This window comes from Dama dama, chromosome 25 (genome assembly GCF_033118175.1).
Source record: "Dama dama isolate Ldn47 chromosome 25, ASM3311817v1, whole genome shotgun sequence".
NCBI lineage: Eukaryota > Metazoa > Chordata > Mammalia > Artiodactyla > Cervidae > Dama > Dama dama.
The window spans coordinates 437,533-581,711 of record NC_083705.1 but is presented as its reverse complement, the minus strand read 5'-3'; positions in this window follow the sequence as shown (position 1 = coordinate 581,711).

Below are 144,179 nucleotides of genomic sequence, written 5' to 3'. Positions count from 1 at the left end.
GTGTTCCACATCAAACGTGAAACGAGCCTTGATTTCCTTGATGCCACTCCAGAGAAAACCCAAGATCACTGTCTCAAGTCTAGAGGGATCCTGAGGTCACTGGAGCAACACGAAAGGGTTTCGTGGACCCCAAATCAACTCGAGATGAGAGCTTACTCCCTGGCTTCGACTCAAGAGGAATACCAACTTTCCACAAGCACCTCAAGAGGAGGCTTCTCTCAGCTACAGGTATGTGAGAAGGACCCTGAGTTTGTGGCGTCAAGTTGAATGGACCCGAGATGCTCTAACTCGATGTAAGGCCGGATATCTCTGCAGTGAATTGAATGCAGGCTCGTCTTGCATCTCCCAAGACGAAGGGATGTCTGAATCCCCTGTGGAGACCACAGAGAAAGACCTAGTACTCCGCCTCATCGCGACCGGAGGCCTCACATCCTTTGAAAACTCGAGAGGTCCGCGGAGATCAATGCTTCCAAAGGATACGATGCCTGACTCCTCTTGAAAATGGATAGGAGTCCCAGGATTCCTGCGGCACGTGGAAAGGGACCCTGGGTCTCCCGCCTCACGTGGAGACGCGTCCCAATTGCCATGCCAAGACTCGAGGAGAATCCCGAGGTGTCCCTCGCACCTAGGCAGGAGTCCTGACGTCGCTGAACAAACACGTGACGGGAATGGCCCTCGCCGTCGTAACTCGAGATTATACCCCAGGTTCCGGCCGTAACTCGAGAAAAACCATGAGACTTCCCCTTCGCCGCGAGATAAGGCCCGATTCCCGTGCACCGCGTGCAGAGCAATTCCGTGTTCCACATCAAACGTGAAATTAGCCTTGATTTCCTTAATGGCACTCCAGAGAAAACCCAAGATCACTGTCTCAAGTCTAGAGAGATCCTGAGGTCACTGAGGCAACAGGAAAGGGCTCCATGAACCCCAAATCAACTCGAGATGAGAGCTTAGTCCCTGGCTTCGACTCAAGGGGAATAAAAACTTTCCACAAGCACCTCAAGGGGAGGCTTCTCTCAGCCACATGTATGTGACAGGGACCCTGAATTTGTGGCCTCAAATGGAATGGACACCGAGATGCTCTGACTCGATGTAAGGCCGGATATCCCTGCAGTGAATTCAATGCAAGCCCGTCTTGCATTTCCCAAGATGAAGGGATGTCTGAATCCCCTGTGGAGACGACAGAGAAAGACCTAGTCCTCCGCCTCATCGCGACCGGAGGCCTCACATCCTTTGAAAACTCGAGAGGTCTGCGGAGATCAATGCTTCCAAAGGAGACGATGCCTGACTCCTCTTGAAAATGGATAGAAGTCCCAGGATCACTGTGGCACGTGGAAAGGGACCCTGGGTCTCCCGCCTCACGTGGAGACGCGTCCCAATTGCCATGCCAAGACTCGAGGAGAATCCCGAGGTGTCCCTCGCACCTAGGCAGGAGTACTGACGTCGCTGAACAAACACGTGTCTGGAAGGGCCCTCCCCGTCGTAACTCGAGAATATACCCCAGGTTCCGGCCGCAACTCGAGAGAAACCATGAATCTTCCCACTCGCCGCGAGATGAGGCCCGATTCCCCTGCACTGCATGCAGAGCAATTCCGTATTCCACATCAAAAGTGAAAGGATCCTTGATTTCCTTGATGACACTCCAGAGAAAACCCAAGATCACTGTCTCAAGTCTAGAGGGATCCTGAGGTCACTGTACCAACACGAAAATGCTCCGTGGACCCCAAATCAACTCGAGATGAGAGCTTAGTCCCTGGCTTCGATTCAAGAGGCATACGAACTTTCCACAAGCACCTCAAGATGAGGCTTCTCTCAGCTACAGGTAAGTGAGTGGGCCCCTGAGTTTGTGGCCTCAAGTGGAATGGACACCGAGATGCTCTGACTCGAAGTAAGGCTGGATATCCCTGCAGTGAATTGAATGCAGGCTCGTCTTGCATCTCCCAAGACGAAGGGATGTCTGATTCCCCTGTGGAGACAACAGAGAAAGACCTAATTCTCCGCCTCATCGCGAGCGGAGGCCTCACATCCTTTGAAAACTCGAGAGGTCCGCGGAGAATAATGCTTCCAAAGGAGACGATGCCTGACTCCTCTTGAAAATGGATAGGAGTCCCAGGATCCCTGTGGCACGTCAAAAGGGAAACTGGGTCTCCCGCCTCATGTGGAGACGCATCCCAGTTGCCATGCCAAGACTCGAGGAGAATCCCGAGGTGTCCCTCGCACCTAGGCAGGAGTCCTGACGTCGCTGAACAAACACGTGTCTGGAAGGGCCCTCCCCGTCGTAACTCGAGAATATACCCCAGGTTCCGGCCGCAACTCGAGAAAAATCATGAGACTTTCCCCTCGCCGCGAGATGAGGCCCGATTCCCCTGCACTGCGTGCAGAGCAATTCGGTTTTCCACATCAAACGTGAAAGGATCCTTGATTTCCTTGATGGCACTCCAGAGAAAACCCAAGATCACTGTCTCAAGTCTAGAGGGATCCTGAGGTCACTGGAGCAACACGAAAGGGCTCCGTGGACCCCAAATCAACTCGAGATGAGAGCTTAGTCCCTGGCTTCGACTCAAGAGGAATGCCAACTTTCCACAAGCACCTCAAGAGGAGGCTTCTCTCAGCTACATGTATGTGACAGGGACCCTGAATTTGTGGCCTCAAGTGTAATGGACACCGAGATGTTCTGACTCGAAGTAAGGCCGGATATCCCTGCAGAGAATTGAATGCAGGCTCGTCTTGCATCTCCCAAGAGGAAGGGATGTCTGAATCCCCTGTGGAGACGACAGAGAAAGACCTAGTCCTCCGCCTCATCGCGACCGGAGGCCTCACATCCTTTGAAAATTCGAGAGGTCTGCGGAGATCAATGCTTCCAAAGGAGACGATGCCTGACTCCTCTTGAAAATGGATAGAAGTCCCAGGATCCCTGTGGCACGTGGAAAGGGACCCTGGGTCTCCCGCCTCACGTGGAGACGCGTCCCAATTGCCAAGCCAAGACTCGAGGAGAATCCCGAGGTGTCCCTCGCACCTAGGCAGGAGTCCTGACGTCGCTGAACAAACACGTGTCTGGAAGGGCCCTCCCCGTCGTAACTCGAGAATATACCCCAGGGTCCGTCCGCAACTAGAGAAAAACCATGAGACTTCCATCTCGCCACGAGATGAGGCCCGATTCCCCTGCCCTGCGTGCAGTGCAATTCCGTATTCCACATCAAAAGTGAAAGGATCCTTGATTTCCTTGATGGCACTCCAGAGAAAACCCAAGATCACTGTCTCAAGTCTAGAGGGATCCTGAGGTCATTCTACCAACAAGAAAAGGCTCCATGGACCCCAAATCAACTCGAGATGAGAGCTTAGTCCCTGACTTCGACTCAAGAGGAATACTAACTTTCTACAAGCAACTCAAGAGGAGGCTTCTCTTAGCTACAGGTAAGTGAGAGGGCCCCTGAGTTTGTGGCCTCAAGTGGAATGGACACCGAGATGCTCTGACTCGAAGTAAGGCTGGATATCCCTGCAGTGAATTGAATGCAGGCTCGTCTTGCATCTCCCAAGACGAAGGGATGTCTGAATCCCCTGTGGAGACCACAGAGAAAGACCTAATTCTCCGCCTCATCGCGAGCGGAGGCCTCACATCCTTTGAAAACTCGAGAGGTCCGCGGAGATCAATGCTTCCAAAGGAGACGATGCCTGACTCCTCTTGAAAATGGATAGGAGTCCCAGGATCCCTGTGGCACGTCGAAAGGGACCCTGGGTCTCCCGCCTCACGTGGAGACGCGTCCCAATTGCCATGCCAAAACTCGAGGAGAATCCGGAGGTGTCTCTTGCACCTAGGCAGGAGTCCTGACGTCGCTGAACAAACACGTGTCTGGAAGGGCCCTCCCCGTCGTAACTCGAGAATATACCCCAGGTTCCGGCCGCAACTCGAGAAAAACAATGAGACTTACCCCTCGCCGCGAGATGAGGCCCGATTCCCCTGTACTGCGTGCAGAGCAATTCGGTTTTCCACATCAAACGTGAAAGGAGCCTTGATTTCCTTGATGGCACTCCAGAGAAAACCCAAGACCACTGTCTCAAGTCTAGAGGGATCCTGAGGTAACTGTACCAACAAGAAATGGCTAAGTGGACCCCAAATCAACTCGAGATGAGAGCTTAGTCCCTGGCTTCGACTCAAGAGGAATACCAACTTTCCACAAGCACCTCAAGAGAAGGCTTCCCTCAGCTCCATGTATGTGAGAGAGACCCTGAATTTGTGGCCTCAAGTTGAATGGACACCGAGATGCTCTGACTCGAAGTAAGGCTGGATATCCCTGCAGTGAATTGAATGCAGGCTCGTCTTGCATCGCCCAAGACGAAGGGATGTCTGAATCCCCTGTGGAGACGACAGAGAAAGACCTAGTCCTCCGCCTCAACGCAACCGGAGGCCTCACATCCTTTGAAAACTCGAGAGGTCCGCGGAGATCAATGCTTCCAAAGGAGACGATGCCTGACTCCTCTTGAAAATGGATAGGAGTCCCAGGATGCCTGTGGCACGTGGAAAGGGACCCTGGGTCTCCCGCCTCACGTGGAGACGCGACCCAATTGCCATGCCAAGACTCGAGGAGAATCCCGAGGTGTCCCTCGCCCCTAGGCAGGAGTCCTGACGTCGCTGAACAAACCCGTGTCTGGAAGGTCCCTCCCCGCCTTAACTCGAGAATATACCCCAGGTTCCGTCGGCAACTCGAGAAAAACCATGAGATTTCCCCGTCGCCGAGAGTTGAGGCCCGATTCCCCTGGACTGCATGCAGAGCAATTCCGTGTTCCACATCAAACGTGAAAGGAGCCTTGATTTCCTTGATGGCACTCCAGAGAAAATCCAAGATCACTCTCTCAATTCTAGAGGGATGCTGAGGTCACTGGAGCAACACGAAATTTCCCCTTGGACCTCAAATCAACTCGAGATGAGAGCTTAGTCCCTGGCTTCGACTCAAGAGGAATACCAACTTTCCATAAGCACCTCAAGAGGAGGCTTCTCTCAGCTACAGGTATGTGAGAGGGACCCTGAGTTTGTGGCCTCAAGTGGAATGGACACCGAGATGCTCTGACTCGAAGTAAGGCCGGATATCCCTGCAGTGAATTGAATGCAGGCTCGTCTTGCATCTCCCAAGACGAAGGGATGTCTGAATCCCCTGTGGAGACCACAGAGAAAGACCTAGTCCTCCGCCTCATCAAGACCGGAGGCCTCACATCCTTTGAAAACTCGAGAGGTCTGCGGAGATCAATGCTTCCAAAGGAGACGATGCCTGACTCTTCTTGAAAATGGATAGGAGTCCCACGATCCCTGTGGCACGTTGAAAGGGACCCTGGGTCTCCCGGCTCCCGTGGAGACGCGTCCCAATTGCCCTGCCAAGACTCGAGGAGAATCCCGAGGTGTCCCTCGCACCTAGGCAGGAGTCCGACGTCGCTGAACAAACACGTGAATGGAAGAGCCCTCCCCATCGTATCGAGAATATACCCCAGGTTCCGGCCGCAACTCGAGAAAAACCATGAGACTTCCCCCTCGCCGCGAGATGAGGCCCGATTCCCCTGCACTGCGTGTAGAGCAATTCCGTGTTCCACATCAAACGTGAAAGGAGCCTTGATTTCCTTGATGGCACTCCAGAGAAAACCCAAGATCACTGTCTCAAGTCTAGAGGGATCCTAAGGTCACTGGAGCAACACGAAAGGGCTCCGTGGACCCCAAATCAACTCGAGATGAGAGCTTAGTCCCTGGCTTCTACTCAAGAGGACTACCAACTTTCCACAAGCACCTCAAGAGGAGGCTTCTCTCAGCTACAGGTATGTGAGAGGGACCCTGAATTTGTGGCCTCAAGTGGAATGGACACCGTGATGCTCTGACTCGAAGTAAGGCCGGATATCCCAGCAGTGAATTGAATGCAGGCTCGTCTTGCATCTCCCAAGACGAATGGTTGTCTGAATCCCCTGTGGAGACCACAGAGAAAGACCTAGTCCTCCGCCTCAACGCGACCTGAGGCCTCACATCCTTTGAAAACTCGAGAGGTCCGCGGAGATCAATGCTTCCAAAGGAGACGATGCCTGACTCTTCTTGAAAATGGATAGGAGTCCCAGGATCCCTGTGGCACGTGGAAAGGGACCCTGGGTCTCCCGCCTCACGTGGAGACGCGTCCCAATTGCCATGCCAGACTCGAGGAGAATCGCGAGGTGTCCCTCGCACCTAGGCAGGAGTCCTGACGTCGCTGAACAAACACGTGTCTGGAAGGGCCCTCCCCGTCGTAACTCGAGAATATACCCCAGGTTCCGGCCGCAACTCGAGAAAAACCATGAGACTTCCCCCTCGCCGCGAGATGAGGCCTGATTCCCCTTCACTGCGTGCAGAGCAATTCCGAGTTCCACATCAAACGTGAAAGGAGCCTTGATTTCCTTGATGGCACTCCAGAGAAAACCCAAGATCACTGTCTCAAGTCTAGAGGGATCCTGAGGTCACTGGAGCAACACGAAAGGGCTCCGTGGACCCCAAATCAACTCGAGATTAGAGCTTAGTCCCTGGCTTCGACTCAATAGGAATACCAACTTTTCACAAGCAGCTCAAGAGGAGGCTTCTCTCAGCTACAAGTAAGTGAGAGGGACCCTGAGTTTGTGGCCTCAAGTGGAATGGACACCGAGATGCTCTGACTCGAAGTAATGCCGGATATCCCTGCAGTGAATTGAATGCAGGCTCGTCTTGCATCTCCCAAGACGAAGGGATGTCTGAATCCCCTTTGGAGACCACAGAGAAAGACCTAGTTCTCCGCCTCATCGCGACCGGAGGCCTCACATCCTTTGAAACCTCAAGAGGTCCGCGGAGATCAATGCTTCCAAAGGAGACGATGCCTGACTCCTCTTGAAAATGGATAGGAGTCCCAGGATCCCTGTGGCACGTGGAAAGCGACCCTGGGTCTCCCGCCTCACGTGGAGACGCGACCCAATTGCCATGCCAAGACTCGAGGAGAATCCCGAAGTGTCCCTCGCCCCTAGGCAGGAGTCCTGACGTCGCTGAACAAACACGTGTCTGGAAGGTCCCTCCCCGTCGTAACTCGAGAATATACCCCAGGTCCGTCCGCAACTCGTGAAAAACCATGAGATTTCCCCGTCGCCGCGAGTTGAGGCCCGATTCCCCTGCACTGCGTGCAGAGCAATTCCGTGTTCCACATCAAACGTGAAAGGAGCCTTGATTTCCTTGATGGCACTCCAGAGAAAACCCAAGATCACTGTCTCAGGTCTAGAGGGATCCTGAGGTCACTGGAGCAACACGAAAGGGCTCCGTGGACCCCAAATCAACTCGAGATGAGAGCTTAGTCCCTGGCTTCGACTCAAGAGGAATACCAACTTTCCACAAGCACCTCAAGAGGAGGCTTCTCTCAGCTACAGGTATGTGAGATGGACCCTGAGTTTGTGGCCTCAAGTGGAATGGACACCGAGATGCTCTGACTCGAAGTAAGGCCGTATATCCCTGCAGTGAATTGAATTCAGGCTCATCTTGCATCTCCCAAGACGAAGGGATGTCTGAATCCCCTGTGGAGACCACAGAGAAAGACCGAGTTCTCCGCCTCATCGCGACTGGAGGCCTCACATCCTTGGAAAACTCGAGAGGTCCGCGGAGATCAATGCTTCCAAAGGAGACGATGCCTGACTCCTCTTGAAAATGGATAGGAGTCTCAGCATCCCTGTGGCACGTGGAAAGGGACCCTGGGTCTCCCGCCTCACGTGGAGACGGGTCCAAATTGCCATGCCAAGACTCGAGGAAAATCCCGAGGTGTCCCTCGCACTTAGGCAGGAGTCCTGACGTCGCTGAACAAACACGTGTCTGGAAGGGCCCTCCCCGTCCTAACTCGAGAATATACCCCAGGTTCCGGCCGCAACTCGAGAAAAACCATGAGACTTCCCCCTCGCCGCCTGATGAGGCCCGATTCCCCTGCACTGCGTGCAGAGCAATTCCGTGTTCCACATCAAACGTGAAAGGAGCCTTGATTTCCTTGATGGCACTGCAGAGAAAACCCAAGATCACTGTCTCAAATCTAGAGGGATCCTGAGGTCACTGGAGCAACACGAAAGTTCTCCGTGGACCCCAAATATATTCGAGATAAGAGCTTAGACCCTGGCTTCGACTCAAGAGGAATACCAACTATCCACAAGCACCTCAAGAGGAGGCTTCTCTCAGCTACAGGTATGTGAGAGGAACCCTGAGTTTGTGGCCTCAAGTGCAATGGACACCGAGATGCTCTGACTCGAAGTAAGGCCGGATATCCCTGCAGTGAATTGAATGCAGGCTCGTCTTGCATCTCCCAAGAAGAAGGGATGTCTGAATCCCCTGTGGAGACCACAGAGAAAGACCTAGTCCTCCGCCTCATCGCGACCGGAGGCCTCACATCCTTTGAAAACTCGAGAGGTCCGCGGAGATCAATGCTTCCAAAGGAGAAGATGCCTGAAGCCTCTTGAAAATGGATAGGAGTCCCAGGATCCCTGTGGCACGTGGAAAGGGATCCTGGGTCTCCCGCCTCACGTGGAGACGCGTCCCAATTGCCATGCCAAGACTCGAGGAGAATCCCGAGGTGTCCCTCGCACCTAGGCAGGAGTCCTGACGTCGCTGAACAAACACGTGTCTGGAAGGGCCCTCCCCGTCGTAACTCTAGAATACACCCCAGGTTCCGGCCTCAACTCGAGAAAAACCATGAGACTTCCCCCTCGCCGCGAGATGAGTCCCGATTCCCCTGCACTGCGTGCAGAGCAATTCATTGTTCCACATCAAACGTGAAAGGAGCCTTGATTTCCTTGATGGCACTCCAGAGAAAACCCAAGATCACTGTCTAGAGTCTAGAGGGATCCTGAGGTCACTGTAGCAACACGAAATGGCTCCGTGGACCCCAAATCAACTCGAGATGAGAGCTTAGTCCCTGGCTTCGACTCAAGAGGAATACCAACTTTCCAGAAGCCCCTCAAGGGGAGGCTTCTCTCAGCTACATGTATGTGAGAGGGACCCTGAGTTTGTGTCTTCAAGTGGAATGGACACCAAGATGCTCTGTCTTGAAGTAAGGCCAGATATCCCTACAGTGAATTGAATGCAGGCTCGTCTTGCATCTCTCAAGATGAAGGGATGTCTGAATCAACTTTGGAGACCACAGAGAAAGACCTAGTTCTCCCCCTTATCGTGACCGGAGGCCTCACATACTTTGAAAATTCAAGAGGTCCCCAGAGATCAATGCTTCCAAAGGAGACGATTCCTGACTCCTCTTGAAAATGGATAGGAGTCCCAGGATCTCTGTGCCACGTGGAAAGGGACTCTGGGGCTCCCGCCTCACCTGGAGACACGTTGCAATTGCCATGCCAAGACTCGAGGAGAATCCCGAGGTGTCCCTAGCACCTAGGCAGTAGTCTTGATGTCGCTTAACAAACACGTGTCTGGAACGGCCCTCCCCGTCTTAACTCAAGAATATACCCCAGGTTTGGGCCACAACTCGAGAAAAACCATGAGACTTCACACTCGCCACGACATGAGGCTAGATTCCACTGCACTGCGTGCAGAGCAATTCCGTGTTCCACCTCGAACCGGAAAGGAGCCTTTATTTCCTTGATGGCACTACAGAGAAAACCCAAGATGACTGTCTCAAGTCTAGAGGGATCCTGAGGTCACTGGAGCAACACGAAAGGGCTCCGTGGACCCCAAATCAACTCGATATGAGAGCTTAGTCCCTGGCTTCGACTCAAGAGGAATACCAACTTTCCACAAGCCCCTCAAGAGGAGGCTTCTCTCAGCTACATGTATGCGAGAGGTACCCTGAGTTTGTGGCCTCAAGTGGAATGGACACCGAGATGCTCTGACTCGAAGTAAGGCCGGATATCCCTGCAGTGAATTGAATGCAAGCTCGACTTGCATCTCCCAAGACGAAGGGATGTCTGAATCCCCTGTGGAGACCACAGAGAAAGACCTAGTCCTCCGCCTCATCGAGACCGGAGGCCTCACATCCTTTGAAAATTCGAGAAGTCTGCGGAGATCAATGCTTCCAAAGGAGACGATGCCTGACTCCTCTTGAAAATGGTTAGGAGTCCCAGGATCCCTGTCCACATGGACGGGGACACTGGGTCTTCCGCTTCATGTGGAGACGCGTCCCAATTGCCAAGCCAAGACTCGAGGAGAATCCCGAGGTGTCCTTCACACCTAGGCAGGAGTCCTGACGTCGCGGAACAAACACGTGTCTGGAACGGCCCTCCCCGTCGTAACTCGAGAATATACCACAGGTTCCGGCCGCAACTCGAGAAAAACCTTAGGACTTCCCCCTCGCCGCGAGATGAGGCCCGATTCCCCTGCACTGCGTGCAGAGCAATTCCGTGTTCCACATCAAACGTGAAACGAGCCTTGATTTCCTTGATGCCACTCCAGAGAAAACCCAAGATCACTGTCTCAAGTGTAGAGGGATCCTGAGGTCACTGGAGCAACACGAAAGGGATCCGTGGACCCCAAATCAACTCGAGATGAGAGCTTAGTCCCTGGCTTCGACTCAAGGGGAATAAAAACTTTCAACAAGCACCTCAAGGGGAGGCTTCTCTCAGCTACATGTATGTGACAGGGACCCTGAATTTGTGGCCTCAAATGGAATGGACACCGAGATGCTCTGACTCGAAGTAAGGCCGGATATCCCTGCAGTGAATTGAATGCAGGCCCGTCTTGCATCTCCCAAGATGAAGGGATGTCTGAATCCCCTGTGGAGACGACAGAGAAAGACCTAGTCCTCCGCCTCATCGCGACCGGAGGCCTCACATCCTTTGAAAACTCGGGAGGTCTGCGGAGATCAATGCTTCCAAAGGAGACGATGCCTGACTCCTCTTGAAAATGGATAGAAGTCCCAGAAATCACTGTGGCACGTGGAAAGGGACCCTGGGTCTCCCGCCTCACGTGGAGACGCGTCCCAATTGCCATGCCAAGACTCGAGGAGAATCCCGAGGTGTCCCTCGCACCTAGGCAGGAGTACTGACGCCGCTGAACAAACACGTGTCTGGAAGGGCCCTCCCCGTCGTAACTCGAGAATATACCCCAGGTTCCGGCCGCAACTCGAGAGAAACCATGAATCTTCCCACTCGCCGCGAGATGAGGCCCGATTCTCCTGCACTGCATGCAGAGCAATTCCGTATTCCACATCAAAAGTGAAAGGATCCTTGATTTCCTTGATGGCACTCCAGAGAAAACCCAAGATCACTGTCTCAAGTCTAGAGGGATCCTGAGGTAACTGTACCAACACGAAAATGCTCCGTGGACCCCAAATCAACTCGAGATGAGAGCTTAGTCCCTGGCTTCGATTCAAGAGGAATACGAACTTTCCACAAGCACCTCAAGATGAGGCTTCTCTCAGCTACAGGTAAGTGAGTGGGCCCCTGAGTTTGTGGCCTCAAGTGGAATGGACACCGAGATGCTCTGACTCGAAGTAAGGCTGGATATCCCTGCAGTGAATTGAATGCAGGCTCGTCTTGCATCTCCCAAGACGAAGGGATGTCTGATTCCCCTGTGAAGACCACAGAGAAAGACCTAATTCTCCGCCTCATCGCGAGCGGAGGCCTCACATCCTTTGAAAACTCGAGAGGTCCGCGGAGAATAATGCTTCCAAAGGAGACGATGCCTGACTCCTCTTGAAAATGGATAGGAGTCCCAGGATCCCTGTGGCACGTCAAAAGGGATCCTGGGTCTCCCGCCTCATGTGGAGACGCGTCCCAGTTGCCATGCCAAGACTCGAGGAGAATCCCGAGGTGTCCCTCGCACCTAGGCAGGAGGCCTGACGTCGCTGAACAAACACGTGTCTGGAAGGGCACTCCCCGTCGTAACTCGAGAATATACCCCAGGTTCCGGCCGCGACTCGAGAAAAACCGTGAGACTTCCGCCTCGCCGCGAGATGAGGCCCGATTCCCCTGCACTGCGTGCAGAGCAATTCGGTTTTCCACATCAAACGTGAAAGGATCCTTGATTTCCTTGATGGCACTCCAGAGAAAACCCAAGATCACTGTCTCAAGTCTAGAGGGATCCTGAGGTCACTGGAGCAACACGAAAGGGCTCCGTGGAACCCAAATAAACTCGAGATGAGAGCTTAGTCCCTGGCTTCGACTCAAGAGGAATACCAACTTTCCACAAGCACCTCAAGAGAAGGCTTCCCTCAGCTACATGTATGTGAGAGAGACCCTGAATTTGTGGCCTCAAGTTGAATGGACACCGAGATGCTCTGACTCGAAGTAAGGCCGGATATCCCTGCAGTGAATTGAATGCAGGCTCTTCTTGCATCGCCCAAGACGAAGGGATGTCTGAATCCCCTGTGGAGACGACAGAGAAAGACCTAGTCCTCCGCCTCAACGCAACCGGAGGCCTCACATCCTTTGAAAACTCGAGAGGTCCGCGGAGATCAATGCTTCCAAAGGAGACGATGCCTGACTCCTCTTGAAAATGGATAGGAGTCCCAGGATCCCTGTGGCACGTGGAAAGGGACCCTGGGTCTCCCGCCTCACGTGGAGACACATCCCAATTGCCATGCCAAGACTCGAGGGGAATCCCGAGGTGTCCCTCGCACCTAGGCAGGAGTCCTGACGTCGCTGAACAAACACGTGTCTGGAAGGGCCCTCCCCGTCGTAACTCGAGAATATATCCCAGGTTCTGGCCGCAACTCGAGAAAAACCATGAGATTTCCCCCTCGCCGTGAGTTGAGGCCCGATTCCCTTGCACTGCGTCCAGAGCAATTCCGTGTTCCACATCAAACGTGAAAGGAGCCTTGATTTCCTTGATGACACTCCAGAGAAAACCCAAGATCACTGTCTCAAGTCTAGAGGGATAATGAGGTCACTGGAGCAACAGGAAAGGGCTCCGTCGACCCCAAATCAACTCGAGATGAGAGCTTAGTCCCTGGCTTCGACTCAAGAGGAACACCAACTTTCCACAAGCACCTCAAGAGGAGGCTTCTCTCAGCTACATGTATGTGAGACGGACCCTGAGTTTGTGGCCTCAATTGGAATGGACACCGAGATGCTCTGACTCGAAGTAAGGCCGGATATCCCTGCAGTAAATTGAATGCAGGCTCGTCTTGCATCTCCCAAGACGAAGGGATGTCTGAATCCCCTGTGGAGACCATAGAGAAAGACCTAGTCCTCTGCCTCAACGCGAACGGAGGTGTCACATCCTTTGAAAACTCGAGAGGTCCGCGGAGATCAATGCTTCCAAAGGAGACGATGACTGACTCCTCTTGAAAATGGATAGGAGTCCCAGGATCCCTGTGGCACGTGGAAAGGGACCCTAGGTCTCCCGCCTGACGTGGAGACGCGCCCCAATTGCCATGCCAAGACTCGAGGAGAATCCCGAGGTGTCCCTCGCACCTAGGCAGTAGTCCTTATGTCGCTGAACAAACACGTGTCTGGAAGGGCCCTCCCCGTCGTAACTCGAGAATATACCCCAGGTTCTGGCCGCAACTCGAGAAAAACCATGAGACTTCCCCCTCTCCGCGAGATGAGGCCCGATTCACCTGCACTGCCTCCAGAGCAATTCTGTATTCCACATCAAACGTGAAAGGAGCCTTGATTTCCTTGATGACACTCCAGAGAAAACCCAAGATCTCTGTTTCAAGTCTAGAGGGATAATGAGGTCACTGGAGCCACACGAAAGGGCTCCGTCGACCCCAAATCAACTCGAGATGAGAGCTTAGTCCCTGGCTTCGACTCAAGAGGAATACCAACTTTCCACAAGCACCTCAAGAGGAGGCTTCTCTCAGCTACAGGTATGTGAGAGGGACCATGAGTTTGTGGCCACAAGTGGAATGGACATCGAGATGCTCTAACTTGAAGTAAGGCCAGATATCCCTGCAGTGAATTGAATGCAGGCTCGTCTTGCATCTCCCAAGACGAAGGGATGTCTGAATCCCCTGTGGAGACCATAGAGAAAGACCTAGTCCTTCGCCTCATCGCGACCGGAGGCCTCACATCCTTTGAAAATTCGAGAGGTCTGCGGAGATCAATGCTTCCAAAGGAGACGATGCCTGACCCCTCTTCAAAATGGATAGGAGTCCCAGGATCCCTGTGGCTCGTCGAAAGGGACACTGGGTCTCCTGCCTCACGTGGAGACGCGTCCCAATTGCCATGCCAAGACTCGAGGAGAATCCCGACGTGTCCCTCGCACCTAGGCAGGAGTCCTGAAGTCGCTGAACAAACACGTGTCTGGAAGGGCCCTCCCCGTCGTAACTCGAGAATATACCCCAGGTTCCGGCCGCAACTCGAGAAAAACCATGAGACTTCCCCCTCGCCGCGAGATGAGGCCCGATTCCCTTGCACTGCGTGCAGAGCAATTCCGTGTTCCACATCAAACGTGAAAGGAGCCTTGATTTCCTTGATGGCACTCCAGAGAAAACCCAAGATCACTGTCTCATGTCTAGAGGGATCCTGAGGTCACTGGAGCAACACGAAAGAGCTCCGTGGACCCCAAATCAACTCGAGATGAGAGCTTAGTCCCTGGCTTCGACTCAACAGGAATTCCAACTTTCCACAAGCACCTCAAGAGGAGGCTTCTCTCAGCAACAGGTATTTGAGAGGGACCCTGAGTTTGTGGCCTCAAGTGGAATGGACACCGAGATGCTCTGACTCGAAGTAAGGCCGGATATCCCTGCAGTGAATTGAATGCAGGCTCGTCTTGCATCTCCCAAGACGAAGAGATGTCTGAATCCCCTGTGGAGACCACAGAGGAAGACCTAGTCCTCTGCCTCAACGCGAACGGAGGTGTCACATCCTTTGAAAACTCGAGAGGTCTGCGGAGATCAATGCTTCCAAAGGAGACGATGCCTGACTCCTCTTGAAAATGGATAGGAGTCCCAGGATCCCTGTGGCACGTGGAAAGGGACCCTGGGTCTACAGCCTCACGTGGAGACGCGTTCCAATTGCCATGCCAAGACTCGAGGAGAATCCCGAGGTGTCCCTCGCCCCTAGGCAGGAGTCCTGACGTCGCTGAACAAACACGTGTCTGGAAGGGCCCTCCCCGTCGTAACTCGTGAATATACCACAGGTTCCGGCCGCAACTCGAGAAAAACCATGAGATTTCCCCCTCGCCGCGAGTTGAGGCCCGATTCCCCTGCACTGCATGCAGAACAATTCCGTGTTCCACATCAAACGTTAAAGGAGCCTTGATTTCCTTGATGGCACTCCAGAAAATACCCAAGATCACTGTCTCAAGTCTAGAGGGATCCTGAGGTCACTGGACCAACAGGAAAGGGCTTTGTGGACCCCAAATCAACTCGAGATGAGAGCTTAGACCCTGGCTTAGACTCAAGAGGAATACCAACTTTCCACAAGCACCTCAAGAGGAGGCTTCTCTCAGCTACAGGTATGTGAGAGGGACCCTGAGTTTGTGGCCTCAAGTGGAATGGACACCGAGATGCTCTGACTCGAAGTAAGGCCGGATATCCCTGCAGTGAATTGAATGCAGGCTCGTCTTGCATCTCCCAAGACGAAGGGATGTCTGAATCCCCTGTGGAGACCACAGAGAAAGACCTAATTCTCCGCCTCATAGCGACCGGGGGCCTCACATCCTTTAAAAACTCCAGAGGTCCGCGGAGATCAATGCTTCCAAAGGAGACGATGCCTGACTCCTTTTGAAAATGAATAGGAGTCCCAGGATTCCTGTGGCACGTGGAAAGGGACCGTGGGTCTGCCGCCTCACGTGGAGTGGCGTCGTAATTGCCTTGCCAAGACTCGAGGAGAATCCCGAGGTGTCCCTCGCACCTAGGCAGGAGTCCTGACGTCGCTGAACAAACACGTGTCTGGAAGGGCCCTCCCCGTCGTAACTCGAGAATATACCCCAGGTTCCGGCCGCAACTCGAGAAAAACCATGAGACTTGCCCCTCGCCGCGAGATGAGGCCTGATTCCCCTTCACTGCGTGCAGAGCAATTCCGTGTTCCACATCAAACGTGAAAGGAGCCTTGATTTCCTTGATGGCACTCCAGAGAAAACCCAAGATCACTGTCTCAAGTCTAGAGGGATCCTGAGGTCACTGGAGCAACACGAAAGGGCTCCGTGGACCCCAAATCAACTCGAGATGAGAGCTTAGTCCCTGGCTTCGACTCAAGAGGAATACCAACTTTTCACAAGCACCTCAAGAGGAGGCTTCTCTCAGCTACAGGTAAGTGAGAGGGACCCTGAGTTTGTGGCCTCAAGTGGAATGGACACAGAGATGCTCTGACTCGAAATAAGGCCTGATATCCCTGCAGTGAATTGAATGCAGGCTCGTCTTGCATCTCCCAAGACGAAGGGATGTCTGAATCCCCTGTGGAGACCACAGAGAAAGACCTAGTTCTCCGCCTCATCGCGACCGGAGGCCTCACATCCTTTGAAACCTCAAGAGGTCTGCGGAGATCAATGCTTCCAAAGGAGACGATGCCTGACTCCTCTTGAAAATGGATAGGAGTCCCAGGATGCCTGTGGCACGTGGAAAGGGACCCTGGGTCTCCCGCCTCACGTGGAGACGCGACCCAATTGCCATGCCAAGACTCGAGGAGAATCCCGAGGTGTCCCTCGCCCCTAGGCAGGAGTCCTGACGTCGCTGAACAAACCCGTGTCTGGAAGGTCCCTCCCCGCCTTAACTCGAGAATATACCCCAGGTTCCTTCCGCAACTCGAGAAAAACCATGAGACTTCCCCGTCGCCGCGAGTTGAGGCCCGATTCCCTGGACTGCGTGCAGAGCAATTCCGTGTTCCACATCAAACGTGAAAGGAGCCTTGATTTTCTTGATGGCACTCCAGAGAAAACCCAAGATCACTCTCTCAATTCTAGAGGGATGCTGAGGTCACTGGAGCAACACGAAATTTCCCCTTGGACCTCAAATCAACTCGAGATGAGAGCTTAGTCCCTGGCTTCGACTCAAGAGGAATACCAACTTTCCATAAGCACCTCAAGAAGAGGCTTCTCTCAGCTACAGGTATGTGAGAGGGACCCTGAGTTTGTGGCCTCAAGTGGAATGGACACCGAGATGCTCTGACTCGAAGTAAGGCCGGATATCCCTGCAGTGAATTGAATGCAGGCTCGTCTTGCATCTCCCAAGACGAAGGGATGTCTGAATCCCCTGTGGAGACCACAGAGAAAGACCTAGTCCTCCGCCTCATCAAGACCGGAGGCCTCACATCCTTTGAAAACTCGAGAGGTCTGCGGAGATCAATGCTTCCAAAGGAGACGATGCCTGACTCTTCTTGAAAATGGATAGGAGTCCCACGATCCCTGTGGCACGTTGAAAGAGACCCTGGGTCTCCCGGCTCCCGTGGAGACGCGTCCCAATTGCCCTGCCAAGACTCGAGGAGAATCCCGAGGTGTCCCTCGCACCTAGGCAGGAGTCCGACGTCGCTGAACAAACACGTGTCTGGAAGGGCCCTCCCCGTCGTTACTCGAGAATATACCCCAGGTTCCGGCCGCAACTCGAGAAAAACCATGAGACTTCCCCCTCGCCGCGAGATGAGGCCCGATTCCCCTGCACTGCGTGTAGAACAATTCCGTGTTCCACATCAAACGTGAAAGGAGCCTTGATTACCTTGATGGCACTCCAGAGAAAACCCAAGATCACTGTCTCAAGTCTAGAGGGATCCTAAGGTCACTGGAGCAACACGAAAGGGCTCCGTGGACCCCAAATCAACTCGAGATGAGAGCTTAGTCCCGGGCTTCTACTCAAGAGGACTACCAACTTTCCACAAGCACCTCAAGAGGAGGCTTCTCTCAGCTACAGGTATGTGAGAGGGACCCTGAATTTGTGGCCTCAAGTGGAATCGACACCGTGATGCTCTGACTCGAAGTAAGGCCAGATATCCCAGCAGTGAATTGAATGCAGGCTCGTCTTGCATCTCCCAAGACGAAGGGTTGTCTGAATCCCCTGTGGAGACCACAGAGAAAGACCTAGTCCTCCGCCTCAACGCGACCTGAGGCCTCACATCCTTTGAAAACTCGAGAGGTACGCGGAGATCAATGCTTCCAAAGGAGACGATGCCTGACTCTTCTTGAAAATGGATAGGAGTCCCAGGATCCCTGAGGCACGTGGAAAGGGACCCTGGGTCTCCCGCCTCACGTGGAGACGCGTCCCAATTGCCATGCCAAGACTCGAGGAGAATCCCGAGGTGTCCCTCTCCCCTAGGCAGGAGTCCTGACGTCGCTGAACAAACACGTGTTTGGAAGGGCCCTCCCCGTCATAACTCGTGAATATACCCCAGGTTCCGGCCGCAACTCCAGAAAAACCATGAGATTTCCCACTCGCCGCGAGTTGAGGCCCGATTCCCCTGCACTGCATGCAGAGCAATTCCGTGTTCCACATCAAACGTGAAAGGAGCCTTGATTTCCTTGATGGCACTCCAGAGAAAACCCAAGATCACTGTCTCAAGTCTAGAGTGATCCTGAGGTCACTGGAGCAACACGAAATTTCCCCTTGGACCCCAAATCAACTCGAGATGAGAGCTTAGTCCCTGGCTTCGACTCGAGAGGAATACCAACTTTCCAAAAGCACCTCAAGAGGAGGCTTCTCTCAGCTACAGGTGTGTGAGAGGGACCCTGAGTTTGTGGCCTCAAGTGGAATGGACACCGAGATGCTCTGACTCGAAGTAAGGCCGGATATCCCTGCAGTGAATTGAATGCAGGCTCGTCTTGCATCTCCCAAGACGAAGGGATGTCTGAATCACCTGTGGAGACCTCAGAGAAAGACCGACTTCTCCGCCTCATCGCGACCGGAGGCCTCACATCCTTTGAAAACTCGAGAGGTCCGCGGAGATCAATGCTTCCAAAGGAGACGATGCCTGACTCCTCTTGAAAATGGATAGGAGTCCCAGGATCCCTGTGGCACGTGGAAAGGGACCCTGGGTCTCCCGCCTCACGTGGAGACGCGTCCCAATTGCCATGCCAGACTCGAGGAGAATCCCGAGGTGTCCCTCGCACCTAGGCAGGAGTCCTGACCTCGCTGAACAAACACGTGTCTGGAAGGGCCCTCCCCCTCGTAACTCGAGAATATACCCCAGGTTCCGGCCACAACTCGAGAAAAACCATGAGACTTCCCCCTCGCCGCGATATGAGGCCCGATTCCCCTGCCCTGCGTGCAGAGCAATTCCGTATTCCACATCAAAAATGAAAGGAGCCTTGATTTCCTTGATGGCACTCCAGAGAAAACCCAAGATCACTGTCTCAAGTCTAGAGGGATCCTGAGGTCACTGGAGCAACAAGAAAGGGCTCCGTGGACCCCAAATCAGCTAGAGATGTGAGCTTAGTCCCTGGCTTCGACTCAAGAGGAATACCAACTTTCCACAAGCACCTCAAGAGGAGGCTTCTCTCAGCTACAGGTATGTGAGAGGGACCCCGAGTTTGTGGCCTTAAGTGGAATGGACACCGAGATGCTCGACTCGAAGTAAGGCTGGATATCCCTGCAGTGAATTGAATGCAGGCTCGTCTTGCATCTCCCAAGACGAAGGGATGTCTGAATCCCCTGTGGAGATCACAGAGAATGTCCTAGTCCTCCGCCTCAACGCGACCGGAGGCCTCACATCCTTTGAAAACTCGAGATGTCTGAGGAGATCAATGCTTCCAAAGGAGACGATGCCTGACTCCTCTTGAAAATGGATAGGAGTCCCAGGATCCCTGTGGCACGTGGAAAGGGAGCCTGGGTCTCCCCCCTCACGTGGATACGCGTCCCAATTGCCATGCCAAGACTCGAGGAGTATCCCGAGGTGTCCCTCGCACCTAGGCAGGAGTCCTGACGTCGCTGAACAAACACGTGTCTGGAAGGGCCCTCCCCGTCGTAACTCGAGAATATACCCCAGGTTCCGGCCACAACTCGAGAAACACCATGAGACTTCCCCTTCGCCGCGAGATGAGGCCCGATTCCCCTGCACTGCGTGCAGAACAATTCCGTGTTCCACACTAAACGTGAAAGGAGACTTGATTTCCTTGATGGCACTCCAGAGAAAACCCAAGATCACTGTCTCAAGTCTAGAGGGATCCTGAGGTCACTGGAGCAACACCAAAAGGCTCCGTGGACCCCAAATCAACTCGTGATGAGAGCTTAGTCCCTGGCTTCGAATCAAGTGGAATACAAACTTTCCACAAGCACCTCAAGAGGAGGCTTCTCTCAGCTACAGGTATGTGAGAGGGACCCTGAGTTTGTGGCTTCAAGTGGAATGGACACCGAGATGCTCTGACTCGAAGTAAGGCCGGATATCCCTGCAGTGAATTGAATGCAGGCTCGTCTTGCATCTCCCAAGACGAAGGGATGTCTGAATCCCCTGTGGAGACCACAGAGAAAGAAGTACTCCTCCGCCTCATCGCGTCCGGAGGCCTCAAATCCTTTGAAAACTCGAGAGGTCTGCGGAGATCAATGCTTCCAAAGGAGACGATGCCTGACACCTCCAGAAAATGGATAGGAGTCCCAGGATCCCTGTGGCACGTGGAAAGGGACCCTGGGTCTCCCGCCTCACGTGGAGACGCGTCCCAATTGCCATGCCAAGACTCGAGGAGAATCCCGAGGTGTCCCTCGCACCTAGGCAGGAGTCCTGACCTCGCTGAACAAACACGTGTCTGGAAGGGCCCTCCCCCTCGTAACTCGAGAATATACCCCAGGTTCCGGCCACAACTCGAGAAAAACCATGAGACTTCCCCCTCGCCGCGATATGAGGCCCGATTCCCCTGCCCTGCGTGCAGAGCAATTCCGTATTCCACATCAAAAATGAAAGGAGCCTTGATTTCCTTGATGACACTCCAGAGAAAACCCAAGATCACTGTCTCAAGTCTAGAGGGATCCTGAGGTCACTGGAGGAACACGAAAGGGTTCCGTGGACCCCAAATTAACTCGAGAAGAGAGCTTAGTCCCTGGCTTCGACCCAAGAGGAATACGAACTTTCCACAGGCCCCTCAAGAGGAGGCTTCTCTCAGCTACAGGTAGGTGAGAGGGACCCTGAGTTTGTGGCCAAATTGGAATGGACAGCGAGATGCTCTGACTCGAAGTAAGGCCGGAGAACCCTGCAGTGAATTGAATGCAGGCTCGTCTTGCATCTCCCAAGACGAAGGGATGTCTGAATCCCCTGTGGAGACTTCAGAGAAAGACCGAGTTCTCCGGCTCATCGCGACCGGAGGCCTCACATCCTTTGAAAACTCGAGAGGTCCGCGGAGATCAATGCTTCCAAAGGAGACGATGCCTGATTCCTCTTGAAAATGGATAGGAGTCCCAAGATCCCTGTGGCATGTGGAAAGGGACCCTGGGTCTCCAGCCTCACGTGGAGACGCGTCCAAATTGCCATGCCAAGACTCGAGGAGAATCCCGAGGTGTCCATCGCACCTAGGCAGGAGTCCTGACGTCGCTGAACAAACACGTTTCTGGAAGGGCCCTTCCCGTCGTAACTCGAGAATATACCCCAGGTTCGGGCCGCAACTCGAGAAAAACCATGAGATTTCCCCCTCGCCGCGAGTTGAGGTCCGATTCCCCTGCACTGCATGCAGAGCAAATCCGTGTTCCACATCAAACGTGAAAGGAGGCTTGATTTCCTTGATGGCACTCCAGAGAAAACCTAAGATCACTGTCTCAAGTCTAGAGGGATCCTGAGGTCACTGTAGCAACAGGAAAGTGTTCCGTGGACCCCAAATCAACTCGAGATGAGAGCTTAGTCCCTGCCTTAGACTCAAGAGGAATACCAACTTTTCACAAGCACCTCAAGAGGAGGCTTCTCTCAGCTACAGGTATGTGAGAGGGACCCCGAGTTTGTGGCCTTAAGTGGAAAGGACACCGAGATGCTCTGACTCGAAGTAAGGCCGGATATCCCTGCAGTGAATTGAATGCAGGCTCGTCTTGCATCTCCCAAGACGAAGGGTTGTCTGAATCCCCTGTGGAGACCACAGAGAAAGACCTAGACCTCCACCTCAACGCAACCGGAGGTCTCATATCCTTTGAAAACTCGAGAGGTCTGCGGAGATCAATACTTCCGAAGGAGACGATGTGTGACTCCTCTTGAAAATGGATAGGAGTCCCAGGATCCCTGTGGCTCGTGGAAAGGGACCCTGGGTCTCCCGCCTCACGTGGAGACGCATCCCAATTGCCATGCCAAGACTCGAGGAGAATCCCGAGTTGTCCCTCGCACCTAGGCAGGAGTCCTGAAGTCGCTGAACTAACACGTGTCTGGAAGGGCCCTCCCCGTCTTAACTCGAGAATATACCCCAAGTTCCGGCCGGAACTCGAGAAAAACCATGAGACTTCCCCCTCGCCGCGAGATGAGGCCCGATTCCCCTGCACTGCATGCAGAGCAATCCCGTGTTCCACATCAAACATGATAGGAGCCTTGATTTCCTTGATGGCACTCCAGAGAAAACCCAAGATCACTGTCTCAAGTCTAGAGGGATCCTGAGTTCACTGGAGCAACATGAAAGGGCTCTGGGGACCCCAAATCAACTCGAGATGAGAGCTTATTCCCTGGTTTCGACTCAAGAGCAATACCAACTTTCCACAAGCACCTCAAGAGGAGGCTTCTCTCAGCTACAGGTATGTGAGAGGGACCCTGAGTGTGTGGCCTCAAGTGGAATGGACACCGAGATGCTCTGACTCGAAGTAAGGCCGGATATCCGTGCAGTGAACTGAATGCAGGTTCGTCTTGCATCTCCCAAGACGAAGGGATGTCTGAATCCCCTGTGGAGACCACAGAAAAAGAACTAGTTCACCGCCTCATCGAGACCGGAGGCCTCACATCCTTTGAAAACTCGAGAGGTCCGCGGAGATAAATGCTTCCAAAGGAGACGATGACTGACTCTTCTTGAAAATGGATAGGAGTCCGAGGATCCTTGTGGCACGGGGAAAGGGACCCTGGGTCTCCTGCCTCACGTGGAGACGCATCCCAATGGCCATGCCAAGACTCGAGGAGAATCCCGAGGTGTCCCTCGCACCTAGGCAGGAGTCCTGACGTCGCTGAACAAACACGTGTCTGAAAGGGCCCTCCCCGTCGTAACTCGAGAATATACCCCAGGTTCCGGCCCCAAGTCGAGAAAAACCATGAGACATCCCCCTTGCCGCGAGATGAGGCCCGATTCCCCTGAACTGCGTGCAGAGCAATTCCGTGTTCCACATCAAACTTGAAAGGAGCCTTGATTTCCTTGATGGCACTCCAGAGAAAACCCAAGATCACTGTCTCAAGTCTAGAGGGATCCTGAGGTCACTGGAGCAAGACGAAAGGGCTCCGTGGACCCCAAATCAACTCGAGATGAGAGCTTAGTCCCTGGCTTCGACTCAAGAGGAATACCAACTTTCCACAAGCACCTCAAGAGGAGGCTTCTCTCAGCTACATGTATGTGAGAGGGACCCTGATTTTGTGGCCTCAAGTGGAATGGACACCGAGATGCTCTGACTCGAAGTAAGGCCGGATATCCCTGCAGTGAATTGAATGCAGGCTCGTCTTGCATCTCCCAAGACGAAGGGATGTCTGAATCCCCTGTGGAGACCACAGAGAAAGACCTAGTCCTCCGCCTCATCACGACCGGAGGCCTCATATCCTTTGAAAACTCGAGAGGTCCGCGGAGATCAATGCTTCCAAAGGAGACGATGCCTGACTCTTCTTGAAAATGGATAGGAGTCCCACGATCCCTGTGGCACGTGGAATGGAACCCTGGGTCTCCCGCCTCACGTGGAGACGCGTCCCAATTGCCATGCCAAGACTCGAGGGGAATCCCGAGGTGTCCTTCGCACCTAGGCAGGAGTCCTTACTTCGCTGAACAAACACGTGTCCGGAAGGGCCCTCCCCATCGTAAAACGAAAATATACCCCAGGTTCTGGCCGCAACTCGAGAAAAACCATGAGAGTTCCCCCTCGTCGCGATATGAGACCCGATTCCCCTGCACTGCGTGCAGAGCAATTCCGTGTTCCACATCAAACGTGAAAGGAGCCTTGATTTCCTTGATGGCACTCCAGAGAAAACCCAAGATCACTGTCTCAAGTCTAGAGGGATCCTGAGGTCACTGGAGCAACACGAAAGGGCTCCAGGGACCCCAAATCAACTCGAGATGAGAGCTTAGTCCCTGGCTTCGAATCAAGAGGAATACCAACTTTCCACAAGCACCTCAAGAGGAGGCTTCTCTCAACTACAGGTATGTGAGAGGGACCCTGAGTTTGTGGCCTCAAATGGAATGGACTCCGAGATGCTCTGACTCGAAGTAAGGCCGGAGAACCCTGCAGTGAATTGAATGCAGGCTCGTCTTGCATCTCCCAAGACGAAGGGATGTCTGAATCCGCTGTGGAGACCACAGAGAAAGACCTAGTCCTCCGCCTCATCGCCACCGGAGACCTCACATTCTTTGAAAATTCGAGAGGTATGCGGAGATAAATGCTTCCAAAGGAGACGATGCCTGACTCCTCTTGAAAATGGATAGGAGTCCCAGGATCCCTGTGGCACGTGGAAAGGGACACTGGGTCTCCCGCCTCACGTGGAGACGCGTCCAAATTGCCATGCCAAGACTCGAGGAGAATCCCGAGGTGTCCCTCGCACCAAGGCAGGAGTCCTGATGTCGCTGAACAAACACGTGTCTGGAAGGGCCCTCCCCGTCGTAACTCGAGAATATACCCCAGGTTCGGGCCGCAACTCGAGAAAAACCATGAGACTTCCCCCTCGCCGCGAGATGAGGCCCGATTCCAATGCACTGCGTGCAGAGCAATTCCGTGTTCCACATCAAACGTGAAAGGAGCCTTGATTTCCTTGATGACACTCCAGAGAAAACCCAAGATCACTGTCTCAAGTCTAGAGGGATCCTGAGGTCACTGTAGCAACACGAAAGGGCTCCGTGGAACGCAAATCAACTCGAGATGAGAGCTTAGTCCCTGGCTTCGACTCAAGAGGAATACCAACTTTCCACAAGCACCTCAAGAGGAGGCTTCCCTCAGCTACAGGTATGTGAGAGGGCCCCTGAGTTTGTGGCCTCAAGTGGAATGGACACCGAGATGCTCTGACTCGAAGTAAGGCCGAATATCCCTGCAATGAATTGAATGCAGGCTCGTCTTGCATCTCCCAAGATGAAGGGATGTCGGAATCCCCAGTGGAGACCACAGAGAAAGACCTAGTCCTCCTACTCATCGCGACCGGAGGCCTCACATCCTTTGAAAACTCGAGAGGTCCTCGGAGATCAATGCTTCCAAAGGAGACGATGCCTGATCCTCTTGAAAATGGATAGGAGTCCCAGGATCCCTGTGGCACGGGGAAAGGGACGCTGGGTCCCCCGTCTCACGTGGAGACGCGTCCGAATTGCCAGGCCAAGACTCGAAGAGAATCACGAGGTGTCCCTCGCACCTAGGCAGGAGACCTGAGGTCGCTGAACAAACACGTGTCTGGAAGGGCCCTCCCCGTCGTAACTCGAGAATATACCCCAGTTTCCTGCCGCAACTCGAGAAAAACCATGAGACTTCCCCCTCGCCGTGAGATGAGGCCCGATTCCCCTGCAATGCGTGCAGAGCAATTCCGTGGTCCACATCAAACTTGAAAGGAGCCTTGATTTCCTTGATGGCACTCCAGAGAAAACCCAAGATCACTGTCTCAAGACTAGAGGGATCCTGAGGTCACTGTAGCAACACGAAAAGGCTCCGTGGACCCCAAATCAACTCGAGATGATAGCTTAGTCCCTGGCTTCGACTCAAGAGGAATGCCAACTTTCCACAAGCACCTCAAGAGGAGGCTTCTTTCAGCTACAGGTATGTGAGAGGGACCCTGAATTTGTGGCCTCAAGTGGAATGGACACCGAGATGCTCTGACTCGAAGTAAGGCCGGATATCCCTGCAGTGAATTGAATGCAGGCTCGTCTTGCATCTCCCAAGACTAAGGGATGTCTGAATCCACTGTGGAGACAACAGAGAAAGACCTAGTCCTCCGCCTCATGGCGACCGGAGACCTCACATCCTTTGAAAATTCGAGAGGTATGCGGAGATCAATGCTTCGAAAGGAGACGATGCCTGACTCCTCTTGAAAATGGATAGGAGTCCCAGGATCACTGTGGCACGTGGAAAGGGACCCTGGGTCTCCCGCCTCACGTGGAGACACGTCCAAATTGCCATGCCAAGACTCCAGGAGAATCCCGAGGTGTCCCTCGCACCAAGGCAGGAGTCCTGACGTCGCTGAACAAACACGTGTCTGGAAGGGCCCTCCCCGTCGTAACTCGAGAATATACCCCAGGTTCCGGCCGCAACTCGAGAAAAACCATGAGACTTCCCCCTCGCCGCGAGATGAGGCCCGATTCCCCTGCACTGGGTGCAGAGCAATTCCGTGTTCCACATCAAACGTGAAAGGAGTCTTGATTTCTTTGATGGCACTCCAGAGAAAACCCAAGTTCACTGTCTCAAGTCTAGAGGGATCCTGAGGTCACTGGAGCAACACGAAAGGGCTCCGTTGACCCCAAATCAACTCGAGATGAGAGCTTTGTCCCTGGCTTCGACTCAAGAGGAATACCAACTTTCCACAAGCACCTCAAGAGGAGGCTTCTCTCAGCTACAGGTATGTGAGAGGGACCCTGAGTTTGTGGCCTCAAGTGGAATGGACACCGAGATGCTCTGATTCGAAGTAAGGCCGGATATCCCTGCAGTGAATTGAATGCAGGCTCGTCTTGCATCTCCCGAGATGAAGGGATGTCTGAATCCCCTGTGGAGACGACAGAGAAAGACCGAGTTCTCCGCATCATCGAGAGCGGAGGCCTCACATCCTTTGAAAACTCGAGAGGTCTGCGGAGATCAATGCTTCCAAAGGAGACGATGTCTGATTCCTCTTGAAAATGGATAGGAGTCCCAGCATCCCTATGGCACGTGAATTGGGACTCTGGGTCTCCCACCTCACGTGGAGACGCGTCCCAATTGCCATGCCAAGACTCGAGGAGAATCCCGAGGTGTCCCTCGCACATAGGCAGGAGTCCTGACGTTGCTGAACAAACACGTGTCTGGAAGGGCCTTCCCCGTCGTAACTCGAGAATATACACCAGGTTCCGGTCGCAACTCGAGAAAAACCATGAGACTTCCCCCTCGCCGTGAGATGAGGCCCGATTCACCTGCACTGCGTGCAGAGCAATTCCGTGTTCCACATCAAACATGAAAGGAGCCTTGATTTCCTTGATGGCACTTCAGACAAAACCCAAGATCACTGTCTCAAGTCTAGTGGGATCCTGAGGTCACTGTAGCAACACGAAAGGGCTCCGTGGAACGCAAATCAACTCGAGATGAGAGCTTAGCCCTGGCTTCGACTCAAGAGGAATACCAACTTTCCACAAGCACCTCAAGAGGAGGCTTCTCTCAGCTACAGGTATGTGAGAGGGCCCCTGAGTTTGTGGCCTCAAGTGGAATGGACACCGAGATGCTCTGACTCGAAGTAAGGCCGGATATCCCTGCAATGAATTGAATGCAGGCTCGTCTTGCATCTCCCAAGATGAAGGGATGTCGGAATCCCCAGTGGAGACCACAGAGAAAGACCTAGTCCTCCCACTCATCGCGACCGGAGGCCTCACATCCTTTGAAAACTCGAGAGGTCCTCGGAGATCAATGCTTCCAAAGGAGACGATGCCTGATTCCTCTTGAAAATGGATAGGAGTCCCAGGATCCCTGTGGCACGGGGAGAGGGACGCTGGGTCCCCCGTCTCACGTGGAGACGCGTCCGAATTGCCATGCCAAGACTCGAAGAGAATCACGAGGTGTCCCTCGCACCTAGGCAGGAGACCTGACGTCGCTGAACAAACACGTGTCTGGAAGGGCCCTCCCCGTCGTAACTCGAGAATATACCCAAGGTTCCTGCGGCAACTCGAGAAAAACCATGAGACTTCCCCCTCGCCGTGAGATGAGGCCCGATTCCCCTGCAATGCGTGCAGAGCAATTCCGTGTTCCACATCAAACTTGAAAGGAGCCTTGATTTCCTTGATGGCACTCCAGAGAAAACCCAAGATCACTGTCTCAAGTCTAGAGGGATCCAGAGGTCACTGTAGCAACACGAAAGGGCTCCGTGGACCCCAAATCAACTCGAGATGAGAGCTTAGTCCCTGGCTTCGACTCAAGAGGAATACCAACTTTTCACAAGCACCTCAAGAGGAGTCTTCTCTCAGCTACAGGTATGTGAGAGGGCCCCTGAGTTTGTGGCCTCAAGTGGAAAGGACATCGAGGTGCTCTGACTCGAAGTAAGGCCGGATATCCCTGCAGTGAATTGAATGCAGGCTCGTCTTGCATCTCCCAAGACGAAGGGATGTCGGATCCCCTGTGGAGACAACAGAGAAAGAAGTAGTTCTCCGCCTGATCGCGACCGGAGGCATCACATCCTTTGAAAGCTCGAGAGGTCCGCGGAGATCAAGGCTTCCAAAGGAGACGATGCCTGACTCCTCTTGAAAATGGATAGGAGTTCCAGGTTCCCTGTGGCATTTGGAAAGGGACCCTGCGACTCCCGCCTCACGTGGAGACGCGTCCCAATTGCCATGCCAAGACTCGTGGAGAATGCCGAGGTGTCCATCGCACCTAGGCAGGAGTCCTGACGTCGCTGAAAAAACACGTGAATGGAAGAGCCCTCCCCATCTTATCGAGAATATACCCCATGTTCCGGCCGCAACTCGAGAAAAACCATGAGACTTCCCCCTCGCCTCGAGATGAGGCCCGATTCCCCTGCACTGCCTGCAGAGCAATTCCGTGTTCCACATCAAACGAGAAGGGAGCCTTGATTTCCTTGATGGCACTCCAGAGAAAACCCAAGATCACTGTCTCAAGTCTAGAGGGATCCTGAGGTCACTGGAGCAACACGAAAGGGCTCCGTGGACCCCAAATCAACTCGAGATGCGAGCATCGTCCCTGGCTTCGACTCAAGAGAAACACCAACTTTCCATAAGCACCTCAAGAGGACGCTTCTCTCAGCTACAGGTATGTGAGAGGGACCCTGAGTTTGTGGCCTCAAGTGGAATGGACACCGAGATGCTCTGACTCGATGTAAGGCCGGATATCCCTGCAGTGAATTGAATGCAGGCTCGTCTTGCATCTCTCAAGATGAAGGGATGTCTGAGTCAACTTTGGAGACCACAGAGAAAGACCTAGTTCTCCCCCTCATCGTGACCGGAGGCCTCACATCCTTTGAAAATTCAAGAGGTCCCCAGAGATCAATGCTTCCAAAGGAGACGATTCCTGACTCCTCTTGAAAATGGATAGGAGTCCCAGGATCTCTGTGCCACGTGGAAAGGGACTCTGGGGCTCCCGCCTCACCTGGGGACACGTTGCAATTGCCATGCCAAGACTCGAGGAGAATCCCGAGGTGTCCCTAGCACCTAGGCAGTAGTCTTGATGTCACTTAACAAACACGTGTCTGGAACGGCCCTCCCCGTCTTAACTCAAGAATATACCCCAGGTTTGGGCCACAACTCGAGAAAAACCATGAGACTTCACACTCGCCACGAGATGAGGCCCGATTCCCCTGCCCTGCGTGCAGTGCAATTCCGTATTCCACATCAAAAGTGAAAGGATCCTTGATTTCCTTGATGGCACTCCAGAGAAAACCCAAGATCACTGTCTCAAGTCTAGAGGGATCCTGAGGTCATTCTACCAACAAGAAAAGGCTCCATGGACCCCAGATCAACTCGAGATGAGAGCTTAGTCCCTGAATTCGACTCAAGAGGAATACTAACTTTCCACAAGCAACTCAAGAGGAGGCTTCTCTCAGCTACAGGTAAGTGGGAGGGCCCCTGAGTTTGTGGCCTCAAGTGGAATGGACACCGAGATGCTCTGACTCGAAGTAAGGCTGGATATCCCTGCAGTGAATTGAATGCAGCCTCGTCTTGCATCTCCCAAGACGAAGGGATGTCTGAATCCCCTGTGGAGACCACAGAGAAAGACCTAATTCTCCGCCTCATCGCGAGCGGAGGCCTCACATCCTTTGAAAACTCGAGAGGTCCGCGGAGATCAATGCTTCCAAAGGAGACGATGACTGACTCCTCTTGAAAATAGATAGGAGTCCCAGGATCCCTGTGGCACGTGGAAAGGGACCCTGGGTCTCCCGCCTCACGTGGAGACGCGTCCCAATTGCCATGCCAAGACTCGAGGAGAATCCCGAGGTGTCCCTCGCACCTAGGCAGTAGTCCTTATGTCGCTGAACAAACACGTGTCTGGAAGGGCCCTCCCCGTCGTAACTCGAGAATATACCCCAGGTTCTGGCCGCAACTCGAGAAAAACCATGAGACTTCCCCCTCTCCGCGAGATGAGGCCCGATTCCCCTGCACTGCATCCAGAGCAATTCTGTATTCCACATCAAACGTGAAAGGAGCCTTGATTTCCTTGATGACACTCCAGAGAAAACCCAAGATCTCTGTTTCAAGTCTAGAGGGATCCTGAGGTCACTGGAGCAACATGAAAGAGCTCCGTGGACCCCAAATCAACTCGAGATGAGAGCTTAGTCCCTGGCTTCGACTCAACAGGAATTCCAACTTTCCACAAGCACCTCAAGAGGAGGCTTCTCTCAGCAACAGGTATTTGAGAGGGACCCTGAGTTTGTGGCCTCAAGTGGAATGGACACCGAGATGCTCTGACTCGAAGTAAGGCCGGATATCCCTGCAGTGAGTTGAATGCAGGCTCGTCTTGCATCTCCCAAGACGAAGGGATGTCTGAATCCCCTGTGGAGACCACAGAGAAAGACCTAGTCCTCCGCCTCATCGGGACCGGAGGCCTCACATCCTTTGAAAACTCGAGAGGTCTGCGGAGATCAATGCTTCCAAAGGAGACGATGCCTGACTCCTCTTGAAAATGGATAGGAGTCCCAGGATCCCTGTGGCACGTCGAAAGGGACCCTGGGTCTCCCGCCTCACGTGGAGACGCGTCCCAATTGCCATGCCAAGACTCGAGGAGAATCCCGAGGTGTCCCTCGCACCTAGGCAGTAGTCCTTATGTCGCTGAACAAACACGTGTCTGGAAGGGCCCTCCCCGTCGTAACTCGAGAATATACGCCAGGTTCCGGCCCCAACTCGAGAAAAACCATGAGACTTCCCCCTCGCCGCGAGATGAGGCCCGATTCCCCTGCACTGCGTGTAGAGCAATTCCGTGTTCCACATCAAACGTGAAAGGAGCCTTGATTTCCTTGATGGCACTCCAGAGAAAACCCAAGATCACTGTCTCAAGTCTAGAAGGATCCTGAGGTCACTGGAGCAACACGAAATTTCCCCTTGGACCCCAAATCAACTCGAGATGAGAGCTTAGTCCCTGGCTTCGACTCAAGAGGAATACCAACTTTTCACAAGCACCTAAAGAGGAGGCTTCTCTCAGCTACAGGTAAGTGAGAGGGACCCTGAGTTTGTGCCCTCAAGTGGAATGGACACCGAGATGCTCTGACTCGAAATAAGGCCTGATATTCCTGCAGTGAATTGAATGCAGGCTCGTCTTGCATCTCCCAAGACGAAGGGATGTCTGAATCCCCTGTGGAGACCACAGAGAAAGACCTAGTTCTCCGCCTCATCGCGACCGGAGGCCTCACATCCTTTGAAACCTCAAGAGGTCTGCGGAGATCAATGCTTCCAAAGGAGACGATGCCTGACTCCTCTTGAAAATGGATAGGAGTCCCAGGATGCCTGTGGCACGTGGAAAGGGACCCTGGGTCTCCCGGCTCCCGTGGAGACGCGTCCCAATTGCCCTGCCAAGACTCGAGGAGAATCCCGAGGTGTCCCTCGCACCTAGGCAGGAGTCCGACGTCGCTGAACAAACACGTGTCTGGAAGGGCCCTCCCCGTCGTTACTCGAGAATATACCCCAGATTCCGGCCGCAACTCGAGAAAAACCATGAGACTTCCCCCTCGCCGCGAGATGAGGCCCGATTCCCCTGCACTGCGTGTAGAGCAATTCCGTGTTCCACATCAAACGTGAAAGGAGCCTTGATTTCCTTGATGGCACTCCAGAGAAAACCCAAGATCACTGTCTCAAGTCTAGAGGGATCCTAAGGTCACTGGAGCAACACGAAAGGGCTCCGTGGACCCCAAATCAACTCGAGATGAGAGCTTAGTCCCTGGCTTCTACTCAAGAGGACTACCAACTTTCCACAAGCACCTCAAGAGGAGACTTCTCTCAGCTACAGGTATGTGAGAGGGACCCTGAATTTGTGGCCTCAAGTGGAATGGACACCGTGATGCTCTGACTCGAAGTAAGGCCGGATATCCCAGCAGTGAATTGAATGCAGGTTCGTCTTGCATCTCCCAAGACGAAGGGTTGTCTGAATCCCCTGTGGAGACCACAGAGAAAGACCTAGTCCTCCGCCTCAACGCGACCTCAGGCCTCACATCCTTTGAAAACTCGAGAGGTCCGCGGAGATCAATGCTTCCAAAGGAGACGATGCCTGACTCTTCTTGAAAATGGATAGGAGTCCCAGGATCGCTGTGGCACGTGGAAAGGGACCCTGGGTCTCCCGCCTCACGTGGAGACGCGCCCCAATTGCCATGCCAAGACTCGAGGAGAATCCCGAGGTGTCCCTCGCACCTAGGCAGTAGTCCTTATGTCGCTGAACAAACACGTGTCTGGAAGGGCCCTCCCCGTCGTAACTTGAGAATATACCCCAGGTTCCGGCCGCAACTCGAGAAAAACCATGAGACTTCCCCCTCGCCCCGAGATGAGGCCTGATTCCCCTTCACTGCGTGCAGAGCAATTCCGTGTTCCACATCAAACGTGAAAGGAGCCTTGATTTCCTTGATGGCACTCCAGAGAAAACCCACAATCACTGTCTCAAGTCTATAGGGATCCTGAGGTTACTGTAGCAACACGAAAGGTCTCCGGGAACCCCAAATCAACTCGAGATGAGAGCTTCATCCCTGGCTTCGACTCAAGAGGAATAATAACTTTTCACAAGCAGCTCAAGGGAAGGCTTCTCTCAGCTACAGGTAAGTGAGAGGGACCCTGAGTTTGTGGCCTCAAGTGGAATGGACACCGAGATGCTCTGACTCGAAGTAAGGCCGGATATCCCTGCAGTGAATTGAATGCAGGCTCATCTTGCATCTCCCAAGACGAAGGGATGTCTGAATCCCCTGTGGAGACCACAGAGAAAGACCTAGTTCTCCGCCTCATCACGACCGGAGGCCTCACATCCTTTGAAACCTCAAGAGGTCCGAGGAGATCAATGCTTCCAAAGGAGACGATGCCTGACTCCTCTTGAAAATGGATAGGAGTCCCAGGATCCCTGTGGCACGTGGAAAGGGACCCTGGGTCTCCCGCCTCACGTGGAGACGCGACCCAATTGCCATGCCAAGACTCGAGGAGAATCCCGAAGTGTCCCTCGCCCCTAGGCAGGAGTCCTGACGTCGCTGAACAAACACGTGTCTGGAAGGTCCCTCCCCTTCGTAACTCGAGAATATACCCCAGGTTCCGTCCGCAACTCGAGAAAAACCATGAGATTTCCCCGTCGCCGCGAGTTGAGGCCCGATTCCCCTGGACTGCGTGCAGAGCAATTCCGTGTTCCACATCAAACGTGAAAGGAGCCTTGATTTCCTTGATGGCACTCCAGAGAAAACCCAAGATCACTGTCTCAACTCTAGAGGGATGCTGAGGTCACTGGAGCAACACGAAATTTCCCCTTGGACCCCAAATCAACTCGAGATGAGAGCTTAGTCCCTGGCTTCGACTCAAGAGGAATACCAACTTTCCATAAGCACCTCAAGAGGAGGCTTCTCTCAGCTAGGGGTATGTGAGAGGGACCCCGAGTTTGTCGCCTCAAGTGGAATGGACACCGAGATGCTCTGACTTGAAGTAAGGCCGGATATCCCTGCAGTGAATTGAATGCAGGCTCGTCTTGCATCTCCCAAGACGAAGGGATGTCTGAATCCCCTGTGGAGACCACAGAGAAAGACCTAGTCCTCCGCCTCATCAAGACCGGAGGCCTCACATCCTTTGAAAACTCGAGAGGTCTGCGGAGATCAATGCTTCCAAAGGAGACGATGCCTGACTCTTCTTGAAATTGGATAGGAGTCCCACGATCTCTGTGGCACGTTGAAAGGGACCCTGGGTCTCCCGGCTTCTGTGGAGACGCGTCCCAATTGCCATGCCAAGACTCGAGGAGAATCCCGAGGTGTCCCTCGCACCTAGGCAGGAGTCCGACGTCGCTGAACAAACACGTGTCTGGAAGGGCCCTCCCCGTCGTAACTCGAGAATATACCCCAGGTTCCGTCCGGAACTCGAGAAAAACCATGAGACTTCCCCCTCGCTGCGAGATGAGGCCCGATTCCCCTGCACTGCGTGTAGAGCAATTCCGTGTTCCACATCAAACGTGAAAGGAGCCTTGATTTCCTTGATGGCACTCCAGAGAAAACCCAAGATCACTGTCTCAAGTCTAGAGGGATCCTAAGGTTACTGGAGCAACACGAAAGGGCTCCGTGGACCCCAAATCAACTCGAGATGAGCGCTTCGTACCTGGCTTCTACTCAAGAGGACTACCAACTTTCCACAAGCACCTCAAGAGGAGGCTTCTCTCAGCTACAGGTATGTGACAGGGACCCTGAGTTTGTGGCCTCAAGTGGAATGGACACCGAGATGCTCTGACTCGAAGTAAGGCCGGATATCCCTGCAGTGAATTGAATGCAGGCTCGTCTTGCATCTCCCAAGACGAAGGGATGTCTGAATCTCCTGTGGAGACTTCAGAAAAAGACCGACTTCTCCCCCTCATCGCGACCGGAGGCCTCACATCGTTTGAAAACTCGAGAGGTCCGCGGAGATCAATGCTTCCAAAGGAGACGATGCCTGACTTTTCTTGAAAATGGATAGGAGTCCCACGAACCCTGTGGCACGTGGAAAGGGACCCTGGGTCTCCGGCCTCACGTGGAGACGCGTCCCAATTGCCATGCCAAGACTCGAGGAGAATCCCGAGGTGTCCCTCGCACGTAGGCAGAAGTCCTGACGTCGCTGAACAAACACAGGTCTGGAAGGGCCATCCCCGTCGTAACTCGAGAATATACCCCAGGTTTCGGCCGCAACTCGAGAAACACCATGAGACTTCCCTCTCGCCCGCGAGATTAAGGCCGATTCCCCAGCACTGCTTGCAGACCAATTTCGTGTTCCACATCAAACATGAAAGGAGCCATGATTTCCTTGATGGCACTCCAGAGGAAACCCAAGATCACTGTTTCAAGTCTAGAGGGATCCTAAGGTCACTGGAGCAACACGAAAGGGCTCCGTGGACCCCAAATCAACTCGAGATGAGAGCTTAGTCCCTGGCTTCGACTCAAGAGGAATACCAACTTTCCACAAGCACCTCAAGAGGAGGCTTCTGTCAGCTACAGGTATGTGAGAGGGACCCTTAGTTTGTGGACTCAAGCGGAATGGACACCGAGATGCTCTGACTCGAAGTAAGGCCGGATATCCCTGCAGTGAATTGAATGCAGGCTCGTCTTGCATCTCCCAAAAAGAAGGGGTGTCTGAATCCCCTGTGGAGACCACAGAGAAAGACCTAGTTCTCCGTTTCTTCGCGAACGGAGGCCACGCATACTTTGAAAACTCGAGAGGACCGCAGAGATCAATGCTTCCAAAGGAGACGATGCCTGACTCCTCTTGAAAATGGATAGGAGTCCCAGGAACCCTGTGGCACGTGGAAAGGGATCCTGGGTCACCCCCCTCACGTGGAGACGCATCCCAATTGCCATGCCAAGACTCGAGGAGAATCCCGAGGTGTCCCTCCCACCTAGGCAGGAGTCCTGATGTCGCTGAACAAACATGTGTCTGGAAGGGCCCTCCCCGTCGTAACTCGAGAATATACCCCAGGTTCCGGCCGCAACTCGAGAAAAACCATGAGACTTCTCCCTCGCCAAGAGATGAGGCCCGATTCCCCTGCACTGCGTGCAGAGCAATTCCGTGATCCTCATCAAACGTGAAAGGAGCCTTGATTTCCTTGATGGCACTCCAGAGAAAACCCAAGATCAATGTCTCAAGTCTAGAGGGATACTGAGGTCACTGTAGCAACACGAAAGGGATCCGTGGACCCCAAATCAACTCGAGATGAGAGCTTAGTCCCTGGCTTCCACTCAAGAGGAATACCAACTTTCCAGAAGCACCTCAAGAGGAGGCTTCTCTCAGCTACAGGTATGTGAGAGGGACCCTGAGTTTGTGGCCTCAAGTGGAATGGACACCGAGATGCTCTGACTCGAAGTAAGGCTGGATATCCCTGCAGTGAATTGAATGCAGGCTCGTCTTGCATCTCCCAAGACGAAGGGATGTCTGAATCCCCTGTGGAGACCACAGAGAAAGACCTAGTTCTCCGCCTCATCGCGACCGGAGGCCTCACATCCTTTGAAAACTCGAAAGGTCCGCGGAGATAAATGCTTCCAAAGGAGACGATGCCTGACTCCTCTTGAGAATGGATAGGAGTCCCAGGATTCCTGTGGCACGTGGAAAGGGAACCTGGGGCTCCCGCCTCACATAGAGAGGCGTCCCAATTGCCATGCCAAGACTCGAGGAGAATCCCGAGGTGTCCCTCGCACCTAGGCAGGAGTCCTGACGTCGCTGAACAAGCACGTGTCTGGAAGGGCCCTCCCCTTCGTAACTCCAGAATATACCACAGGTTCGGGCCGCAACTCGAGAAAAACCATGAGTCTTCCCCCTCGCCGCGAGATGAGGCCAGATTCCCCTGCACTGCGTGCAGAGCAATTCCGTGTTCCACATCAAACATGAAAGGAGCCTTTATTTCCTTGATGGAACTGCAGAGAAAACCCAAGATCACTGTCTCAAGTCTAGAGGGATCCTGAGGTCACTGGAGCAACACGAAAGGGCTCCGTGGACCCCAAATCAACTCGAGATGAGAGCTTAGTCCCTGGCTTCGACTCAAGAGGAATACCAACTTTCCACAAGCACCTCAAGAGAAGGCTTCTCTCAGCTACAGGTATGTGAGAAGGACCCTGAGTTTGTGGCCTCAAGTGGAATGGACACCGAGATGCTCTGACTCGAAGTAAGGCCGGATATCCCTGCAGTGAATTGAATGCAGGCTCGTCTTTCACATCCCAGGACGAAGGGATGTCTGAATGCCCTGTGGAGACCACAGAGAAAAACCTAGTTCTCCGCCTTCTCGCGACCGGAGGCCTCACATCCTTTGAAAACTCGAGAGGTGGGCGGAGATAAATGCTTCCAAAGGAGACGATGCCTGACTCCTCTTGAAAATGGATAGGAGTCCCAGGAACCCTGTGGCACGTGGAAAGCGACCCTGGGTCTCCCGCCTCACATGGAGGCGCGTCCCAATTGCCATGCCAAGACTCGAGGAGAATCCCGAGGTGTCCCTCGCACCTAGGCAGGAGTCCTGACGTCGCTGAACAAACACGTGTCTGGAAGGGCCCTCCCCATCGTAACTCGAGAATATACCCCAAGTTCCGGCCGCAACTCGAGAAAAACCATGAGACTTCCCCCTCGCCACGAGATGAGGCCCGATTCCCCTGCACTGCGTGCAGAGCAATTCCGTGTTCCACATCAAATATGATAGGAGCCTTGATTTCCTTGATGACACTCCAGAGAAAACCCAAGATCACTGTCTCAAGTCTAGAGGGATCCTGAGGTCACTGGAGCAACATTAAAGGGCTCCTGGGACCCCAAATCAACACGAGATGAGAGCTTAGTCCCTGGCTTCGACTCAAGAGGAATACGAACTTTCCACAGGCCACTCAAGAGGAGGCTTCTCTCAGCTACAGGTATGTGAGAGGGACCCTGAGTTTGTGGCCAAAGTGGAATGGACAGCGAGATGCTCTGACTCGAAGTAAGGCCGGATATGCCTGCAGTGAATTGAATGCAGGCTCGTCTTGCATCTCCCAAGACGAAGGGTTGTCTGAATCCCCTGTGGAGACCACAGAGAAAGACCTAGTTCTCCGCCTCATCGCGACCGGAGGCCTCACATCCTTTGAAAATTCGAGAGGTCCGCGGAGATCAATGCTTCCAAAGGAGAAGATGCCTGACTCTTCTTGAAAATGGATAGGAGTCCCAGGATCCCTGTGGCACGTGGAAAGGGACCCTAGGTCTCCCGCCTCACGTGGAGACGCGTCCCAATTGCCATGCCAAGACTCGCGGAGAATCCCGAGGTGTCCCTCGCACCTAGGCATGAGTCCTGACGTCGCTGAACAAACACGTGTCTGGAAGGGCCCTCCGCGTCTTAACTCAGAATATACTCCAGGTTCCGGCCGCTACTTAGAAAAACCATGAGACATCCTCCTTGCCGCGAGATGAGGCCAGATTCCCCTGCACTGCATGCAGAGCAATTCCGTGTTCCACATCAAACGTGAAAGGAGCCTTGATTTCCTTGATGGCACTCCAGAGAAAACCCAAGATCACTGTCTCAAGTCTAGAGGGATCCTGAGGTCACTGGACCAACAGGAAAGGGCTCCGTGGACCCCAAATCAACTCGAGATGAGAGCTTAGTCCCCGGCTTCGACTCAAGAGGAATACCAACTTTCCACAAGCACCTCAAGAGGAGGCTTCTCTCAGCTACAGGTATGTGAGACGGACCCTGAGTTTGTGGCCTCAAGTGGAATGGACACCGAGATGCTCTGATTCGAAGTAAGGCCGGATATCCCTGCAGTGAATTGAATGCAGGCTCGTCTTGCATCTCCCAAGACGAAGGGATGTCTGAATCCCCTGTGGAGACCGCAGAGAAAGACCGCGTTCTCCGCCTCATCGCGACCGGAGGCCTCACATCCTTTGAAAACTCGAGAGGTCCGCGGAGATCAATGCTTCCAAAGGAGACGATGCCTGACACCTCCGGAAAATGGATAGGAGTCCCAGGATCCCTGTGGCACGTGGAAAGGGAACCTGGGTCTCCCGCCTCACGTGGAGACGCGTCCAAATTGCCATGCCAAGACTCCTGGAGAATCCCGAGGTGTCCCTCGCACCTAGGCAGGAGTCCTGACGTCGCTCAACAAACACGTGTCTGGAAGGCCCTTCCCGTCGTAACTCGAGAATATACCCCAGGTTCGGGCCGCAACTCGAGAAAAACCATGAGATTTCCCCCTCGCCGCGAGATGAGGCCTGATTCCCCTGCACTGCATGCAGAGCAATTCCGTGTTCCACATCAAACGTGAAAGGAGCCTTGATTTCCTTGATGGCACTCCAGAGAAAACCCAAGATCACTGTCTCAAGTCTAGAGGGATCCTGAGGTCACTGGACCAACAGGAAAGGGCTCCGTGGACCCCAAATCAACTCGAGATGAGAGCTTAGTCCCTGGCTTCGACTCAAGAGGAATACCAACTTTCCACAAGCACCTCAAGAGGAGGCTTCTCTCAGCTACAGGTATTTGAGACGGACCCCGAGTTTGTGGCCTCAAGTGGAATGGACACCGTGATGCTCTGACTCGAAGTAAGGCCGGATATGCCTGCAGTGAATTGAATGCAGGCTCGTCTTGCATCTCCCAAGACGAAGGGTTGTCTGAATCCCCTGTGGAGACCACAGAAAAAGACGTAGTCCTCCACCTCAACGCATCCGGAGGCCTCATATCCTTTGAAAACTCGAGAGGACCGCGGAGATCAATACTTCCGAAGGAGACGATGTCTGACTACTCTTGAAAATGGATAGGAGTCCCAGGATCCCTGTGGCACGTGGAAAGGGACCCTGGGTCTCCCGCCTCACGTGGAGACGCATCCCAATTGCCATGCCAAGACTCGAGGAGAATCCCGAGGTGTCCCTCGCACCTAGGCAGGAGTCCTGACGTCGCTGAACAAACACGTGTCTGGAAGGGCCCTCCCCGTCCGTAACTCGAAAATATATCCCAAGTTCCGGCCGCAACTCGAGAAAAACCATGAGACATCCCCCTCGCCGCGAGATGAGGCCCGATCCCCCTGCACTGCGTGCAGAGCAATTCCGTGTTCCACATCAAACATGATAGGAGCCTTGATTTCCTTGATGGCACTCCAGGGAAAACCCAAGATCACTGTCTCAAGTCTAGAGGGATCCTGAGGTCACTGGAGCAACATGAAAGGGCTCCGGGGACCCCAAATCAACTCGAGATGAGAGCTTATTCCCTGGCTTCGATTCAAGAGGAATACCAAGTTTCCACAAGCACCTCAAGAGGAGGCTTCTCTCAGCTACAGGTATGTGAGAGGGACCCTGAGTTTGTGACCTCAAGTGGAAAGGACACCGAGATGCTCGACTCGAAGTAAGGCTGGATATCCCTGCAGTGAATTGAATGCAGGCTCGTCTTGCATCTCCCAAGACGAAGGGATGTCTGAATCCCCTGTGGAGACCACAGAGAATGTCCTAGTCCTCCGCCTCAACGCGACCGGAGGCCTCACATCCTTTGAAAACTCGAGATGTCTGAGGAGATCAATGCTTCCAAAGGAGACGATGCCTGACTCCTCTTGAAAATGGATAGGAGTCCCAGGATCCCTGTGGCACGTGGAAAGGGAGCCTGGGTCTCCCCCCTCACGTGGATACGCGTCCCAATTGCCATGCCAAGACTCGAGGAGTATCCCGAGGTGTCCCTCGCACCTAGGCAGGAGTCCTGACGTCGCTGAACAAACACGTGTCTGGAAGGGCCCTCCCCGTCGTAACTCGAGAATATACCCCAGGTTCCGGCCACAACTCGAGAAACACCTTGAGACTTCCCCTTCGCCGCGAGATGAGGCCCGATTCCCCTGCACTGCGTGCAGAACAATTCCGTGTTCCACACTAAACGTGAAAGGAGCCTTGATTTCCTTGATGGCACTCCAGAGAAAACCCAAGATCACTGTCTCAAGTCTAGAGGGATCCTGAGGTCACTGGAGCAACACCAAAAGGCTCCGTGGACCCCAAATCAACTCGAGATGAGAGCTTAGTCCCTGCCTTAGACTCAAGAGGAATACCAACTTTCCACAAGCACCTCAAGAGGAGGCTTCTCTCAGCTACAGGTATGTGAGAGGGACCCCGAGTTTGTGGCCTTAAGTGGAATGGACACCGAGATGCTCTGACTCGAAGTAAGGCCGGATATCCCTGCAGTGAATTGAATGCAGGCTCGTCTTGCATCTCCCAAGACGAAGGGTTGTCTGAATCCCCTGTGCAGACCACAGAGAAAGACCTAGACCTCCACCTCAACGCAACTGGAGGTCTCATATCCTTTGAAAACTCGAGACGACCGCGGAGATCAATACTTCCGAAGGAGACGATGTCTGACTCCTCTTGAAAATGGATAGGAGTCCCAGGATCCCTGTGGCTCGTGGAAAGGGACCCTGGGTGTCCCGCCTCACGTGGAGACGCATCCCAATTGCCATGCCAAGACTCGAGGAGAATCCCGAGGTGTCCCTCGCACCTAGGCAGGAGTCCTGACGTCGCTGAACAAACACGTGTCTGGAAGGGCCCTCCCCGTCTTAACTCGAGAATATACCCCAAGTTCCGGCCGGAACTCGAGAAAAACCATGAGACTTCCCCCTCGCCGCGAGATGAGGCCCGATTCCCCTGCACTGCGTGCAGAGCAATTCCGTGTTCCACATCAAACATGATAGGAGCCTTGATTTCCTTGATGGCACTCCAGAGAAAACCCAAGATCACTGTCTCAAGTCTAGAGGGATCCTGAGTTCACTGGAGCAACATGAAAGGGCTCTGGGGACCCCAAATCAACTCGAGATGAGAGCTTATTCCCTGGTTTCGACTCAAGAGGAATACCAACTTTCCACAAGCACCTCAAGAGGAGGCTTCTCTCAGCTACAGGTATGTGAGAGGGACCCTGAGTTTGTGGCCTCAAGTGGAATGCACACCGAGATGCTCTGACTCGAAGTAAGGCCGGATATCCCTGCAGTGAACTGAATGCAGGCTCGTCTTGCATCTCCCAAGACGAAGGGATGTCTGAATCCCCTGTGGAGACCACAGAGAAAGAACTAGTTCACCGCCTCATCGAGAACGGATGCCTCACATCCTTTGAAAATTCGAGAGGTGGGCGGAGATAAATGCTTCCAAAGGAGACGATGCCTGACTCTTCTTGAAAATGGATAGGAGTCCGAGCATCCTTGTGGCACGGGGAAAGGGACCCTGGGTCTCCCGCCTCACGTGGAGACGCGTCCCAATTGCCATGCCAAGACTCGAGGAGAATCCCGAGGTGTCCCTCGCACCTAGGCAGGAGTCCTGACGTCGCTGAACGAACACGTGTCTGAAAGGGCCCTCCCCGTCGTAACTCGAGAATATACCCCAGGTTCCAGCCCCAAGTCGAGAAAAACCATGAGACATCCCGCTTGCCGCGAGATGAGGCCCGATTCCCCTGAACTGCGTGCAGAGCAATTCCGTGTTCCACATCAAACTTGAAAGGAGCCTTGATTTCCTTGATGGCAGTCCAGAGAAAACCCAAGATCACTGTCTCAAGTCTAGAGGGATCCTGAGGTCACTGGAGCAAGACGAAAGGGCTCCGTGGACCCCAAATCAACTCGAGATGAGAGCTTAGTCCCTGGCTTCGACTCAAGAGGAATACCAACTTTCCACAAGCACCTCAAGAGGAGGCTTCTCTCAGCTACATGTATGTGAGAGGGACCCTGATTTTGTGGCCTCAAGTGGAATGGACACCGAGATGCTCTGACTCGAAGTAAGGCCGGATATCCCTGCAGTGAATTGAATGCAGGTTCGTCTTGCATCTCCCAAGACGAAGGGATGTCTGAATCCCCTGTGGAGACCACAGAGAAAGACCTAGTCCTCCGCCTCATCGCGACCGGAGGCCTCATATCCTTTGAAAACTCGAGAGGTCCGCGGAGATCAATGCTTCCAAAGGAGACGATGCCTGACTCCTCTTGAAAATGGATAGGAGTCCCACGATCCCTGTGGCACGTGGAAAGGGACCATGGGTCTCCCGCCTCACGTGGAGACGCGTCCCAATTGCCATGCCAAGACTCGAGGAGAATCCCGAGGTGTCCTTCGCACATAGGCAGGAGTCCTTACTTCGCTGAACAAACACGTGTCCGGAAGTGCCCTCCCCGTCGTAAAACGAAAATATACCCCAGGTTCTGGCCGCAACTCGAGAAAAACCATGAGACTTCCCCCTCGCCGCGAGATGAGACCCGATTCCCCTGCACTGCGTGCAGAGCAATTCCGTGTTCCACATCAAACGTGAAAGGAGCCTTGATTTCCTTGATGGCACTCCAGAGAAAACCCAAGATCACTGTCTCAAGTCTAGAGGGATCCTGAGGTCACGGAGCAACACGAAAGTGCTCCGGGGACCCCAAATCAACTCGAGATGAGAGCTTAGTCCCTGGCTTCGAATCAAGAGGAATACCAACTTTCCATAAGCACCTCAAGAGGAGGCTTCTCTCAGCTACAGGTATGTGAGAGGGACCCTGAGTTTGTGGCCTCAAATGGAATGGACTCCGAGATGCTCTGACTCGAAGTAAGGCCGGAGAACCCTGCAGTGAATTGAATGCAGGCTCGTCTTGCATCTCCCAAGACGAAGGGATGTCTGAATCCGCTGTGGAGACCACAGAGAAAGACCTAGTCCTCCGCCTCATCGCGACCGGAGGCCTCACATCCTTTGAAAACTCGAGAGGTCCGCGGAGATCAATGCTTCCAAACGAGACGATGCCTGACTCCTCTTGAAAATGGATAGGAGTCCCAGGATCCCTGTGGCACGTGGAAAGGGACCCTGGGTCTCCCGCCTCACGTGGAGACGCGTCCAAATTGCCATGCCAAGACTCCAGGAGAATCCCGAGGTGTCCCTCTCACCAAGGCAGGAGTCCTGATGTCGCTGAACAAACACGTGTCTGGAAGGGCCCTCCCCGTCGTAACTCGAGAATATACCCCAGGTTCGGGCCGCAACTCGAGAAAAACCATGAGACTTCCCCCTCGCCGCGAGATGAGGCCCGATTCCCCTGCACTGCGTGCAGAGCAATTCCGTGTTCCACATCAAACGAGAAAGGAGCCTTGATTTCCTTGATGACACTCCAGAGAAAACCCAAGATCACTGTCTCAAGTCTAGAGGGATCCTGAGGTCACTGGAGCAACACGAAAGGGCTCCGTGCACCCCAAATCAACTCGAGATGAGAGCTTAGTTCCTGGCTTCAACTCAAGAGTAATACCAACTTTCCACAAGCACCTCAAGAGGAGGCTTCTCTCAGCTACAGGTATGTGAGAGGGCCCCTGAGTTTGTTGCCTCAAGAGGAATGGACACCGAGATGCTCTGACTCGAAGTAAGGCCGGATATCCCTGCAGTGAATTGAATGCAGGCTCGTCTTGCATCTCCCAAGACGAAGGGATGTCTGAATCCCCTGTGGAGATGACAGAGAAAGACTGAGTTCTCCGCCTCATCGCGACCAGAGGCCTCATATCCTTTGAAAACTCGAGAGGTCCGCGGAGATCAATCCTTCAAAGGAGACGATGCCTGACTCCTCTGGAAAATGGATAGGAGTCCAAGGATCCCTGTGGGACGTGGAAAGGGACCCTAGGCCTCCCGCCTCACGTGGAGATGCCTCCCAATTGCAATGCCAAGACTCGAGGAGAATCCCGAGGTGTCCCTCGCACCTAGGCAGGGGTCCTGACGTCCCTGAACAAACACGTGTCTGGAAGGGCCCTCCCCGTCGTAACCCGAGAATATACCCCAGGTTCCGGCCGCAACTCGAGATAAACCATGAGACTTCCCCCTCGCCGCGAGATGAGACCCGATTCCCCTGCACTGCGTGCAGAGCAATTCCGTGTTCCACATCAAACGTGAAAGGAGACTTGATTTCCTTGATGGCACTCCAGAGAAAACCCAAGATCACTGTCTAGAGTCTAGAGGGATCCTGAGGTCACTGTAGCAACACGAAAGGGCTCCGTGGACCCCAAATCAACTCGAGATGAGAGGTTAGTCCCTGGCTTCGACTCAAGAGGAATACCAACTTTCCACAAGCACCTCAAGAGGAGGCTTCTCTCAGCTACAGGTATGTGAGAGGGACCCTGAGTTTGTGGCCTCAAGTGGAATGGACACCGAGATGCTCTGACTCGAAGTAAGGCCGGATATCCCTGCAGTGAATTGAATGCAGGCTCGTCTTGCATCTCCCAAGAGGAAGGGATGTCTGAATCCCCTGTGGAGACCTCAGAGAAAGACCTATTCCTCCACCTCAAAGCAACCGGAGGCCTCATATCCTTTGAAAACTCGAGAGGTCCTCGGATATCAATACTTCCGAAGGAGACGATGCCTGACTCCTCTTGAAAATGGATAGGAGTCCCAGGATCGCTGTGTCACGTGGAAAGGGACCCTGGGTCTCCCGCCTCACGTGGATACGCGTCCCAATTGCCATGCCAAGACTCGAGGAGAATCCCGAGGTGTCCCTCGCACCTAGGCAGGAATCCTGACGTCGCTGAACAAACACGTGTCTGGAAGGGCCCTCCCCGTCGTAACTCGAGAATATACCCCAGGTTCCGGCCGCCACTCGAGAAAAACCATGAGACTTCCCCCTCGCCGCGAGATGAGGCCGGAACCCCTGCACTGGGTGCAGAGCAATTCCGTGTTCAACATCAAACGTGAAAGGAGTCTTGATTTCTTTGATGGCACTCCAGAGAAAACCCAAGTTCACTGTCTCAAGTCTAGAGGGATCCTGAGGTCACTGGAGCAACACGAAAGGGCTCCGTTGACCCCAAATCAACTCGAGATGAGAGCTTAGTCCCTGGCTTCGACTCAAGAGGAATACCAACTTTCCACAAGCACCTCAAGAGGAGGCTTCTCTCAGCTACAGGTATGTGAGAGGGACCCTGAGTTTGTGGCCTCAAGTGGAATGGGCACCGAGATGCTCTGACTCGAAGTAAGGCCGGATATCCCTGCAGTGAATTGGATGCAGGCTCGTCTTGCATCTCCCGAGATGAAGGGATGTCTGAATCCCCTGTGGAGACGACAGAGAAAGACCGAGTTCTCCGCATCATCGAGAGCGGAGGCCTCACATCCTTTGAAAACTCGAGAGGTCCGCGAGAACAATGCTTCCAAAGGAGACGATGTCTGATTCCTCTTGAAAATGGATAGGAGTCCCAGCATCCCTATGGCACGTGAATTGGGATCTGGGTCTCCCACCTCACGTGGAGACGCGTCCCAATTGCCATGCCAAGACTCGAGGAGAATCCCGAGGTGTCCCTCGCACATAGGCAGGAGTCCTGACGTTGCTGAACAAACACGTGTCTGGAAGGGCCTTCCCCGTCGTAACTCGAGAATATACACCAGGTTCCGGTCGCAACTCGAGAAAAACCATGAGACTTCCCCCTCGCCGTGAGATGAGGCCCGATTCCCCTGCACTGCGTGCAGAGCAATTCCGTGTTCCACATCAAACATGAAAGGAGCCTTGATTTCCTTGATGGCACTTCAGACAAAACCCAAGATCACTGTCTCAAGTCTAGAGGGATCCTGAGGTCACTGTAGCAACACGAAAGGGCTCCGTGGAACGCAAATCAACTCGAGATGAGAGCTTAGTCCCTGACTTCGACTCAAGAGGAATACCAACTTTCCACAAGCACCTCAAGAGGAGGCTTCTCTCAGCTACATGTATGTGAGAGGGCCCCTGAGTTTGTGGCCTCAAGTGGAATGGACACCGAGATGCTCTGACTCGAAGTAAGGCCGGATATCCCTGCAATGAATTGAATGCAGGCTCGTCTTGCATCTCCCAAGATGAAGGGATGTCGGAATCCCCAGTGGAGACCACAGAGAAAGACCTAGTCCTCCCACTCATCGCGACCGGAGGCCTCACATCCTTTGAAAACTCGAGAGGTCCTCGGAGATCAATGCTTCCAAAGGAGACGATGCCTGATTCCTCTTGAAAATGGATAGGAGTCCCAGGATCCCTGTGGCACGGGGAAAGGGACGCTGGGTCCCGCGTCTCACGTGGAGACGCGTCCGAATTGCCATGCCAAGACTCGAAGAGAATCACGAGGTGTCCCTCGCACCTAGGCAGGAGACCTGACGTCGCTGAACAAACACGTGTCTGGAAGGGCCCTCCCTGTCGTAACTCGAGAATATACCCCAGGTTCCTGCCGCAACTCGAGAAAAACCATGAGACTTCCCCCTCGCCGTGAGATGAGGCCCGATTCCCCTGCAATGCGTGCAGAGCAATTCCGTGTTCCACATCAAACTTGAAAGGAGCCTTGATTTCCTTGATGGCACTCCAGAGAAAACCCAAGATCACTGTCTCAAGTCTAGAGGGATCCTGAGGTCACTGTAGCAACACGAAAAGGCTCCGTGGACCCCAAATCAACTCGAGATGAGAGCTTAGTCCTTGGCTTCGACTCAAGAGGAATGCCAACTTTCCACAAGCACCTCAAGAGGAGGCTTTTCTCAGCTACAGGTATGTGAGAGGGACCCTGAGTTTGTGGCCTCAAGTGGAATGGACACCGAGATGCTCTGACTCGAAGTAAGGCCGGATATCCCTGCAGTGAATTGAATGCAGGCTCGTCTTGCATCTCCCAAGACGAAGGGATGTCTGAATCCGCTGTGGAGACAACAGAGAAAGACCTAGTCCTCCGCCTCATGGCGACCGGAGACCTCACATCCTTTGAAAATTCGAGAGGTATGCGGAGATCAATGCTTCCAAAGGAGACGATGCCTGATTCCTCTTGAAAATGGATAGGAGTCCCACGATCCCTGTGGCACGTGGAAAGGGACCCTGGGTCTCCCGCCTCACGTGGAGACGCGTCGCGATTGCCATGCCAAGACTCCAGGAGAATCCCGAGGTGTCCCTCGCACCTAGGCAGGAGTCCTGACGTCGCTGAACAAACACGTGTCTGGAAGGGCCCTCCCCGTCGTAACTCGAGAATATACCCCAGGTTCCGGCCGCAACTCGAGAAAAACCATGAGACTTCCCCCACGTCGCGAGATGAGGCCCGATTCCCCTGCCCTGCGTGCAGAGCAATTCCGTGTTCCACATGAAAAGTGAAAGGAGCCTTGATTTCCTTGATGGCACTCCAGAGAAAACCCAAGATCACTGTCTCAAGTCTAGAGGAATCCTGAGGTCACTGGAGCAACACGAAAGGGCTCCGTGGACCCCAAATCAACTCGAGATGAGAGCTTAGTCCTTGGCTTCGACTCAAGAGGAATACCAACTTTCCACAAGCACCTCAAGAGGAGGCTTCTCTCAGCTACAGGTATGTGAGAGGGACCCTGAGTTTGTGGCCTCAAATCGAATGGACACCGAGATTCTCTGACTCGAAGTAAGGCCGGATATCCCTGCAGTGAAGTGAATGCAGGCTCGTCTTGTATCTCCCAAGACGAAGGGATGTCTGAATCCCCTGTGGAGACCTAAGAGAAAGACCTAGTCCTCTGCCTCATTGGGACCGGAGGCCTCACATCCTTTGAAAATTCGAGAGGTCCGCGGAGATCAATGCTTCCAAAGGAGATGATGCCTGACTCTTCTTGAAAATGGATAGGAGTCCCACGATCCCTGTGGCACGTGGAAAGGGACACTGGGTCAACCGCCTCACGTGGAGACGCGTCCCAATTGCCATGCCAAGACTCGAGGAGAATCCCGAGGTGTCCCTCGCACCTAGGCAGGAGTCTTGACGTCGCTGAACAAACACGTGTCTGGAAGGGCCCTCCCCGTCGTAACTCGAGAATATACCCCAGGTTCCGGCCGCAACTTGAGAAAAACCATGAGACATCCCCCTTGCCACGAGATGAGGCCCGATTCCCCTGCACTGCGTGCAGAGCAATTCCGTGTTCCACATCAAACGTGAAGGGAACCTTGATTTCCTTGTTGGCACTCCAGAGAAAACCCAAGATCACTGTCTCAAGTCTAGAGGGATCCTGAGGTCACTGGAGCTACACAAAAGGGCTCCGTGGACCCCAAATCAACTCGAGATGAGAGCTTAGTCCCTGGCTTCGACTCAAGAGGAATACCAACTTTCCACAAGCACCTCAAGAGGAGGCTTCTCTCAGCTACGGTTATGTGAGAGGGACCCTGAATTTGTGGCCTCAAGTGTAATGGACACCAAGATGCTCTGACTCAGGTAAGGCCGGATATCCCTGCAGTGAATTCAATGCAGGCCCGTCTTGCATCTCCCAAGACGAAGGGATGTCTGAATCCTCTGTGGAGACCACAGAGAAAGACCTAGTCCTCCGCCTCATCGTGACTGGAGGCCTCACATCCTTTGAAAACTCGAGAGGTCTGCGGAGATCAATGCTTCCAAAGGAGACGAGGCCTGACTCCTCTTGAAAATGGATAGGAGTCCCAGGATCCCTGTGGCACGTGGAAAGGGACCCTGGGTCTCCCGCCTCACGTGGAGACGCGTCCCAATTGCCATGCCAAGACTCGAGGAGAATCCCGAGGTGTCCCTCGCACCTAGGCAGGAGTCCTGACGTCGCTGACAAACACGTGTCTGGAAGGGCCCTCCCCGTCGTAACTCGGGAATATACCCCAGGTTCGGGCCGCAACTCGAGAGAAACCATGAGACTTCCCCCTCGCCGCAAGTTGAGGCCTGATTCCCCTGCACTGCATGCAGAGCAATTCCGTGTTCCACATCAATCGTGAAAGGAGCCGTGATTTCCTTGATGGCACTCCAGAGAAAACCCAAGATCACTGTCTCAAGTCTAGAGGGATCCTGAGGTCACTGGACCAACAGGAAAGGGCTCCGTGGACCCCAAATCAACTCGAGATGAGAGCTTTGTCCCTGGCTTCGTCTCAAGAGGAATACGAACTTTCCACAAGCCCCTCAAGAGGAGGCTTCTCTCAGCTACATGTATGTGAGAGGGACCCTGAGTTTGTGGCCTCAAGTGGAATGGACACAGAGATGCTCTGACTCGAAGTAAGGCCGGATATCCCTGCAGTGAATTGAATGCAGGCTCGTCTTGCATCTCCCAAGACGAAGGGATGTCTGAATCCCCTGTGGAGACCACAGAGAAAGACCTAGTTCTCCGCCTCATCGCGACCGGAGGCCTCACATCCTTTGAAAACTCGAGAGGTCCACGGAGATCAATGCTTCCAAAGGAGACGATGCCTGACTCCTCTTGAGAATGGATAGGAGTCCCAGGATTCCTGTGGCACCTTGAAAGGGAACCTGGGGCTCCCGCCTCACATAGAGAGGCGTCCCAATTGCCATGCCAAGACTCGAGGAGAATCCCGAGGTGTCCCTCGCACCTAGGCAGGAGTCCTGACGTCGCTGAACAAGCACGTGTCTGGAAGGGCCCTCCCCGTCGTAACTCCAGAATATACCACAGGTTCGGGCCGCAACTCGAGAAAAACCATGAGACTTCCCCCTCGCCACGAGATGAGGCCCGATTCCCCTACACTGCGTGCAGAGCAATTCCGTGTTCCACAAGAAACATGAAAGGAACCTTGATTTCCTTGATGGCACTCCAGAGGAGACCTAAGATCACTGTCTCATGTCTAGAGGGATCCAGAGGTCACTGTAGCAACATGAAAGGTTTCCGTGGACCCCAAATCAAGTTGAGATGAGAGCTTAGTCCCTGGCTTCGACTCAAGGGGAATACCAAATTTCCACAAGTACCTCAAGAGGAGGCTTCTCTCAGCTACTGGTATGTGATAGGGACCCTGAGTTTGTGGCCTCAATTGGAATGGACACCGAGATGCTCTGACTCGAAGTAAGGCTGGATATCCCTGCAGTGAATTGAATGCAGGCTCGTCTTGCATCTCCCAATACCAAGGGATGTCTGAATCCCCTGTGGAGACCACAGAGAAAGACCTAGTTCTCCGCCTCTTCGCGACCGGAGGCCTCACATCCTTTGAAAAATCGAGAGGTCCGCGGAGATCAATGCTTCGAAAGGAGACGATGCCTGACTCCTCTTGAAAATGGATAGGAGTCGCAGGTTCCCTGTGGCACGTGGAAAGGGACCCTGGGTCTGCCGCCTCACGTGGAGACGTGTCCCAATTGGCATGCCGAGACTCGAGGAGAATCCCGGGAGTCCCTCCCACTTAGGCAGGAGTCCTGACGTCGCTGAACGAACACGTGTCTGGAAGGGCCCTCCCCATTGTAAGTCGAGAATATACCCCATGTTCCGGCCGCAACTCGAGAAAAACCATTAGACTTCCCCCTCGCCGCGAGATGAGGCCCGATTCCCCTGCACTGCGTGCAGAGCAATTCCGTGTTCCACATCAAACTTGAAAGGAGCCTTGATTTCCTTGATGGCACTCCAGAGAAAACCCAAGATCTCTGTCTCAAGTCTAGAGGGATCCTGAGGTCACTGGAGCAACACGAAAGGGCTCCGTGGACCCCAAATCAACTCGAGATGAGAGCTTAGTTCCTGGCTTCCACTCAAGAGGAATACCAACTTTCCACAAGCACCTAAAGAGGAGGCTTCTCTCAGCTACAGGTATGTGAGTGGGACCCTTAGTTTGTGGACTCAAGCGGAATGGACACCGAGATGCTCTGACTCGAAGTAAGGCCGGATATCCCTGCAGTGAATTGAATGCAGGCTCGTCTTGCGTCTCCCAAGGCGAAGGGATGTCTGAATACCCTGTGCAGACCACAGAGAAAGACCTAGTTGTCCGCCTCATCGCGACCGGAGGCCTCACATCCTTTGAAAACTCGAGAGGTCCGCGGAGATCAATACTTCCAAAGGAGACGATGCCTGACTCCTCTTGAAAATAGATAGGAGTCTCAGAATCCCTGTGGCACGTGGAAAGGGACTCTGGGTCTCCCGCCTCACGTGTAGACGTGTCCCAATTGCCATGCCAAGACTCGAGGGGAATCCCGAGGTGTCCCTCGCACCTAGGCAGGAGTCCTGACGTCGCTGAACAAACTCGTGTCTGGAAGGGCCCTCCCAGTCGTAACTCGAGAATATACCCCAGGTTCAGGCCTCAACTCGAGAAAAACCATGAGACTTCCCTTTCTCCGCGAGATGAGGCCCGATTCCCCTGCACTGGGTGCAGAGCAATTCGGTGTTCCACATCAAACGTGAAAGGAGCCTTGATTTCCTTGATGGCACTCCAGACAAAACCCAAGATCACTGTCTCAAGTCTAGCGGGATCCTGAGGTCACTGGAGCGACACGAAAGGACTCTGTGGACCCCAAATCAACTCGAGATGAAAGCTTAGTCCCTGGCTTGGACTCAAGAGGAATACCAACTTTCGACAAGCACCTCAAGGGGAGGCTTCTCTCAGCTACTGGTATGTGAGAGGGACCCTGAGTTTGTGGCCTCAAGTGGAATGGACACCGAGATGCTCTGACTCGAAGTAAGGCCGTACATCCCTGCAGTGAATTGAATGCAGGCTCGTCTTGCGTCTCCCAAGGCGAAAGGATGTCTGAGTACCCTGTGCAAACCACAGAGAAAGACCTAGTTTTCCGCCTGATTGCGACCGGAGGCCTCACATCCTTTGAAAACTCGAGAGGTCCGTGGCAATCAACGCTTCCAAAGGAGACGATGCCTGACTCCTCTTGAAAATGGATAGGAGTCCCAGGATCCCTGTGGCACGTGGAAAGGGACCCTGGGTCTCCCGCCTCACGTGGAGACGCGTCCCAATTGCCATGCCAAGACTCGAGGAGAATCCCGAGGTGTCCCTCGCACCTAGGCAGGAGTCCTGATGTCGCTGAACAAACACGTGTCTGGAAAGGCCCTCCCCTCGTAACTCGAGAATATACCCCAGGATCCGGCCGCACCTCGAGAAAAACCATGAGACTTCCCCCTCGCCGCGAGATGAGGCCCGATTCCCCTGCACTCCGTGCAGAGCAATTCCGTGTTCCACATGAAACGTGAAAGGAGCCTTGATTTCCTTGATGGCACTCCAGAGAAAACCCAAGATCACTGTCTCAAGTCTAGAGGGATACTGAGGTCACTGGAGCAACACGAAAGGGCTCCGTGGACCCCAAATCAACTCGAGATGAGAGCTTAGTCCCTGGCTTCGACTCAAGAGGAATACCAACTTTCCACAAGCACCTCAAGAGGAGGCTTCTCTCAGCTACATGTATGTGAGAGGGACCCTGAGTTTGTGGCCTCAAGTGGAATGGACACCGAGATGCTCTGACTCGAAGTAAGGCCGGATATCCCTGCAGTGAATTGAATGCAGGCTCGTCTTGCATCTCCCAAGACGAAGGGATGTCTGAATCCCCTGTGGAGACCACAGAGAAAGACCTAGTTCTCTGCTTCATCGCGACCGGAGGCCTCACATCCTTTGAAAACGCGAGAGGCCCACGGAGATCAATGCTTCCAAAGGAGACGATGCCTGACTCCTCTTGAAAATGGATAGGAGTCCCAGGATCCCTGTGGCACGTGGAAAGGGACACTGGGTCTCCTGCCTCACGTGGAGACGCGTCCCAATTGCCATGCCAAGACTCGAGGAGAATCCCGAGGTTTCCCTCACACCTAGGCAGGAGTCCAGACGTCGCTGAACAAACACTTGTCTGGAAGGGCCCGCCCCGTCGTAACTCGAGAATATACCCCAGGTTCCGGCCGCAACTCGAGAACAACCATGAGACTTCCCCCTGGCCGCGAGATGAGGCCCTATTCCCCTGCAATGCGTGAAGAGCAATTCGCTGTTCCACATCTAACATGAAAGGAGCCTTGATTTCCTTGATGGCACTCCAGAGAAAACCCAAGATCACTGTCTCCAGTCTAGAGGGATCCTGAGGTGACTGTAGCAACAGGAAAGTGTTCCGTGGACCCCAAATCAACTGGAGATGAGAGCTTAGTCCCTGGCTTCGACTCAAGAGGAATACCAACTTTCCACAAGCACCTCAAGAGGAGGCTTCTCTCAGCTACATGTATGTGAGAGGGACCCTGAGTTTGTGGCCTCAAGTGGAATGGACACCGAGATGCTCTGACTCGAAGTAAGGCCTGATATCCCTGCAGTGAATTGAATGCAGGCTCGTCTTGCATCTCCCAAGAAGAAGGGATGTCTGAATCCCCTGTGGAGACCACAGAGAAAGACCTAGTTCTCTGCTTCATCGCGACCGGAGGCCTCACATCCTTTGAAAACGCGAGAGGCCCGCGGAGATCAATGCTTCCAAAGGAGACGATGCCTGACTCCTCTTGAAAATGGATAGGAGTCCCAGGATCCCTGTGGCACGTGGAAAGGGACCCTGGGTCTCCTGCCTCACGTGGAGACGCGTCCCAATTGCCATGCCAAGCCTCGAGGAGAATCCCGAGGTGTCCCTCACTCCTAGGCAAGAGTCCTGACGTCGCTGAACAAACACGTGTGTGGAAGGGGCCTCCCCGTTGTAACTCGAGAATATACCCCGGGTTCCAGCCGCAACTCGAGAACAACCATGAGACTTCCCCCTCTCTGCGAGATGAGGCCCGATTCCCCTGCATTGCATGCAGAGCAATTCCGTGTGACAAATCAAACGTGAAAGGAGCCTTGATTTCCTTGATGGCACCCCAGAGAAAAGCCAAGATCACTGTCTCAAGTCTAGGGGGACCCTGAGGTCACTGTAGCTACAGGAAAGGGCTCCGTGGACCCCAAATCAACTCGAGATGAGAGCTTAGTCCCTGGCTTCGACTCAAGAGGAATACCAACTTTCCACAAGCACCTCAAGAGGAGGCTTCTCTCAGCTACAAGTATATGAGAGTTACCCTGATTTTGTGGCCTCAAGTGGAATGGACACCTTGATGCTCTGACTCGAAGTAAGGCCGGATATCCCAACAGTGAATTGAATGCAGGCTCGTCTTGCATCTCCCAAGACGAAGAGATTTATGAATCCCCTGTGGACACCAGAGAGAATGACCTGGTTCTCCGAATCATCGCGACTGGAGGCCTCACATCCTTTGAAAACTCGAGAGGTCCACGGAGATCAATGCTTCAAAAGGAGACGATGCCTGACTCCTCTTGAAATGGATAGGAGTCCCAGGATCCCTGTGGCACGTGGAAAGGGACCCTGGGTCTCCCGCCTCACGTGGAGACGCGTCCCAATTGCCATGCCAAGACTCGAGGAGAATCCCGAGGTGTCCCTCGCACCTAGGCAGGAGTCCTGCCGTCGCTGAACAAACACATGTGTGGAAGGGCCCTCCCCGTCGTAACTCGAGAATATACCCCAGGTTCCGGCCACAACTTGAGAAAAACCATGAGACTTCCCCCTCGCCGCGAGATGAGGCCCGATTCCCCTGCACTGCATGCAGAGCAATTCCGTGTTCCACATCAAACGTGAAAGGAGCCTTGATTTCCATGATGGCACTCCAGAGAAAACCCAAGATCACTGTCTGAAGTCTAGAGGGATCCTGAGGTCACTGGACCACCAGGAAAGGGCTTCGTGGACCCCAAATCAACTCGAGATGAGAGCTTAGTCCCTGGCTTCGACTCAAGAGGAATACCAACTTTCCACAAGCACCTCAAGAGGAGGCGTCTCTCAGCTACATGTATGTGAGAGGGACCCTGATTTTGTGGCCTCAAGTGGAATGGACACCGAGATGCTCTGACTCGAAGTAAGGCCGGATATCCCTGCAGTGAATTGAATGCAGGCTCGTCTTGCATCTCCCAAGACGAAGGGATGTCTGAATCCCCTGTGGAGACCACAGAGAAAGACCTAGTCCTCGGCCTCATCACGACCGGAGGCCTCATATCCTTTGAAAACTCGAGAGGTCCGCGGAGATCAATGCTTCCAAAGGAGACGATGCCTGACTCTTCTTGAAAATGGATAGGAGTCCCAAGATCCCTGTGGCACGTGGAAAGGGACCCTGGGTCTCCCGCCTCACGTGGAGACGCGTCCCAATTGCCATGCCAAGACTCGAGGAGAATCCCGAGGTGTCCCTCGCACCTAGGCAGGAGTCCTGACGTCGCTGAACAAACACGTGTCTGGAAGGGCCCTCCCCGTCGTAAAACGAAAATATACCCCAGGTTCTGGCCGCAACTCGAGAAAAACCATGAGACTTCCCCCTCACCGCGAGATGAGACCCGATTCCCCTGCACTGGGTGCAGAGCAATTCCGTGTTCCACATCAAACGTGAAAGGAGCCTTGATTTCCTTGATGGCACTCCAGAGAAAACCCAAAATCACTGTCTCAAATCTAGAGGGATCCTGAGGTCACTGGAGCAAAATGAAAGGGCTCCGTGGACCCCAGATCAACTCGAGATGAGAGCTTAGACCCTGGCTTCGACTCAAGAGGAATACCAACTTTTCACAAGCAGCTCAAGAGGAGGCTTATCTAAGCTATAGGTATGTGAGAGGGACCATGAGTTTGTGGCCTCAAGTGGAATGGACATCGAGATGCTCTGACTTGAAGTAAGGCCAGATATCCCTGAGGTGAATTGAATGCAGGCTCGTCTTGCATCTCCCAAGATGAAGGGATGTCTGAATCCCCTGTGGAGACAAAAGAGGAAGACCTAGTCCTCCGCCTCATCGCGACCGGAGGGCTCACATCCTTTGAAAATTCGAGAGGTCTGCGGTGATCAATGCTTCCAAAGGAGACGATGCCTGACCTCTCTTGAAAATGGATAGGAGTCCCAGGATCCCTGTGGCTCGTCGAAAGGGACACTGGGTCTCGTGCCTCACGTGGAGACGCGTCCCAATTGCCATGCCAAGACTCGAGGAGAATCCCGACGTGTCCCTCGCTCCTAGGCAGGAGTCCTGACGTCGCTGAACAAACACGTGTCTGGAAGGGCCCTCCCCGTCGTAACTCGAGAATATACCGCAGGTTCCGGCCGCAATTCCAGAAAAACCATGAGACTTCCCCCTTGCCGCGAGATGAGGCCCGATTCCCCTGCACTGCGTGCAGAGCAATTCCGTGTTCCACATCAAACGTGAAAGGAGCCTTGATTTCCTTGATGGCACTCCAGAGAAAACCCAAGATCACTGTCCCAAGTCTAGAGGGATCCTGAGGACACTGGAGCAAAAAGAAAGGGCTCCGTGGAGCCCAGATCAAATCGAGATGAGAGATTAGTCCCTGGCTTCGACTCAAGAGGAATACCAACTTTCCAAAAGCACCTCAAGAGGAGGCTTCACTCAGCTACAGGTATGTGAGAGGGACCCTGAATTTGTGGCCTCAAGTGGAATGGACACCGAGATGCTCTGACTTGAAATAAGGCCAGATATCCCTGCAGTGAATTGAATGCAGGCTCGTCTTGCATCTCCCAATACGAAGGGATGTCTGAATCCCCTGTGGAGACCGCAGAGAAAGACCAAGTTCTCCGCCTCATTGCGACCGGAGGCCTCACATCCTTTGAAAACTCGAGAGGTCTTCAGAGATCAATGCTTCCAAAGGAGACGATGCCTGACTCCTCTTGAAAATGGATAGGAGTCCCAGGATCCCTGTGGCACGAGAAAAGGGACCCTGCGTCTCCCGCCTCACGTGGAGACGCGTCCCAATTGCCATGCCAAGACTCAAGGAGAATCCCGAGGTGTCCCTCGCACCAAGGCAGGAGTCCTGACGTCGCTGAACAAACACGTGTCTGGAAGGGCCCTCCCCGTCGTAACTCGAGAATATAGCCCAGGTTCCGGCCGCAACTCGAGAAAAACCATGAGACTTCCCCCTCGCAGCGAGATGAGGCCCGAATCCCCTGCACTGCGGGCAGAGCAGTTCCGTGTTCCACCTCAAACTTGAAAGGACCCTTGATTTCCTTGATGGCACTCCAGAGAAAACCCAAGATCACTGTCTCAATTCTAGAGGGATCCTGAGGTCACTGGAGCAACAGGAAAGGGCTCCCTGGACCCCCAATCAACTCGAGATGAGAGCTTAGTCCCTGGCTTCGATTCAAGAGGAATACCAACTTTCCACAAGCACCTCAAGAGGAGGCTTCTCTCAGCTACAGGTATGTGAGAGGGACCCTGAGTTTGTGGCCTCAAGTGGAATGGACACCGAGATGCTCTGACTCGAAGTAAGGCCGGATATCCCTGCAGTGAATGAATGCAGGCTCGTCTTGCATCTCCCAAGACGAAGGGATGTCTGAATCCCCTGTGGAGACCACAGAGAAAGTCCTAGTCCTCCGCCTCATCGCGACCGGAGGCCTCACATCCTTTGAAAACTCGAGAGTTCCGTGGAGATCAATGCTTCCAAAGGCGACGATGCCTGACTCCTCTCGAAAATGGATAGGAGTCCCAGGATCCCTGTGGCACATGGAAAGGGACCCTGGGTCTCGCGCCTCACGTGGAGACGCGTCCCAATTGCCATGCCAAGACTCGAGGAGAATCCCGAGGAGTCCCTCGCACCTAGGCAGGAGTCCTGATGTCGCTGAACAAACACGTGTCTGGAAGGGCCCTCCCTTTCGTAACTCAAGAATATACCCCAGGTTCTGGCTGTAACTCGAGAAAAACCAAGAGACTTCCCCCTAGCCGAGAGATGAGGCCCGATTCCCCTGCACTGTGTGCAGAGCAATTCCGTGTTCCACATCAAACGTGAAAGGAGCCTTGATTTCCTTGATGGCACTCCAGAGAAAACCCAAGATCACTGTCTCAAGGCTAGAGAGATCCTGAGGTCACTGGAGCAACACGAAATGGCTCCGTGGACCCCAAATTATCGCGAGATGAGAGCTTAGTCCCTGGCTTCGACTCAAGAGGAATACCAACTTTCCACAAGCACCTCAAGAGGAGGCTTCTCTCAGCTACAGGTATGTGAGAAAGACCCTGAATTTGTGGCCTCAGGTGGAAGGGACACCGAGATGCTCTGACTCAAAGTAAGGCCGGATATCCCTGCAGTGAATTGAATGCAGGCTCGTCTTGCATCTCCCAAGACGACGGGATGTCTCAATCCCCTGTGGAGACCACAGAGAAAGAACTAGTTCTCCGCCTCATCGCGACCGGAGGCCTCACATCCTTTGAAAATTCGAGAGGTTCGCGGAGATCAATGCTTCCAAAGGAGACGATGCCTGACTCCTCTTGAAAATGGATAGGAGTCCCAGGATCCCTGTGGCAGGTGGAAAGGGACCGTGAGTCTCCCGCTTCACGTGGAGACGCGTCCCAATTGCCATGCCAAGACTTCGGGAGAATACCGAGGTGTCCATCGAACCTAGGCAGGAGTTCTGACGTTGCTGAACAAACACGTGTCTGGAAGGGCCCTCCCCATCGTAACTCGAGAATATACCCCAGGTTCTGGCCGCAACTCGAGAAAAACCATGAGACTTCCCCCTCGCCACGAGATGAGGCCCGATTCCCCTGCACTGCGTGCAGAGCAATTCCGTGTTCCACAACAAACATGAAAGGAACCTTGATTTCCTTGATTGCACTCCAGAGGAGACCTAAGATCACTGTCTCATGTCTAGAGGGATCCAGAGGTCACTGTAGCAACATGAAAGGTTTCCGTGGACCCCAAATCAAGTTGAGCTGAGAGCTTAGTCCCTGGCTTCGACTCAAGGGGAATACCAAATTTCCACAAGTACCTCAAGAGGAGGCTTCTCTCAGCTACTGGTATGTGAAAGGGACCCTGAGTTTGTGGCCTCAAGTGGAATGGACACCGAGATGCTCTGACTCGAAGTAAGGCTGGATATCCCTGCAGTGAATTGAATGCAGGCTCGTCTTGCATCTCCCAATACCAAGGGATGTCTGAATCCCCTGTGGAGACCACAGAGAAAGACCTAGTTCTCCACCTCTTCGCGACCGGAGGCCTCACATCCTTTGAAAACTCGAGAGGTCCGCGGAGATCAATGCTTCGAAAGGAGACGATGCCTGACTCCTCTTGAAAATGGATAGGAGTCGCAGGTTCCCTGTGGCACGTGGAAAGGGACCCTGGGTCTGCCGCCTCACGTGGAGACGCGTCCCAATTGCCGCGAAGACTCGAGGAGAATCCCGAGGTGTCCCTAGCACCTAGGCAGGAGTCCAGACGTCGCTGAACAAACACGTGTCTGGAAGGGCCCTCCCCGTCATAACTCGAGAATATACCCCAAGTTCCGGCCGCATCTCGAGACAAACCATGAAACTTCCCCCTCGCCACGAGATGAGGCCCGATTCCCCTGCACTGCGTGCAGAGCAATTCCGTGTTCCACATCAAAAGTGAAAGGAGCCTTGATTTCCTTGATGGCACTCCAGAGAATACCCAAGATCACTGTCTCAAGTCTAGAGGGATCCTGAGGTCAATGGAGCAACACGAAAGGGCTCCATGGACCCCAAATTAACTTGAGATGAGAGCTTAGTCCCTGGCTTCGACTCAAGAGGAATACCAACTTTCCACAAGCACCTCAAGAGGAGGCTTCTCTCAGCTACAGGTATGTGAGAGGGACCCTGATTTTATCGCCTCAAGTGGAATGGACACCGAGATGCTCTGACTCGAAGTAAGGCCGGATATCCCTGCAGTGAATTGAATGCAGGCTCGTCTAGCATCTCCCAAGACGAAGGGATGTCTGAATCCCCTGTGGAGACCACAGAGAAAGACCTAATTCTCCGACTCAACGCGACCAGAGGGCTCACATCCTTTGAAAACTCGAGAGGTCCGCGGAGATCAATGCTTCCAAAGGAGACGAAGCCTGACTCCTCTTGAAAATGGATAGGAGTCCCAGGATCCCTGTGGCACGTGGAAAGGGACACTGGGTCTCCCGCCTCACGTGGAGATGCGTCCCAATTGCCATGCCAAGACTCGAGGGGAATCTAGACGTGTCCCTCGCACTTAGGCAGGAGTCCTGACGTTGCTGAACAAACACGTGTCTGGAATGGCCCTCCCCGTCGTAACTCGAGAATATACACCAGGTTCCGGCCGCAACTCGAGAAAACCATGAGATTTCCCCCTCGCCGTGAGATGAGGCCCGATTCCCCTGCACTGCGTGCAAAGCAATTCCGTGTTCCACATCAAACTTGAAAGGAGCCTTGATTTCCTTGATCGCACTCCAGTGAAAACCCAAGATCACTGTCTCAGGACTAGAGGGATCCTGAGGTCACTGGAGCAACACGAAAGTGCTCCATGGACCCCAAATTAACTTGAGATGAGAGCGTAGTCCCTGGCTTCGACTCAAGACGAATAGCAACTTTCCACAAGCACCTCAAGGGGAGGCTTCTCTCGGCTACAGGTATGTGAGAGGGACCCCGAATTTGTGGCCTCAAGTGGAATGGACACCGAGATACTCTGACTCGAAGTAAGGCCGAATGTCCCTGCAGTGAATTGAATGCAGGCTCGTCTTGCATCTCCCAAGGCGAAAGGATGTCTGAGTACCCTGTGCAGACCACAGAGAAAGACCTAGTTCTCCTCCTCATCGCGACCGGAGGCCTCACATCCTTTGAAAACTCGAGGGATCCGAGGAGATCAATGCTTCCAAAGGAGACGATGCCTGACTCCTCTTGAAAATGGATAGGAATCCCAGGATCCCTGTGGCACGTGGGAAGGGACCCTGGGTCTCCCGCCTCACGTGGAGACGCGTCCCAATTGCCATTCCACGACTCGAGGAAAATCCCGAGTTGTCCCTCACACCTAGGCAGGAGTCCTGACGGCGCTGAACAAACACGTGTCTGGAAGCGCCCTCCCCGTCGTAACTCGAGAATATACCCCAGGTTCCGGCCGCACCTCGGGAAAAACCATGAGAATTCCCCCTCTCCGCGAGATGAGGCCCGATTCCCCTTGCACTGCATGCAGAGAAATTCCGTGTTCCACATCAAGCGTGAAAGGAGCCTTGATTTCCTTGATGGCACTCCAGAGAAAACCCAAGATCACTGTCTCAAGTCTAGAGGGATCCTGAGGTCAATGGAGCAACACGAAAGGGCTCCGTGGACCCCAAATCAGCTAGAGATGTGAGCTTAGTCCCTGGCTTCTACTCAAGAGGAATACCAACTTTTCACAAGCACCTCAAGAGGAGGCTTCTCTCAGCTACAGGTATGTGAGAGGGACCCTGAGTTTGTCGCCTCAAGTGGAATGGACACCGAGATGCTCTGACTCGAAGTAAGGCCGGATATCCCTGCAGTGAATTGAATGCAGGCTCGTCTTGCGTCTCCCAAGGCGAAAGGATGTCTGAATCCCCTGTGGAGACCACAGAGAAAGACCTAGTTCTCCGCCTCATCGCGACCGGAGGCCTCACATCCTTTGAAAACTCGAGAGGCCCGCGGAGATCAATGCTTCCAAAGGAGACGATGCCTGACTCCTCTTGAAAATGGATAGGAGTCCCAGGATTACTGTGGCACGTGGAAAGGGACCCTGGGTCTCCTGCCTCACGTGGAGACGCGTCCCAATTGCCATGCCAAGACTCGAGGAGAATCCCGAGGTGTCCCTCGCACCTAGGCAGGATTCCTGACGTCGCTGAACAAACACGTGTCTGGAAGGGCCCTCCCCGTCGTAACTCGAGAATATACCCCAGGTTCAGGCCGCAACTCGAGAAAAACCATGAGACTTTCCCCTCGCCGCGAGATGAGGCCGATTCCCCTGCACTGCGTGCAGAGCAATTCCGTGTTCCACATCAAACGTGAAAGGAGCCTTGATTTCCTTGATGGCACTCCAGAGAAAACCCAAGATCACTGTCTCAAGTCTAGAGGGATCCTGAGGTCACTGGAGCAACACGAAAGGGCTCCGTGGACCCCAGATCAACTCGAGATGAGAGCTTAGACCCTGGCTTCGACTCAAGAGGAATACCCACTTTTCATAAGCACCTCAAAACGAGGCTTCTCTCAGCTACAGGTATGTGAGAGGGACCCTGAGTTTGTGACCTCAAGTGGAATGGACACCGAGATGCTCTGACTCGAAGTAAGGCCGGATATCCCTGCAGTGAATTGAATGCAGGCTCGTCTTGCATCTCCCAAAACGAAGGGATGTCTGAATCCCCTGTGGAGACCGCAGAGAAAGACCGAGTTCTCCGACTCATCGCGACCGGAGGCCTCACATCCTTTGAAAACTCGAGAGGTCCGCGGAGATCAATGCTTCCAAAGGAGACGATGCCTGACTCCTCTTGAAAATGGATAGGAGTCCCAGGATCCCTGTGGCACGTGGAAAGGGAACCTGGGTCTCCCGCCTCACGTGGAGACGCGTCCAAATTGCCATGCCAAGACTCGAGGAGAATCCCGAGGTGTCCCTCGCACCTAGGCTGGAGTCCTGACGTAGCTCAACAAACACGTGTCTGGAAGGCCCTTCCCGTCGTAACTCGAGAATATACCCCAGGTTCAGGCCGCAACTCGAGAAAAACCATGAGATTTCCCCCTCGCCGCGAGATGAGGCCTGATTCCCCTGCACTGCATGCAGAGCAATTCCGTGTTCCACATCAAACGTGAAAGGAGCCTTGATTTCCTTGATGGCACTCCAGAGAAAACCCAAGATCACTGTCTCAAGTCTAGAGGGATCCTGAGGTCACTGGACCAACACAAAATGGCTCCGTGGACCCCAAAACAACTCGAGATGAGAGCTTAGACCCTGGCTTCGACACAAGTGGAATACCCACTTTTCACAAGCACCTCAAGACGAGGCTTCTCTCAGCTACATGTATGTGAGAGGGACCCTGAGTTTGTGGCCTCAAGTGGAATGGACACCGAGATGCTCTGACTCGAAGTAAGGCCGGATATCCCTGCAGTGAATTGAATGCAGGCTCGTCTTTCATCTCACAAGACGAAGGGTTGTCTGAATCCCCTGTGGAGACCACAGAGAAAGACCTAGTTCTCCGCCTCAACGCGACCGGAGGCCTCACATCCTTTGAAAACTAGAGAGGACCGCGGAGATCAATGCTTCCAAAGGAGACGATGCCTGACTCCTCTTGAAAATGGATAGGAGTCCCAGGATCCCTGTGGCACGTGGAAAGGGACCCTGGGTCTCCCGCCTCACGTGGAGATTTGTCCCAATTGCCATGGAAGACTCGAGGAGAATCCCGAGGTGTCCCTAGCACCTAGGTAGGAGTCCTGACGTCACTGAACAAACACGTGTCTGGAAGGGCCCTCCCCGTTGTAACTCGAGAATATACCCCAGGTTCCGGCCGCAACTCGAGAAAAACCATGAGACTTCCCCATTGACGCGAGATGAGGCCCGATTCCCCTGCCCTGCGTGCAGAGCAATTCCGTTTCCACATCAAAAATGAAAGGAGCCGTGATTTCCTTGATGACACTCCAGAGAAAACCCAAGATCACTGTCTCAAGTCTAGAGGGATCCTGAGGTCACTGGAGCAACACGAAAGGGCTCCGTGGACCCCAAATCAACTCGAGATGAGAGCTTATTCCCTGCCTTCAAATCGAGAGGAATACCAACTTTCCACAAGCACCTCAAGAGGAGGCTACTCTCAGCTAATGGTATGTGAGAGGGACCCTGACTTTGTGGCCTCAAGTGGAATGGACACCGAGATGCTCTGACTCGAAGTAAGGCCAGATATCCCTGCAGTGAATTGAATGCAGGCTCGTCTTGCATCTCCCGAGATGAAGGGATGTCTGAATCCCCTGTGGAGAGCACAGAGAAAGACCTAGTTCTCCGCCTCAACGCGACCGGAGGCCTCACATCCTTTGAAAACTAGAGAGGTCCTCGGAGATCAATGCTTCCAAAGGAGACGATGCCTGACTCTTCTTGAAAATGGATAGGAGTCCCAGGATCCCTGTGGCACGTGGAAAGGGATCCGGGGTCTCCCGCCTCACGTGGAGATTTGTCCCAATTGCCATGCCATGACTGGAGGAGAATCCCGAGGTGTCCCTAGCACCTAGGTAGGATTCCTGACGTCACTGAACAAACACGTGTCTGGAAGGGCCCTCCCCGTCGAAACTCGAGAATATACCCCAGGTTCCGGCCGCAACTCGAGAAAAACCATGAGATTTCCCCCTCGCATCGAGTTGAGGCCCGATTACCCTGCACTGAATGCAGAGCAATTCCGTGTTCCACATCAAACGTGAAAGGAGCCTTGATTTCCTTGATGGCACTCCAGAGAAAGCCCAATATCACTGTCTCAAGTCTAGAGGGATCCTGAGGTCACTGGAGCAACACGAAAGGGCTCCGTGGACCCCAAATCAACTCGAGATGAGAGCTTAGTCCCTGGCTTCGACTCAAGAGGAATACCAACTTTTCACAAGCAGCTCAAGAGGAGGCTTCTCTCAGCTACAGGTAAGTGAGGGGGACCCTGAGTTTGTGGCCTCAAGTGGAATGGACACCGAGATGCTCTGACTCGAAGTAAGGCCGGATATCCCTGCAGTGAATTGAATGAGGCTCGTCTTGCATCTCCCAATTCGAAGGGATGTCTGAATCCCCTGTGGAGACCTCAGAGAAAGGCCGACTTCTCCGCCTCATCGCGACCGGAGGCCTCACATCCTTTGAAAACTCAAGAGGTCCGCGGAGATCAATGCTTCCAAAGAGACGATGCCTGACACCCCCGGAAAATGGATAGGAGTCCCCGGATCCCTGTGGCACGTGGAAAGGGAACCTGGGTCTCCCGTCTCACGTGGAGACGCGTCCCAATTGCCATGCCAAGACTCGAGGAGAATCCCGAGGTGTCCCTCGCACCTAGGCAGGAGTCCTGACGTCGCTGAACAAACACGTGTCTGGAAGGGCCCTCCCCGTCGTAACTCGAGAATATACCCCAGGTTCCGGCCACAACTCGAGAAAAACCATGAGACTTCCCCCTCGCCGCGATATGAGGCCCGATTCCCCTGCCCTGCGTGCAGAGTAATTCCGTATTCCACATCAAAAATGAAAGGACCTTGATTTCCTTGATGGTACTCCAGAGAAAACCCAAGATCACTGTCTCAAGTCTAGAGAGATCCTGAGGTCACTGGAGCAAAACGAAAGGGTTCTGTGGACCCCAAATCAACTCGAGATGAGAGCTTAGTCCCTGGCTTCGACTCAAGAGGAATACGAACTTTCCACAGGCCCCTCAAGAGGAGGCTTCTCTCAGCTACAGGTATGTGAGAGGGACCCTGAGTTTGTGGCCAAAGTTGAATGGACAGCGAGATGCTCTGACTTGAAGTAAGGCCGGATATGCCTGCAGTGAATTGAATGCAGGCTCGTCTTGCATCTCCCAAGACGAAGGGTTGTCTGAATCCCCTGTGGAGACCACAGAGAAAGACCTAGTTCTCCGCCTCATCGCGACCGGAGGCCTCACATCCTTTGAAAATTCGAGAGGTCCGCGAAGATCAATGCTTCCAAAGGAGAAGATGCCTGACTCTTCTTGAAAATGGATAGGAGTCACAGGATCCCTGTGGCACGTGGAAAGGGACCCTGGGTCTCCCGCCTCACGTGGAGACGCGTCCCAATTGCCATGCCAAGACTCGAGGAGAATCCCTAGGTGTCCCACGCACCTAGGCAGTAGTCCTGACGTCGCTGAACAAACACGTGTCTGGAAGGGCCCTCCGCGTCGTAACTCGAGAATATACCCCAGGTTCCGGCCGCTACTTAGAAAAACCATGAGACATCCTCCTTGCCGCGAGATGAGGCCCGATTCCCCTGCACTGCGTGTAGAGCAATTACGTGTTCCACATCAAACGTGAAAGGAGCCTTGATTCCCTTGATGGCACTCCAGAGAAAACCCAAGATCACTGTCTCAAGTCTAGAGGGATCCTGAGGTCACTGGACCAACAGGAAAGGGCTCCATGGACCCCAAATCAACTCGAGATGAGAGCTTAGTCCCTGGCTTCGACTCAAGAGGAATACCAACTTTCCACAAGCACCTCAAGAGGAGGCTTCTCTCAGCTACAGGTATGTGAGAGGGACCCTGATTTTGTGGCCTCAAGTGGAATGGACACCGAGATGCTCTGATTCGAAGTAAGGCCGGATATCCCTGCAGTGAATTGAATGCAGGCTCGTCTTGCATCTCCCAAGATGAAGGGATGTCTGTATCCCCTGTGGAGACCGCAGAGAAACACCGGGTTCTCCGCCTCATCGCGACCGGAGGCCTCACTTCCTTTGAAAACTCGAGAGGTCCGCGGAGATCAATGCTTCCAAAGGAGACGATGCCTGACTCCTCTTGAAAATGGATAGGAGTCCCAGGATCCCTGTGGCACGTGGAAAGGGACCCTGGGTCTCCCGCCTCACGTGGAGATGCGTCCAAATTGCCATGCCAAGACTCGAGGAGAATCCCGAGGTGTCCCTCGCACCTAGGCAGGAGTCCTGACGTCGCTGAACAAACACGTGTCTGGAAGGGCCCTTCCCGTCGTAACTCGAGAATATACCCCAGGTTCGGGCCGCAACTCGAGAAAAACCATGAGACTTCCCCCTCGCAGCGAGTTGAGGCCCGATTCCCCTGCACTGCATGCAGAGCAATTCCGTGTTCCACATCAAACGTGAAAGGAGCCTTGATTTCCTTGATGGCACTCCAGGGAAAACCCAAGATCACTGTCTCAAGTCTAGAGGGATCCTGAGGTCACTGGACCAACAGGAAAGGGCTCCGTGGACCCCAAATCAACTCGAGATGAGAGCTTAGTCCCTGGCTTAGACTCAAGAGGAATACCAACTATCCACAAGCACCTCTAGAGGAGGCTTCTCTCAGCTACAGGTATGTGAGAGGGACCCCGAGTTTGTGGCCTCAAGTGGAATGGACACCGAGATGCTCTGACTTGAAGTAAGGCCGGATATCCCTGCAGTGAATTGAATGCAGGCTCGTCTTGCATCTCCCAAGACGAAGGGTTGTCTGAATCCCCTGTGGAGACCACAGAGAAAGACCTAGTCCTCCACCTCAACGCAACCGGAGGCCTCATATCCTTTGAAAACTCGAGAGGACCGCGGAGATCAATACTTCCGAAGGAGATGATGTCTGACTCCTCTTGAAAATGGATAGGAGTCCCAGGATCCCTGTGGCACGTGGAAAGGGACCCTGGGTCTCCTGCCTCACGTGGAGACGCGTCACAATTCCCATGCCAAGACTCGACAAGAATCCCGAGGTGTTCCTCACACCTAGGCAGGAGTCCAGACGTCGCTGAACAAACACTTGTCTGAAAGAGCCCGCCCCGTCTTAACTCGATAATATACCCCAGGTTCCGGCCGCAACTCGAGAACAACCATGAGACTTCCCCCTGGCCGCGAGATGAGGCCCTATTCCCCTGCACTGCGTGCAGAGCAATTCGCTGTTCCACATCTAACATGAAAGGAGCCTTGATTTCCTTGATGGCACTCCAGAGAAAACCCAAGATCACCGTCTCCAGTCTAGAGGGATCCTGAGGTCACTGTAGCAACAGGAAAGTGTTCCGTGGACCCCAAATCAACTGGAGATGAGAGCTTAGTCCCTGGCTTAGACTCAAGAGGAATACCAACTTTCCACAAGCACTCAAGAGGAGGCTTCTCTCAGCTACAGGTATGTGAGAGGGACCCTGAGTTTGTGGCCTCAAGTTTAATGGACACCGAGATGCTCTGACTCGAAGTAAGGCCGGATATTCCTGCAGTGAATTGAATGCAGGCTCGTCTTGCATCTCCCAAGGCGAAGGGACGTCTGAATACCCTGTGCAGACCACAGAGAAAGACCTAGTTCTCCGCCTCATCGTGACCGGAGGCCTCACATCCTTTGAAACCTCGAGAGGTTCGAGGAGATCAGTGCTTCCAAAGGAGACGATGCCTGACGCCTCTGGAAAATGGATAGGAGTCCCAGGATCCCTCTGGCACGTGGAAAGGGACCCTGGGTCTCCCGCCTCACATGGAGAGGCATCCCAATATCCATGCCAAGACTCGAGGAGAATCCCGAGGTGTCCCTCGCACCTAGGCAGGAGTCCTGACGTCGCTGAACAAACCCGTGTCTTGAAGGGCCCTCCCCGTCGTACCTCGAGAATATACCCCAGGTTCCGGCCGCAACTCGAGAAAAACAATGAGACTTCCCCCTCGCCGTGTGATGAGGCCCGATTCCCCTGCACTGTGTGCAGAGCAATTCCAAGTTCCACATCAAACGTGAAAGGAGCCTTGATTACCTTGATGGCACTCCAGAGAAAACCCAAAGTCACTGTCTCAAGTCTAGAGGGATCCTGAGGTCACTGGAGCAACACGAAAGGGCTCCGTGGACCCCAAATCAACTCGAGATGAGAGCTTAGTCCCTGGCTTCGACTCAAGGGGAATTCCAACTTTCAACAAGCACCTCAAGAGGAGGCTTCTCTCAGCTACAGGTATGTGAGTGGGACCCTGAGTTTGTGGCCTCCAGTGGAATGGACACCGAGATGCCCTGACTCAAAGTAATGCCAGATATCCCGGCAGTGAATTGAATGCAGGCTCGTCTTGCATCTCCCAAGATGAAGGGATCTCTGAATCCCCTGTGGAGACCACAGAGAAAGACCAAGTTCTCCGCCTCATCGCGACCAGAGGCCTCAAATCCTTTGAAAACTCGAGAGTTCCGCGGAGATCAATGCTTCCAAAGGAGACGATGCCTGACTCCTCTTGAAAATGGATAGGAGTCCCAGGATCCATGTGGCACGTGGAACGGGACCCTGGGTCTCCCGCCTCACGTGGAGACGCGTCCCAATTGCCATGCCAAGACTCGAGGAGAATCCCGAGATGTCCCTCGCACTTAGGCAGGAGTCCTGACGTCGCTTAACAAACTCGTGTATGGAAGGGCCCTCATCGTCGTAACTCGAGAATATACCTCAGGATCCGGCCGCACCTCGAGAAAAACGATGAGACTTCCCCTTTGCCGCGCGATGAGGCCCGATTCCCCTGCACTCCGTGCAGAGCAATTCCGTGTTCCACATGAAACTTGAAAGGAGCCTTGATTTCCTTGATGGCAGTCCAGAGAAAACCCAAGATCACTGTCTCAAGTCTAGAGGGATCCTGAGGTCACTGGAGCAACACGAAAGGGCTCCGTGGACCCCAAATCAACTCGAGATGAGAGCTTAGTCCCTGGCTTCGACTCAAGAGGAATACCAACTTTCCACAAGCACCTCAAGAGGAGGCTTCTCTCAGCTACAGGTATGTGAGAGGGATCCTGAGTTTGTGGCCTCAAGTGGAATGGACACCGAGATGCTCTGACTCGAAGTAAGGCCGTATATCCCTGCAGTGAATTGAATGCAGCCTCGTCTTGCATCTCCCAAGAAGAAGGGATGTCTGAATCCCCTGTGGAGACCACAGAGAAAGACCTAGTTTTCTGCCTCATTGCGACCGGAGGCCTCACATCCTTTGAAAACGCGAGAGGCCCGCGGAGATCAATGCTTCCAAAGGAGACGATGCCTGACTCCTCTTGAAAATGGATAGGAGTCCCAGGATCCCTGTGGCACGTGGAAAGGGACCCTGGGTCTCCTGCCTCACGTGGAGACGCGTCCCAATTGCCATGCCAAGACTCGAGGAGAATCCCGAGGTGTCCCTCACTCCTAGGCAAGAGTCCTGACGTCACTGAACAAACACGTGTGTGGAAGGGGCCTCCCCGTTGTAACTCGAGAATATACCCCGGCTTCCAGCCGCAACTCGAGAACAACCATGAGACTTCCCCCTCTCTGCGAGATGAGGCCCGATTCCCCTGCATTGTGTGCAGAGCAATTCCGTGTGACAAATCAAACGTGAAAGGAGCCTTGATTTCCTTGATGGCACTCCAGAGAAAAGCCAAGATCACTGTCTCAAGTCTAGAGGGACCCTGAGGTCACTGTAGCTACAGGAAAGGGCTCCGTGGACCCCAAATCAACTCGAGATGAGAGGTTAGTCCCTGGCTTCGACTCAAGAGGAATACCAACTTTCCACAAGCACCTCAAGAGGAGGCTTCTCTCAGCTACAAGTATATGAGAGTTACCCTGATTTTGTGGCCTCAAGTGGAATGGACACCTTGATGCTCTGACTCGAAGTAAGGCCGGATATCCCAACAGTGAATTGAATGCAGACTCGTCTTGCATCTCCCAAGACGAAGAGATTTATGAATCCCCTGTGGAGACCAGAGAGAAAGACCTGATTCTCCGACTCATCGCGACTGGAGGCCTCACATCCTTTGAAAACTCGAGAGGTCCGCGGAGATCAATGCTTCCAAAGGAGATGATGCCTGACTCCTCTTGAAAATGGATAGGAGTCCCAGGATCCCTGTGGCACGTGGAAAGGGACACTGGCTCTCCCGCCTCACGTGGAGACGCGTCCCAATTGCCATGCCATGACTCGAGGAGAATCCCGAGGTGTCCCTCGCACCTAGGCAGGAGTCCTGACGTCGCTGAACAAACACATGTCTGGAAGGGCCCTCCCCGTCGTAACTCGAGAATATACCCCAGGTTCCGGCCGCAACTCGAGAAAAACCATGAGACTTCCCCCTCGCCGCGAGATGAGGCCCGATTCCCCTGCACTGCATGCAAAGCAATTCCGTGTTCCTCATCAAACGTGAAAGGAGCCTTGATTTCCTTGATGGCACTCCAGAGAAAACCCAAGATCACTGTCTCAAGTCTAGAGGGATCCTGAGGTCACTGTAGCAACACGAAAGGCTCCGTGGACCCCAAATCAACTCGAAATGAGAGCTTAATCCCTGGCTTCGACTCCAGAGGAATACCAACTTTTCACAAGCACCTCAAGAGGAGGATTCTCTAAGCAACAGGTATGGGTTAGGGACCCTGAGTTTGTGGCCTCAAGTGGAATGGACACCAAGATGCTCTGACTCGAAGTAAGCCGGATATCCCTGCAGTGATTTGAATGCAGACTCGTCTTGCATCTACCAAGACGAAGGAATGTCTGAATCCCCCGTGGAGACCACAGAGAAAGACCTAGTTCTCCGCCTCATCGCGACCGGAGGCCTGAAATCCTTTGAAATCTCAAGAGGTCCGCCGAGATCAATGCTTACAAAGGAGACGATGCCTGACTCCTCTTGAAAATGGATAGGAGTCCGAGGATCCCTGTGGGACGTGGAAAGGGACACTGGGTCTCATGCCTCACGAGGAGACGCGTCCCAATTGCCATGCCAAGACTCGCGGATAATACGGAGGTGTCCCTCGCACGTAGGCAGAAGTCCTGACGTCGCTGAACAAACACGGGTCTGGAAGGGCCCTCCCCGTCGTAACTCGAGAATACACCCCAGGTTTCGGCCGCAACTCGAGAAACACCATGAGACTTCCCCCTCGCCCGCGAGATTAAGGCCGATTACCCAGCACTGCTTGCAGACCAATTTCGTGTTCCACATCAAACATGAAAGGAGCCATGATTTCCTTGATGGCACTCCAGAGGAAACCCAAGATCACTGTTTCAAGTCTAGAGGGATCCTGAGGTCACTGTAGCAACACGAAAGGGCTCCGTGGACACCAAATCAACTCGAGATGAGAGCTTAGTCCCTGGCTTCGACTCAAGAGGAATACCAACTTTCCACAAGCACCTCAAGAGGAGGCTTCTGTCAGCTACAGGTATGTGAGAGGGACCCTTAGTTTGTGGACTCAAGCGGAATGGACACCGAGATGCTCTGACTCGAAGTAAGGCCGGATATCCCTGCAGTGAATTGAATGCAGGCTCGTCTTGCATCTCCCAAGAAGAAGGGGTGTCTGAATCCCCTGTGGAGACCACAGAGAAAGACCTAGTTCTCCGTTTCATCGCGAACGGAGGCCACGCATACTTTGAAAACTCGAGAGGACCGCAGAGATCAATGCTTCCAAAGGAGACGATGCCTGACTCCTCTTGAAAATGGATAGGAGTCCCAGGATCCCTGTGGCACGTGGAAAGGGACCCTGGGTCTCCCCCCTCACGTGGAGACGCGTCCCAATTGCCATGCCAATACTCGAGGAGAATCCCGAGGTGTCCCTCCCACCTAGGCAGGAGTCCTGACGTCGCTGAACAAACATGTGTTTGGAAGGGCCCTCCCCGTCGTAACTCGAGAATATACCCCAGGTTCCAACCGCAACTCGAGAAAAACCATGAGACTTCTCCCTCGCCGAGAGATGATGCCCGATTCCCCTGCACTGCGTGCAGAGCAATTCCATGATCCTCCTCAAACGTGAAAGGAGCCTTGATTTCCTTGATGGCACTCCAAGGAAACCCAAGATCAATGTCTCAAGTCTAGAGGGATCCTGAGGACACTGTAGCAACATGAAAGGGCTCCGTGGACCCCAAATCAACTCGAGATGAGAGCTTAGTCCCTGCTTCCACTCAAGAGGAATACCAACTTTCCAGAAGCACCTCAAGAGGAGGCTTCTCTCAGCTACAGGTATGTGAGAGGGACCCTGAGTTTGTGGCCTCAAGTGGAATGGACACCGAGATGCTCTGACTCGAAGTAAGGCTGGATATCCCTGCAGTGAATTGAATGCAGGCTCGTCTTGCATCTCCCAAGACGAAGGGATGTCTGAATCCCCTGTGGAGACCACAGAGAAAGACCTAGTTCTCCGCCTCATCGCGACCGGAGGCCTCACATCCTTTGAAAACTCGAGAGGTCCGCGGAGATAAATGCTTCCAAAGGAGACGATGCCTGACTTTTCTTGAGAATGGATAGGAGTCCCAGGATTCCTGTGGCACGTGGAAAGGGAACCTGGGGCTCCGGCCTCACATAGAGAGGCGTCCCAATTGCCATGCCAAGACTCGAGGAGAATCCCGAGGTGTCCCTCGCACCTAGGCAGGAGTCCTGACGTCGCTGAACAAGCACGTGTCTGGAAGGGCCCTCCCCTTCGTAACTCCAGAATATACCACAGGTTCGGGCCGCAACTCGAGAAAAACCATGAGTCTTCCCCCTCGCCGCGAGATGAGGCCAGATTCCCATGCACTGCGTGCAGAGCAATTCCGTGTTCCACATCAAACATGAAAGGAGCCTTTATTTCCTTGATGGCACTGCAGAGAAAACCCAAGATCACTGTCTCAAGTCTAGAGGGATCCTGAGCTCACTGGAGCAACACAAAAGGGCTCCGTGGACGATAAATCAACTCGAGATGAGAGCTTAGTCCCTGGCTTCGACTCAAGAGGAATACCAACTTTTCATAAGCACCTCAAGAGGAGGCTTCTCTCAGCTAAAGCTATGTGAGAGGGACCCTGAGTTTGTGGCCTCAAGTGGAATGGACACCGAGATGCTCTGACTCGAAGGAAGGCCGGATATCCCTGCAGTGAATTGAATGCAGGCTCGTTGAATTGAATTGCATCTCCCAAGCGAAGGGAGGTCTGAATCCAATGTGGAGACCACAGAGAAAGCCTTAGTTCTCCGCCTCATCGCGACCGGAGGTGTCACATCCTTTGAAAATTCGAGAGGTCCGCGGAGATCAATGCTTCCAAAGGAGACGATGCCTGACTCCTCTCGAAAATGGATAGGAGTCCCAGGATCCCTGTGGCACGTGGAAAAGGACCCTGGGACTCGCGCCTCACGTGGAGACGCGTCCCAATATCCATGCCAAGACTCGAGGAGAATCCCGAGGTGTCCCTCGCACCTAGGCAGGAGTCCTGACATCGCTGAACAAACACATGTCTGGAAGGGCCCTCCCTGTTGTAACTCGAGAATATAGCCCAGGTTCCGGCCGCAACTCGAGAAAAACCATGAGACTTCCCCCTCGACGTGAGATGAGGCCCGATTCCCCTGCACTGCGTGCAGAGCAGTTCCGAGTTCCACATCAAACGTGAAAGGAGTCTTGATTTCCTTGATGGCACTCCAGAGAAAACCCAAAGTCACTGTCTCAAGTCTAGAGGGATCCTGAGGTCACTGGAGCAACACGAAAGGGCTCCGTGGACCCCAAATCAACTCGACATGAGAGCTCAGTCCCGGGCTTCCACTCAAGGGGAATACCAACTTTCCACAAGCACCTCAAGAGGAGGCTTGTCTCAGCTACAGGTATGTGAGACGGACCCTGAGTTTGTGGCGTCAAGTGGAATGGACACCGAGATGCTCTGACTGGAAGTAAGGCCGGATATCCCTGCAGTGAAGTGAATGCAGGCTCGTCTTGCATCTCCCAAGCGAAGGGATGTCTGAATCCCCTGTGGAGATCACAGAGAAAGACCGAGTTCTCCGCCTCATCGCGACCGGAGGCCTCACATCCTTTGAAAACTCGTGAGGTCCGCAGAGATCAATGCTTCTAAAGGAGACGATGCCTGACTCCTCTTGAAAATGGATAGGAGTCCCAGGATCCCTTTGGCACGTGGAAAGGGACCCTGGGTCTCCCGCCTCATGTGGAGAGAGTCCCAATTGCCATGCCAAGACTCAAGGAGAATCCTGAGGAGTCCCTCATACCTAGGCAGGAGTCCTGACGTCGCTGAACAAACACGTGTCTGGAAGGGCCCTCCCCGTCGTAACTCGAGAATATACCATAGGTTCGGGCCGCAACTCGAGAAAAACCATGAGTCTTCCCCCTCGCCGCGAGATGAGGCCAGATTCCCATGCACTGCGTGCAGAGCAACTCCGTGTTCCACATCAAACGTGAAAGGAGCCTTAATTTCCTTGATGGCACTCCAGAGAAAACCCAAGATCACTGTCTCAAGTCTAGAGGGATCCTGAGGTCACTGGAGCAACACAAAAGGGCTCCGTGGACCCCAAATCCACTCGAGATGAGAGCTTAGACGCTGGCTTCTACTCAAGAGGAATACCCACTTTCCACAAGCACCTCAAGAGGAGGCTTCTCTCAGCTACAGGTATGTGAGAGGGACCCTGAATTTGTGGCCTCAAGTGGAATGGACACCGAGATGCTCTGACTCGAAGTAAGGCCGGATATCCCTGCAGTGAATTGAATGCAGGCTCGTCTTGCATCTCCCAAGACGAAGGGTTGTCTGAATCCCCTGTGGAGACCACAGAGAAAGACCTAGTCCTCCGCCTCAACGCGACCGGAGGCCTCACATCCTTTGAAAACTAGAGAGGTCCGCGTAGATCAATGCTTCCAAAGGAGACGATGCCTGACTCCTCTTGAAAATGGATAGGAGTCCCAGGATCCCTGTGGCACGTGGAAAGGGACACTGGCTCTCCCGCCTCACGTGGAGACGCGTCCCAATTGCCATGCCAAGACTCGAGGTGAATCCCGAGGTGTCCCTCGCACCTAGGTAGGAGTCCTGACATCGCTGAACAAACACGTGTCTGGAAGGGCCCTGCCCGTCGTAACTCGAAAATATACCCCAGGTTCCGGCCGCAACTCGAGAAAAACCATGAGATTTCCCTCTCGCCGCGAGTTGAGGCCCGATTCCCCTGCACTGCATGCAGAGCAATTCCGTGTTCCACATCAAACGTGAAAGGAGCCTTGATTTCCTTGATGGCACTCTAGAGAAAACCCAAGATCACTCTCTCAAGTCTAGAGGGATCCTGAGGTCACTGGAGCAACACGAAATTTCCCCTTTGACCCCAATTCAACTCGAGATGAGAGCTTAGTCCCTGGATTCGACTCAAGAGAAATACCAACTTTCCATAAGCACCTCAAGAGGAGGATTCTCTCAGCTACAGGTGTGTGAGAGGGACCCTGAGTTTGTGGCCTCAAGTGGAATGGACACTGAGATGCTCTGACTCGAAGTAAGTCCGGATATCCCTGCAGTGAATTGAATGCAGGCTCGTCTTGCATCTCCCAAGACGAAGGGATGTCTGAATCCCCTGTGGAGACCTCAGAGAAAGACCGACTTCTTCGCCTCATCGCGACCGGAGGCCTCACATCCTTTGAAAACTCGAGAGGTCTGTGGAGATCAATGCTTCCAAAGAGACGATGCCTGACTCCTCTTGAAAATGGATAGGAGTCCCAGGATCCCTGTGGCACGTAGAAAGGGACCCTGGGTCTCCCGGCTCACGTGGAGACGCGTCCAAATTGCCATGCCAAGACTCGAGGAGAATCCCGAGGTGTCCCTCGCACCTAGGCAGGAGTCCTGACGTCGCTGAACAAACACGTGTCTGGAAGGGCCCTCCCCGTCGTAACTCGAAAATATACCCCAGGTTCCGGCCGCAACTCGAGAAAAACCATGAGATTTCCCCCTCGCCGCGAGTTGAGGCCCGATTCCCCTGCACTGAATGCAGAGCAATTCCGTGTTCCACATCAAACGTGAAAGGAGCCTTGATTTCCTTGATGGCACTCCAGAGAAAACCGAAGATCACTGTCTCAAGTCTAGAGGGATCCTGAGGTCACTGGACCACCAGGAAAGGGCTTCGTGGACCCCAAATCAACTCGAGATGAGAGCTTAGACCCTGGCTTAGACTCAAGAGGAATACCAACTTTCCACAAGGACCTGAAGAGGAGGCTTCTCTCAGCTACAGGTATATTTGAGGGACCCTGAGTTTGTGGCCTCAAGTGGAATGGACACCGAGATGCTCTGACTCGAAATAAGGCCGGATATCCCTGCAGTGAATTGAATGCAGGCTCGTCTTGCATCTCCCAAGACGAAGGGATGTCTGAATCCCCTGTGGAGACCACAGAGAAAGACCTAATTCTCCGCCTCATAGCGACCGGGGGCCTCACATCCTTTGAAAACTCGAGAGGTCCGCGGAGATCAATGCTTCCAAAGGAGACGATGCCTGACTCCTCTTGAAAATGGATAGGAGTCCCAGGATCCCTGTGGCACGTGGAAATGGACCCTGGGTCTCCCGCCTCACGTGGAGACGCGTCCCAATTGCCATGCCAAGACTCGAGGAGAATCCCGAGGTGTCCCTCGCACCTAGGCAGGAGTCCTGACGTCGCTGAACAAACACGTGTCTGGAAGGGCCCTCCCCGTTGTAACTCGAGAATATACCCCAGGTTCCAGCCGCAACTCGAGAAAAACCATGAGACTTCCCCCTCGCCGCGAGATGAGGCCTGATTCCCATGCACTGCGTGCAGAGCAATTCCGTGTTCCACATCAAACGTGAAAGGAGCCTTGATTTCCTTGATGGCACTCCAGAGAAAACCCAAGATCACTGTCTCAAGTCTAGAGGGATCCTGAGGTCACTGGAGCAACACGAAAGGGCTCCGTGGACCCCAAATCAACTCGAGATGAGAGCTTAGTCCCTGGCTTCGACTCAAGAGGAATACCAACTTTTCACAAGCAGCTCAAGAGGAGACTTCTCTCAGCTACAGGTAAGTGAGAGGGACCCTGAGTTTGTGGCCTCAAGTGGAATGGACACCGAGATGCTCTGACTCGAAGTAAGGCCGGATATCCCTGCAGTGAATTGAATGCAGGCTCGTCTTGCATCTCCCAAAACGAAGGGATGTCTGAATCCTCTGTGGAGACCACAGAGAAAACCTAGTTCTCCGCCTCATCGCGACCGGAGGCCTCACATCCTTTGAAACCTCAAGAGGTCCGCGGAGATAAATGCTTCCAAAGGAGACGATGCCTGACTCCTCTTGAAAATGGATAGGAGTCCCAGGATCCCTGTGGCACGTGGAAAGGGACCCTGGGTCTCCCGCCTCACGTGGAGAAGCGTCCCAATTGCCATGCCAAGACTCGAGGAGAATCCCGAGGTGTCCCTCGCACCTAGGCAGGAGTCCTGACGTCGCTGAACAAACACATGTCTGGAAGGGCCCTCCCCGTTTTAACTCGAGAATATACCCCAGGTTCCGGCCGCAACTCGAGAAAAACCATGAGATTTCCCCCTCGCCGCGAATTGAGGCCCGATTCCCCTGCACTGAATGCAGAGCAATTCCGTGTTCCACATCAAACGTGAAAGGAGCCTTGATTTCCTTGATGGCACTCCAGAGAAAACCCAAGATCACTGTCTCAAGTCTAGAGGGATCCTGAGGTCACTGGAGCAACACGAAAGGGCTCCGTGGTCCCCAAATCAACTCGAGATGAGAGCTTAGTCCCTGGCTTCGACTCAAGAGGAATACCAACTTTTCACAAGCAGCTCAAGAGGAGGCTTCTCTCAGCTACAGGTGTGTGAGAGGGACCCTGAGTTTGTGGCTTCAAGTGGAATGGACACCGAGATGCTCTGACTCGAAGTAAGGCCGGATATCCCTGCAGTGAATTGAATGCAGGCTCGTCTTGCATCTCCCAAGACGAAGGGATGTCTGAATCCCCTGTGGAGACCTCAGAGAAAGACCGACTTCTCCGCCTCATCGCGACCGGAGGCCTCACATCCTTTGAAAACTCGAGAGGTCCGCGGAGATAAATGCTTCCAAAGGAGACGATGCCTGACTCCTCTTGAAAATGGATAGGAGTCCCAGGATCCCTGTGGCACGTGGAAAGGGACCCTGGGTCTCCCGCCTCACGTGGAGACGCGTCCAAATTGCCATGCCAAGACTCGAGGAGAATCCCGAGGTGTCCCTCGCACCTAGGCAGGAGTCCTGACGTCGCTGAACAAACACGTGTCTGGAAGGGCCCTCCCCGTCGTAACTCGAAAATATACCCCAGGTTCCGGCCGCAACTCGAGAAAAACCATGAGATTTCCCCCTCGCCGCGAGTTGAGGCCCGATTCCTCTGCACTGAATGCAGAGCAATTCCGTGTTCCACATCAAACGTGAAAGGAGCCTTGATTTCCTTGATGGCACTCCAGAGAAAACCCAAGATCACTGTCTCAAGTCTAGAGGGATCCTGAGGTCACTGGACCACCAGGAAAGGGCTTCGTGGACCCTAAATCAACTCGAGATGAGAGCTTAGACCCTGGCTTAGACTCAAGAGGAATACCAACTTTCCACAAGGACCTGAAGAGGAGGCTTCTCTCAGCTACTGGTATATTTGAGGGACCCTGAGTTTGTGGCCTCAAGTGGAATGGACACCGAGATGCTCTGACTCGAAATAAGGCCGGATATCCCTGCAGTGAATTGAATGCAGGCTCGTCTTGCATCTCCCAAGACGAAGGGATGTCTGAATCCCCTGTGGAGACCACAGAGAAAGACCTAATTCTCCGCCTCATAGCGACCGGGGGCCTCACATCCTTTGAAAACTCGAGAGGTCCGCGGAGATCAATGCTTCCAAAGGAGACGATGCCTGAATCCTCTTGAAAATGGATAGGAGTCCCAGGATCCCTGTGGCACGTGGAAAGGGACCCTGGGTCTCCGGCCTCACGTGGAGACGCGTCCCAATTGCCATGCCAAGACTCGAGGAGAATCCCGAGGTGTCCCTCGCACCTAGGCAGGAGTCCTGACGTCGCTGAACAAACACGTGTCTGTAAGGGCCCTCCCGTCGTAACTCGAGAATATACCCCAGGTTCCGTCCGCAACTCGAGAAAAACCATGAGATTTCCCCGTCGCCGCGAGTTGAGGCCCGATTCCCCTGGACTGCGTGCAGAGCAATTCCGTGTTCCACATCAAACGTGAAAGGAGCCTTGATATCCTTGAAGGCACTCCAGAGAAAACCCAAGATCACTGTCTCAGCTCTAGAGGGATGCTGAGGTCACTGGAGCAACACGAAATTTCCCCTTGGACCCCAAATCAACTCGAGATGAGAGCTTAGTCCCTGGCTTCGAGTCAAGAGGAATACCAATTTTCCATAAGCACCTCAAGAGGAGGCTTCTCTCAGCTACAGGTATGTGAGAGGGACCCTGAGTGTGTGGCCTCAAGTGGAATAGACACCGAGATGCTCTGACTCGAAGTAAGGCCGGATATCCCTGCATGAATTGAATGCAGGCTCGTCTTGCATCTCCCAAGACGAAGGGATGTCTGAATCCCCTGTGGAGACCAGAGAGAAAGACCTAGTCCTCCGCCTCATCAAGACCGGAGGCCTCACATCCTTTGAAAACTCGAGAGGTCTGCGGAGATCAATGCTTCCAAAGGAGACGATGCCTGACTCTTCTTGAAAATGGATAGGAGTCCCACGATCCCTGTGGCACGTTGAAAGGGACCCTGGGTCTCCCGGCTCCCGTGGAGACGCGTCCCAATTGCCATGACAAGACTCGAGGAGAATCCCGAGGTGACCTTCGCACCTAGGCAGGAGTTCGACGTCGCTGAACAAACACGTGTCTGGAAGGGCCCTCCCCGTCGTAACTCGAGAATATACCCCAGGTTCCGGCCGCAACTCGAGAAAAACCATGAGACTTCCCCCTCGCCGCGAGATGAGGCCCGATTCCCCTGCACTGCGTGTAGAGCAATTCCGTGTTCCACATCAAACGTGAAAGGAGCCTTGATTTCCTTGATGGCACTCCAGAGAAAACCCAAGATCACTGTCTCAAGTCTAGAGGGATCCTAAGGTCACTGGAGCAACACGAAAGGGCTCCGTGGACCCCAAATCAACTCGAGATGAGAGCTTAGTACCTGGCTTCTACTCAAGAGGACTACCAACTTTCCACAAGCACCTCAAGCGGAGGCTTCTCTCATCTACAAGTATGTGAGAGGGACCCTGAATTTGTGGCCTCAGGTGGAATGGGCACCGAGATGCTCTGACTCGAAGTAAGGCCGGATATCCCTGCAGTGAATTGAATGCAGGCTCGTCTTGCATCTCCCAAGACGAAGGGATGTCTGAATCCCCTGTGGAGTCCTCAGAGAAAGACCGACTTCTCCGCCTCATCGCAACCAGAGGCATCACATCCTTTGAAAACTCGAGAGGTCCGCGGAGATAAATGCTTCCAAAGGAGACAATGCCTGACTCCTCTTGAAAATGGATAGGAGTCCCAGGATCCCTGTGGCACGTGGAAAGGGACCCTGGGTCTCGCGCCTCACGTGGAGACGCGTCCAAATTGCCATGCCAAGACTCGAGGAGAATCCCGAGGTGTCTCTCGCACCTAGGCAGGAGTCCTGACGTCGCTGAACAAACACGTGTCTGGAAGGGCAATCCCCGTCGTAACTAGAGAATATACCCCAGGTTCCGGCCGCAACTCGAGAAAAACCATGAGATTTCCCCCTCGCCGCGAGTTGAGGCCCGATTCCCCTGCACTGAATGCAGAGCAATTCCGTGTTCCACATCAAACGTGAAAGGAGCCTTGATTTCCTTGATGGCACTCCAGAGAAAACCCAAGATCACTGTCTCAAGTCTAGAGGGATCCTGAGGTCACTGGACCACCAGGAAAGGGCTTCGTGGACCCCAAATCAACTCGAGATGAGAGATTAGACCCTGGCTTAGACTCAAGAGGAATACCAACTTTCCACAAGGACCTGAAGAGGAGGCTTCTCTCAGCTACAGGTATATTTGAGGGACCCTGAGTTTGTGGCCTCAAGTGGAATGGACACCGAGATGCTCTGACTCGAAATAAGGCCGGATATCCCTGCAGTGAATTGAATGCAGGCTCGTCTTGCATCTCCCAAACGAAGGGATGTCTGAATCCTCTGTGGAGACCACAGAGAAAGACCTAGTTCTCCGCCTCATCGCGACCGGAGGCCTCACATCCTTTGAAACCACAAGAGGTCCGCAGAGATCAATGCTTCCAAAGGAGACGATGCCTGACTCCTCTTGAAAATGGATAGGAGTCCCAGGATCCCTGTGGCACGTGGAAAGGGACCCTGGGTCTCCCGCGTCACGTGGAGACGCGTCCAAATTACCATGCGAAGACTCGAGGAGAATCCCGAGGTGTCCCTCGCACCTAGGCAGGAGTCCTGATGTCGCTGAACAAACACGTGTCTGGAAGGGCCCTCCCTGTCCTAACTCGAGAATATACCCCAGGTTCCGGCCGCAACTCGAGAAAAACCATGAGATTTCCCCCTCGGCGCGAGTTGAGGCCCGATTCCCCTGCACTGAATGCAGAGCAATTCCGTGTTCCACATCAAACGTGAAAGGAGCCTTGATTTCCTTGATGGCACTCCAGAGAAAACCCAAGATCACTGTCTCTAGTCTAGAGGGATCCTGAAGTCACTGGACCAACAGGAAAGGGCTTCGTTGACCACAAATCAACTCGAAATGAGAGCTTAGACCCTGGCTTCGACTCAAGAGGAATACCAACTTTCCACAAGCACCTCAAGAGGAGGCTTCTCTCAGCTACAGGTATGTGAGAGGGACCCTGAGTTTATGGCCTCAAGTGGAATGGACACCGAGATGCTCTGACTCGAAGTAAGGCCGGATATCCCTGCAGTGAATTGAATGCAGGCTCGTCTTGCATCTCCCAAGACGAAGGGATGTCTGAATCCCCTTTGGAGGCCACAGAGAAAGACCTAGTCCTCCGCCTCATCAAGACCGGAGGCCTCACATCCTTTGAAAACTAGAGAGGTCTCCGGAGATCAATGCTTCCAAAGGAGACGATGCCTGACTCCTCTTGAAAATGGATAGGAGTCCCAGGATCCCTGTGGCACGTGGAAAGGGACCCTGGGTCTCCCCCCTCACGTGGAGACGCGTCCCAATTGCCATGCCAATACTCGAGGAGAATCCCGAGGTGTCCCTCCCACCTAGGCAGGAGTCCTGACGTCGCTGAACAAACATGTGTCTGGAAGGGCCCTCCTCGTGGTAACTCGAGTATATACCCCAGGTTCCAACCGCAACTCGAGAAAAACCATGAGACTTCTCCCTCGCCGAGAGATGATGCCCGATTCCCCTGGACTGCGTGCAGAGCAATTCCATGATCCTCCTCAAACGTGAAAGGAGCCTTGCTTTCCTTGATGGCAGTCCAGAGAAAACCCAAGATCACTGTCTCAAGTCTAGAGGGATCCTGAGGTCACTGTAGCAACAGGAAAGTGTTCCGTGGACCCCAAATCAACTGGAGATGAGAGCTTAGTCCCTGGCTTCGACTCAAGAGGAATACCAACTTTCCACAAGCACCTCAAGAGGAGGCTTCTCTCAGCTACATGTATGTGAGAGGGACCCTGAGTTTGTGGCCTCAAGTGGAATGGACACCGAGATGCTCTGACTCGAAGTAAGGCCTGATATCCCTGCAGTGAATTGAATGCAGGCTCGTCTTGCATCTCCCAAGAAGAAGGGATGTCTGAATCCCCTGTGGAGACCACAGAGAAAGACCTAGTTCTCTGCCTCATCGCGACCGGAGGCCTCACATCCTTTGAAAACGCGAGAGGCCCGCGGAGATCAATGCTTCCAAAGGAGACGATACCTGACTCCTCTTGAAAATGGATAGGAGTCCCAGGATCCCTGTGGCACGTGGAAAGGGACCCTGGGTCTCCCCCCTCACGTGGAGATGCGTCCCGATTGCCATGCCAAGCCTCGAGGAGAATCCCGAGTTGTCCCTCACTCCTAGGCAAGAGTCCTGACGTCGCTGAACAAACACGTGTGTGGAAGGGGCCTCCCCGTTGTAACTCGAGAATATACCCCGGGTTCCAGCCGCAACTCGAGAACAACCATGAGACTTCCCCCTCCCTGCGAGATGAGCCCCGATTCCCCTGCATTGCGTGCAGAGCAATTCCGTGTGACAAATCAAACGAGAAAGGAGCCTTGATTTCCTTGATGGCACTCCAGAGAAAATCCAAGATCACTGTCTCAAGTCTAGAGGGACCCTGAGGTCACTGTAGCTACAGGAAAGGGCTCCGTGGACCCCAAATCAACTCGAGATGAGAGGTTAGTCCCTGGCTTCGACTCAAGAAGAATACCAACTTTCCACAAGCACCTCAAGAGGAGGCTTCTCTCAGCTACAAGTATATGAGAGTTACCCTGATTTTGTGGCCTCAAGTGGAATGGACACCTTGATGCTCTGACTCGAAGTAAGGCCGGATATCCCAACAGTGAATTGAATGCAGGCTCGTGTTGCATCTCCCAAGACGAAGAGATTTATGAATCCCCTGTGGAGACCAGAGAGAAAGACCTGGTTCTCCGACTCATCACGACTGGAGGCCTCACATCCTTTGAAAACTCGAGAGGTCCGCGGAGATCAATGCTTCCAAAGGAGACGATGCCTGACTCGTCTTGAAAATGGATAGGAGTCCCAGGATCCCTGTGGCACGTGGAAAGGGACACTGGCTCTCCCGCCTCACGTGGAGACGCCTCCCAATTGCCATGCCAAGACTCGAGGAGAATCCCGAGGTGTCCCTCGCACCTAGGCAGGAGTCCTGACGTCGCTGAACAAACACATGTCTGGAAAGGCCCTCCCCGTCGTACCTCGAGAATATACCCCAGGTTCCGGCCACAACTCGAGAAAAACCATGAGACTTCCCCCTCGCCGCGAGATGAGGCCCGATTCCCCTGCACTGCATGCAAAGCAATTCCGTGTTCCTCATCAAACGTGAAAGGAGCCTTGATTTCCTTGATGGCACTCGAGAGAAAACCCAAAATCACTGTCTCAAGTCTAGAGGGATCCTGAGGTCACTGTAGCAACACGAAAGGGCTCCTTGGACCCCAAATCAACTCGAGATGAGAGCTTAATCCCTGGCTTCGACTCCAGAGGAATACCAACTTTTCACAAGCACCTCAAGAGGAGGATTCTCTAAGCAACAGGTATGTGAGAGGGACCCTGAGTTTGTGGCCTCAAGTGGAATGGACACCAAGATGCTCTGACTCGAAGTAAGCCGTATATCCCTGCAGTGATTTGAATGCAGACTCGTCTTGCATCTACCAAGACGAAGGAATGTCTGAATCCCCCGTGGAGACCACAGAGAAAGACCTAGTTCTCCGCCTCATCGCGACCGGAGGCCTGAAATCCTTTGAAATCTCAAGAGGTCCGCCGAGATCAATGCTTACAAAGGAGACGATGCCTGACTCCTCTTGAAAATGGATAGGAGTCCCAGGATCCCTGTGGGACGTGGAAAGGGACACTGGGTCTCGTGCCTCACGAGGAGACGCGTCCCAATTGCCATGCCAAGACTCGCGGATAATACCGAGGTGTCCCTCGCACGTAGGCAGAAGTCCTGACGTCGCTGAACAAACACGGGTCTGGAAGGGCCCTCCCCGTCGTAACTCGAGAATACACCCCAGGTTTCGGCCGCAACTCGAGAAACACCATGAGACTTCCCCCTCGCCCGCGAGATTAAGGCCGATTCCCCAGCACTGCTTGCAGACCAATTTCGTGTTCCACATCAAACATGAAAGGAGCCATGATTTCCTTGATGACACTCCAGAGGAAACCCAAGATCACTGTTTCAAGTCTAGAGGGATCCTGAGGTCACTGTAGCAACACGAAAGGGCTCCATGGACCCCAAATCAACTCGAGATGAGAGCTTAGTCCCTGGCTTCGACTCAAGAGGAATACCAACTTTCCACAAGCACCTCAAGAGGAGGCTTCTGTCAGCTACAGGTATGTGAGAGGGACCCTTAGTTTGTGGACTCAAGCGGAATGGACACCGAGATGCTCTGACTCGAAGTAAGGCCGGATATCCCTGCAGTGAATTGAATGCAGGCTCGTCTTGCATCTCCCAAGAAGAAGGGGTGTCTGAATCCCCTGTGGAGACCACAGAGAAAGACCTAGTTCTCCGTTTCATCGCGAACGGAGGCCACGCATACTTTGAAAACTCGAGAGGACCGCAGAGATCAATGCTTCCAAAGGAGACGATGCCTGACTCCTCTTGAAAATGGATAGGAGTCCCAGGATCCCTGTGGCACGTGGAAAGGGACCCTGGGTCTCCCCCCTCACGTGGAGCCGCGTCCCAATTGCCATGCCAATACTCGAGGAGAATCCCGAGGTGTCCCTCCCACCTAGGCAGGAGTCCTGACGTCGCTGAACAAACACGTGTCTGGAAGGGTCCTCCTCGTCGTAACTCGAGAATATACCACAGGTTCCGGCCGCAACTCGAGAAAAACCATGAGACTTCCCCCTCGCCGCGAGAAGAGTCCCGATTCCCCTGCACTGCGTGCAGAGCAAATCCGTGTTCCACATCAAACGTGAAAGGAGCCTTGATTTCCTTGATGGCACTCCAGAGAAAACCCAAGATGACTGTCTCAAGTCTAGAGGGATCCTGAGGTCACTGGAGCAACACGAAAATGCTCCCTGGACCCCAAATTAACTCGAGATGAGAGCTTAGTCCCTGGCTTCGAATCAAGAGGAATACCAACTTTCCACAAGCACCTCAAGAGGAGGCTTCTCTCAGCTACAAGTATGTGAGAGGGACCCTGAGTTTGTGGCCTCAAGTGGAATGGACACCGAGATGCTCTGACTCGAAATAAGGCTGGATATTCCTGCAGTGAATTGAATGCAGGCTCGTCTTGCATCTCCCAAGACGAAGGGATGTCTGAATCCCCTGTGGAGACCACAGAGAAGACCTAGGTCTCCACCTCTTCACGACTGGAGGCCTCACATCCTTTGAAAACTCACGACGTCCGCGGAGATCAATGCTTCCAAAGGCTACGATGCCTGACTCCTCTTGAAAATGGATAGGTGTCCCAGGATCCTTGTGGCACGTGGAAATGGACCCAGGGTCTCCCGCTTCAAGTGGAAACGCGTCCCAATTGCCATGCCAAGACTCGAGGAGAATCCCGAGGTGTCCCTCGCACCTAGGCAGGAGTCCTGACGTCGCTGAAGAAACACGTGTCTGGAAGGGCCCTCCCCGTCGTAACTCGAGAATATACCACAGGATCCGGCCGCAACTCGAGAAAAACCATGAGACTTACCCCTCGCTGCGATATCAGGCCCGATTCCGATGCACTGCGTGCAGAGCAAATCCGTGTTCCACATCAAACGTGAAAGGAGCCTTGATTTCCTTGATGGCACTCCAGAGAAAACCCCAGATCACTGTCTCAAGTCTAGAGGGATCCTGAGGTCACTGTAGCAACACGAAAGGGCTCCGTGGACCCCAAATCAACTCGAGATGAGAGCTTAGTCCCTGGCTTCGACTCAAGAGGTATACCAACTTTCCACAAGCACCTCAAGAGGAGGCTTCTCTCAGCTACAGGTATGAGAGAGCGACCCTGAGGTTGTGGCCTCAAGTGGAATGGACACCGAGAACCACTGACTCGAAGTTAAGCCGGATATCCCTGCAGTGAATTGAATGCAGGCTCGTCTTGCATCTCCCAAGACGAAGGGATGTCTGAATCCCCTGTGGAGACCACAGAGAAAGACCTAGTTCTCCACCTCATGGCGACCGGAAGCCTCATATCCTTTGAAAAGTCGAGAGGTCCGCGGAGATCAATGCTTCCAAAGGAGACGATGGCTGACTCCTCTTGAAAATGGATAGGAGTCCCAGGATCCGTGTGGCACGTGGAAAGGGACCCTGGGTCTCCCGCCTCACGTGGAGAAGCGTCCCAATTGCCATGTCAGGACTCGAGGAGAATCCAGAGGTGTCCCTCACACCTAGGTAGGAGTCCTGACGTCGCTGAACAAACACGTGTCTGGAAGGGCCGTCCCCGTCGTAAGTCGAGAATATACCCCATGTTCCGGCCGCAACTTGATAAAAACCATGAGACATAACCCTTGCCGCGAGATGAGGCCCGATTCCCCTGCACTGCATGCAGAGCAATTCCGTGTTCCACATCAAACGTGAAAGGAGCCTTGATTTCCTCTATGGCACTCCAGAGAAAACCCAAGATGACTGTCTCAAGTCTAGAGGGATCCTGAGGTCACTGGAGCAACACGAAAGGTCTCCCTGGACCCCAAATTAACTCGAGATGAGAGCTTAGTCCCTGGCTTCGACTCAAGAGGAATACCAACTTTCCACAAGCACGTCAAGAGGAGGCTTATCTCAGCTACAGGTATGTGAGAGGGACCCTGAGTTTGTGGCCTCAAGTGGAATGGACACCGAGATGCTCTGACTCGAATTAAGGCCGGATATTCCTGCAGTGAATTGAATGCAGGCTCGTCTTGCATCTCCCAAGACGAAGGGATGTCTGAATCCCCTGTGGAGACCACAGAGAAGACCTAGTTCTCCACCTCTTCACGACTGGAGGCCTAACATCCTTTGAAAATTCAAGACGTCTGCGGAGATCAATGCTTCCAAAGGATACGATGCCTGACTCCTCTTGAAAATGGATAGGAGTCCCAGGATCTCTGTGGCACGTCGAAAGGGACCCTAGTTCTCCCGCCTCAAGTGGAAACGCGTCCCAATTGCCATGCCAAGTCTCGAGGAGAATCCCGAGGTGTCCCTCGCACCTAGGCAGGAGTCCTGACGTCGCTGAACAAACACGTGTCTGGAAGGGCCCTCCCCTTAGTAACTCGAGAATATACCCCAGGTTCCGGCCGCAACTCGAGAAAAACCATGAGACTTCCCCCTCGCCGCGAGATGAGGCCCGATTCCCCTGCACTGCGTGCAGAGCAATTCCGTGTTCCACATCGAACGTGAAAGGAGCCTTGATTTCCTTGATGGCACTCCAGAGAAAACCCAAGATCACTGTCTCAAGTCTAGAGGGATCCTGAGGTCACTGGAGCAACACGAAAGGGCTCCGTGGACCCCAAATCAACTCGAGATGAGAGCTTAGTCCCTGGCTTCGACTCAAGAGGAATACCAACTTTCCACAAGCACCTCAAGAGGAGGCTTCTCTCAGCTACAGGTATGTGAGAGGGACCCTGAGTTTGTGGCCTCAAGATGAATGGAAACCGAGATGCTCTGACTCGAAGTAAGGCCGGATATCCCTGCAGTGAATTGAATGCAGGCTCGTCTTGCATCTCCCAAGACGAAGGGATGTCTGAATCCCCTGTGGAGACCACAGAAAAAGAACTAGTTCTCCGCCTCATCACGACCGGAGGCCTCACATCCTTTGAAAACTCGAGACGTCGGCGGAGATCAATGCTTCCAAAGGAGACGATGCCTGACTCCTCTTGCAAATGGATAGGAGTCCCAGGATCCCTGTGGCACGTGGAAAGGGACCCTGGGTCTCCCGCCTCACGTGGAGACGCGTCCCAATTGCCATGCCAAGACTCGAGGAGAATCCCGAGGTGTCCCTCGCACCTAGGCAGGAGTCCTGACGTCGCTGAACAAACACGTGTCTGGAAGGGTCCTCCTCGTCGTAACTCGAGAATATACCACAGGTTCCGGCCGCAACTCGAGAAAAACCATGAGACTTCCCCCTCGCCGCGAGAAGAGTCCCGATTCCCCTGCACTGCGTGCAGAGCAAATCCGTGTTCCACATCAAACGTGAAAGGAGCCTTGATTTCCTTGATGGCACTCCAGAGAAAACCCAAGATGACTGTCTCAAGTCTAGAGGGATCCTGAGGTCATTGGAGCAACACGAAAATGCTCCCTGGACCCCAAATTAACTCGAGATGAGAGCTTAGTCCCTGGCTTCGAATCAAGAGGAATACCAACTTTCCACAAGCACCTCAAGAGGAGGCTTCTCTCAGCTACAGGTATGTGAGAGAGACCCAGAGTTTGTGGCCTCAAGTGGAATGGACACCGAGATGCTCTGACTCGAAGTAAGGCCGGATATTCCTGCAGTGAATTGAATGCAGGCTCGTCTTGCATCTCCCAAGACGAAGGGGTGTCTGAATCCCCTGTGGAGACCACAGAGAAGACCTAGTTCTCCACCTCTTCACGACTGGAGGCCTCACATCCTTTGAAAACTCACGACGTCCGCGGAGATCAATGCTTCCAAAGGCTACGATGCCTGACTCCTCTTGAAAATGGATAGGTGTCCCAGGATCCTTGTGGCACGTGGAAATGGACCCAGGGTCTCCCGCTTCAAGTGGAAACGCGTCCCAATTGCCATGCCAAGACTCGAGGAGAATCCCGAGGTGTCCCTCGCACCTAGGCAGGAGTCCTGACGTCGCTGAAGAAACTCGGGTCTGGAAGGGCCCTCCCCGTCGTAACTCGAGAATATACCACAGGTTCCGGCCGCAACTCGAGAAAAACCATGAGACTTACCCCTCGCTGCGAGATCAGGCCCGATTCCGATGCACTGCGTGCAGAGCAAATCCGTGTTCCACATCAAACGTGAAAGGAGCCTTGATTTCCTTGATGGCACTCCAGAGAAAACCCAAGATCACTGGCTCAAATCTAGAGGGATCCTGAGGTCACTGGAGCAACACGAAAGGGCTCCGTGGACCCCAAATCAACTCGAGATGAGAGCTTAGTCTCTGGCTTCGACTCAAGAGGAATACCAACTTTCCACAAGCACCTCAAGAGGAGGCTTCTCTCAGCTACAGGTATGTGAGATGGACCCTGAGTTTGTGGCCTCAAGTGGAATGGACACCGAGATGCTCTGACTCGAAGTAAGGCCGTATATCCCTGCAGTGAATTGAATTCAGGCTCGTCTTGCATCTCCCAAGACGAAGGGATGTCTGAATCCCCTGTGGAGACCACAGAGAAAGACCGAGTTCTCCGCCTCATCGCGACTGGAGGCCTCACATCCTTGGAAAACTCGAGAGGTCCGCGGAGATCAATGCTTCCAAAGGAGACGATGCCTGACTCCTCTTGAAAATGGATAGGAGTCTCAGCATCCCTGTGGCACGTGGAAAGGGACCCTGGGTCTCCCGCCTCACGTGGAGACGGGTCCAAATTGCCATGCCAAGACTCGAGGAAAATCCCGAGGTGTCCCTCGCACCTAGGCAGGAGTCCTGACGTCGCTGAACAAACACGTGTCTGGAAGGGCCCTCCCCGTCGTAACTCGAGAATATAACCCAGGTTCCGGCCGCAACTCGAGAAAAACCATGAGACTTCCCCCTCGCCGCCAGATGAGGCCCGATTCCCCTGCACTGCGTGCAGAGCAATTCCGTGTTCCACATCAAACGTGAAAGGAGCCTTGATTTCCTTGATGGCACTGCAGAGAAAACCCAAGATCACTGTCTCAAATCTAGAGGGATCCTGAGGTCACTGGAGCAACACGAAAGTTCTCCGTGGACCCCAAATATATTCGAGATAAGAGCTTAGACCCTGGCTTCGACTCAAGAGGAATACCAACTATCCACAAGCACCTCAAGAGGAGGCTTCTCTCAGCTACAGGTATGTGAGAGGAACCCTGAGTTTGTGGCCTCAAGTGCAATGGACACCGAGATGCTCTGACTCGAAGTAAGGCCGGATATCCCTGCAGTGAATTGAATGCAGGCTCGTCTTGCATCTCCCAAGAAGAAGGGATGTCTGAATCCCCTGTGGAGACCACAGAGAAAGACCTAGTCCTCCGCCTCATCGCGACCGGAGGCCTCACATCCTTTGAAAACTCGAGAGGTCCGCGGAGATCAATGCTTCCAAAGGAGAAGATGCCTGAAGCCTTTTGAAAATGGATAGGAGTCCCAGGATGCCTGTGGCACGTGGAAAGGGATCCTGGGTCTCCCGCCTCACGTGGAGACGCGTTCCAATTGCCATGCCAAGACTCGAGGAGAATCCCGAGGTGTCCCTCGCACCTAGGCAGGAGTCCTGACGTCGCTGAACAAACACGTGTCTGGAAGGGCCCTCGCCGTCGTAACTCGAGAATACACCCCAGGTTCCGGCCTCAACTCGAGAAAAACCATGAGAGTTCCCCCTCGCCGCGAGATGAGGCCCGATTCCCCTGCACTGCGTGCAGAGCAATTCATTGTTCCACATCAAACGTGAAAGGAGCCTTGATTTCCTTGATGGCACTCCAGAGAAAACCCAAGATCACTGTCTCAAGTCTAGAGGGATCCTGAGGTCACTGTAGCAACACGAAAGGGCTCCGTGGACCCCAAATCAACTCGAGATGAGAGCTTAGTCCCTGGCTTCGACTCAAGAGGAATACCAACTTTCCAGAAGCACCTCAAGGGGAGGCTTCTCTCAGCTACATGTATGTGAGAGGGACCCTGAGTTTGTGTCTTCAAGTGGAATGGACACCAAGATGCTCTGTCTTGAAGTAAGGCCAGATATCCCTGCAGTGAATTGAATGCAGGCTCGTCTTGCATCTCTCAAGATGAAGGGATGTCTGAATCAACTTTGGAGACCACAGAGAAAGACCTAGTTCTCCCCCTCATCGTGACCGGAGGCCTCACATCCTTTGAAAATTCAAGAGGTCCCCAGAGATCAATGCTTCCAAAGGAGACGATTCCTGACTCCTCTTGAAAATGGATAGGAGTCCCAGGATCTCTGTGCCACGTGGAAAGGGACTCTGGGGCTCCCGCCTCACCTGGAGACACGTTGCAATTGCCATGCCAAGACTCGAGGAGAATCCCGAGGTGTCCCTAGCACCTAGGCAGTAGTCTTGATGTCGCTTAACAAACACGTGTCTGGAACGGCCCTCCCCGTCTTAACTCAAGAATATACCCCAGGTTTGGGCCACAACTCGAGAAAAACCATGAGACTTCACACTCGCCACGACATGAGGCTAGATTCCACTGCACTGCGTGCAGAGCAATTCCGTGTTCCACCTCGAACCAGAAAGGAGCCTTTATTTCCTTGATGGCACTCCAGAGAAAACCCAAGATGACTGTCTCAAGTCTAGAGGGATCCTGAGGTCACTGGAGCAACAGGAAAGGGCTCCGTGGACCCCAAATCAACTCGATATGAGAGCTTAGTCCCTGGCTTCGACTCAAGAGGAATACCAACTTTCCACAAGCACCTCAAGAGCAGGCTTCTCTCAGCTACAAGTATGTGAGAAGGACCCTGAGTTTGTGGCGTCAAGTGGAATGGACCCGAGATGCTCTAACTCGATGTAAGGCCGGATATCTCTGCAGTGAATTGAATGCAGGCTCGTCTTGAATCACACAAGACGAAGGGATGTCTGAATCCCCTGTGGAGACCACAGAGAAAGACCTAGTTCTCCGCCTCATCGCGACCGGAGGCCTCACATGCTTTGAAAACTCGAGAGGTCCGCGGAGATCAATGCTTCCAAAGGTGACGATGCCTGACTCCTCTTGAAAATGGATAGGAGTCCCAGGATTCCTGTGGCACGTGGAAAGGGACCCTGGGTCTCCCGCCTCACGTGGAGACGCGTCCCAATTGCCATGCCAAGACTCGAGGAGAATCCCGAGGTGTCCCTCGCACCTAGGCAGGAGTACTGACGTCGCTGAACAAACACGTGTCTGGAAGGGCCCTCCCCGTCGTAACTCGAGAATATACCCCAGGTTCCGGTCGCAATTCGAGAAAAACCATGAGATTTGCCACTCGCCGCGAGTTGAGGCCCGATTCCCCTGCACTGCGTGCAGAGCAATTCCGTGTTCCACATCAAACGTGAAAGGAGCCTTGATTTCCTTGATGGCACTCCAGAGAAAACCCAAGATCACTGTCTCAAGTCTAGAGGGATCCTGAGGTCACTGGAGCAACATGAAAGGGCTCCATATAACCCAAATCAACTCGAGATGAGAACTTAGTCCCTGGCTTAGACTCAAGAGGAATACCAACTATCCACAAGCACCTCAAGAGGAGGCTTCTCTCAGCTACAGGTATGTGAGAGGAACCCTGAGTTTGTGGCCTCAAGTGGAATGGACACCGAGATGCTCTGACTCGAAGTAAGGCCGGATATCCCTGCAGTGAATTGAATGCAGGCTCGTCTTGCATCTCCCAAGACGAAGGGATGTCTGAATCCCCTGTGGAGACCACAGAGAAAGACCTAGTCCTCCGCCTCATCGCGACCTGAGGCCTCACATCCTTTGAAAACTCGAGAGGTCCGCGGAGATCAATGCTTCCAAAGGAGAAGATGCCTGAAGCCTCTTGAAAATGGATAGGAGTCCCAGGATCCCTGTGGCACGTGGAAAGGGAACCTGGGTCTCCCGCCTCACGTGGAGACGCGTCCCAATTGCCATGCCAAGACTCGAGGAGAATCCCGAGGTGTCCCTCGCACCTAGGCAGGAGTCCTGACGTCGCTGAACAAACACTTGTCTGGAAGGGCCCTCCCCGTCGTAACTCGAGAATATACCCCAGGTTCCGGCCGCAACTCGAGAAAAACCATGAGACTTCCCCCTCGCCGCGAGATGAGGCCCGATTCCCCTGCAATGCGTGCAGAGCAATTCCGTGTTCCACATCAAACGTGAAAGGAGCCTTGATTTCCTTGATGGCACTCCAGAGAAAACCCAAGATCACTGTCTCAAGTCTAGAGGGATCCTGAGGTCACTGGAGCAACACGAAAGGGCTCCGTGGACCCCAAATCAACTCGAGATGAGAGTTTAGTCCCTGGCTTCGACTCAAGAGGAATACCAAATTTCCACAAGCACCTCAAGAGGAGGCTTCTCTCAGCTACAGGTATTTCAGAGGGACCCTGAGTTTGTGGCCTCAAGTGGAATGGACACCGAGATGCTCTGACTCGAAGTAAGGCCGGATATCCCTGCAGTGAATTGAAAGCAGGCTCATCTTGCATCTCCCAAGACGAAGGGATGTCTGAATCCCCTGTGGAGACCACAGAGAAAGACCTAGTTCTCCGCCTCATCGTGACCGGAGGCCTCACATCCTTTGAAAATTCGAGAGGTCTGCAGAGATCAATGCTTCCAAAGGAGACGATGCCTGACTCCTCTTGAAAATGGATAGGAGTCCCAGGATCAATGTGGCACGTGGAAAGGGACCATGGGTCTCCCGCCTCACGTGGAGATGCGTACCAATTGCCATGCCAAGACTTGAGGAGAATCCCGAGGTGTCCCTCGCACCTAGGCAGGAGTCCTGACGTCGCTGAACAAACACGTGTCTGGAAGGGCCCTCCCCGTCGTAACTCGAGAGTATACCCCTGGTTCCGGCCGCAACTCGAGAAAAACCATGAGACTTCCCCCTCGCCGCGAGATGAGGCCCGATTCCCCTGCACTGCGTGCAGAGCAATTCCGTGTTCCACATCAAACGTGAAAGGAGCCTTGATTTCCTTGATGGCACTCCAGAGAAAACCCAAGATCACTGTGTCAAGTCTAGAGGGATCCTGAGGTCCCCGGAGCAACACGAAAGGGCTCCGTGTACCCCAAATCAACTGGAGATGAGAGATTAGTCCCTGGGTTCGACTCAAGGGGAATACGAACTTTCCACAAGCCCCTCAAGAGGAGGCTTCTCTCAGCTACAGGTATGTGAGAGGGACCCTGATTTTGTGGCATCAAGTGGAATGGCCACCGAGATGCTCTGACTCGAAGTAAAGCCGGATATCCCTGCAGTGAATTGAAAGCAGGCTCATCTTGCATCTCCCAAGACAAAGGGATGTCTGAATCCCCTGTGCAGAACACAGAGAAAGAACTAGTCCTCCGCCTCAACGCGACTGGAGGCCTCACATCCTTTGAAAACTCGAGAGGTCTGCAGAGATCAATGCTTCCAAAGGAGACGATGCCTGACTCCTGTTGAAAATGGATAGGAGTCCCAAGATCACTGTGGCACGTGGAAAGGGACCATGGGTCTCCCGCCTCAAGTGGAGACGCGTCCCAATTGCCATGCCAAGACTTGAGGCGAATCCCGAGGTGTCCCTCGCACCTAGGCAGGAGTCCTGACGTCGCTGAACAAACACGTGTCTGGAAGGGCCCACCCCGTCGTAACTCGAGAATATACCCCAGGTTCCGGCCGCAACTCGAGAAAAACCATGAGACTTCCCCCTCGCCGCGAGATGAGGCCCGATTCTCCTGCACTGCGTGCAGAGCAATTCCGTGTTCCACATCAAACGTGAAAGGAGAATTTATTTCCTTGATGGGACTCCAGAGAAAACCCAAGATCACTGTCTCAAGTCTAGAGGGATCCTGAGTTCACTGGAGCAACACGAAAGGGCTCCGTGGACCCCAAATCAACTCGAGATGAGAGATTAGTCACTGGCTTCAACTCAAGAGGAATACGAACTTTCCACAAGCCCCTCAAGAGGAGGGTTCTCTCAGCTACAGGTATGTGAGAGGGACCCTGAGTTTGTGGCCTCAAGTGGAATGGAGACCGAGATGCTCTGACTCGAAGTAAGGCCGGATATCCCTGCAGTGAATTGAATGCAGGCTCGTCATGCATCTCCCAAGACGAAGGGTTGTCTGAATCCCCTGTGGAACCCACAGAGAAAGACCTAGTCCTCCGCCTCAACGCAACCGGAGGCCTCACATCCTTTGAAAACTCGAGAGGTCCGCGGAGATCAATACTTCCGAAGGAGACGATGCCCGACTCCTCCTGAAAATGGATAGGAGTCCCAGGATCCCTGTGTCACGTGGAAAGGGACCCTGGGTCTCCCGCTTCACATGGAGATGCGTCCCAATTGCCATGCCAAGACTCGAGGAGAATCCCGAGGTGTCCCTCGCACCTAGGCAGGAGTTCTGACGTCGCTGAACAAACACTTGTCTGGAAGGGCCCTCCCCATCGTAACTCGAGAATATACACCAGGTTCCGGCCGCAACTCGAGAAAAACCATGAGACTTCCCCCTCGCCGCGAGATGAGGCCCGATTCCCCTGCAATGCGTGCAGAGCAATTCCGTGTTCCACATCAAACGTGAAAGGAGCCTTGATTTCCTTGATGGCACTACAGAGAAAACCCAAGATCACTGTCTCAAGTCTAGAGAGATCCTGACGTCACTGGAGCAACAAGAAAGGGCTCCGTGGACCCCAAATCAACTCGAGATGAGAGCTTAGTCCCTGGCTTCGACTCAAGAGGAATACCAACTTTCCACAAGCCCCTCAAGTGGAGGCTTCTCTCAGCTACATGTATGTGAGAGGTACCCTGAGTTTGTGGCCTCAAGTGGAATGGACACCGAGATGCTCTGACTCGAAGTAAGGCCGGATATCCCTGCAGTGAATTGAATGCAAGCTCGTCTTGCATCTCCCAAGACGAAGGGATGTCTGAATCCCCTGTGGAGACCACAGAGAAAGACCTAGTCCTCCGCCTCATCGAGACCGGAGGCCTCAAATCCTTTGAAAATTCGAGAAGTCCACGGAGATCAATGCTTCCAAAGGAGACGATGCCTGACTCCTCTTGAAAATGGTTAGGAGTCCCAGGATCCCTGTCCACATGGACGGGGACACTGGGTCTTCCGCTTCATGTGGAGACGCGTCCCAATTGCCATGCCAAGACTCGAGGAGAATCCCGAGGTGTCCTTCACACCTAGGCAGGAATCCTGACGTCGCTGAACAAACACGTGTCTGGAACGGCCCTCCCCGTCGTAACTCGAGAATATACCACAGGTTCCGGCCGCAACTCGAGAAAAACCTTAGGACTTCCCCCTCGCCGCGAGATGAGGCCCGATTCCCCTGCACTGCGTGCAGAGCAATTCCGTGTTCCACATCAAACGTGAAACGAGCCTTGATTTCCTTGATGCCACTCCAGAGAAAACCCAAGATCACTGTCTCAAGTGTAGAGGGATCCTGAGGTCACTGGAGCAACACGAAAGGGATCCGTGGACCCCAAATCAATTCGAGATGAGAGATTAGTCCCTGGCTTCAACTCAAGTGGAATACCAAATTTCCACAAGCACCTCAAGAGGAGGCTGCTCTCAGCTACAGGTATGTGAGAGGGACCCTGAGTTTGTGGCCTCAACTGGAATGGACACCGAGATGCTCTGACTCGAAGTAAGGCCGGATATCCCTGCAGGAAATTGAATGAAGGCTCGTCTTGCATCTCCCAAGACGAAAGGATGTCTGAATCCCCTGTGGAGACCACAGAGAAAGACCTAGTTCTCCGCCTCATCTCGACCGGAGCCTCACATCCGTTGAAAACTCGAGAGGTCCGCGGAGATCAATGCTTCCAAAGGAGACGATGCCTTACTCCTCTTGAAAATGGATAGGAGTACCAGGATCCCTGTGGTACGTGGAAAGGGACCCTGTGTCTCCCGGCTCCCGTGGAGACTCGTCCCAATTGCCATGCCAAGACTCGAGGAGAATCCCGAGTTGTCCCTCGCACCTAGGCAGGAGTCCTGACGTCGCTGAACAAACACGTGTCTGGAAGGGCCCTCCCCATCATAACTCGAGAATATACCCCAGGTTTTGGCCGCAACTCGAGAAAAACCATGAGACTTCCCCCTCGTCGCGAGATGAGGCCCGATTCCCCTGCACTGCTTGCAGAGCAATTCCGTGTTCCACATCGAACCAGAAAGGAGCCTTGATTTCCTTGATGGCACTCCAGAGAAAACCCAAAGTCACTGTCTCAAGTCTAGAGGGATCCTGAGGTCACTGTACCAGCACGAAAGGGCTCCGTGGACCCCAAATCAACTCGAGATGAGAGCTTACTCCCTGGCTTCGACTCAAGAGGAATACCAACTTTCCACAAGCACCTCAAGAGCAGGCTTCTCTCAGCTACAGGTATGTGAGAAGGACCCTGAGTTTGTGGCGTCAAATTGAATGGACCCGAGATGCTCTAACTCGATGTAAGGCCGGATATCTCTGCAGTGAATTGAATGAAGGCTCGTCTTGCATCTCCCAAGACGAAGGGATGTCTGAATCCCCTGTGGAGACCACAGAGAAAGACCTAGTACTCCGCCTCATCGCGACCGGAGGCCTCACATCCTTTGAAATTTCGAGAGGTCCGCGGAGATCAATGCTTCCAAAGGTGACGATGCCTGACTCCTCTTGAAAATGGATAGGAGTCCCAGGATTCCTGTGGCACGTGGAAAGGGACCCTGGGTCTCCCGCCTCACGTGGAGACGCGTCCCAATTGCCATGCCAAGACTCAAGGAGAATCCCGAGGTGTCCCTCGCACCTAGGCAGGAGTCCTGACGTCGCTGAACAAACACGTGTCTGGAATGGCCCTCGCCGTCGTAACTCGAGATTATACCCCAGGTTCCGGCCGTAACTCGAGAAAAACCATGAGACTTCCCCTTCGCCGCGAGATGAGGCCCGATTCCCGTGCACCGCGTGCAGAGCAATTCCGTGTTCCACATCAAACGTGAAATTAGCCTTGATTTCCTTAATGGCACTCCAGAGAAAACCCAAGATCACTGTCTCAAGTCTAGAGAGATCCTGAGGTCACTGAGGCAACAGGAAAGGGCTCCATGAACCCCAAATCAACTCGAGATGAGAGCTTAGTCCCTGGCTTCGACTCAAGGGGAATAAAAACTTTCCACAAGCACCTCAAGGGGAGGCTTCTCTCAGCTACATGTATGTGACAGGGACCCTGAATTTGTGGCCTCAAATGGAATGGACACCGAGATGCTCTGACTCGAAGTAAGGCCGGATATCCCTGCAGTGAATTGAATGCAGGCTCGCCGTTCATCTCCCAAGACGAAGGGATGACTGAATCCCCTGTGGAGACCACAGAGAAAGACCTAGTTCTCCGTATCATCGCGACCGGAGGCCTCACATCCTTTGAAAACTCGAGAGGTCCGCGGAGATCAATGCTTCCAAAAGAGACGATGCCTCACTCTTCTAGAAAATGGATAGGAGTCCCAGGATCCCTGTGGCACGTGGAAAGGGACCCTGTTTCTCCCGCCTCACGTGGAGACGCGTCCCAATTGCCATGCCAAGACTCGAGGAGAATCCCGAGGTGTCCCTCGCACCTAGGCAGGAGTCCTGACGTCGCTGAACAAACACGTGTCTGGAAGAGCCCTCCTCGTTGTAACTCGAGAATATACCCCAGGTTCCGGCCGGAACTCGAGAAAAACCATGATACTTCCCCCTCGCCGCGACATGAGGCCCGATGCCCCTGCTCTGCGTGCAGAGCAATTCCGTGTTCCACATCAAACGTGAAAGGAGCCTTGATTTCCTTGATGGCACTCCAGAGAAAACCCAAGATCACTGTCTCAAGTCTAGAGGGATCCTGAGGTCACTGGAGCAACACGAAAGGGCTCCATGGAACCCAAATCAACTCGAGATGAGAGCTTAGTCCCTGGCTTCGACTCAAGAGGAATACCAACTTTCCACAAGCACTTCAAGAGGTGGTTTCTCTCAGCTACAGGTATGTGAGAGGGACCCTGAATTTGTGGCCTCAAGTGTAATGGACACCGAGATGCTCTGACTCGAAGTAAGGCCGGATATCCCTGCAGTGAATTGAATGCAGGCCCGTCTTGCATCTCCCAAGATGAAGGGATGTCTGAATCCCCTGTGGAGACGACAGAGAAAGACCTAGTCCTCCGCCTCATCGCGACCGGAGGCCTCACATCCTTTGAAAACTCGGGAGGTCTGCGGAGATCAATGCTTCCAAAGGAGACGATGCCTGACTCCTCTTGAAAATGGATAGAAGTCCCAGAAATCACTGTGGCACGTGGAAAGGGACCCTGGGTCTCCCGCCTCACGTGGAGACGCGTCCCAATTGCCATGCCAAGACTCGAGGAGAATCCCGAGGTGTCCCTTGCACCTAGGCAGGAGTCCTGACCTCGCTGAACAAACACGTGTCTGGAAGGGCCCACCCGTCGTAACTCGAGAATATACCCCAGGTTCCGGCCGCAACTCGAGAGAAACCATGAATCTTCCCACTCGCCGCAAGATGAGGCCCGATTCTCCTGCACTGCATGCAGAGCAATTCCGTATTCCACATCAAAAGTGAAAGGATCCTTGATTTCCTTGATGGCACTCCAGAGAAAACCCAAGATCACTGTCTCAAGTCTAGAGGGATCCTGAGGTCACTGTACCAACACGAACATGCTCCGTGGACCCCAAATCAACTCGAGATGAGAGCTTAGTCGCTGGCTTCGATTCAAGAGGAATACGAACTTTCCACAAGCACCTCAAGATGAGGCTTCTCTCAGCTACAGGTAAGTGAGTGGGCCCCTGAGTTTGTGGCCTCATGTGGAATGGACACCGAGATGCTCTGACTCGAAGTAAGGCTGGATATCCCTGCAGTGAATTGAATGCAGGCTCGTCTTGCATCTCCCAAGACGAAGGGATGTCTGAATCCCCTGTGGAGACCACAGAGAAAGACCTAGTCCTCCGCCTCAACGCGAACGGAGGCCTCACATCCTTTGAAAACTCGAGAGGTCCGAGGAGATCAATGCTTCCCAAGGAGACGATGCCTGACTCCTCTTGAAAGTGGATAGGAGTCCCAGGATCCCTGTGGCACCTGGAATGGGACACTGGGTCTCCCGCCTCACGTGGAGACGCGTCCCAATTGCCATGCCAAGACTCGAGGAGAATCCCGAGGTGTCCCTCGCACCTAGGCAGGAGTCCTGACGTCGCTGAACAAACACGTGTCTGGAAGGGGCCTCCCCGTTGTAACTCGAGAATATACCCCACGTTCCGGCCGCAAATTGAGAAAAACCATGAGACTTCCCCCTCGCCGCGAGATGAGGCCCGATTCCCGTGCACTACGTGCAGAGCAATTCCGTGTTCCACATCAAACGTGAAAGGAGCCTTGATTTCCTTGATGGCACTCCAGAGAAAACCCAAGATCACTGTCTCAAGTCTAGAGGGATCCTGAGGTCACTGGAGCAACATGAAAGGTCTCTGTGGACCCCAAGTCAACTCGAGATGAGAGCTTAGTCCTTGGCTTCGACTCAAGAGGAACACCAACTTTCCACAAGCACCTCAAGAGTAGGCTTCTCCCAGCTACAGGTATGTGAGAGGGACCCTGAGTTTGTGGCCTCAAGTGGAATGGACACCAAGATGCTCTGACTCGAAGTAAGGCCGGATATCCCTGCAGTGAATTGAATGCAGGCTCGTCTTGCATCTCCCAAGATGAAGGGATGTCTGAATCCCCTGTGGAGACCATAGAGAAAGACCTAGTCTTCCACCTCATCGCGACCGGAGGCCTCACACCCTTTGAAAACTAGAGATGTCCGCGGAGATCAATGCTTCCAAAGGAGACGATGCCTGACTCCTCTTGAAAATGGATAGGAGTCCCAGGATCCCTGTGGCACGTGGAAAGGGACCCTGGGTCTCCCTCCTCACGTGGAGACGCGTCCCAATTTCCATGCCAAGACTCGAGGAGAATCCTGAAGTGTCCCTCGCACCTAGGCTGGAATCCTGACGTCGCTGAACAAACACGAGTCTGGAAGGGTCCTCCCCGTCGTAACTCGAGAATATACCCCAGGTTCCGGCCGCAACTCGAGAAAAACCATGAGACTTCCCCCTCACCGAGAGATGAGGCCCGATTCCCCTGCACTGCGTGCAGAGCAATTCCGTGTTCCACATCAAACGTGAAAGGAGACTTGATTTACCTGATGGCATTCCAGAGAAAACCCAATATCACTGTCTCAAGTCTAGAGGGATCCTGAGGTCACTGGAGCAACACGAAAGGGCTCCGTGGACCCCAAATCAACTTGAGATGAGAGCTTAGTCCCTGGCTTCGACTCAAGAGGAGTACCAACTTTCCGCAAGCACCTCAAGAGGAGGCTTCTCTCAGCTACAGGTATGTGAGAGGGACCGAGTTTGTGGCCTCAAATGGAATGGACACCGAGATGCTCTGACTCGAAGTAAGGCCGGATAACCCTGCAGTGAATTGAATGCAGGCTCGTCTTGCATCTCCCAAGACGAAGGGATGTCTGAATCCCCTGTGGAGACCACAGAGAAAGACCTAGTCCTCCGCCTCATCGCGACCGGAGGCCTCACATCCTTTGAAATCTCGAGAGGTCCGCGGAGATCAATGCTTCCAAAGGAAACGATGCCTGACTCCTCTTGAAAATGGATAGGAGTCCCAGGATCCCTGTGGCACATGGAAAGGGACCCTGGGTCTCCCGCCTCACGTGGAGACGCATCCCAATTGCCATGCCAATAGTCGAGGAGAATCCCGATGTGTCCCTCGCACCTAGGCAGGAGTCCTGACCTCGCTGAACAAACACGTGTCTGGAAGGGACCTCCCCGTCATAACTCGAGAATATACCCCAGGTTCCCGTCTCAACTCGAGAAAAACCATGAGACTTCCCCCTCGCCGCGAGATGAGGCCTGATTCCCCTGCACTGCGTGCAGAGCAATTACGTGTTCCACATCAAACGTGAAAGGAACCTTGATTTCCTTGATGGCACTCCAGAGAAAACCAAAGATCACTGGCTCAAGTCTAGAGGTATCCTGAGGTCACTGGAGCAACAAGAAAGGGCTCAGTGGACCCCAAATCAACTCGAGATGAGAGCTTAGTCCCTGGCTTCGACTCAAGAGGAATACCAACTTTCCACAAGCACCTCAAGAGGAGGCTTCTCTCAGCTACAGGTATGAGAGAGGGCCCCTGAGTTTGTGGCCTCAAGTGGAATGGACACCGAGATGCTCTGACTCGAGGTAAAGCCGGATATCCCTGCAGTGAATTGAATGCAGGCTCGTCTTGCATCTCCCAAGACGAAGGGATGTCTGAATCCCCTGTGGAGACCACAGAGAAAGACCTAGTCCTCCGCCTCATCGCGACCGGAGGCCTCACATCCTTTGAAAACTCGAGAGGTCTGCGGAGATCAATGCTTCCAGAGGAGACGATGCCTGACTCCTCTTTAAAATGGATAGGAGTCCCAGGATCCCTGTAGCACGTGGAAAGGGACCTGGGTCTCCCGCCTCACGTGGAGACGCGTCACAATTGCCATGCCAAGACTCGAAGAGAATCCCAAGGTGTCCCTCGCACCAAGCAGGAGTCCGACGTCGCTGAACAAACACGTGTCTGGAAGGGCCCTCCCCGTCGTAACTCGAGAATATACCCCAGGTTTCGGCCGCAACTCGAGAAAAACCATGAAACTTTCCCCTCGCCGCGAGATGAGGCCCGATTCCCCTGCACTGCGTGCAGAGCAATTCCGTGTTCCACATCAAACGTGAAAGGAGCCTTGATTTCCTTGATGGCACTCCAGAGAAAACCCAAGATCACTTTCTCAAGTCTAGAGGGATCCTGAGGTCATTGGAGCAACACGAAAGGGCTCCGTGGACCCCAAATCAACTCGAGATGAGAGCTTAGTCCCTGGCTTCGACTCAAGAGGAATACGAACTTTCCACAAGCCCCTCAAGAGGAGGCTTCTCTCAGCTACAGGTATGTGAGAGGGACCCTGAGTTTGTGGCCTCAAGTGGAATGGACACCGAGATGCTGTGACTCGAAGTAAGGCCGGATATCCCTGCAGTGAATTGAATGCAGGCTCGTCTTCCATCTCCCAAGTCGAAGGGATGTCTGAATCCCCTGTGGAGACCACAGAGAAAGACCTAGTCCTCCGCCTCATCGCGACCGGAGGCCTCACATCCTTTGAAAACTCGAGAGGTCCGCGGAGATCAATGCTTCCAAAGGAGACGATGCCTGACTCCTCTTGAAAATGGATAGGAGTCCCAGGATTCCAGTGGCACGTGGAAAGGTACCCTGGGTTTCCCCCCTCCCGTGGAGACGCGTCCCAATTGCCATGCCAAGAGTCCAGGAGAATCCCGATGTGTCCCTCGCACCTAGGCAGGAGTCCTGACCTCGCTGAACAAACACGTGTCTGGAAGGGACCTCCCCGTCATAACTCGAGAATATACCCCAGGTTCCCGCCTCAACTCGAGAAAAACCATGAGACTTCCCCCTCGCCGCGAGATGAGGCCTGATTCCCCTGCACTGCGTGCAGAGCAATTCTGTGTTCCACATCCAACGTGAAAGGAGCCTTGATTTCCTTGATGGCACTCCAGAGAAAACCCAAGATCACTGGCTCAAGTCTAGAGGGATCCTGAGGTCACTGGAGCAACATGAAAGGGCTCTGTGGAACCCAAATCAACTCGAGATGAGAGCTTAGTCCCTGGCTTCGACTCAAGAGGAATACCAACTTCCCACAAGCACCTCAAGAGAAGGCTTCCCTCAGCTACATGTATGTGAGAGAGACCCTGAGTTTGTGGCCTCAAGTTGAATGGACACCGAGATGCTCTGACTCGAAGTAAGGCCGGATATCCCTGCAGTGAATTGAATGCAGGCTCGTCTTGCATCTCCCAAGACGAAGGGATGTCTGAATCCCCTGTGGAGACGACAGAAAAGACCTAGTCCTCCGCCTCAACGCGACCGGAGGCCTCACATTCTTTGAAAACTCGAGAGGTCCGCGGAGATCAATGCTTCCAAAGGAGACGATGCCTGACTCCTCTTGAAAATGGATAGGAGTCCCAGGATCCCTGTGGCACGTGGAAAGGGACCCTGGGTCTCCCGCCTCACCTGGAGACGCCACCCAATTGCCATGCCAAGACCCGAGGGGAATCCCGAGGTGTCCCTCGCACCTAGGCACGAGTCCTGACATCGCTGAAGAAACACGTGTCTGGAAGGGCCCTCCCCGTCGTAACTCGAGAATATACCCCAGGTTCCGGCCGCAACTCAAGAAAAACCATGAGACTTCCCCCTCGCCGCGAGATGAGGCCCGATTCCCCTGGGCTGCGTGCAGAGCAATTCCGTGTTCCACATCAAACGTGAAAGGAGCCTTGATTTCCTTTTTGGCACTCCAGAGAAAACCCAAGATCACTGTCTCAAGTCTAGAGGGATCCTGAGGTCACTGGAGCAACACGAAAGAGCTCCGTGGACCCCAAATCAACTCGAGATGAGAGCTTAGTCCCTGGCTTCGACTCAAGAGGAATACCACCTTTCCACAAGCACCTCAAGAGGAGGCTTCTCTCAGCAACAGGTATGTGAGAGGGACCCTGAGTTTTTGGCCTCAAGTGGAATGGACACCGAGATGCTCTGACTCGAAGGAAGGCCGGATATCCCTGCAGTGAATTGAAGGCAGGCTCGTCTTGCATCTCCCAAGACGAAGGGATGTCTGAATCCCCTGTGGAGACCACAGAGAAAGACCTAGTCCTCCGCCTCATCGCGACCGGAGGCCTCACATCCTTTGAAAACTCGAGAGGTCTGCGGAGATCAATGCTTCCAAAGGAGACGATGCCTGACTCCTCTTGAAAATGGATAGGAGTCCCAGGATCCCTGTGGCTCGTCGAAAGGGACACTGGGTCTCCCGCCTCACGTGGAGTCGTGTCCCAAATGCCATGCCAAGACTCGAGGAGAATCCCGACATGGCCCTTGCACCTAGGCAGGAGTCCTGACATCGCTGAACAAACACGTGTCTGGAAGGGCCCTCCCTGTCGTAACTCGAGAATATGCGCCAGGTTCCGGCCGCAACTCGAGAAAAACCATGAGACTTCCCCCTCGCCACGAGATGAGGCCCGATTCCCCTGCACTGCGTCCAGAGCAATTCTGTATTCCACATCAAACGTGAAAGGACCCTTGATTTCCTTGATGACACTCCAGAGAAAACCCAAGATCACTGTCTCAAGTCTAGAGGGATAATGAGGTCACTGGAGCAACACGAAAGGGCTCCGTCGACCCCAAATCAACTCGAGATGAGAGCTTAGTCCCTGGCTTCGACTCAAGAGGAATACCAACTTTCCACAAGCACCTCAAGAGGAGGCTTCTCTCAGCTACATGGATGTGAGAGGTACCCTGAGTTTGTGGCCTCAAGTGGAATGGACACCGAGATGCTCTGACTCGAAGTAAGGCCGGATATCCCTGCAGTGAATTGAATAGAAGCTCGTCTTTCATCTCCCAAGACGAAGGGATGTCTGAATCCCCTGTGGAGACCACAGAGAAAGACCTAGACCTCCGCCTCATCGCGACCGGAGGGCTCACATCCTTTGAAAACTCGAGAGGTCCGCGGAGATCAATGCTTCCAAAGGAGAAGATGCCTGACTCCTCTTGAAAATGGTTAGGAGTCCCAGGATCCCTGTCCACATGGACGGGGACCCTGGGTCTCCCGCTTCACGTGGAGACGCGTCCCAATTGCCATGCCAAGACCCGAGGAGAATCCCGAGGTGTCCCTCGCACCTAGGCAGGAGTCCTGACGTTGCTGAACAAACACGTGACTGGAAGGGCCTTCCCCATCATAACTCGAGAATATACCACAGAGTCTGGCCGCAACTCGAGCAAAACCATGAGACTTCCCCCTCGCCGCGAGATGAGGCCCGATTCCCCTGCACTGCGTGCAGAGCAATTCCATGTTCCACATCAATCGTGAAAGGAGCCTTGATTTCCTTGATGGCACTACAGAGAAAACCCAAGATCACCGTCTCAAGTCTAGAGGGATCCTGAGGTCACTGGAGCAACACGAAAGGGCTCCGTGGACCCCAAATCAACTCGAGATGAGACCTTAGTCCCTGGCTTCGACTCAAGTGAAATACCAACTTTTCACAAGCACCTCAAGAGGAGGCTTCTCTCAGCTACAGGTATGTGAGAGGGACCCTGAGTTTGTGGCCTCAAGTGGAATGGACACCGAGATGCTCTGACTCGAACTAAGGGCGGATATCCCTGCAGTGAATTGAATGCAGGCTCGTCTTGCATCTCCCAAGACGAAGGGATGTCTGAATCCCCTGTGGAGACCACTGAGAAAGACCTAGTTCTCCGCCTCATCGCGACCGAAGGCCTCACATCCTTTGAAAACTGGATAGGTCGGCGGAGATCAATGCTTCCAAAGGAGACGATGCCTGACTCCTCTTGAAAATGGATAGGAGTCCCAGGATCCCTGTGGCACGTGGAAAGGGACACTGTGTCTCCCGCCTCAAGTGGAGACGCGTCCCTATTGCCATGCCAAGACTCTTGGAGAATCCCGAAGTGTCCCTCGCACCTAGGCAGGAGTCCTGACGTCGCTGAACAAACACTTGTCTGGAAGGGCCCTCCCCATCGTAACTCGAGAATATACCCCAGGTTCCGGCCGCAACTCGAGAAAAATCATGAGACTTCCCCCTCGCCGCGAGATGAGGCCCGATTCCCCTGCACTGCGTGCAGAGCAATTCCGTGTTCCACATCAAACGTGAAAGGAGCCTTGATTTCCTTGATGGCACTCCAGAGAAAACCCAAGATCACTGTCTCAAGTCTAGAGCAATCCTGAGGTCACTGTAACAACAAGAAAGGGCTTCGTGGACCCCAAATCAACTCGAGATGAGAGCTTAGTCCATGGCTTCGACTCAAGAGGAATACCAAGTTTCCACAAGCACCTCAAGAGGAGGCTTCTCTCAGCTACAGGTATGTGAGAGGGACCATGAGATTGTGGCATCAAGTGGAATGGACACCGAGATGCTCTGACTCGAATTAAGGCCAGATATCCCTGCAGTGAATTGAATGCAGGCTCGTCTTGCATCTCCCAAGATGAAGGGATGTCTGAATCCCCTGTGGAGACCACAGAGAAAGACCTAGTCCTCTGCCTCATCGCGACCGGAGGCCTCACATCCTTTGAAAACTCGAGAGGTCTGCCGAGATCAATGCTTCCAAAGGAGACGATGCCTGACTCCTCTTGAAAATGGTTAGGAGTCCCAGGATCCCTGTCCACATGGACGGGGACTCTGGGTCTCCCGCTTCACATGGAGACGCGTCCCAATTGCCATGCCAAGACTCGAGGAGAATCCCGAGGTGTCCCTCGCACCTAAGCAGGAGTCCGGAAGTCGCTGAACAAACACGTGTCTGGAAGGGCCCTCCCCATCTTAACTCGAGAATATAACCCAGGTTTCGGCCGCAATTCGAGAAAAACCATAGGACTTCCCCCTCGCAACGAGATGAGGCCCGATTCCCCTGCACTGCGTGCAGAGCAATTCCGTGTTCCACATCAAACGTGAAAGGAGCCTTGATTTCCTTGATGGCACTCCAGAGAAAACCCAAGATCACTGTCTCAAGTCTAGAGGGATCCTGAGGTCACTGGAGCAACACGAAAGGGCTCCGTGGACCCCAAATCAACTGGAGATGAGAGCTTAGTCCCTGGCTTCGACTCAAGAGAAATACCAACTTTCCACAAGCACCTCAAGAGGAGGCTTCTCTCAGTTACAGGTAGGTGAGAGGGACCCTGAGTTTGTGGCCTCAAGTGGAATGGATACCGAGATGCTCTGACTCGAAGTAAGGCCGGATATCCCTGCAGTGAAGTGAATGCAGGCTCGTCTTGCATCTCCCAAGACGAAGGGATGTCTGAATCCCCTGTGGAGACCACAGAGAAAGACCTAGTCCTCCGCCTCATCGCGACCGGAAGCCTCACATCCTTTGAAAACTCGAGAGGTCCGCGGAGATCAATGCCTCCAAAGGAGACGATGCCTGACTCCTCTTGAAAATGGATAGGAGTCCCAGGATCCCTGTGGCACGTGGAAAGGGACCCTGGGTCTCCCACCTCACCTGCGGACGCGTCCCAATTGCCATGCCAAGACTCGAGGAGAATACCGAGGTGTCCCTCGCACATAGGCCGGAGTCCTGCCGTCGCTGAACAAACACGATTCTGGAAGGGCCCTCCCCGTCGTAACTCGAGAATATACCCCAGGTTCCGGCCGCAACTCGAGAAAAACCATGAGACTTCCCCCTCGCCGCAAGATGAGGCCCGATTCCCCTGCACTGCGTGCAGAGTAATTCCGTGTTGCACATCAAACGTGAAAGGAGCCTTGATTTCCTTGATGCCACTCCAGAGAAAACCCAAAGTCACTGTCTGAAGTCTAGAGGGATCCTGAGGTCACTGGAGCAACACGAAAGGGCTCCATGGACCCCAAATCAACTCGAGATGAGAGCTTAGTCCCTGGCTTCGACTCAAGAGGAATACCAAGTTTCCACAACCACCTCAAGAGGAGGCTTCTCTCAGCTACATGTATGTGAGAGGTACCCTGAGTTTGTGGCCTCAAGTGGAATGGACACCGAGATGCTCTGACTCGACGTAAGGCCGGTTATCCCTGCAGTGAATTGAATGCAAGCTCGTCTTGCATCTCCCAAGACGAAGGGATGTCTGAATCCCCTGTGGAGACGACAGAGAGAGACCTAGTTCTCCGCCTCATCTCGACCGGAGGCCTCACATCCTTTGAAAACTAGAGAGGTCCGTGGAGATCAATGCTTCCAAAGGAGACGTTGCCTGACTCCTCTTGAAAATGGTTAGGAGTCCCAGGATCCCTGTCCACATGGACGGGGACACTGGGTCTCCCGCTTCACGTGGAGACGCGTCCCAATTGCCATGCTAAGACTCGAGGAGAATCCCGAGGTGTCCCTCGCACCTAGGCAGGAGTCCTGCCGTCGCTGAACAAACACTTTTCTGGAAGGGCCCTCCCCGTGGTAACTCGAGAATATACCCCAGGTTCCGGCCGCAACTCGAGAAAAACCATGAGACTTCCCCCTCGTCGCGAGATGAGGCCCGATTCCCTTGCACTGCGTGCAGAGCAATTCCGTGTTCCACATCAAACGTGAAAGGAGCCTTGATTTCCTTGATGGCACTCCAGAGAAAACCCAAGATCACTGTCTCAAGTCTAGAGGGATCATGAGGTCACTGGAGCAACACGAAAGGGCTCCGTGGACCCCAAATCAACTCGAGATGAGAGCTTAGTCCCTGGCTTCGACTCAAGAGGAATACCAAGTTTCCACAAGCACCTCAAGAGGAGGCTTCTCTCAGCTACAGGTAGGTGAGAGGGACCCTGAGTTTGTGGCCTCAAGTGGAATGGACACTGAGATGCTCTGACTCGAAGTTAGGCTGGATATCCCTGCAGTGAATTGAATGCAGGCTCGTCTTGCATCTCCCAAGACGAAGAGATGTCTGAATCCCCTGTGGAGACCACAGACAAAGACCTACTTCTCCACCTCATCGCGACCGGAGGCCTCACATCCTTTGAAAACTCGACAGGTCCGCGCAGATCAATGCTTCCAAAGGAGACGATGCCTGACTCCTCTTGAAAATGGATAGGAGCCCCAGGATCCCTGTGGCACGTGGAAAGGAACCCTGGGTCTCCCGCGTCACGTGGAGACGTGTCTCAATTACCATGCCAAGACTCGAGGAGAATCCCGAGGTGTCCCTCGCACCTAGGCAGGAGTCCAGACGTCGATGAACAAACACGTGTCAGGAAGGGCCCTCCCCGTCGTAACTCCAGAATATACCCCAAATTCTGGCCGCAACTCGAGAAAAACCATGAGACTTCACCCTCGCCGCGAGATGAGGCCCGATTCCCCTGCACTGCATGCAGAGCAATTTCGTGTTCCACATCAAACGTGAAAGGAGCCTTGATTTCCTTGATGGCACTCCAGAGAAAACCCAAGATCACTGTCTAGAGTCTAGAGGGATCCTGAGGTCACTGGAGCAACACGAAAGGGCTCCGTGGACCCCAAATCAACTCGAGATGAGAGCTTAGTCCCTGGCTTCGACTCAAGAGGAATACCAACTTTCCAAAAGCACCTCAAGAGGAGGCTTCTCTCAGCTACAGGTAGGTGAGAGGGACCCTGAGTTTGTGGCCTCAAATCGAATGGACACCGAGATGCTCTGACTCGAAGTAAGGCCGGATATCCCTGCAGTGAATTGAATGCAGGCTCGTCTTGCATCTCCCAAGACGAAGGGATGTCTGAATCCCCTGTGGAGACCACAGAGAAAGACCTAGTCCTCCGCCTCATCGCGACCGGAGGCCTCACATCCTTTGAAAACTCGAGAGGTCCGCGGAGATCAATGCTTCCAAAGGAGACGATGCCTGACTCCTCTTGAAAATGGATAGGAGTCCCAGGATCCCTGTGGCACGTGGAAAGGGACCCTGGGTCTCCCACCTCATGTGGAGACGCGTTCCAATTGCCATGCCAAGACTCGAGGAGAATCCCGAGGTGTCCCTCGCACCTAGGCAGGAGTCCTGACGTCGCTGAACAAACACGTGTCTGGAAGGGCCCTCCCCGTCGTAACTCGAGAATATACCCCAGGTTCCGGCCGCAACTCGAGAAAAACCATGAGACTTCCCCCTGCTGCGAGATGAGGCCGGATTCCCCTGCACTGCGTGCAGAGCAATTCCGTGTTCCACATCAAACGTGAAAGGAACCTTGATTTCCTTGATGCCACTCCAGAGAAAACCCAAAGTCACTGTCTCAAGTCTGGTGGGATCCTGTGGTCACTGTAGCAAGACGAAAGGGCTCCATGGACCCCAAATCAACTCGAGATGAGAGCTTAGTCCCTGGCTTCGACTCAAGAGGAAAACCAAGTTTCCACAAGCACCTCAAGAGGAGGCTTCTCTCAGCTACAGGTATGTGAGAGGGACCCTGAATTTGTGGCCTCAAATGGAATGGACACCGAGATGCTCTGACTCGAAGTAAGGCCGGATATCCCTGCAGTGAAGTGAATGGAGGCTCGTCTTGCATCTCCCAAGACGAAGGGATGTCTGAATCCCCTGTGGAGACCACAGAGAAAGACCTAGTCCTCCGCCTCATCGCGACCGGAGGCCTCACATCCTTTGAAAACTCGAGAGGTCCGCGGAGATCAATGCTTCCAAAGGAGACGATGCCTGACTCCTCTTGAAAATGGATAGGAGTCCCAGGATCCCTGTGGCACGTGGAAAGGGACGCTGGGTCTCCCGCCTCACCTGCAGACGCATCCCAATTGCCATGCCAAGACTCGAGGAGAATACCGAGGTGTCCCTCGCACCTAGGCCGGAGTCCTGACGTCGCTGAACAAACACGAGTCTGGAAGGGCCCTCCCCGTCGTAACTCGAGAATATACCCCAGGTTCCGGCCGCAACTCGAGAAAAACCATGAGACTTCCCCCTCGCCACGAGATGAGGTCCGATTCCCCTGCACTGCGTGCAGAGCAATTCCTGAGCAGCGCAGACGGAGAGAGCAGCGCCAGCCCCTCCCCGCAGCGCCAGCCCGTCCCCGCAGCACAAGCCCCTCCCCCCGGAGCGACGGAACTAGCTACCTGAATAAGAGTCCACCTCCGCCCGCCTGTGTCAGGGCGGAAATGAGGCTCTGAAGAGACCGGCAAACAGAAGCCAAATAAACAAAGGGAACCGCTTCAGAAGGGACTGGTGCAACAGATTAAAATCCCTCTAGGAAACATTGACTACACCGGAGGAGCCTGTAGATATCGAGAAGCATAAGCTGGAACGAGGAGCTATCTGAAACTGAGCCGAACCCACACTGACCGCAACAGCTCCAGAGAAACTCCTAGATATAATTTTACTTTTTTCTCTTTTTTTAATTTTTTTTCCTTTTTTCTTTTTTATTTTTTCTCTTTTATTTTCCTTTAAAATCCCCTATTACTCCCCCATTACTCCTTAACTTTCATTTCCATAGACTTTTACGATTTTTTAATTAGGGGGAAAAAAATTTTTTTTTCCTTTTTTTTTTCTTTTTTTTCTGTTTTTTTTCTTTTTCTTTCTTTTTTGTTTCTTTTTTTTCTTTCCTTTTTCTCTTCTATTTTCTATTTTTCTTTTTCTCTTATTTCTTTTAAATTCCTCTAGTACTCCTCTACTACTCCTTAATTTTCATTTTCAATACACTATAACCTTACAAAAAAAAAAAAAAAAAGAAGAGAAGCCCTATTTTTAAACTGAAGATTATTCTCTCCCAATCTTGACTCTCTGTTTTCTACCTCAGAACACCTCTATTTCCTCCTTTCCCCTTCTCTTCCCAATCCAATTCTGTGAATCTTTGTAGGTGACTGGGCTACGGAGAACACTCTGGGAACAGACAGCTGTGTAGATCTGTCTCTCTCCTCTTGAGTCCCCCTTTTTCTCCTCCTGTTCATCTCTATCTCCCTCCTCCCTCTCCTCTTCTTCATGTGACTCTGTGAACCTCTCTGGGTGTCCCTAACGGGGGAGAATCTTTTAGCCATTAACCTAGAAGTTTTCTTATCAGGGCTGCATAGTTGGAGAAGTCCTGAGACTACAGGAAGAATAAAACTGAAATCCAGAGGCAGGAGACTTAAGCCCAAAACCTGAGAACACCAGAAAACCCCTGACTACAAGGAACTTTAAGTGATAAGTGACTGTCCAAAAGCCTCCATACCTACACTGAAACCAACTACCACACAAGAGCCAATAAGTTTTAGAGCAAGACATACCACGCAAATTCTCCAGCAACGCAGGAACATAGCCCTGAACATCAACATACAGGCTGCCCAAGGTCACACCTAACACATAGACCCATCTCAAAACTCATTACTGGGCACTCCATTGCTTTCCAAAGAGCAGAAATCAAGTTCCACACACCAGAACACTGATGCAAGCTTCCCTAACCAGGAAACCTTGACAAGCCAATCGTCTAACCCCATCCACTGGGTTAATCCTCCACAACAAAAAGGAACCACAGACCTCCAGAATACAGAAAGCCCACTCCAGATACAGCAATCTAAACAAGATGAAAAGGCAAAGAAATACCCAACAGGTAAAGGAACATGAAAAATGCCCACCAAGTCAAACAAAAGAGGAGGAGATAGGGAATCTACCTGAAAAAGAATTTAGAATAATGATAATAAAAATGATCCAAAATCTTGAAAACAAAATGGAGTTACAGATAAATAGCCTGGAAACAAAGATTGAAAAGATTCAAGAACTGTTTAATAAAGACCTAGAAGAAATAAAAAAGAGTCAATTACAAATGAATAATGCAATGAATGAGATCAAAAACACTTTGGAGGGAACCAAGAGTAGAATAACGGAGGCAGAAGATAGGATAAGTGAGGTAGAAGATAAAATGGTGGAAATAAATGAAGCAGAGAGGAAAAAAGAAAAAAGGATCAAAAGAAATGAGGACAACCTCAGGGACCTCTGGGACACTGTGAAACGCCCCAACATTCGAATCATAGGAGTTCCAGAAGAAGAAGACAAAAAGAAGGGCCATGAGAAAATACTCGAGGAGATAATAGCTGAAAACTTCCCGAAAATGGGGAAGGAAATAGCCACCCAAATCCAAGAAACCCAGAGAGTCCCAAACAGGATAAACCCAAGGCGAAACACCCCAAGACACATATTAATCAAATTAACAAAGATCAAACACAAAGAACAAATATTAAAAGCAGCAAGGGAAAAACAACAAATAACACACAAAGGGATTCCCATAAGGATAACAGCTGATCTATCAATAGAAACCCTCCAGGCCAGAAGGGAATGGCAGGACGTACTGAAAGTAATGAAAGAGAATAACCTACAACCTAGATTACTGTATCCAGCAAGGATCTCATTCAGATATGAAGGAGAATTCAAAAGCTTTACAGATAAGCAAAAGCTGAGAGAATTCAGCACCACCAAACCAGCTCTTCAACAAATGCTAAAGGATCTTCTCTAGACAGGAAATGCAGAAAGGTTTTATAAATGTGAACCCAAAACAACAAAGTAAATGGCAACGGGACCACACCTATCAATAATTACCCTAAATGTAAATGGGTTGAATGCCCCAACCAAAAGACAAAGATTGGCTGAATGGATACAAAACAAGACCCCTATATATGCTGTCTACAAGAGACCCACCTCAAAACAAGAGACACATACAGACTAAAAGTGAAGGGCTGGAAAAAAATATTTCATGCAAATGGAGACCAAAAGAAAGCAGGAGTCGCAATACTCATATCAGATAAAATAGACTTTCAAATAAAGGAAGTGAAAAGAGACAAAGAAGGACACTACATAATGATCAAAGGATCAATCAAAAAAGAAGATATAACAATTATAAATATATATGCACCCAACATAGGAGCACCGCAATATGTACGGCAAACGCTAACAAGTATGAAAGAGGAAATTAATAGTAACACAATAATAGTGGGAGACTTTAATACCCCACTCACAACTATGGATAGATCAACTAAACAGAAAATTAACAAGGAAACACAAACCTTAAATGACACAATGGACCAGCTAGACCTAATTGATATCTATAGGACATTTCACCCCAAAACAATCAACTTCACCTTTTTCTCAAGTGCACACGGAACATTCTCCAGAATAGATCACATCCTGGGCCATAAATCTGGTCTTGGAAAATTCAAAAAAATTGAAATCATTCCAGTTATCTTTTCTGACCACAGTGCAGTAAGATTAGATCTCAATTACAGGGAAAAAATTGTTAAAACTTCAAACATATGGAGGCTAAATAACACGCTTCTGAATAACCAACAAATCATAGAAGAAATCAAAAAAGAAATCAAAATATGTATAGAAATGAATGAAAATGAAAACACAACAACCCAAAACCTATGGGACACTGTAAAAGCAGTGCTAAGGGGAAGGTTCATAGCATTACAGGCTTACATCAAGAAACAGGAAAAAAACCAATTAAATAACCTAACTCTACACCTAAAGCAATTAGAGAAGGAAGAAATGAAGAACCCCAGAGTTAGCAGAAGGAAAGAAATCTTAAAAATCAGGGCAGAAATAAATGCAAAAGAAACTAAAGAGACCATAGCAAAAATCAACAAAGCTAAAAGCTGGTTTTTTGAAAAAATAAACAAAATTGACAAACCATTAGCAAGACTCATTAAGAAACAAAGAGAGAAAAACCAAATTAACAAAATTAGAAATGAAAATGGAGAGATCACAACAGACAACACTGAAATACAAAGGATCATAAGAGACTACTACCAGCAGCTCTATGCCAATAAAATGGACAACTTGGATGAAATGGACAAATTCTTAGAAAAGTATAACTTTCCAAAACTGAACCAGGAAGAAATAGAAGATCTTAACAGACCCATCACAAGCAAGGAAATCGAAACTGTCATCAAAAATCTTCCAGCAAACAAAAGCCCAGGACCAGATGGCTTCACAGCTGAATTCTACCAAAAATTTAGAGAAGAGCTAACACCTATCTTACTCAAACTCTTCCAGAAAATTGCAGAAGAAGGTAAGCTTCCAAACTCATTCTATGAGGCCACCATCACCCTAATTCCAAAACCAGACAAAGATGCCACAAAAAAAGAAAACTACAGGCCAATATCACTGATGAACATAGATGCAAAAATCCTTAACAAAATTCTAGCAAACAGAATCCAACAACATATTAAAAAAATCATACACCATGACCAAGTGGGCTTTATCCCAGGAATGCAAGGATTCTTTAATATCCGCAAATCAATCAATGTAATACACCACATTAACAAATTGAAAGATAAAAACCATATGATTATCTCAATAGATGCAGAGAAAGCCTTTGACAAAATTCAACACTCATTTATGATTAAAACTCTCCAAAAAGCAGGAATAGAAGGAACATACCTCAACATAATAAAAGCTATATATGACAAACCCACAGCAAGCATCACCCTCAATGGTGAAATATTGAAGGCATTTCCCCTGAAATCAGGAACAAGACAAGGGTGCCCACTCTCACCACTACTATTCAACATAGTGTTGGAAGTGCTGGCCACAGCAATCAGAGCAGAAAAAGAAGTAAAAGGAATCCAGATAGGAAAAGAAGAAGTAAAACTCTCACTGTTTGCAGATGACATGATCCTCTACATAGAAAACCCTAAAGATTCTACCAGAAAATTACTAGAGCTAATCAATGAATATAGTAAAGTTGCAGGATATAAAATTAACACACAGAAATCCCTTGCATTCCTATATACTAACAATGAAAAAACAGACAGAGAAATTAAGGGAACAATACCATTCACCATTGCAACAAAAAGAATAAAATACTTAGGAGTATATCTACCTAAAGAAACAAAGGACCTATACATAGAAAACTATAAAACACTGATGAAAGAAATCAAAGAGGACACAAACAGATGGAGAAACATACCGTGTTCATGGATTGGAAGAATTAATATTGTCAAAATGGCTATTCTACCCAAAGCAGTCTATAGATTCAATGCAATCCCTATCAAGCTACCAACGGTATTTTTCACAGAACTAGACCAAAGAATTTCACAATTTGTATGGAAATACAAAAAACCTCGAATAGCCAAAGTAATCTTGAGAAAGAAGAATGGAACTGGAGGAATCAACCTGCCTGACTTCAGACTCTACTACAAAGCCACAGTCATCAAGACAGTATGGTACTGGCACAAAGACAGAAATATAGATCAATGGAACAGAATAGAAAGCCCAGAGATAAATCCACGAACCTATGGACACCTTATCTTTGACAAAGGAGGCAAGGATATACAATGGAAAAAAGACAACCTCTTTAACAAGTGGTGCTGGGAAAACTGGTCAACCACTTGTAAAAGAATGAAACTAGAACACTTTCTAACACCATACACAAAAATAAACTCAAAATGGATTAAAGATCTAAATGTAAGACCAGAAACTATAAAACTCCTAGAGGAGAACATAGGCAAAACACTCTCCGACATAAATCAAAGCAAGATCCTCTATGACCCACCTCCCAGAATATTGGAAATAAAAGCAAAACTAAACAAATGGGACCTAATGAAACTTAAAAGCTTTTGCACTACAAAGGAAACTATAAGTAAGATGAAAAGACAGCCCTCAGATTGGGAGAAAATAATAGCAAATGAAGAAACAGACAAAGGACTAATCTCAAAAATATACAAGCAACTCCTGCAGCTCAATTCCAGAAAAATAAATGACCCAATCAAAAAATGGGCCAAAGAACTAAACAGACATTTCTCCAAGGAAGACATACAGATGGCTAACAAACACATGAAAAGTTGCTCAACATCACTCATTATTAGAGAAATGCAAATCAAAACCACAATGAGGTACCATTACACGCCAGTCAGGATGGCTGCTATCCAAAAGTCTACAAGCAATAAATGCTGGAGAGGGTGTGGAGAAAAGGGAACCCTCTTACACTGTTGGTGGGAATGCAAACTAGTACAGCCGCTATGGAAAACAGTGTGGAGATTTCTTAAAAAACTGGACATAGAACTGCCATATGACCCAGCAATCCCACTTCTGGGCATACACACTGAGGAAACCAGATCTGAAAGAGACACGTGCACCCCAATGTTCATTGCAGCACTGTTTATAATAGCCAGGACATGGAAGCAACCTAGATGCCCATCAGCAGATGAATGGATAAGGAAGCTGTGGTACATATATACCATGGAATATTACCCAGCCATTAAAAAGAATTCATTTGAACCAGTCCTAATGAGATGGATGAAGCTGGAGCCCCTTATACAGAGTGAAGTAAGCCAGAAAGATAAAGAATATTACAGCATACTGACCCATGTATATGGAATTTAGAAAGGTGATAACGATAACCCTATATGCAGAACAGAAAAAGAGACACAGAAATACAGAACAGACTTTTGAACTTTGTGGGAGAATGTGAGGGTGGGATATTTCAAAAGAACAGCATGTATACTATCTATGGTGAAACAGATCACAAGCCCAGGTGGGATGCACGAGACAAGTGCTCCAGCCTGGTGCACTGGGAAGACCCAGAGGAATCGGGTGGAGAGGGAGGTTGGAGGGGGGATCGGGATTGGGAATACATGTAAATCCATGGCTGATTCATATCAATGTATGACAAAACCCACTGGAAAAAAAAATAATAATAACAAAAATTAAAAAAAAAAAAAAAGAAAAAAAAAAAAAAGAAAATGGATAGGAGTCCCAGGATCCCTGTGGCACGTGGAAAGGGACCCTGGGTCTCCCGCCTCACATGGAGATGCGTCCCAATTGCCATGCCAAGACCCGAGGAGAATCCCGAGGTGTCCCTCGCACCTAGGCAGGAGTCCTGACGTCGCTGAACAAACACGTGTCGGGAAGGGCCCTCCCCGTCGTAACTCGAGAATATACCCCAGGTTCCGGACGCAACTCGAGAAAAACCATGAGACTTCCCCCTCGCCGCGAGATGAGGCCCGATTCCCCTGCACTGCGTGCAGAGCAATTCCGTGTTCCACATCAAACGTGAAAGGAGCCTTGATTTCCTTGATGGCACTCCAGAGAAAACACAAGATCACTGTCTCAAGTCTAGAGGGATCCTGAGGTCACTGGAGCAAAAGAAAAGGTCTCCGTGGACCCCAAATCAACTCGAGATGAGAGCTTATTCCCTGGCTTCGACTCAAGAGGAATACCAACTTTCCACAAGCACCTCAAGAGGAGGCTTCTCTCAGCTACAGGTATGTGAGAGGGACCCTGAGTTTGTGGCCTCAAGTGGAATGGACACCGAGATGCTCTGACTCGAAGTAAGGCCGGATATCCCTGCAGTGAATTGAATGCAGGCTCGACTTGCATCTCCCAAGACGAAGGGTTGTCTGAATTCCGTGTGGAGACCAGAGAGAAAGACCTAGTCCTCCGCCTCAACGCGACACGAGGCCTCACATCCTTTGAAAACTCAAGAGGTCCGCGGAGATCAATGCTTCCAAAGGAGACGACGCCTGAATCCTCTTGAAAATGGATAGGGGTCCCAGGATCCCTGTCCCACGTGGAAAGGGACCCTGGGTATCCCGCCTCACGTGGAGATGTGTCCCAATTGCCATGCCAAGACTCGAGGAGAATCCCGAGGAGTGCCTCGCACCTAGGCAGGAGTCCTGACGTTGCTGAACAAACACGTGTCTGGAAGGGCCCTCCCCGTCGTAACTCGAGAATATAAACCATGTTCCGGCCGCAGCTCGAGAAAAACCATTAGACTTCTCCTCGCCGCGAGAAGAGGCCCGATTCCCCTGCACTGCGTGCAGAGCAATTCCGTGTTCCACATCAAACGTGAAAGGAGCCTTGATTTCCTTGATGGCACTCCAGAGAAAACCCAAGATCACTGTCTCAAGTCTAGAGGGATCCTGAGGTCACTGGAGCAACACGAAAAGGCTCAGTGGACGCCAAATCAACTCGAGATGAGAGCTTAGTCCCTGTCTTCGACTCAAGAGGAATACCAACTTTCCACAAGCACCTCAAGAGGAGGCTTCTCTCAGCTACAGGTATGTGAGAGAGACCCTGAGTTTGTGGCCTCAAGTGGAATGGACACCGAGATGCTCTGACTCGAAGTAAGGCCGGATATCCCTGCAGTGAATTGAATGCAGGCTCGTCTTGCATCTCCCAGGACAAGGGTTGTCTGAATACCCTGTGGAGACCACAGAGAAAGACCTAGTCCTCCGCCTCAACGCGACCGGAGGCCTCACATCCTTTGAAAATTCAAGAGGTCCGCGGAGATCAATGCTTCCCAAGGAGACGATGCCTGACTCCTCTTGAAAGTGGATAGGAGTCCCAGGATCCCTGTGGCACGTGGAAAGGGAACCTGGGTCTCCCGCCTCACGTGGAGACGCGTCCCAATTGCCATGCCAAGACTCGAGGAGAATCCCGAGGTGTCCCTCGCACCTAGGCAGGAGTCCTGACGTCGCTGAACAAACACGTGTCTGGAAGGGCCCTCCCCATTTTAACTCGAGAATATACCACAGGTTCCGGCCGCAACTCGAGAAAAACCATGAGACTTCCCCCTCGCCGCGAGATGAGGCCCGATTCCCCTGCACTGCGTGCAGAGCAATTCCGTGTTCCACATCAAACGTGAAAGGAACCTTGATTTCCTTGATGGCACTCCAGAGAAAACCCGAGATCACTGGCTCAAGTCTAGAGGGATCCTTAGGTCACTGGAGCAACACGAAAGGGCTCCGTGGACCCCAAATCAACTCGAGATGAGAGCTTAGTCCCTGGCTTCGCCTCAAGAGGAATACCAACTTTCCACAAGCACCTCAAGAGGAGGCTTCTCTCAGCTACAGGTATGTGAGAGGGCCCCTGAGTTTGTGGTCTCAAGTGGAATGGACACCGAGATGCTCTGACTCGAAGTAAGTCCGGATATCCCTGAAGTGAATTGAATGCAGTCTCGTATTGCGTCTCCAAAGACGAAGGGATGTCTGAATCTCCTGTGGAGACCACAGAGAAAGACCTAGGCCTCCGCCTCATCGCGACCGGAGACCTCACATTCTTTGAAAACTCGAGAGGTCTGCGGAGATCAATGCTTCCAAAGGAGACGATGCCTGACTCCTCTTGAAAATGGATAGGAGTCCCAGGATCCCTGTGGCACGTGGAAAGGGACCCTGGGTCTCCCGCCTCACGTGGAGACGCGTCAAAATTGCCATGCCAAGTCTCGAGGAGAATCCCGAGGTGTCCCTCGCACCTAGGCAGGAGTCCTGACGTCGCTGAACAAACACGTGTCTGGAAGGTCCCTCCCCGTCGTAACTCGAGAATATGCCCCAGGTTTCGGCCGCAACTCGAGAAAAACCATGAGACTTCCCCCTCACCGCAAGATGAGGCCCGATTCCCCTGCACTGCATGCAGGGCAATTCCGTGTTCCACATCAAACGTGAAAGGAGCCTTGATTTCCTTGATGGCACTCCAGAGAAAACCCAAGATCACTGTCTCAAGTCTAGAGGGATCCTGAGGTCACTGGAGCAACACGAAAGGGCTCTGTGTACCCCAAATCAACTCGAGATGAGAGATTATTCCCTGGCTTCGACTCAAGAGGAATACCAACTTTCCACAAGCACCTCAAGAGGAGGCTTCTCTCAGCAACAGGTATGTGAGAGGGACCCTGAGTTTGTGGCCTCAAGTGGAATGGACACCGAGATGCTCTGACTCGAAGTAAGCCCGGATATCTCTTCAGTGAAATGAATGCAGGTTCGTCTTGCATCTCCCAAGACGAAGGGTTGTCTGAATCCCCTGTGGAGACCACAGAGAAAGACCTAGTCCTCCTCCTCATTGCGAACGGAGGCCTCACATCCTTTGAAAACTCGAGAGGTCCGCGGAGATCAATGCTTCCAAAGGAGACGATGCCTGACTCCTCTTGAAAATGGATAGGGGTCCCAGGATCCCTGTGGCACGTGTAAAGGGACCCTGGGTCTCCCGCCTCACGTGGAGACGCGTCCCAATTGCCATACCAAGACTCGAGGAGAATCCCGAGGTGTCCCTCGCACCTAGGCAGGAGTTTGACCTCGCTGAACAAACACGTGTCTGGAAGGGCCCTCCCCGTCGTACCTCGAGAATACACAACAGGTTCCGGCCGCAACTCGAGAAAAACCATGAGACTTCCCCCTCGCCGCGAGATGAGGCCCGATTCCCCTGCACTGCATGCAGAGCAATTCCGTGTTCCACATTAAACGTGAAAGGAGCTTTGATTTCTTTGATGGCCATCCAGAGAAAACCCAAGATCACTGTCTCAAGTCTAGAGCGATCCTGAGGTCACTGGAGCCACACGAAAGGGCTCTGTGGACCCCATGTCAACTCGAGATGAGAGCGTAGTCCTTGGTTTCGACTCAAGAGGAACACCAACTTTCCACAAGCACCTCAAGAGGAGGCTTCTCTCAGCTACAGGTATGTGAGAGGGACCCTGAGTTTGTGGCCTCAAGTGGAATGGACACCGAGATGCTCTGACTCGAAGTAAGGCCGGATATCCCTGCAGTGAATTGAATGCAGGCTCGTCTTGCATCTCCCAAGACGAAGGGTTGTCTGAATCCCCTGTGGAGACCACAGAGAAAGACCTAGTCCTCCGCCTCATCGCGATCGGAAGCCTCAACTCCTTTGAAAACTCGAGAGGTCCGCGGAGATCAATGCTTCCAAAGAAGATGATGCCTCACTCCTCTTGCAAATGGATAGGAGTCCCAGGATCCCTGTGGCACGTGGAAAGGGACCCTGGGTCTCCCGCCTCACGTGGAGACGCGTGCCAATTGCCATTCCAAGACTCGAGGAGAATCCCAGGTTTCCCTCTCACCTAGGCAGGAGTCCTGACGTAGCTGAACAAACACGTGTCTGGAAGGGCCTTCCCCGTCGTAACTCGAGAATATACCCCAGGTTCCGGCCGCAACTCGAGAAAAACCATGAGACTTCCCCCTCGCCGCGAGATGAGGCCCGATTCCCCTGCACTGCGTGCAGAGCAATTCCGTGTTCCACATCAAACGTGCACGGAGCCTTGATTTCCTTGATGGCACTCCAGAGAAAACCCAAGATCACTGTCTCAAGTCTAGAGGGATCCTAAGGTCACTGGAGCAACACGAAAGGGCTCCGTGGACCCCAAGTCAACTCGAGATGAGAGTTTAGTCCTTGGCCTCGACTCAAGAGGAACACCAACTTTCCACAAGCACCTCAAGAGGAGGCTTCTCTCAGCTACAGGTATGTGAGAGGGACCCTGAGTTTGTGGCCTCAAGTGGAATGGACACCGAGATGCTCTGACTCGAAGTAAGACCGGATATCCCTGAAGTGAATTGAATGCAGTCTCGTCTTGCGTCTCCCAAGACGAAGGGATGTCTGAATCCCCTGTGGAGACCACAGAGAAAGACCTAGTCCTCCGCCTCATCGCGACCGGAGGCCTCATATTCTTTGAAAACTCGAGAGGTCTGCGGAGATCAATGCTTCCAAAGGAGACGATGCCTGACTCCTCTTGAAAATGGATAGGAGTCCCAGGATCCCTGTGGCACGTGGAAAGGGACCCTGGGTCTCCCGCCTCACGTAGAGACGCGTCCCAATTGCCATGCCAAGACTCGAGGAAAATCCCGAGGTGTCCCTCGCACCTAGGCAGGAGTCCTGACGTCGCTGAACAAACACGTGTCTGGAAGGGCCCTCCCCGTTGTAACTCGAGAATATACCCCAGGTTCCGGCCGCAAGTCGAGAAAAACCATGAGACTTCCCCCTCGCCGCGAGATGAGGCCCGATTCCCCTGCACTGCGTGCAGAGCAATTCCGTGTTCCACATCAAACGTGAAAGGAGACTTGATTTCCTTGATGGCACTCCAGAGAAAATCCAAGATCACTGTCTCAAGTCTAGAGGGATCCTGAGGTCACTGTAGCAACACGAAAGGGCTCCGGGAACCCCAAATCAACTCGAGATGAGAGCTTAGTCCCTGGCTTCGACTCAAGAGAATGCCAACTTTCCACAAGAACCTCAAGAGGAGGCTTCTCTCAGCTACAGGTATGTGAGAGGGACCCTGAGTTTGTGGCCTCAAGTGGAATGGACACCGAGATGCTCTGACTCGAAGTAAGGCCGGATATCCCTGCAGTGAATTGAATGCAGGCTCGTCTTGAATCTCCCATGACGAAGGGATGTCTGAATCCCCTGTGGAGACCACAGAGAAAGACCTAGTCCTCCGCCTCCTCGCGACCGGAGGACTCATATCCTTTGAAAACTCGAGAGGTCCGCTGAGATCAATACTTCCGAAGGAGACGATGCCTGACTCCTCTTGAAAATGGATAGGAGTCCCTGGACAACTGTGGCACATGGAAAGGGACCCTGGGTCTCCCGCCTCACGTGGAGACGCGTCATAATTCCAATGCAAAGACTCGAGGACAATCCCGAGGTGTCCCTCGCAACTAGGCAGGGGTCCTGACGTCGCTGAACAAACACGTGTCTGGAAGGGCTCTCCCCGTCGTAACTCGAGAATATACCCCAGGTTCCGGCCGCAACTCGAGAAAAACCATGAGACTTCCCCCTCGCCGCGACATGAGGCCCGATTCCCCTGCACTGCGTGCAGAGCAATTCAGTGTTCCACATCAAACGTGAAAGGAGCCTTGATTTCCTTGATGGCACTCCAGAGAAAACCCAAGATCACTGTCTCAAGTCTAGAGGGATCCTGACGTCACTGGAGCAACACGAAAGGGCTCCGTGGACCCCAAATCAACTCGAGATGAGAGCATAGTCCCTGGCTTCGACTCAAGAGGAATACCAACTTTCCACAAGCACCTCAAGAGGAGGCTTCTCTCAGCTACAGGTATGTGAGAGGGCCCCTGAGTTTGTGGCCTCAAATGGAATGGACACCGAGATGCTCTGACTCGAAGTAAGGCCGGATATCCCTGCTGTGAATTGAATGCAGGCTCGTCTTGCATCTCCCCAGACGAAGGGTTGTCTGAATCGCCTGTGGAGACCACAGAGAAAGACCTAATTCTCCGCCTCTTCGCGACCGCAGGCCTCACATACTTTTAAAACTCGAGAGGTCCGCGGAGATCAATGCTTCCAAAGGAGACGATGCCTGACTCCTCTTGAAAATGGATAGGAGTCCCAGGATCCCTGTGGCACGTGGAAAGGGACCCTGGGTCTCCCGCCTCACGTGGAGACGCGTCCCAATTGCCATGCCAAGACTCGAGGAGAATCCCGAGGTGTCCCTCGCACCTAGGCAGGAGTCCTGACGTCGCTGAACAAACACGTGTCTGGAAGGGCCCTCCCCGTCGTAACTCGAGAATATACCCCAGGTTCCGGCCGCAACTCGAGAAAAACCATGAGACTTCCCCCTCGCCCCGACATGAGGCCCGATTACCCTGCACTGCGTGCAGAGCAACTCCGTATTCCAAATCAAACGTGAAAGGAGCCTTGATTTCCTTGATGGCACTCCAGAGAAAACCCAAGATAACTGTCTCAAATCTAGAGGGATCCTGAGGTCACTGTAGCAACACGAAACGGCTCCGTGGACCCCAAATCAACTGGAGATGAGAGCTTAGTCCCTGGCTTCGACTCAAGAGGAATATCAACTTTCCACAAGCACCTCAAGAGGAGGCTTCTCTCAGCTACATTTATGTGAGAGGGACCCTGAGTTTGTGGCCTCAAGTGGAATGGACACCGAGATGCTCTGACTCGAAGTAAGGCCGGATATCCCTGCAGTGAATTGAATGCAGGCTCCTCTTGCATCTCCCAAAACGAAGGGATGTCTGAATCCCCTGTGGAGACCACAGAGAAAGACCTAGTTCTCCGCCTCATCGAGACCGGAGGCCTCACATCCTTTGAAATCTCGAGAGGTCCGCGGAGATCAATGCTTACAAAGGAGACGATGCCTGACTCCTCTTGAAAATGGATAGGAGTCCCAGGATCCCTGTGGCACGTGGAACGGGTCACTGGGTCTCCCGCCTCACGTGGAGACGCGTCCCAATTGCCATGCCAAGACTCGAGGAGAATCCCGAGGTGTCCCTCACACCTAGGCAGGAGTCCTGACGTCGCTGAACAAACACGTGTCTGGAAGGGCCCTCCCCGTCGTAACTCGAGAATATACCCCAGGTTCCGGCCGCAACTCGAGAAAAAACATGAGACTTCCCCCTCGCAGCGACATGAGGCCCGATTCCACTGCACTGCGTGCAGAGCAATTCCGTGTTCCACATCAAACGTGAAAGGAACCTTGATTTCCTTGATGGCACTCCAGAGAAAACCCAAGATCACTGTCTCAAGTCTAGAGGGATCCTGAGGTCACTGTAGCAACACGAAAGGGCTCCGTGGACCCCAAATCAACTCGAGATGAGAGCTTAGTCCCTGGCTTAGACTCAAGAGGAATACCTACTTTCCACAAGCACTTCAAGAGGAGGCTTCTCTCAGCTACAGGTATGTGAGAGGGACCCTGAATTTGTGGCCTCAAGTGTAATGGACACCGAGATGCTCTGACTCGAAGTAAGGCCGGATATCCCTGCAGTGAATTGAATGCAGGCTCGTCTTGCATCTCCCAAGACGAAGGGATGTCTGAATCCCCTGTGGAGACCACAGAGAAAGACCTAGTCCTCTGCCTCATCGCGACCGGAGGCCTCACATCCGTTCAATACTGGAGAGGTCCAAGGCGATCAATGCTTCCAAAGGAGACGATGCGTGACTCCTCTTGAAAATGGACAGGAGTTTCAGGATCCCTGTGGAACTTGGAAAGGGACCCTTGGTCTACCGCCTCACGTGGAGACACGTCCCAATTGCCATGCCAAGACTCGAAGAGAATCCCGAGGAGTCCCTCGCTCCTAGGCAGGAGTCCTGACTTCGCTTAACAAACACGTGTCCGGAAGGGCCCTCCCCGTCGTAACTCGAGAATATACACCAGTTTCCGGCCGCAACTCGAGAAAAACCCTGAGACTTCCCTCTCACCGCGAGATGAGGCCCGATTCCCCTGCACTGCGTGCAGAGCTATTCCGTGTTCCACATTAAACGTGAAAGGAGCCGTGATTCCCTTGATGGCACTCCAGAGAAAACCCAAGATCACTGTCTCAAGTCTAGAGGGATCCTGAGGTCACTGGAGCAACACGAAAGGGCTCCGTGGACCCCAAATCAACTCGAGATGAGAGCTTAGTCCCTGGCTTCGACTCAAGAGGAATACCAACTTTCCACAAGCACCTCAAGAGGAGGCTTCTCTCAGCTATATGTATGTGAGAGGGACCCTGAGTTTGTGGCCTCAAGTGGAATGGACACCGAAATGCTGTCACTCGAAGTAAGGCCGGATATCCCTGCAGTGAATTGAATGAAGGCTCGTCTTGCATCTCCCAAGGTGAAGGGATGTCTGAATCCCATGTGGAGACCACAGAGAAAGACCTACTTCTCCGCCTCATCGGGACCGGAGGCCTCACATCCTTTGAAAGCTCGAGAGGTCCGCGGAGATCAATGCTTCCAAAGGAGACGATGCCTGACTCCTCTTGAAAATGGATAGGAGTCCCAGGATCCCTGTGGCACGTGGAAAGGGACCCTGGATTACCCGCCTCACGTGGAGACGCGTCCCAATTGCCATGCCAAGACTCGAGGAGAATCCCAAGGTGTCCCTCGCTCGTAGGCAGGAGTCCTGACGTCGTGGAACAAACACGTGTCTGGAAGGGCCCTCCCCGTCGTAACTCGAGAATATACCCCAGTTTCCGGCCGCAACTCGAGAAAAACCATGAGACTACCAGCTCGCCGCGAGATGAGGTCCAATTCCCCTGCACTGCGTGCAGAGCAATTCCGTGTTCGACATCAAACGTGAAGGGAGCCTTGATTTCCTTGATGGCACTCCAGAGAAAATCCAGGATCACTGTCTCAAGTCTAGAGGGATCCTGAGGTCACTGAGCAACATGAAAGTTCTCCGTGGACCCCAAATCAACTCTAGATGAGAGCTTAGTCCCTGGCTTCGACTCAAGAGGAATACCAACTTTCCACAAGCACTTCACGAGGAGGCTTCTCTCAGCTACAGGTATGTGAGAGGGACCCTGAGTTTGTGGCCTCAAGTGGAATGGACACCGAGATGCTCTGACTCGAAGTAAGGCCGGATATCCCTGCAGTGAATTGAATGCAGGCTCGTCTTGCATCTCCCAAGACGAAGGGTTGTCTGAATTCCATGTGGCGACCACAGAGAAAGACCTAGTCCTCCGCCTCATCGTGACCTGAGGCCTCACATCCTTTGAAAACTCGAGATGTCCGCGGAGATCAATGCTTCCAAAGGAGATGATGCCTGACTCCTCTTGAAAATGGATAGGAGTCCCAGGATCCGTGTGGCACGTGGAAAGGGACCCTGGGTCACCCGCCTCACGTGGAGACGCGTCCCAATTGCCATGCCAAGACTCGAGGAGAATCCCGAGGTGTCCCTCGCACCTAGGCAGGAGTCCTGACGTCGCTGAACAAACACGTGTCCGGAAGGGACCTCAACGTCGTAACTCGAGAATATACCCCAGGTTCCGGCCGCAACTCAAGAAAAAACATGAGACTTCCCCCTCGCCGCGAGATGAGGCCCGATTCCCCTGCACTGCGTGCAGAGCAATTCCGTGTTCCACATTAAACGTGAAAGGAGCCTTGATTTTCTTGATGGTACTCCAGAGAAAACCCAAGATCACTGTCTCAAGTCTAGAGGGATCCTGAGGTCACTGTACCAACAGGAAAGGGCTCCGTGGACCCCAAATCAACTCGAGATGAGAGCTTAGTCCCTGGCTTCGACTCAAGAGGAATACCAACTTTCCACAAGCACCTCAAGAGGAGGCTTCTCTCAGCTACAGGTATGTGAGAGGGACCCTGAGTTTGTGGCCTCAAGTGGAATGGACACTGAGATGCTCTGACTCGAAGTAAGGCCGGATATCCCTGCAGTGAATTGAATGCAGGCTCGTCTTGCATCTCCCAAGACGAAGGGATGTCTGAATCCCCTGTGGAGGCGAAAGAGAAAGACCTAGTCCTCCCCCTCAACGCTACCGGAGGCCTCACATCATTTGAAAACTCGAGAGGTCCGCGGAGATCAATGCTTCCAAAGGAGACGGTGCCTGACTCCTACTGAAAATGGATAGGAGTCCCAGGATCACTGTGGCACGTGGAAAGGGACACTGGGTCTCCCGCCTCACGTGGAGACGCGTCCCAATTGCCATGCCAAGACTCGAGGAGAATCCCGAGGTGTCCCTCGCACCTAGGCAGGAGTCCTGACGTCGCTGAACAAACCCGTGTCTGGAAGGGCCCTCCCCGTCGTAACTCGAGAATATACCCCAGGTTCCGGCCGGAACTCAAGAAAAACCATGAGACTTCCCCCTCGCCACGAGATGAGGACCGATTCCCCTGCACTGCGTGCAGAGCAATTCCGTGTTCCACATCAAACGTGAAAGGAGCCTTGATTTCCTTGATGGCACTCCAGAGAAAACCCAAGATCACTGTCTCAAGTCTAGAGGGATCCTGAGGTCACTGGAGCAACACGAAAGGGCTCCGTGGACCCCAAATCAACTCGAGATGAGAGCTTAGTCCCTGGCTTCGATTCAAGAGGAATAGCAACTTTCCATAAGCACCTCAAGAGGAGGCTTCTCTCAGCTACATGTATGTGAGAGGGACCCTGAGTTTCTGACCTCAAGTGGAATGGACACCGAGAGGCTCTGACTCGAAGTAAGGCCGGATATCCCTGCAGTGAATTGAATGCAGGCTCGTCTTGCATCTCCCAAGACGAAGGGATGTCTGAATCCCCTGTGGAGACCACAGAGAAAGACCTAGTCCTCCGCCTCATCGCGACCGGAGGCCTCACATCCCTTGAAAACTCGAGAGGTCCACGGAGATCAATGCTTCCAAAGGAGACGATGCTTCACTCCTCTTGAAAATGGAAAGGAGTCCCAGGGTCCCTGTGGCAGCTGGAAAGGGACCCTTGGTCTCCCGCCTCACGTGGAGACGAGTCCCATTTGCCATGTCAAGACTAGAGGAGAATCCCGAGGTGTCCCTCGCACCTAGGCAGGAGTCCTGACGTCGCTTAACAAACACGTGTCTGGAAGGGCCCTCCCCGTCGTAACTCGAGAATATACCCCAGGTTCCGGCCGCAACTCGAGAAAAACCATGAGACTTCCCACTCGCCGAGAGATGAGGCCCGAATCCCCTGCACTGCGTGCAGAGCAATTCCGTGTTCCACATCAAACGTGAAAGGAGCCTTGATTTCCTTGATGGCACTCCAGAGAAAACCCAAAAGCACTGTCTCAAGTCTAGAGGGATCCTAAGGTCACTGGAGCAACACGAAACGGATCCGTGGACCCCAAATCAACTCGAGATGAGAGCTTAGTCCCTGGCTTCGACTCAAGAGGAATACCAACTTTCCACAAGCACCTCAAGAGGAGGCTTCTCTCAGCTACAGGTATGTGAGAGGGACCCTGAGTTTGTGGCCTCAAGTGGAATGGACACTGAGATGCTCTGACTCGAAGTAAGGCCGGATATCCCTGCAGTGAATTGAATGCAGGCTCCTCTTGCATCTCCCAAAACGAAGAGTTGTCTGAATCCCCTGGGGAGACCACAGAGAAAGACCTAGTCCTCCGCCTCAACGCGAACGGAGGCCTCACATCCTTTGAAAACTCGAGAGGTCCGAGGAGATCAATGCTTCCCAAGGAGACGATGCCTGACTCCTCTTGAAAGTGGATAGGAGTCCCAGGATCCCTGTGGCACCTGGAATGGGACACTGGGTCTCCCGCCTCACGTGGAGACGCGTCCCAATTGCCATGCCAAGACTCGAGGAGAATCCCGAGGTGTCCCTCGCACCTAGGCAGGAGTCCTGACGTCGCTGAACAAACACGTGTCTGAAAGGGCCCTCCCCCTCGTAACTCGAGAATATACCCCAAGTTCCGGCCGCAACTCGTAAAAAACCATGAGACTTCCCTGTCACCGCGAGATGAGGCCCGATTCCCCTGCACTCTGTGCAGAGCAATTCCGTGTTCCACATCAAACGTGAAAGGAGCCTTGATTTCCTTGATGGCACTCCAGAGAAAACCCAAGATCACTGTCTCAAGTCTAGAGGGATCCTGAGGTCACTGGAGCAACATGAAAGGTCTCTGTGGACCCCAAGTCAACTCGAGATGAGAGCTTAGTCCTTGGCTTCGACTCAAGAGGAACACCAACTTTCCACAAACACCTCAAGAGTAGGCTTCTCCCAGCTACAGGTATGTGAGAGGGACCCTGAGTTTGTGGCCTCAAGTGGAATGGACACCGAGATGCTCTGACTCGAAGTAAGGCCGGATATCCCGCAGTGAATTGAATCCAGGCTCGTCTTGCATCTCCCAAGACGAAGAGATGTCTGAATCCCCTGTGGAGACCACAGAGAAAGACCTAGTCCTCCGCCTCATCGCGACCGGAGGCCTCACATCCTTTGAAAACTCGAAAGGTCCGCGGAGATCAATTCTTCCCAAGGAGACGATGCCTGACTCCTCTTGAAAATGGATAGGAGTCCCAGGATCCCTGTGGCACTTGGAAAGGGACCCTGGGTCTCCCGCCTCACGTGGAGACGCATCCCAATTGCCATGCCAATACTCGAGGAGAATCCCGAGGTGTCCCTCGCACTAGGCAGGAGTCCTGACGTCGCTGAACAAACACGTGTCTGGAAGGGGCCTCCCCGTTGTAACTCGAGAATATACCCCAGGTTCCGGCCGCAAATTGAGAAAAACCATGAGACTTCCCCCTCGCCGCGAGATGAGGCCCGATTCCCCTGCACTACGTGCAGAGCAATTCCGTGTTCCACATCAAATGTGAACGGAGCCTTGATTTCCTTGATGGCACTCCAGAGAAAACCCAAGATCACTGTCTCACGTCTAGATGGATCCTGAGGTCACTGGAGCAACAAGAAAGGGCTCCGTGGACCCCAAATTAACTCGAGATGAGAGCTTAGTCCCTGGCTTCGACTTAAGAGGAATACCAACTTTCCACAAGCACTTCAAGTGGAGGCTTCTCTCAGCTACAGGTATGTGAGAGGGACCCTGAGTTTGTGGCCTCAAGTGGAATGGACACCAAGATGCTCTGACTCGAAGTAAGGCCGGATATCCCTGCAGTGAATTGAATGCAGGCTCGTCTTGCATCTCCCAAGATGAAGGGATGTCTGAATCCCCTGTGGAGACCATAGAGAAAGACCTAGTCTTCCACCTCATCGCGACCGGAGGCCTCACACCCTTTGAAAACTAGAGATGTCCGCGGAGATCAATGCTTCCAAAGGAGACGATGCCTGACTCCTCTTGAAAATGGATAGGAGTCCCAGGATCCCTGTGGCACGTGGAAAGGGACCCTGGGTCTCCCTCCTCACGTGGAGACGCGTCCCAATTTCCATGCCAAGACTCGAGGAGAATCCTGAAGTGTCCCTCGCACCTAGGCTGGAATCCTGACGTCGCTGACCAAACACGAGTCTGGAAGGGTCCTCCCCGTCGTAACTCGAGAATATACCCCAGGTTCCGGCCTCAACTCGAGAAAAACCATGAGACTTCCCCCTCACCGAGATATGAGGCCCGATTCCCCTGCACTGCGTGCAGAGCAATTCCGTGTTCCACATCAAACGTGAAAGGAGCCTTGATTTCCTTGATGGCACTCCAGAGAAAACCCAAAAGCACTGTCTCAAGTCTAGAGGGATCCTAAGGTCACTGGAGCAACACGAAACGGATCCGTGGACCCCAAATCAACTCGAGATGAGAGCTTAGTCCCTGGCTTCGACTCAAGAGGAATACCAACTTTCCACAAGCACCTCAAGAGGAGGCTTCTCTCAGCTACAGGTATGTGAGAGGGACCCTGAGTTTGTGGCCTCAAGTGGAATGGACACTGAGATGCTCTGACTCGAAGTAAGGCCGGATATCCCTGCAGTGAATTGAATGCAGGCTCGTCTTGCATCTCCCAAGACGAAGGGATGTCTGAATCCCCTGTGGAGGCGAAAGAGAAAGACCTAGTCCTCCCCCTCAACGCTACCGGAGGCCTCACATCATTTGAAAACTCGAGAGGTCCGCGGAGATCAATGCTTCCAAAGGAGACGGTGCCTGACTCCTACTGAAAATGGATAGGAGTCCCAGGATCACTGTGGCACGTGGAAAGGGACACTGGGTCTCCCGCCTCACGTGGAGACGCGTCCCAATTGCCATGCCAAGACTCGAGGAGAATCCCGAGGTGTCCCTCGCACCTAGGCAGGAGTCCTGACGTCGCTGAACAAACCCGTGTCTGGAAGGGCCCTCCCCGTCGTAACTCGAGAATATACCCCAGGTTCCGGCCGGAACTCAAGAAAAACCATGAGACTTCCCCCTCGCCACGAGATGAGGACCGATTCCCCTGCACTGCGTGCAGAGCAATTCCGTGTTCCACATCAAACGTGAAAGGAGCCTTGATTTCCTTGATGGCACTCCAGAGAAAACCCAAGATCACTGTCTCAAGTCTAGAGGGATCCTGAGGTCACTGGAGCAACACGAAAGGGCTCCGTGGACCCCAAATCAACTCGAGATGAGAGCTTAGTCCCTGGCTTCGATTCAAGAGGAATAGCAACTTTCCATAAGCACCTCAAGAGGAGGCTTCTCTCAGCTACATGTATGTGAGAGGGACCCTGAGTTTCTGACCTCAAGTGGAATGGACACCGAGAGGCTCTGACTCGAAGTAAGGCCGGATATCCCTGCAGTGAATTGAATGCAGGCTCGTCTTGCATCTCCCAAGACGAAGGGATGTCTGAATCCCCTGTGGAGACCACAGAGAAAGACCTAGTCCTCCGCCTCATCGCGACCGGAGGCCTCACATCCCTTGAAAACTCGAGAGGTCCACGGAGATCAATGCTTCCAAAGGAGACGATGCTTCACTCCTCTTGAAAATGGAAAGGAGTCCCAGGGTCCCTGTGGCAGCTGGAAAGGGACCCTTGGTCTCCCGCCTCACGTGGAGACGAGTCCCATTTGCCATGTCAAGACTAGAGGAGAATCCCGAGGTGTCCCTCGCACCTAGGCAGGAGTCCTGACGTCGCTTAACAAACACGTGTCTGGAAGGGCCCTCCCCGTCGTAACTCGAGAATATACCCCAGGTTCCGGCCGCAACTCGAGAAAAACCATGAGACTTCCCACTCGCCGAGAGATGAGGCCCGAATCCCCTGCACTGCGTGCAGAGCAATTCCGTGTTCCACATCAAACGTGAAAGGAGCCTTGATTTCCTTGATGGCACTCCAGAGAAAACCCAAAAGCACTGTCTCAAGTCTAGAGGGATCCTAAGGTCACTGGAGCAACACGAAACGGATCCGTGGACCCCAAATCAACTCGAGATGAGAGCTTAGTCCCTGGCTTCGACTCAAGAGGAATACCAACTTTCCACAAGCACCTCAAGAGGAGGCTTCTCTCAGCTACAGGTATGTGAGAGGGACCCTGAGTTTGTGGCCTCAAGTGGAATGGACACTGAGATGCTCTGACTCGAAGTAAGGCCGGATATCCCTGCAGTGAATTGAATGCAGGCTCCTCTTGCATCTCCCAAAACGAAGAGTTGTCTGAATCCCCTGGGGAGACCACAGAGAAAGACCTAGTCCTCCGCCTCAACGCGAACGGAGGCCTCACATCCTTTGAAAACTCGAGAGGTCCGAGGAGATCAATGCTTCCCAAGGAGACGATGCCTGACTCCTCTTGAAAGTGGATAGGAGTCCCAGGATCCCTGTGGCACCTGGAATGGGACACTGGGTCTCCCGCCTCACGTGGAGACGCGTCCCAATTGCCATGCCAAGACTCGAGGAGAATCCCGAGGTGTCCCTCGCACCTAGGCAGGAGTCCTGACGTCGCTGAACAAACACGTGTCTGAAAGGGCCCTCCCCCTCGTAACTCGAGAATATACCCCAAGTTCCGGCCGCAACTCGTAAAAAACCATGAGACTTCCCTGTCACCGCGAGATGAGGCCCGATTCCCCTGCACTCTGTGCAGAGCAATTCCGTGTTCCACATCAAACGTGAAAGGAGCCTTGATTTCCTTGATGGCACTCCAGAGAAAACCCAAGATCACTGTCTCAAGTCTAGAGGGATCCTGAGGTCACTGGAGCAACATGAAAGGTCTCTGTGGACCCCAAGTCAACTCGAGATGAGAGCTTAGTCCTTGGCTTCGACTCAAGAGGAACACCAACTTTCCACAAACACCTCAAGAGTAGGCTTCTCCCAGCTACAGGTATGTGAGAGGGACCCTGAGTTTGTGGCCTCAAGTGGAATGGACACCGAGATGCTCTGACTCGAAGTAAGGCCGGATATCCCGCAGTGAATTGAATCCAGGCTCGTCTTGCATCTCCCAAGACGAAGAGATGTCTGAATCCCCTGTGGAGACCACAGAGAAAGACCTAGTCCTCCGCCTCATCGCGACCGGAGGCCTCACATCCTTTGAAAACTCGAAAGGTCCGCGGAGATCAATTCTTCCCAAGGAGACGATGCCTGACTCCTCTTGAAAATGGATAGGAGTCCCAGGATCCCTGTGGCACTTGGAAAGGGACCCTGGGTCTCCCGCCTCACGTGGAGACGCATCCCAATTGCCATGCCAATACTCGAGGAGAATCCCGAGGTGTCCCTCGCACTAGGCAGGAGTCCTGACGTCGCTGAACAAACACGTGTCTGGAAGGGGCCTCCCCGTTGTAACTCGAGAATATACCCCAGGTTCCGGCCGCAAATTGAGAAAAACCATGAGACTTCCCCCTCGCCGCGAGATGAGGCCCGATTCCCCTGCACTACGTGCAGAGCAATTCCGTGTTCCACATCAAATGTGAACGGAGCCTTGATTTCCTTGATGGCACTCCAGAGAAAACCCAAGATCACTGTCTCACGTCTAGATGGATCCTGAGGTCACTGGAGCAACAAGAAAGGGCTCCGTGGACCCCAAATTAACTCGAGATGAGAGCTTAGTCCCTGGCTTCGACTTAAGAGGAATACCAACTTTCCACAAGCACTTCAAGTGGAGGCTTCTCTCAGCTACAGGTATGTGAGAGGGACCCTGAGTTTGTGGCCTCAAGTGGAATGGACACCAAGATGCTCTGACTCGAAGTAAGGCCGGATATCCCTGCAGTGAATTGAATGCAGGCTCGTCTTGCATCTCCCAAGATGAAGGGATGTCTGAATCCCCTGTGGAGACCATAGAGAAAGACCTAGTCTTCCACCTCATCGCGACCGGAGGCCTCACACCCTTTGAAAACTAGAGATGTCCGCGGAGATCAATGCTTCCAAAGGAGACGATGCCTGACTCCTCTTGAAAATGGATAGGAGTCCCAGGATCCCTGTGGCACGTGGAAAGGGACCCTGGGTCTCCCTCCTCACGTGGAGACGCGTCCCAATTTCCATGCCAAGACTCGAGGAGAATCCTGAAGTGTCCCTCGCACCTAGGCTGGAATCCTGACGTCGCTGACCAAACACGAGTCTGGAAGGGTCCTCCCCGTCGTAACTCGAGAATATACCCCAGGTTCCGGCCTCAACTCGAGAAAAACCATGAGACTTCCCCCTCACCGAGATATGAGGCCCGATTCCCCTGCACTGCGTGCAGAGCAATTCCGTGTTCCACATCAAACGTGAAAGGAGACTTGATTTACCTGATGGCATTCCAGAGAAAACCCAATATCACTGTCTCAAGTCTAGAGGGATCCTGAGGTCACTGGAGCAACACGAAAGGGCTCCGTGGACCCCAAATCAACTCGAGATGAGAGCTTAGTCCCTGGCTTCGACTCAAGAGGAGTACCAACTTTCCGCAAGCACCTCAAGAGGAGGCTTCTCTCAGCTACAAGTATGTGAGAGGGACCGAGTTTGTGGCCTCAAATGGAATGGACACCGAGATGCTCTGACTCGAAGTAAGGCCGGATAACCCTGCAGTGAATTGAATGCAGGCTCGTCTTGCATCTCCCAAGACGAAGGGATGTCTGAATCCCCTGTGGAGACCACAGAGAAAGACCTAGTCCTCCGCCTCATCGCGACCGGAGGCCTCACATCCTTTGAAATCTCGAGAGGTCCGCGGAGATCAATGCTTCCAAAGGAAACGATGCCTGACTCCTCTTGAAAATGGATAGGAGTCCCAGGATCCCTGTGGCACGTGGAAAGGGACCCTGGGTCTCCCGCCTCACGTGGAGACGCATCCCAATTGCCATGCCAATACTCGAGGAGAATCCCGATGTGTCCCTCGCACCTAGGCAGGAGTCCTGACCTCGCTGAACAAACACGTGTCTGGAAGGGACCTCCCCGTCATAACTCGAGAATATACCCCAGGTTCCCGTCTCAACTCGAGAAAAACCATGAGACTTCCCCCTCGCCGCGAGATGAGGCCCGATTCCCCTGCACTGCGTGCAGAGCAATTACGTGTTCCACATCAAACGTGAAAGGAGCCTTGATTTCCTTGATGGCACTCCAGAGAAAACCAAAGATCACTGGCTCAAGTCTAGAGGTATCCTGAGGTCACTGGAGCAAAAAGAAAGGGCTCAGTGGACCCCAAATCAACTCGAGATGAGAGCTTAGTCCATGGCTTCGACTCAAGAGGAATACCAACTTTCCACAAGCACCTCAAGAGGAGGCTTCTCTCAGCTACAGGTATGTGAGAGGGCCCCTGAGTTTGTGGCCTCAAGTGGAATGGACAGCGAGATGCTCTGACTCGAAGTAAAGCCGGATATCCCTGCAGTGAATTGAATGCAGGCTCGTCTTGCATCTCCCAAGACGAAGGGATGTCTGAATCCCCTGTGGAGACCACAGAGAAAGACCTAGTCCTCCGCCTCATCGCGACCGGAGGCCTCACATCCTTTGAAAACTCGAGAGGTCTGCGGAGATCAATGCTTCCATAGGAGACGATGCCTGACTCCTCTTTAAAATGGATAGGAGTCCCAGGATCCCTGTAGCACGTGGAAAGGGACCTGGGTCTCCCGCCTCACGTGGAGACGCGTCACAATTGCCATGCCAAGACTCGAAGAGAATCCCAAGGTGTCCCTCGCACCAAGCAGGAGTCCGACGTCGCTGAACAAACACGTGTCTGGAAGGGCCCTCCCCGTCGTAACTCGAGAATATACCCCAGGTTTCGGCCGCAACTCGAGAAAAACCATGAAACTTCCCCCTCGCCGCGAGATGAGGCCCGATTCCCCTGCACTGCGTGCAGAGCAATTCCGTGTTCCACATCAAACGTGAAAGGAGCCTTGATTTCCTTGATGGCACTCCAGAGAAAACCCAAGATCACTTTCTCAAGTCTAGAGGGATCCTGAGGTCATTGGAGCAACACGAAAGGGCTCCGTGGACCCCAAATCAACTCGAGATGAGAGCTTAGTCCCTGGCTTCGACTCAAGAGGAATACGAACTTTCCACAAGCCCCTCAAGAGGAGGCTTCTCTCAGCTACAGGTATGTGAGTGGGACCCTGAGTTTGTGGCCTCAAGTTGAATGGACACCGAGATGCTCTGACTCGAAGTAAGGCCGGATATCCCTGCAGTGAATTGAATGCAGGCTCGTCTTGCATCTCCCAAGAAGAAGGGATGTCTGAATCCCCTGTGGAGACGACAGAAAAGACCTAGTCCTCCGCCTCAACGCGACCGGAGGCCTCACATTCTTTGAAAACTCGAGAGGTCCGCGGAGATCAATGCTTCCAAAGGAGACGATGCCTGACTCCTCTTGAAAATGGATAGGAGTCCCAGGATCCCTGTGGCTCGTTGAAAGGGACCCTGGGGCTCCCGCCTCACGTGGAGACGCGTCCCAATTGCCATGCCAAGACTCGAGGAGAGTCCCGACGTGTCCCAAGCACCTAGGCACGAGTCCTGACATCGCTGAAGAAACACGTGTCTGGAAGGGCCCTCCCCGTCGTAACTCGAGAATATATCCCAGGTTCCGGCCGCAACTCGAGAAAAACCATGAGACTTCCCCCTCGCCGCGAGATGAGGCCCGATTCACCTGCATTGCGTGCAGAGCAATTCCGTGTTCCACATCAAACGTGAAAGGAGCCTTGATTTCCTTTTTGGCACTCCAGAGAAAACCCAAGATCACTGTCTCAAGTCTAGAGGGATCCTGAGGTCACTGGAGCAACACGAAAGAGCTCCGTGGACCCCAAATCAACTCGAGATGAGAGCTTAGTCCCTGGCTTCGACTCAAGAGGAATACCACCTTTCCACAAGCACCTCAAGAGGAGACTTCTCTCAGCAACAGGTATGTGAGAGGGACCCTGAGTTTTTGGACTCAAGTGGAATGGACACCGAGATGCTCTGACTCGAAGTAAGGCCGGATATCCCTGCAGTGAATTGAAGGCAGGCTCGTCTTGCATCTCCCAAGACGAAGGGATGTCTGAATCCCCTGTGGAGACCACAGAGAAAGACCTAGTCCTCCGCCTCATCGCGACCGGAGGCCTCACATCCTTTGAAAACTCGAGAGGTCTGCGGAGATCAATGCTTCCAAAGGAGACGATGCCTGACTCCTCTTGAAAATGGATAGGAGTCCCAGGATCCCTGTGGCTCGTCGAAAGGGACACTGGGTCTCCCGCCTCACGTGGAGTCGCGTCCCAAATGCCATGCCAAGACTCGAGGAGAATCCCGACATGGCCCTTGCACCTAGGCACGAGTCCTGACATCGCTGAACAAACACGTGTCTGGAAGGGCCCTCCCCGTCGTAACTCGAGAATATGCCCCAGGTTCCGGCCGCAACTCGAGAAAAACCATGAGACTTCCCCCTCGCCACGAGATGAGGCCCGATTCCCCTGCACTGCGTCCAGAGCAATTCTGTATTCCACATCAAACGTGAAAGGACCCTTGATTTCCTTGATGACACTCCAGAGAAAACCCAAGATCACTGTCTCAAGTCTAGAGGGATAATGAGGTCACTGGAGCAACACGAAAGGGCTCCGTCGACCCCAAATCAACTCGAGATGAGAGCTTAGTCCCTGGCTTCGACTCAAGAGGAATACCAACTTTCCACAAGCACCTCAAGAGGAGGCTTCTCTCAGCTACATGGATGTGAGAGGTACCCTGAGTTTGTGGCCTCAAGTGGAATGGACACCGAGATGCTCTGACTCGAAGTAAGGCCGGATATCCCTGCAGTGAATTGAATAGAAGCTCGTCTTTCATCTCCCAAGACGAAGGGATGTCTGAATCCCCTGTGGAGACCACAGAGAAAGACCTAGTCCTCCGCCTCATCGCGACCGGAGGCCTCACATCCTTTGAAAACTCGAGAGGTCTGCGGAGATCAATGCTTCCAAAGGAGACGATGCCTGACTCCTCTTGAAAATGGATAGGAGTCCCAGGATCCCTGTGGCTCGTCGAAAGGGACACTGGGTCTCCCGCCTCACGTGGAGTCGCGTCCCAAATGCCATGCCAAGACTCGAGGAGAATCCCGACATGGCCCTTGCACCTAGGCACGAGTCCTGACATCGCTGAACAAACACGTGTCTGGAAGGGCCCTCCCCGTCGTAACTCGAGAATATGCCCCAGGTTCCGGCCGCAACTCGAGAAAAACCATGAGACTTCCCCCTCGCCACGAGATGAGGCCCGATTCCCCTGCACTGCGTGCAGAGCAATTCCGTGTTCCACATCAATCGTGAAAGGAGCCTTGATTTCCTTGATGGCACTCCAGAGAAAACCCAAAATCACTGTCACAAGTCTAGAGGGATCCTGAGGTCACTGGAGTAACACAAAAGGGCTCCGTCGACCCCAAATCAACTCGAGATGAGAGCTTAGTCCCTGGCTTCGACTCAAGAGGAATACCAACTTTCCACAAGCACCTCAAGAGGAGGCTTCTCTCAGCTACATGGATGTGAGAGGTACCCTGAGTTTGTGGCCTCAAGTGGAATGGACACCGAGATGCTCTGACTCGAAGTAAGGCCGGATATCCCTGCAGTGAATTGAATAGAAGCTCGTCTTTCATCTCCCAAGACGAAGGGATGTCTGAATCCCCTGTGGAGACCACAGAGAAAGACCTAGACCTCCGCCTCATCGCGACCGGAGGGCTCACATCCTTTGAAAACTCGAGAGGTCCGCGGAGATCAATGCTTCCAAAGGAGACGATGCCTGACTCCTCTTGAAAATGGATAGGAGTCCCAGGATCCCTGTCCACATGGACGGGGACCCTGGGTCTCCCGCTTCACGTGGAGACGCGTCCCAATTGCCATGCCAAGACCCGAGGAGAATCCTGAGGTGTCCCTCGCACCTAGGCAGGAGTCCTGACGTTGCTGAACAAACACGTGTCTGGAAGGGCCTTCCCCATCATAACTCGAGAATATACCACAGAGTCTGGCCGCAACTCGAGCAAAACCATGAGACTTCCCCCTCGCCACGAGATGAGGCCCGATTCCCCTGCACTGCGTGCAGAGCAATTCCGTGTTCCACATCAATCGTGAAAGGAGCCTTGATTTCCTTGATGGCACTACAGAGAAAACCCAAGATCACCGTCTCAAGTCTAGAGGGATCCTCAGGTCACTGGAGCAACACGAAAGGGCTCCGTGGACCCCAAATCAACTCGAGATGAGACCTTAGTCCCTGGCTTCGACTCAAGTGAAATACCAACTTTTCACAAGCACCTCAAGAGGAGGCTTCTCTCAGCTACAGGTATGTGAGAGGGACCCTGAGTTTGTGGCCTCAAGTGGAATGGACACCGAGATGCTCTGACTCGAAGTAAGGCCGGATATCCCTGCAGTGAATTGAATGCAGGCTCGTCTTGCATCTCCCAAGACGAAGGGATGTCTGAATCCCCTGTGCAGACCACAGAGAAAGACCTAGTCCTCTGCCTCAACGCGACCGGAGGCGTCACATCCTTTGAAAACTCGAGAGGTCCGCGGAGATCAATGCTTCCAAAGGAGACGATGCCTGACTCCTCTTGAAAATGGATAGGAGTACCAGGATCCCTGTGGCAAATGGAAAGGGACCCTGGGTCTCCCGCCTCACGTGGAGACGCGTTCCAATTGCCATGCCAAGACTCGAGGAGAATCCCGAGGTGTCCCTCGCACCTAGGCAGGAGTCCTGACGTCGCTGAACAAACACGTGTCTGGAAGGGCCCTCCCCGTCGTAACTCGACAATATACCACATGTTCCGGCCGCAACTCGAGAAAATACCATGAGACTTTCCCCTCGCCGCGAGATGAGGCCCGATTCCCCTGCACTGCGTGCAGAGCAATTCCGTTTTCCACATCAAACGTGAAAGGAGACTTGATTTCCTTGATGGCACTCCAGAGAAAACCCAAAATCACTGTCACAAGTCTAGAGGGATCCTGAGGTCACTGGAGCAACACGAAAGGGCTCCGTGGACCCCAAATCAACTCGAGATGAGAGCTTAGTCCCTGGAATCGACTCAACAGGAATACCAACTTTCCACAAGCACCTCAAGAGGAGGCTTCTCTCAGCTACAGGTATGTGAGAGGGACCATGAGATTGTGGCATCAAGTGGAATGGACACCGAGATGCTCTGACTCGAATTAAGGCCAGATATCCCTGCAGTGAATTGAATGCAGGCTCGTCTTGCATCTCCCAAGATGAAGGGATGTCTGAATCCCCTGTGGAGACCACAGAGAAAGACCTAGTCCTCCGCCTCATCGCGACCGGAGGCCTCACATCCTTTGAAAACTCGAGAGGTCTGCGGAGCTCAATGCTTCCAAAGGAGACGATGCCTGACTCCTCTTGAAAATGGATAGTAGTCCCAGGATCCCCGTGGCTCGTCGAAAGGGACACTGGGTCTCCCGCCTCACGTGGAGACGCGTCCCAAATGCCATGCCAAGACTCGAGGAGAATCCCGACATGGCCCTTGCACCTAGGCACGAGTCATGACATCGCTGAACAAACACGTGTCTGGAAGGGCTCTCCCCGTCGTAACTCGAGAATATACCCCAGGTTCCGGCCGCAACTCGAGAAAAACCATGAGACTTCCCCCTCGCCGTGAGATGAGGCCCGATTCCCCTGCACTGCGTCCAGAGCAATTCTGTGTTCCACATCAAACGTGAAAGGAACCTTGATTTCCTTGATGACACTCCAGAGAAAACCCAAGATCACTGTCTCAAGTCTAGAGGGATAATGAGGTCACTGGAGCAACACGAAAGGGCTCCGTCGACCCCAAATCAACTCGAGATGAGAGCTTAGTCCCTGGCTTCGACTCAAGAGGAATACCAACTTTCCACAAGCACCTCAAGAGCAGGCTTCTCTCAGCTACATGGATGTGAAAGGTACCCTGAGTTTGTGGCCTCAAGTGGAATGGACACCGAGATGCTCTGACTCGAACTAAGGCCGGATATCCCTGCAGTGAATTGAATGCAGGCTCGTCTTGCATCTCCCAAGACGAAGGGATGTCTGAATCCCCTGTTGAGACCACTGAGAAAGACCTAGTTCTCCGCCTCATCGCGACCGAAGGCCTCACATCCTTTGAAAACTGGATAGGTCGGCGGAGATCAATGCTTCCAAAGGAGACGATGCCTGACTCCTCTTGAAAATGGATAGGAGTCCCAGGATCCCTGTGGCACGTGGAAAGGGACACTGGGTCTCCCGCCTCAAGTGGAGACGCGTCCCTATTGCCATGCCAAGACTCTTGGAGAATCCCGAAGTGTCCCTCGCACCTAGGCAGGAGTCCTGACGTCGCTGAACAAACACGTGTCTGGAAGGGCCCTCCCCGTCCTAACTCGAGAATATACCCCAGGTTCCGGCCGCAACTCGAGAAAAACCATGAGACTTCCCCCTCGCCGCGAGATGAGGCCCGATTCCCCTGCACTGCGTGCAGAGCAATTCCGTGTTCCACATCAAACGTGAAAGGAGCCTTGCTTTCCTTGATGGCACTCCAGAGAAAACCCAAGATCACTGTCTCAAGTCTAGAGCGATCCTGAGGTCACTGTAACAACAAGAAAGGGCTTCGTGGAACCCATATCAACTCGAGATGAGAGCTTAGTCCATGGCTTCGACACAAGAGGAATACCAAGTTTCCACAAGCACCTAAAGAGGATGCTTCTCTCGGCTACGTGGATGTGAGAGGTACCCTGAGTTTGTGGCCTCAAGTGGAATGGACACCGAGATGCTCTGACTCGAAGTAAGGCCGGATATCCCTGCAGTGAATTGAATACAAGCTCGTCTTTCATCTCCCAAGACGAAG